Genomic DNA, 101,387 nt, shown 5'->3' on the forward strand with positions numbered 1-101,387 from the left:
TCATCGACCACCTTTTAGCTTTGATTATGGCATGCTTTCGTTATGGCATCGTTTCCACAAGCTTCTGCAATGTCACAACATTTATTTCAAGCCAGAGTTGCATTAATTTTTCCCCCAAGATCTTGTATGGATGATGGGAGACTTGGATCACTGCGCAAAGTCTTCTCTAGCACATCCCAAAGATTCTCAATGGGGTTCAGGTCTGGATTCTGTGGTGGCTAATCCATGTGTGAAAATGATCTCATGCTGACTGAACCACTCTCACAATTTGAGCCCGATGAATCCTAGCATTGTCATCTTAGAATATGCCTGTGCCATCATGGAAGAAAAAATTAATTGAAGGAATAACCTGGAATATAATTCAGTATATTCAGGTAGTCAGATGACCTCATTCTTTGGGCACATAACATTGCTGAACCTAGACCTGATGAACTGCAGCAACCCCAGATCATAGCACAGGCTTGTACAGTAGGCACTAGGCATGATGGGTGCATTACTTCAGCTGCCTCTCTTCTTACCTTGATGCATCCATCACTCTGGAGCAGGGTAAATCTGGACTTATCAGACCACATGACCACCTGCCATTGTTCCAGAGTCCAATCTTTATGCTCCCTAGCAAATTGAAGCCGTTTTTGCCGGTTAGCCTCACTGACCAGTGGTTTTCCTAAGGCTACACAGCTGTTTAGTCCCAATCCCTTGAGTTCCCTTCACTGTGTGTGTGTGTGTGTGTGTGAGTGTGTGTGTGTGTGGAAATGCTCTTACTTTCACTATTAAACATATCCCTGAGTTCTACTGTTGTTTTTCTGTGATTTGATTTCACCACACGTTTAAGTGATCGCAGATCACAATCATTCAAGATTTTTTGTCCAACCATATTCCTTCCTCAAAGATGATGTTTCCCCACTGTCCTTCCATCTTTTATGCGTTGGACAGTTCTTAACCCGATTTTAGTAGTTTCAGCAATCTCCTTAGATGTTTTCTCTGCTTGATGCATGCCAATAATTTGACTCTTCTGAAACAGATTAACATCTTTTCCACAACCACACGATGTGTCTTTTGACATGGTTGTTCAACAAATGAGAAGCTACTCACTGCATCAGTTGTGGTTAACTTGTTGCCAGCTGAAACATATTCACCCCAATGGGAGGCTCTTGCCTATTTGCTTAGTTAAATCCAGGTGGTGTAAGTTTTCAGGTGAAATGAGGCACTCTGGTTGACCAAAGGATTAGTTAGTTAGTTAAATAGACACACCATTACCATGTCCAAATAATTTAGTAAAGCAAAGCAATGGAAATCAACTGAAAATGGTCCATTTGTTAACACTGAAATGTCCATCTCATGAATATTAATCAGTCTACATAGACTAGCTCCTGCATGGTGAGTTTTCAGATGCAGGTCTACTTTAAATCAACACCAATGAGCAAATTATTCACACTCCACACCTATTGCACATACCTGTAAGTGTTTTTATTGCCCGATTGTCAATGAAATGAACTATAGTCTTGGCAGTCAAAGGGTTTCTTTTCTGAGTGGTTCCTCATCCATCTGTTCAGCCATGAACAATATGCACATTGCAGGACACTGGATTTAAGGCCTGTCGGCCAATGTTGCTGGTTAATGGAGTGGGAGACCTCGCTGAAGCTGCCATGACAAAAAAAAAGTGCAAAGGAGGTGGAAATTTTTTTTTTTTTTTTTTTTTTTTTGTGCACTCTGGCATGGATTCGCCTCTCTGTTGCTAGGTTACCTGCGCCTGTGTGGAAGGATGTTTCCGCACCCTTAAGGGCCAGTCAACGGTGTGCATTCATGTTCATGATGAAAAGATCCCTTCTTCAAATACTTCCCACACATTTCACACTGAATGTTCTTTCAGTGGAGTAGATTTTGAGATTAGTTTAGTTTATTGCCATTAGTAAACACACATTCTGAACAAGTAAAATTGAACATTCTTGTAGCTTTTTTTGTTGTTGTTTGATTTAATGTGTACAGAATAAGTGAAAAATCTTTCCACTGAATAGTTATCTTATATCAGCACAGAATTTCTAATGTGTTTGGCTACCTGCTGTTATCAAACCTTCCAGCACTGATGGAAAATGTGCAGTGTGAATCTGTTCATGAGTTCAGTATAAACCTGATAAAGAAGCCTTTGACCACACTCTTCGAATACCTTGGAAATGGACTTTTTAAGAGTACATGGTGGGTCAAAGTCTTCATATGAGGTAATCGTGTGTGTGTGTGTGTGTGTGTGTGTTTATATGGGTATATCTATAGCCGAAGAAGATTCTAGGTGTATAACTGCAGTGTACTGTAGTAAGAGAGCTAGAGATATTCAAAATTGTAGCCAAGTACACAGTTTCCATAGAAACAATGTTTCAGAAAGAGATCCTTCATCAGCTGTGTCAGCTGTGCAATCAGCTTAATAGTTTTAATTTAGGATGTCATTTCCACTGGAAAGACATTTTAATACTAATGGGACATTACATTAATTACGTATATGTTTACAATGCCAGTTGTTGCAATGGCAGCAATGAAATTAGGAAACTCAAAGAAAAAGAACTGATCTACACTCAAGTTCAGTTTATTTGTCTCATACATAGTCATACACAGTATAACTTGGAATTTTTATCCCCATGGAATGAATGTTATGATTTAAACATCTTTTTTTTTTCCATATATAAACTGGCTCCTCCTCCTACTAATTCAGAAGCCCTTTGCTTTTAAGTTCGGGAAGAGTTCATTAACTTAGTGTCAACCTGGTTTTTGTGGTTTCTCCTAATGCTTTTAAGTGTTGTAAAAATACTGCAAGACATGTTTGTGTCATGGCTTTTTTTAAAACGTTTTTTAATGTTGCACTGTGTGTGCTTTAATTGATCTCAGAGATGTTGATGGCTCTGATTTATCTCAACACATCAGTTAATCAAGTTTCATCACTTCAAAGGTCAGGGGGCATTCAGCTGCAATGGTAAACTGTGTCTGAAACATTACAGACTTATTTGAAAGCAATAAAACTATGTTCTGAGAATTAGTATGTACTACCAAATTTCAGTCGCAGCCAAGGTCACAGGAATTACAGGAATTTCTTTGCTTTATTTACATGTACAGCAGCATTTTTTGCCAGTATTTTCTACTGTATAAATGTTAACTATAGATTGGAATATTTGTACAAAAGGAAAGGGAAACACCAATAACAGAATGCAACAGAACAATATGCTTAATATTGTGAATAATTTAAGGGCTGCAATATAATATCGTTTAAGGGCCCAAGGCTATGGCTAATTCTATTCTATTTCACTGCTGTGTTGTAGCACACAAGAGCCAGTGTGCATTATTTTCTATATTGAACAATTGTAATAGCAACAGCAATGACTAAAGACAAAGGGGGAGAGTGTGGGGAGGTAAATAAAAAGACAGGAGGAGGGTAGCAATCTAACTAACAACTAATTAAAAACTACAAGAAACGGACAAATCAACCATGTTTAAAGCAACAAACTTTTTTTTTTTTTTTTTTAAACACATTTTCCCTGGTTTTCTCTGTGGACTGTTCAAGCCTGGAGCAGGTATTCCAGGTTATAAGCACACTTTAAAAAATGGGCATGTGGACCAGTATGTCATTTATGTAAATGTTGCACTCATCTTTGGGCATGCCAGTGAGCACTTGGTCATCACCATACACTGGTCAACACCATACATAGTATAACACATAATGGGGACCCAAGGCCTGGGAGCAGGTATGCATTGGTTTTATTAAGAGTATCGAGCCACCAGTAGTCTACACAGAAGCACCAGGTGTCATCTCTTTGCCAAGACAACCAGCAATGCCCAGGGGATGTTGGAAAGTTTGATGATTTCTGCAGCTTCTTTCTTAGCCAATGAGAGCCAGTGGGGGTGCAGCTTCATTACTGCCAGTGTTCATAGTCAGTCTGTATACAGTCTTTCTCCATGGCCATGAAGATGTTGCTGTAAAAGTTCAGACGCTCCCAAGGCCTCTATTTCAGTTCTTGTTATTCTAGACCTGCTTCACTGATACAGTTCACAAAGTGTTGTGCAAATTTCCTCTTTAATTGCTGCCATTTCCCTCTGTGTTTCCCTCTGTGCTTCCCACTTTCTCTGTCATTAATGCTGACAAAGCGGCTGCTCTTGGGGATCCACCAACCAAGACTGGTGGATGTTCAGCTCCTCCTGCACAGGCACCTTCAGCTGCAAAATTTCAAGGTGCTTTTGATCTATCAGTGTGCCCCACCACCCACTAGCTCGGATGCTGCGTGTTCAGCTTCTCCAAAGGCTTCCCCCTTTAGAAAACAAAGGCCACACTGCCAGAAAGCCCCAACTCCCTGCCTCTGCTCCACTACTAACTACAACCTTCACTTGTTTCCTTTTTAAGCTCAGCGTCAAGCACAAGGTCCCAGTCGGCACAGGGAAAGCCAAGCTGGATCTGCACATATACTGTATACTGAGTCTCACCCCCCCCCCCCCCCCCTCCCCATTCAGCAACCTGAGTCTTAGGTGGCTGGACTTATCGAGCAGGGGACAAGAATAATGCTCAGTACCCACTTGCTCCGGGCTATGTCTTCTTCGCTGCTTGCTTTCAAGCTTGTCGTTTGCACTGCTCAGTTTCTTCCAGATGGGTGTAATCCCACTTCTGCTCTGTATTCAGCAACATTGTCTTTTATAGACTCACACACATATAACAAGAGCAAAAGGGAACTCTCGAGTGGGGGGGACAGATCACGAAAAGACAAATACAACACAAGTTAAACTAAAAAGAATATGATTAAACCAAGACATACACACAATTCAACTATCAGACCTAAAACATTACATTTAAATTAAAGTCTCCAGCGAGGCGCACTATTGTGGGAGGCCTCACCATGCTCCTCTCTGCGCTCTCACTGGTCCAATCCCCTACTCCAGTGGCGGATGCCTCAAACTCATTCATGTCACTGTACATACCATGCACCCTTTTATTTCCTCCAGAGCGTTTTATTTCGTGTAAAATTAAGTCTCATGAAAGGTAGTATGAGAAAGAAAAGGAATAAATACTCATTGTCAAAGCTCTCCCTCTCCAAAGCCATGTAGCAGCCACATTCAATCCTAAAATCTAGTAAAATCTTAATTAGCATGTAATGCTGGTTCCTGTCCTGTTATAAGGTACCCTACAAAATGTTTTATGTGAATTTGACAAAGTGCATCATAATACATATTGTGAGTGCAACTCACATTTTTCCCCAGATAGCAAACATCTTCGTGAATGTAATGCAGAATTTTATGAATCTTGTTTGAAGCTAGATGTAGGTACATCTACTTTGAGCTCTAACTACTTGACTCAGCCTCTCCTCTACCCTCACTGGTCCCACAAACATGATACAAATTTCACATACAATTTTTAAGAAACCTTAAATAGTGAGCATCTCCTGTCGTAAGCTCACAGTGCTGAGCCTGTACCGCTCATGCTCCTAATGGACTTTTAATTGGTTGGCTGCAGTTAGTAAAAGCAGGTGGCTTCACCTCCAATAAGCTTGTTTTTAACACTAGAGTACTCTCTATACACACAGATCAAGCACCATCACAAAGTTTGTGGACGACTCTATGGTGGGACACCTCATCACCAAGAATGATGAGATGGCCCATGTTGACAAAGGGCAGAGGCTTTTCCAGTAAGGCAAGGGCAACAATCTGTTCCTAAACATTAGCAAGACAAAAAAAAAAAAAAACTGGTTCTGAATAAGGGAAAAGCATGCACAGCTCTTACAATCAACAGGAGTCTGGTGGAGAAACCAAGTAGTTTCAAGGACCTCATCATACACTGACAACCTGTCATGGACTCTTCACAGAAAGCAAGGACAACTGAGCAAGTTCCACACCTCCTCAGCTAGCCTCTATAAATAGTATCCTCACTGGAAACATTACCACATGGTACGATAACTGCAGTACTGGGGAACACAAAGTCCTACAGAGAGTAGTAAGGACTGATGAACCACCAGATTAGCACTGCTCAGCCAGCAGGATATCTATACCAGGTGATGCAGGACTAGAGCAAGAAAGATTTCAAAGGATCCCACATGTCATTAACAACCTGTTTTGTTGGTTACAATGTAGAAAGCACCTCCACCTCCACATGGCCACAAAAGAGAGGGTAAAGAAGAGCTTTTTCACCCAAGCCAGAACCTTGAACTCATGTCCTCACACTCCAGCTCCTCTGCACATGGCACACCTACTCATCTATAGGATATTTTAATGTATGTACATTCTTGCCCCCCCCCTCACCTATACACACACTATTATATTGTCTGCATTGTATGTATTGTCCAGTCTTTTTTTTTTTTGAGTTGCCAAATTTCATTTCTGAGTACCTTTGTACCTGCTACAAATGCATGTGACAAACTTTGAGCAAGACCACAAATTGACCATAAAAGATAAGCATATTTACTGTAGATAAATGCTTTAAACAGGGTACACAAGAGGTCTTCTTGTGTGTCTGTAGACATATCAGAAGACACCCCCCACGAATGTGTATGAATACATTAAGATAGCAAAAATTCTGAAATCTGCAACAATGCGAAAAGTCAAAGTCCTTTGTTCATAGTGAGTCATGACTTATTTCTTCTAAGAAAACAAGATTAAATGGGCTTAATCTTCACTACACAAAGGCATTTTAGAAAGAATCAAAACACTTTAAAATCAAAGTACACAGCAGACAGGTAGTTTATTTCACTACAAAAAAAGAGCACCAAATCAGGGGAGAAGTCCAGAATGCCCACCTGTCCCCTCCAGTTTCAGTCGAGCACAACGACCTGAAGCTCATCATAATCTTTTTCATGTTCATTAAGCAGGAGAGCTGCATTTGAGGAATGAGAGGGACAAGGGTGCTCAGGCCACTTAGAAAGTGAAACATATGTAATGCTTTAAGGCTGCAGAAAGTTGGCATATTTCTAACCATCTAGGAAGTTCTCAAATATCGTCCTCAGCTTCCATGTTTCTAGAAATGTACATAAACATAATAAATAATCCAAATTATTACACCCTTTTACAACTGTAAATGTGAAAAATATACGTATAACAAAGGGGAAAAAACCCAACCTGCAGAAACCTGTTTGCACATTTGAAATGAAGAGAACACAATACTAACACGATACAACTCAAAGCAAAACCACTAATAATGATAATGACCATTATAGTAAGGTCCACTGTGGTCATTTAATTAAGAAATTCATAATTCTTTCAAAATGAAGGCTGGAGGATATTACACTGAACTTTATATCAAGCTTGACAAACTAATAGAAAGTCATAAACAACTCTCCAAGCCCAAGTTCAGAACTCAGCAACATGCAACATGCATTTAAAGATGGAACAAAAATCTCCTAACAAAAGTCAATTAGCCTGTCTTACACTTTTACAATGTTCAACAACAAATGCATATTAGCCTTCATACCTGAAATCATCATTCATCGGAATATGAAATGGAATCTACATCCATGTCTAAGATACTATGAAAAGATTATTTAAAACCCATATGCATCAGTAGCCCTAGTTACTGGTAGCCTATATACACATTTGATTATGTCTAAACCCATCAATAGCCCTAGTTTTGGTTAGTTTAATAAATACAAAAATCAGTGCTTGATTGAGGTGGTTGATATTCTAAGTTGAGCATTTCTCACAAAATACATTCAACATGAATTGTCATGAGAGAAAAAAAAAAAAGAACCAAAGAAAAAGGTCCTCAGTGTTTTCTCAAACTAAATAATAGTGAAAGCTGTTAACAGAGTGTTTTCCATTTATAAACAGAGAAAAACATAAAATGTAACGTTTTTATTTGCAAATGCATAGCAAGATAAATCATCCTGTATAAAGGATATTACACATGGCTTTCATAGATGACTTGGCTTGTTAGTAACGTTGCTCCACTTGTCTCCGTCTCTGTCGCCTTCTCCTGCTCTTCTGAATCTGCTTCAACAGGCAGCTGACCCAACGGGGGAACAGAGGAGGGCATTTCAGTAAGGGGCGGAGCCTCCAAACTACAGCCTGCTTCAGCCAGTGGTGGGTGAATGGAAACCTGAATAGCAATTTGTTGAGGCTGCTCCTGGAGAGACGCATCATCTGAATCTGTGGCAGGTGACCCACTCCGCTCTCTTTGCCTTTCCTGTAGAATGGTGAAAACGTTGCTGGCACCTAGAGCTGAACCTCCTGCAGTTCCCCCACAATGAGAACTGCCTTCATGACCTTCAGGCGCCTGTCGAACGAAGGTGTGCCTCATTTCCTCAACCCCGACAACTTCAAGGATCTCCTCCATGAAAGTACGGCAATTCATGATGAGCGGAGGTAGGGGAATGCTACGTGCCAACTCCTCAATGTAACGTGCAAACTCCATGGTCTTGAACTGTGTGACCTTGGCCAACTCCAGTGTTTTAGCAGATGTGATAATGGGAATGCGTTTCGCGATCTCAAACGCTTTCTGGAGCTTCTCTGCACCTTCAGTGCGGAAAAACTCATTAATGGCCTTCTCTGTCTTTTTAAGATGGCTGCTCATCATGCAAAGACGAGTTACATTCAATATCATAATGATCGTGAAAGTCACCAAACACACAACCATGTAGTATACACCCATGTCACCGTTTGTAAAGACCACACGAAGTGTCACTGTGCAATTAGCTGTGCCATGAATATTGGATGCCACACAAGTATATTTGCCACGGTCATTGAAAGTGATACTAGTGATGTTCAGAACTCCATTATCCAAAGTCCACCATTTTCCATCTGTAGAAGCACAACAAGAAAATACTTTTAATGCACTATTAAAACAAAGAAATTTCTAATCAAATTCACTTTAAAAGGAGTAAAAAAAAAAAACACTGTTCCATAAAGTGTTGTTTTAACCACTTTTGCTTGGAATATTGGTGAAACTACATGGGTGTCCTTTATCTAACATAAGTGCCACCTTTGTAAAGCAGAGCTTAAGATTAGTAGTTATGCTTGGTTAGAGGCTTCCAGGAATCTCTAACTCATTCCCTTTATAGTGCAGGGCAGCCACTGCATTGTATTACTTACTGCCAGGAGCCCGAGTCCATTTAGCTTGACCTTTAAGCAAAAGCCTTAGCAAATGGCAATTTATTAATGCATTACGAACTCATGTTGAATATGAGCATGTTTAATCTTGGCCTTTGGATGTCTTACGAGCCTGAAGTGTCAAAACAGTTGGCTCTTTCAAAGGAGCAAGGACCAAAGTATCTAATACAAATGCTGCATTGTAAAACTCAACAGTTCTATAGTTAGGGTCATTTTGAGTACTCCAAGTAGATTAACTGTTTAATCTATACATTAATAAGCACTCCTCATCCACCACTACAAGGAGTGGATGAATGTGTGTTGCCAAAATCTATATATAAATAAAAGGTATGATATAAAAACAAGTCTGCAATTTACATTTCTGTTTTTCTGAACCAGAAGTTTGGTTTAGTGGCAAAAAGGCAGTTGCTAATAAGATGTGAGGACAATTCATGTGCCTGCACTTCCTCTCAATGTCAGTAAAGCAAGTTTAGACTGGTTATGGATGATGGTTGGAAACTGGAAAACAAATCCAAAAGTATTAAAATCTTGCACATGACACACAAAATTACTATTCTGAATAGGTTGTCAGAGGTGCTTCAATTAAACTACACCGTGATTGTTGGTGTAAAGGAATGGCTTTGAGGTTTAGTTCCTTCTAAAAAGCTCCACTCCTATTTTGGGAACAAGTAAGAGCATGTTGGGCATGCTTCACACACATGCAGTTTACATTCCTCATGTGGACTTTACATTCTACCAGACATGCCTTGCTTGATTAATCAAGGTGCATATTTTAATACATGAAATGATAAATAAAGCAGTCTGTAAAATGCCAAAAAAAAAGAAGTCGTCAGATTTGGATTGTGCAGAAGAATATAGCTTTATAAGAGTGCCCTCAATTGGTATTAGTGTGTCAAAAGATAAGCTTCGTCTTACTCTTCAAAGGAAAATAGTAAAGTTATTTAACCCTGGAGATTATACATGAGGGTAGAGATCACTTGTGTTGTAGGGTGCAATATTGTCAAGTTTCTTACAAAAATGGTCAGGGTTTTCCTTTATTATGCAGAATTGATACCCAGTTTTTTTGTGCAAATTCTGTTTATTACAGCTGTTTTGTTCTACAGGGCTCACATTCAGAACAAGTTCAGAGAAAATCGACTTACCAGTTTTGTCTATGTCTAAAAGGTGACCGTGAGAGTTAAACCACCGAACATCCGGAAAAGGGTCACCGGTTACATTGCAGTCGATCAAAGCGTAGTTGCCCTCCCGGGCTATGATCTGGCTTATTTTAGTTAGCACCCCAGGGATCATGCCTCCATGTCCCTCGCTTCCTTTCCGGGTATCGTTGCTATCCGCCACAGAAAGGTTCAAGGCACCTGCGGTGCCGAAGCTGATAAAAGACGCCAAATAAACTAAAGTGTATCCGTTTGCCCCTTTCATTTTCACCGGCTTTCTGTACTAACCCCTGAGATTAAATGTTATTCCACTCTGGTCTTCATTACGCTAACAAGCTATCTGGAGGTAGCCGAGCAAACGGAGAGTAAATGGTTGACATTTGTGATCCTCTGTTCTTCAGTAGTTCCGCTGTAGGAGAGAAAACAAGCTGTTATTTGCTCCTGTTAAAACAGCATTCACAGTCGCCTGCTTGAGTCTGATGGAGCACGCTAGCACTCCCATTTCGCCTGTTCCTTATAATAGGTATGAACTAAAAGGTTTACTTAATTGCGGCTTTTTAGAATTTTTCACTGCAACAATAAGTCCGCCGATAGTCGTTTGTTATTCTAGCTATACTTGCTAGCTAGCTACATCAGAAATGCTCCAACCTAAACATGCAGTTTGTATTATTAATAAGAAGTGTGGAGAACTATGAAATTATTAAAGTGTGTGTGTATGGCATGATACACAAAGTAAGTTTTATTAGGTAAAGCACTAAGCAGTGTCCTCTTAACGGTTAAAATCCGTTAACAGTTTAGGGATAGCCAGGTTAGCTAGTTTATATAGCTAGCTAGTTTAGACAGTTTTCACATCGTTGCCATTTTCAACACTTTCTCCTTAATATATATTTATACATAAGTGATTGTCTTGAGGCCAGCATAAACTGAACTAAACGCATAACATCCCAAGTTAGTTGACTAATTAGCTTACTCGATAGCTAGCTAGCTAACTAAACTCGCTAAGCTAGTCAGCCGATGACCAAAAAAGGCAAAAGGCTCTGTCTAAACCACTAGCTGTTCAAATACCGGTGTTTACACAGTACACAATGTCTAGAAAAATAAACATCACAGACGGAAAATAAGCAAAGTTGACGGTAGCAGATTTCGTTGCTAACAGAAGGACAACCTTAATAATACATTTTGGTACCTAGACTTAAATATAAAAAAGAGACAATCTAGCCTCAGTCACCGTCCATAGCCAGCGAGGGTTTTGAACGTAGAGCGTTGAGCTTTGGGACTTGCCGGTTCCACTTACCGCATTGTTCATCGAAATCAATACTTTTTGTTCGAGGAACAATCCTCTTGGGTGGGGGGAAAGCCAACACACAGAGTCCTGTGTTGGGGTAATCGGCAAATCCGATTCACTCCTTGACTTCAGAGCTCGCAAAGGCTCTGCTATGGCTGGATGAATCTAGGACGGTCTCTTCTGAGCATGTACCGAACCTGGCTCGTTTTATTAGGGTCTATGTCCGTCCCCAGCTCCTTGTTTCTGACTGCACTCTGGGACTTGGCACCGCGAGTCTTGGCAGTGAATACAGACTTTGTCTTTTATCCCTATTAAACCGGATTTCGTGTACTTTGAAATGGCCTCTCACCTGTATGGGTTGTTCCAGCATAAATTATTTAGTGATGGCTAAGTAAAAAAAAAAAATTTTTTTAAATTTAGATTTTCTATTAAATTGCCCTTGGTCAAAAAATTACTTTGTTTATATTTAACTTAAGGATATATATATTAAATAATATGGATATTTATAGCTGGGGCCTTAAATGCAGAATTATTTTGAGCACCAAGTATGAAACGAGCCATTTTAGAAAATCTACATAATTTATCTAAAGTTACCAGAAGTATGAAAGCTATGTTGCTTTAATTTTCTGGGGAGAAATCTCAAATTGGGTTTGCTGCTTTTAATCACTTGTTACAGGCTCTTCCTCTAGTTACTGCCATGGTCCAAAGTTCCACCTTCACTCCAAAAACAAAACAAACAAATCCCCATACTACAGTACCCCAAAATATTCACCACCGCTGTCTGGTTGATCTGTAACTGTACTTTTGCCATTTCCTTCCAACTATAGATTGGATCTCAAATTTCATTTTAAGGATGTGTGGTAAGAACCTTGTCTTTCCAGCTAAAATGATGCAACCATCATGCATGTTTACAAATGGAAGGCTTTAGGTAACTGATGAATCAATAAAAACAAGTAAACCTTTCCAACATAGGAAAATTGATTGCTTTTAAAAATAAACATGCCCAACCAATGCATACATGCAAATTCTATGTAACTGATGATATCAGACTTATTTTTTGGCTTTGACTCTTTTTATTTATTGCATCTTTTAATCCAAAAGACAGTAAGACCTTGTAGTGGTCTTGTAGTTAAAATGTAGGACAAAATGTCTCAGTGCAGTTGCTGCAAAAAGAAACATTCAGTGCAGCCACTGTATTAAGAGGCAGATAACAACGAGACTTAGCATCTGTGCAAAACCAGTCTCTGGCAATGAAAAAGATCTTATCTTTTGTAAGAATTCAGTTATCACAAAGCTTCCTTGATAAGTACTGAGAGTCTCTTAAAAGCCTGTTGAAAAAGAGGAAAATAAACTGCAATGAAGGCTTAATTTTGGTGTAATGTTTTGTATATGTGTATGAAAGGTACTGTGTGTGTATATACATGGGGTGAGGGGGGAGTGAGTGAAAGAGAAAGAGAAAGGTGGGTAGAGAGCTCCATGTGTGTGTGTTAAGAATGACTACGCATGCACCTCTGTGTATGGCTGTAATACCTCATCGATCTGTTGTGGTGTGGACAGAGAGAAGGCAGCTCTCACATAGGGGCAGGGATCGGAGCTGCATATGTTAAACACCCCTCCAGGCACAAGAAGCACCTAAGTGAAAGGGTTTTTAAAAATAAAATTTAAACAAGTATTAAGATTAATAGACAGACTAAATAGATCTTGTGCTGCAGCCTACTCTACACCATTACTTGACAACTTCTTCTTCTGTGCAGTACTATAGTTTACAGAATATAATTCTTCAGATCCTGGTCATAATCTGCTTTTTATAAGATTGACTCTCTCTATTCTGAATCATGTCAAGTCTGAACAGAACATATACTGATACTCACAAGCTGAAGGGCTGTTTTACTGGGAATTTAATTTGTGGAAAATAACTGTGCAGTCTGCAAATGGTAAGAACAGCCTATTGTACTCCATGCCCTTTTCTAAGTGCAACCAACCAATGAGGCTGGCATCTGTACAAGAGAGTGTGTGTGTGTGTGTGTGGGAGGTGATGAAACATTCTGCTCATACACAGGATCTTTGCCTAGATGCATGGTGGTTAATTTTCAGGCATGCACGCATGCGCGCACACACACACTATTTATAATTTCAGTTTATTAAACCCTGTGCATGATATTCAGAACATTTAAACATTATCCCTTGGAAAAGGGAAATAAAGATAAGCTTGGATTTGGCTTTAATTGTGCATATTACTTATTCCATGTGGTTTACTGCAAGTTAGTCATTTCCTAACTTTTTTCTCTTATTTTTCTAAGGGTGATTGTGTGGATTTGGGTGTTTTTATAAAATTTTATTGAAATTCACTTATATGAGTAATTTCTATGGAGCATGTCATATTAAGCTCTTTGTGTGCATGTATATGTACATGCACATTAGTGCGCACATGTGATTGTGTGTCTGCATGTGTGTGCAAGCATGTTAATGGGCACATGTATGTGTGTAGTGTACCTCTTTCTCAAGTGCTTTTTCCATTATAAGCTTCTGTGTATCTTTAATGCCCTTTAATTTAATCCACAGGAACATGCCAGCTGCTGGTGCATGCCACTCTGCTAAATCTGAGAAAACACACAAAGATACCCACACACCCACATACATGCACACACACACACAAGAAAGTAAATTACAGCACAGCTAGGAGTGAAATATTATGGCCTATAGTTGGACTGTAAACAACTATACAACTTGGCTTGACTTTCAAATTTCCCATAGTCAAATCAGGAAGGTGAAAACCAGACTTACAAAACCTTTCAAAAATAAAAATGGTTTTAATTAAGATACAACACCTCAGCTATGACTCCCCCATAATAAAACTGCTGAGAGAATAATGTTTCATTCTGAGCATGACCCAGGAATGAGATGTTGAAAGGTAAGGTGGCCTGACTGGATGCATGGACAGAAGCTCTGAAGTCAGTCTGCAACAACCAGGGAAAAGAAACAAACCTTTAAGCCACTTGTCTGCTGAAGAGAGCATTGCATTCCTCTGGGATCTATAGAACTCCACAACCCTGAAGAACAAAAGAAATTCCCACCATCAGAATGGCTGCGTCAGATTATTTACTGCTGGGCAGTTTTGGAAACTACATCAGAATGTAATTTCAGTTCAAACAAATCAATACTGCATTCAAGAAAATAGGTTTGGATATGTAAGATCATCATAAACAATAAGGGTTTTATCATAGTTAGCTAATGTTTTGCAGTTGTCTCATATACCCAATATTTGTCTTGCATACACATAATGGCCACTTTATTAGGGACACCTGCCCTTTCACAATTGCAGCTTCCCTATGTGGAAATTAGACAGGTGATCACAGAGTGCAGCATAAAATCAGATGAGCAAATTTACAGTGGTTCAGTTTCAGTGCGAATCCACCTTAGAGTGGGAAACTCAAGCAATCTGAACAACTTCAAATGAGACATGGTCATCAGTTATAGACTAATGAGGGATGGTCAACGGTGACAGACTAATGAGGCATGGTCAATGGTGACAGACTAATGAGGGATGGTCAACGGTGACAGACTAATGAGGCATGGTCAACGGTGATAGATTAATGAGGCATGGCCTCGGTGCTGGACAAGCCAGGGCCAGAATTTCAAAAACTGCCAATCTTGTGGGTTTTTCTCAAGCAACAGTGTTGAGGGTGTACAGAGAATGGTTTGATCTAGGAAAAACATCCAGCAAAAAGGGGATCCTTTTCCAAGGTCATTCTGGCAAACAAGCCATGCACAGTCAAGCAAATTGCAGCCAAATACAATTCAGGTGCTCCAACTAATGTGTCCAAACCCACAACTTATCATTCTATAGCATGGATGGGCATTCACAGTAGTGGAAAAACATCACCTTGTCAGATGACTCAAGATCAAGATTTCTGTTACACCATGCAGATAGGAAGGTCAGAATTTGGCACAAGCAGCATGAATGAATGAGCCTTTCCTGTCAGTTGTTGAGTTCGGGCTGGTGGAGGTGGAGTAGTGATGTGTGGATTGATTTGTTGGCACCCCTTCCAGGGACTAATGGGTCCTCTGAACATGACAGTGAGTTTTGTTTGCTTTCCTGGCCTTCACAGGCCCCAGATCTTAATCTTATACAGCATCACTGGGATAAAGTAGAATGGACTGTTCATAGGATGTCAGTATTTCCATCTAATTTGCAACTGCTAGAAGATATCCTCTCTGCATGGGCCAAGATTCCTGCAGAATGATTTCAACACCTGCAACAAGATGTCTAATAAAGGGGCCATTCAGGGTATACAGTGGTGGTGGGCGGGGAGTGTTTGCCCCCTTCCTGATTTTTTATTTTGTCACACTTAAGTTTCAGATCAAATAAATGTAACTATTAGACAAAACACAAAATGCAGTTTTTAAATGGTTTTTATTATTAAAGGGAACAAAAATCCAAACCTACATGACCCTGTGTGAAAACCTGATTGCCCCCTAAACCCAATAACTGGTTGGGCCACCCTTAGCAGCGACAATTGCAATCATGCATTTGCGATAACTGACAATGAGTATTTTACAGTGCTGTGGAGGAATTTTGGCCCACTCATCTTTGCAGAATTGTTGTAATTCAGCCACATTGGAGGGTCTTCGAGCATGAACTGCCTTTTTAAGGTTATGTCACAGCATCTCAATCAAATTCAGGTCAGGGCTTTGATTAGGCCACTCAAGTCTTCATTTTTTTTTTCTTAAGCCATTCCAAGGTGGACTTGCTGGTGTGTTTTGGATCATTGTCCTGCTGCAGAACCCAAGTGTGCTTCAACCTGAGGTCATGAACAGTTGGCTGGACATTCTCTTTCAGGATTTTTTGGTAGACAGCAGAATTCATGGTTCCATTTACCACAGCAAGTCTTCCAGGTCCTGAAGCAGCAAAACAGCCCCAGACCATCATACTACCACCATATTTTACAGTTGGTATGATGTTCCTTATCTGAAATGCTGTGTTACTTTTACGACAGATGTAATGGGACATACACCTTCCAAAAAGTTCAACCAAAAGTTCAACTCATCAGGCCACAGAGTATATTCCCAAAAGTCTTGAGGATCATCAAGATGCTTTCTGGCAAAACTGAGACAAGCCTTTAAATGTTCTTTTTGCTCAGCAGTGGTTTTTGACTTGGAACTCTGCCATGCAGGCCATTTTTGCCCAGTCTCTTTCTTATGGTGGAATCATGAACACTGACCTTAACTAAAGCAAGTGAGGCCTGGAGTTCTTTGGATGTTGTAGGGTCTTTTGGGACCTCTTGGGGTAATTTTGGTCAGCCAGCCACTCTTGGGAAGGTTCACCACTGTTCCATGTTTTCGCCATTTGTGGATAATGGCTCTCACTGTGGTTCACTGGAGTCCCAAAGCTTTAGAAATGGCTTTATAACCTTTTCCAGCATAATGTCTAGCTTTTAAGGATCTTTTTTTTATCTACTTCACTTTGTCAGGCAGGTCCTATTTAAGTGATTTCTTGATTGAGCATAGGTGTGGCAGTAATCAGGCCTGGGTGTGGCTAGAGAAATTAAACTTAGCTTTCCCAAGATGTGATAAACTACAGTTAATTTATGTTTTAACAGGGGGGCAATCACTTTTTCACACAGGGCCATGTAGGTTTGGATTTTTTCCCCCTTAATAATAAAAACCTTAATTTAAAAACTGCATTTTGTGTTTACTTGTGTTATCTTTGTCTAATATTTAAATTTGTTTGATGATCTGAAACATTTGTGACAAACATGCAAAAAAAAAAGATATCAGGAAGGGGGCAAACACTTTTTCACACCACTGTATATGAGTGTCAACTATACTGTAAAGACTATGTCAGTGTCTGGCTGTGTTTGGAGGGTTGAGCACACTGTTTAAACCAGTCCAACTAATTTTAGACCAGTGATGCCCAGCTCTGCTGTCAGAGATCTACTGCACTGGTAAGTTTAATCACAACCTCAGTCACTGAGGTCCGCACTAAGCAACCTTAGATCCAGGTGTAGACACAGACCACTGGAATTTAAGCAGCAGGTCTCAAGTGAGAACAAATGTAAGCCTTTATTGTAAGGCTGAAATACAGTACGACTGCTTTCAGACTCACCCATCAATGTGCTTTAAGAAGCCATCCTGGCCCCAGCTGTGCAGGAGCTCAGAAATCATGAGCTGGACAGAAGAGGAAAGGAATGGAGAGGAGAGACCATCAATTCCCTTTTCGTTATTATTATTATTATTATTATTATTATTATTATTATTATTGTTGTTGTTGTTGTAATAGTGTAATACTGAAGAAAAGCTGAAGATAAGGTTGATTCCCAGTTCTCCTCCTATTTTTAAACTGACCAATGTAAAATGGTCAGCTTATGCTATATGCTTATGCTATAGATTGGTGCAAATTCAACTAGTGGGCACACATTAAAGGACATTAGGGCCTTGCTCAGGAGCCCAACAGAGGCCACTTAGCAGTGGTGGGACTTGAACCAGCAAATTTCTGATTACAAGTCAAGTACCTTCACCAGCACTAGTGCTGATGCTGAGGCCCTGCTGTGGGGAGGAACAGCATCAATACTCACAAGTTATGAATAGCGCTGTTTCTGAGAGAAAGTGTGAAGGCCACATAGAGAACGAGAGTGAGAGAGTAGTGTGCTGACCTGGGTAAAGGTGCTGGTGTGCATGGTGGAAGCTTGGATGTGAAGAACCACACGGTCCACTAACGGCTTCGGCCCTGTGACGAAACCGACCCTTAACCTGCAAACATGCTTACACCATTTCATCCAGACACTAATGTGTACAAATATGTATATATTTATAAATGACAGCACATATTTACAAATGGATATAACTATGAGCTTATATTATGTGAATTACAGCTCACAACTGGTTCTATTCAGCAGACATGCAGTTAAGATTGGAGTCATTAATGTTTTATATATGCATTCATTTTTGGATGATATATTCACTTCCTCATCACCTCAGGCTACTGGAAACATTATTTGCTCACAAATATATTGAAAACACAGACATACCCACAGAGAGACACACGCTTACCCCGATGACAGGATTTTGGAAATGGAGTCGGTTCGTATAACGCGTCCATCAACATCTATTGAGAGAAATGTAGGAGCCCATGGCTGGAGAAAGAAAACCAGACTATTTAAAATGTTTTTAAATCCAGACTATTAATCTATCTAAAAACAATTTAAAACCAGATTATTGAATCTATTTAAAATTTATTTAAAACCAGACTATGTGTTTGATCAAGCAGAACATAAACAGTGGCCATCATCTTATCTGTTCAACATTACAGAGGTTATCAGATCATGTAGATAGCAGCAATAAAATAATTACTAACACCACACAAATAGGTCTAACAGACCATTAAACCAATATGTACCTTTTGAAACTGCAGGAAATAATATGGGTCATCCTCGATGATAAGAAAGTCATACTTTCTTGCCAGCTGTAGATGGAAAACACATAAAACTTGAAAAATGGCAATGAAGTGCAGGCTCACTTTAATTTGAGGGTAAGCATGTCCATATGGCCATATATATATAGCATTTCTATTTTAGGGGATAAAAACTATCTTAAGTGGATAGCTGGCTGCTGAACTCTTTCATGGCTGTATCATTAATCAATGTACATGAAAGCTAAGAAAATATCTAGAACTGATTCCAGACGTGGCATCTGGAGTCTGTTGTAGTTGTTCTTGCAGTGCATCACCAGGGACGATACCTGGTGTATGTTAATGCCTATGCAGTCACTAATTACAAATTACTGTGTACTGAACTGAACATCTGATCATTTTACTTAAGATTTTGTTCATCTGCTCCAGTACTTTTATGCTACTTAAATCAGTGGACTATAATATATAGAGAACTGTGTTTGCATTATGGGCCACAGGGGCATAATATGCGTATTCAGTTCACTGCTTCGACCTGGAACCAGAACCTTATAGATCTCCTGTTTCCTCTCAAAGGTCATAGAGGCGCCTGTGGGATTGCCTCCATTGGGGATGGTGTAGAGGACACTGGGCACGGTGCTGCCAGGTCTCTGTGAATCTGCAGGGTCCCACTGGGCCAGAATGTCCCTCAGGCCTTCTGGGATCATACCATGCTGATCACTGGGGACATTTATGATGGAACAGCCCAATGGCTGGAGCTGTGGGTGAAGGGAAGCAGCCATGAGTAATGTTCAGTGCAGGAACAAGGGGCTTGTTTTAAATATGGGCTGTTCGCACTAAGCAGGCCCTGACCTTAAGCTTCACAGAAAATATCACAGGGCTGGTCCCAGAGCATTCATAAGGAAAGACTCTTACCGCAGCCAAAGTGCCTGGGTATGTGGGTGTATCAAGAAGGACATTGTCACCAGGACTGACAAGCATCTCAAAAACCTTTAATGAAAAATAAAACAGGAGACTGTTGATTTATTGGTTACTTTATATATATAAGTTAACATCACTCACACAGAGCACAGGTGGTTAAATACCAACAGGTTTAAGGTGCAGAAACACTGGAGGATTTGCACAAACAAGATGAGCTACCAGTAGTGGCAATGAAGATACAGTAAATAACTTACTGAAGAACACAGTTCTCTTTCAACAAGCATCATAGTAAGGTCACCTGGAGGGGTATTCACAGTGTGCTCACTCAGTCAGTTCACAATGATCACTACAAGCCAAACCTATCACTACAAATCATACATATTCATCAGACTGAGAATAGTCAGACAGAACTTTACTATGCAGCCGGACAATGATCCTAAACATATTTTAAAATGAAATATGAAATATTTAAGCACGAATGAAGTGGAAAGTGTGTTATGGAAACCGGCCTGGCCCACAGTCACCAGATATCTCACCAGCTGGATGAACTTGAGAGAAAACTATATCGCATGATTCAAAAAGGACTTCTAGACAAACTTAGAAAGGCTTGGCGTGCCATACCAATTAGATACCAGCATAAACTTCATGAAAGGATTACCTGAATATGTCAAATTTCAGCAAAACAAATTAAAAAAGTTAAAACCCCTTTGATTTTACATTAATAAAGACATAATTATATCTTCATAAAAAAAGTAAATTTTTATTATTAAACAGTTAGTTTTGCTTCCAAACTTCAGATCTGCAGTATATATGAGCTACAAGACTTTGCAGGCTTGTGTTTGCTGAAACCCAGCTGGGTAAGCTGATGCCACTGTGAGAGAAGGCGTACTTTACAGAGTCCCTCCTGGCTGCCTGTAGTGACACATAGCTCCATCTGGCCTCTCTCTGGGCTGTAGCCCATTGTGGGAGGGTTATGCAGCCTCCTCTGGAGTTCCCTCATCCATGTGAGCAGCTCTGGGATACTAACATGCAGACAAATAGACGTGACGCTTTACTTCATAGGTCAAGCTATAGCTACTTCCCACCACACAACGACCCAACCAGAAAGACATAGCCATGAATATGTGGAACATTTGTCAAGCTTTCAATTGACAAATAAGTCTAATCATGCAGCAAACTCACTAAATGACTTGTTTTGGGTTTTTCATGTTTAACATTTAGACATCATTCAAAATAGCAGAAGAAGCACTGCACAAACTATAAGGCTCCATTCTGTGTTATATATACATTATGTAACGATGTGGCGGATTTACCCATAAGATCCAGAATACTGCAAAGCCCGTTTCATGATCGTTTCATCAAAGACAATTTCTTCTCCATTCTTCATTTTAATGGTGGCGGAGTGAAAGGGGAACGTATTGGGGTTCGGTGCCCCACCGGCTAGAGAAATCAGGGAGGGCGGAGAGCGCTGCTGGAGCTCAGCTGCAGGCGCACGATAAACGGAACAGGTGTAAGAAAAGGAAAAATCCATTCATATTTCAGTCCACTTAAATGAATTTTTGTCACTACTTGGGCTTCTATTTCTACCGGTCATAGCCTAGTAGGGGGCTGTAACACAGGTTGGTGGACCATTTCTTACTCAGAAGGCGGATCGGAGATGCCTTCCGTGCCGCACTCACAGCTGTCAAAAACCTAGAATAGTTCATGTTTCCTGAAGGTTGAAAGAACATGGATATATAAGCAAACAAGAAGACCTTCTCAAACAGCTTATCTCAAATGTACCGATTTCTACTGAGAGAGTAACTCGGTGCAGTAGTTCAACTGATTCCAGTTAGATTGCTTAAGAGCTAATACGGAGTAAACCTGTTAACACCGTACAGCCTACGAGTAAAACGTTTTTCCAGGTGGTAGTCGGAGAGGGAGAGCCGAACGTTCTTTAATTTCGTGGTTGTCAAGCCTTACTCCATCATCGTTAAAAGTGTACAAGCCGATTTATAATCTTACGAATCAAAAGCTTTATAATGAACTATATATACTGGTCTTGTAAACAGTTTTGGGATTAATATGTACAACACAGCTCAAAACACATTACATAGTAACCCGAAAACACCAGAGCTGACTGACCTTGCCTTTCCACGGTTCTCGAACGCAACATTTATTGGATAATGTAGTTTTTTGGAATTAAATTATGAAGAAATAGGTAGTTGTTGGACTACATTACCCATGATCTGGTTGGTGTAGAACAACGTTGGATTAGTGCTACACCGGAAATAGATGCTGCTACAACGCTAGTCAGTGTTTGAAAATTAAGCAAACCAGTGCATTTATCGGCGTGATTTTTTTTTAAAATCGTACAGTTAATACGCCGTTTAAAGTAGAGTCCTGGTTTGGATAATATCGTTTTTTTTCCCCTGAAGCCCATAGTTTAATATTTGGATGCATCTCGCTTAGCTGGATAACTAGCGGATGATTTTACAGAGCATGGTTGCAGTGTTGATCAGCTAGGTCGCTAGCTTGGTGCTCAGAAAGTGTCCATGGGGAAAAGGAAAGACATGATCCACCCCAGGTTTCTTGTAGGTAAGTATGTACTGGCTATACGCGGCGTCTACAGTGACTTTACGAAGGTACTACCGTGCTAGCTAAATTAGCTTCAGCTAGCTAGCTGGCTGACTGAACTTCGCCAAAGAAAGACTACGTTAGACAGAGCAGTATACCGCCAATCCTTTTTTCTAGATGTATTTGTGAGTGCAAGTCACCAATCTATTTATATTCATCTCTGCATAAGTACTTGGGCCATAGTTTCTGTGAATATTTATAGTCAACTATGGTAGCGATTTAGTCTTCCAGTGATATGCAGCGCGTAGAGAACATGAGCTCAGTGCAATATCCCTGGGTTAGGTCTCGCAAGTTTAGACGTTCAGCTGTGGCATGTACGAAGTCGAGTAAAATACTATATTGTCTGGATCACAGAGGTGTTATGCCTTCTATTTTTTTGCTCTTCAGGGGATGAGGATGAATACAATGTTCACAGGAAAAAACACAAAAAGCACAAAAAACATAAGAAGAAGCACCACCGCGACGATGGTCACAGCTTCTCCTCTGAGGCTCTGGAGTCAGACTCTGGCATCGTTCTGAAACCTCCACAGCTTAAACTGAAGATTAAACTAGGAGGACAAACCTTGGGCACAAAGAGGTGAGAGTTGTAATATAATAAGTTTCTTACATCAAATCCCAGATGGCATGTTGTAAGTGGAACTGAGATTTTCTAAATATAACTAGCCTTGCAAAGATTTTTAAGTTATTTACACACTCACCAAGCATGTTATTAGAATTGTCCTGCTTTCACTTACACCTTTATTAGGTACACTTTTCATATAGACGTTTTCTTAAGTGTGTGACTACAGACCGAAGCCTCTCTGCTGAGATGCACAGTTTGTTAGCCACCCTTCAGCCTGTTTTATCACAGGTCCATGTCAATCCAGAGGACCACTTCTGGCCAGACAATATTTGTGTGACGGGCAGAAATAATACCGCCCTGCTAGTTGCATGGTTGTGGGTGTTAACGTGGTTCATTGGTGTTGGGTTTTAGCATGTCGGTGTCAATTTCCAGTTAACAGCAATCCTGTGGTCAAAATCTGGGTGGTTGCAGTATAGCTTGCTCAAATTGAGCATGTCTACAAATGGGCCACAGTTTGTAACTTGACACCTACAAAGAAGGTGTGTCTCATAAAGTGCCTGGAGAATGTATGAGTGACAGTACACTTAAAGAAACGTATTCACCATCCGTCTTCTTCACTACGGGTCAGTGTGCCAACCTTTACGGTGGTTCCAGAGGCACTGCACTCCCTGTCTCCCCTGATTGTGGATAGTGACGAGGAAGACTCTGATGAAGATGAGCCCTCTGAAGGAGTCCCCATTGAGCAATACCGTGCTTGGCTGGGTAAGGCGATGCACAGTGTGTCTGAAGGTTTTCAGTTTCACTGAATTAGAAATCTTCCAGACAAAAAAAACAAAACAAATGTCACCATGCTCAGGGTCTTTGTAAGCAGCACTTTTTTCATTGCGTTTTTCTGATTTCTTCTTTCTGACTATTTCATTTGTTCTTCTGACTTATGTTCAGAACTACAATGGATCATTGTTGTCATGCAAAGAAATAGTCTTTCCCCCAAATCGGTTTAATTAGGATGGTAAAGAGAATCCATTCAGAATCTCTCAAAATCTTTTATAGTGAACAATGTGCCTGATTTTCCAGATGAGGACAGTAACTTGGATCCCTCTCCTCTGCCGGACATGGACACAGACTCATATTTGGAAGGTCCTATGGATGAGGAAGAGCGATGGCTAGATGCTCTGGAGAAAGGAGAACTGGACGACAATGGAGAGCTGAAGAAAGAAATTGACGAGTCTCTTCTTACTGCCAGACAGGTATCTTAAACATTAGAAAATGTATAGTTAATGCATTTGTAGAAATGAGAGGCACTTTGCTTGCAAAGCTGAGGGCGGACCTCTGTCCAGTATGTCACTTGTCTTTGGAAACCTTTTGTACCTTGCTGAAATTTTTATTACATCTACATCTTTAATGTTGATTGCAGTTACTCCCTGGAATCAGTTAAGCCAAGTCTTAACTACACTTATTATGGGGTAACTGACTTATAATTATTTTTGATGCTGATGGCTGTTTGTGCCAAACATATTCTTTCCTTTAATAAACGGATTCTAACTGGTGTTATTTCACATTTTCTAAAGTCCTACTACTAGGCGAATTATCAGTGAAGATAGTTTTTAGTTGTTTTTAATCAACTTTTCTTTGTTTATCTTTGTGCATCTCCGTGTGTGTCCTATTAGAAAGCGCTCTTGCACAAGCAGCAGAGCCAGCCCCTGCTGGAACTGCCCATGGGCTACAAGGAGAAGGAGGTGACGGCAGAAATGCTGCAGAAGCGCGAGGAGCGCGCCCGCAAGAGGCGCCTCCAGGCCGCCAAGAAGGCAGAGGAGAACAAAAACCAGACCATCGAGAGGCTTACCAAAACCAGCAAGGCCAAGCTCAAGAGCACGAAGGAACGCAAGTCCAAGCAGGCACAAGTGCCCATGGTGAGGTACACAGATTCGGCCCAGGGCATGGGAGTGTCCTACCCTGCCGGGGTGACTGCCCCTACCCCTGCTCCGCGACCACCTCTTCCAGCTCCAGTGAGCTGTGGGGTCTTGGGGTGCTCAAATCTGAAGAAGTACTCCTGCTCCAAGACTGGGACTCCTCTCTGCAGTCTGGACTGCTATAAGAAGAACTTGATGCTTGTGGAGAGTGCAGCTTAAGGAGCTCATGACTTAACCCAAAACATGGCTAAAAGTGTATTTTGAAGGGTGCAAGTTTATAACTTTAACACAATATATTTCGAGAAGTTGGTTACAAATGATGCCTGGAAGGGATTGAAGTTCATTCAAAAACACGATCTGGGCCGGTTTTCGCACCGCCTCAGCTTTTACATTTTGGGTGCTGATGCTCCAAGCTGGCACTCTAAATTATCTCTGGCAGGACTTTTTGTTAATATACTCAGTATCTCAAACTTGTTTTCCTTCTGAATTCTGCATAATTTATTTTATTTGCATAATTTATTTTTCAGGTGAGTGAAACCAAGATTATATTTTGAAATTTAGAATTCTAAATTAACGAGTAAGGAGAATCTGCACCTCTGTAAGTACACCTTTTAAAACTAATAATCCTGACTCTGCTTTGACTGCTATTCAGGATTCTCACACCATTTACCATTCACTTCTGATTTAATTATGTTAATTAGCAGATAAGAGCCTTGTGCTGAATCAGTTTAAAAGTGAACATTAAACTCAATGTGTTTAATATGTTTAGAGCGTCAGTGTATCAAGGCTTTATTGCTTAGGCTCCTTGATGCTTCAATTCTATTTTTGTAAAAGGTATGGAATAAATGACACTCTTAAAAGGTGACAGCAAATCTTTTGCATTTATTTGATATGTGAACATGACAATCCTATTTTGATATTTTATAGAAAATTGCTACATCATAAATAAACATCTTCCTCCATATCATAAAATATTAATAAAGCTGGACATGACTATAAGGTGGTTGTTATGCCAACAGCATGGATTATCATGGCATGCCTTAACGTTCATTCATTCCATTTGGTCCAGCATGACAACGGGGAGAGGGGGTGAACATAATCCTTCCTAGACTATAAATATGATGTCTATAAAATAACATGTTTCTAACTGAGTAACTGAATCCTTGCATAAGTTTTCTATAGTAGAAATACAGGAGCTTGCATTACTGCCCTGTTAGCTGGATTCTGCTCTTTGTACACATCATGAACTGAGGTATAACTTGAAATTTTTCACTACATCCGACACACATAACTGACTTCCAACATCTCCTTGCAGGCAGTCCAAAGGCCTACAAGGCACTAGCTTTAGTGAACGCGTTTGTCAGTTAAACATTCAGTGACTGGATGACGCATCTGTTCTGATCCCATGAACAGATTTTATGAAGTAGCAGGGCTGAATTCATTCATTCTTTCCTCTCTATTACAATAATTGACTAGGCCTTTAAGGTTTATACAGCGTCCAATGAGTTTTCCACATTAGGGGTGATATTGGTTATGTAAAACCTTTCACCAAGCTGTGTGCATCAGACTTGTGCTTCCCTGTCACAGGTGCTGTATTAAATTATATATAGTGTGCCCCAGGAATCCTGACGACATATCACATTGCTAAGCCAAATGACAGCCTGAATGCCATCTCCACAGGAACCTCTGCCACGGAATCATGGAAACACACGTAGAACTCCTGAGGGACAGGTTCCAGAAGCATCCGCCTGCAACATATAAAAGATGTCCTACAGGGAAAATCTATTCTGATGTCCTTCTATGTGTGGTTGTACAGAAGAACAAACACCACCGATTTACAGATAGAGGAATAATGGCACTGTGTGCATTTGTGAGACTGTGTGTGTGTGTGTGTGTGTGTGTGTGTGTGTGTGTGTGTGTGTGTGTAATGGAAAAGGAAAACAGACAGCATGCCTGCCATCTTAGCTGTGCTTGGGTGAGATTACTCTGAGGCCAGCTGCAGGTGATTTGTGCTCCACTCAGCCCTGGTTACACTTTCTTTGCATTACATTAATCAGTATGAGACCACAAACAGCCCACATAGACAGGGTGCCTGAGTTCAGTGTCAGTTCAGCTGAGATGGAAAACATTTTTGTTTGGTTAAAAATACTCATCCGCTTACTGGATGTACTTCAAAGCTGGAATATTTCAGTTTTCCTCAACTGACTGTTTCCCATCTAAAACAAAATGCACTTTGCTTATACACACACAGATGTGTGTGTGTGTGTGTGTGTGTAAGTAAAATGAATGTACCCAATAACCCAATATGTCATGGTGGGAGCAGGTTTCTTGTGGTCGGTCCAGTTCTCTGGTTTGCACTGGAACAGAACACCATGTTCTCTAACAGGTCCAAGCCCGCGAGAAGCCTGTGGTTTATCACCTCCTCGCCTCTCCTGTTACCACACACACAGGATGGATGAGTAACAATACACCTCTGCAAGGTTAAACATTACTGACACAATGGAGGAGTATTATGTATCCACATGCTGCAGCACTCATGGACATCATGGGCAACTGTCTCACTGATATTCTCATACATACCTACTCTCCTACCCATTATGGATGGTGTTAGACCCTTCACTCCCCCCCCCCACACCCGCCTCGTACCCGTGACGAGAGGCTCTGCTGGAAGGCATGCCGTATGGACAGACAGCAGTGATGAAAGTTGCGGATGAGCTGCGGGTGGATAGAGCCGCTGAGCTGGGAGATCTCGCGGTGTGTGGGTGCGATGAAGATGCCCTGCACCGACTCCATCATAACATAGTGGAAGAGTGTGTTTTCCGCACCTGCCGTGAGCCTGGCCCAGGCACAAACACGCGCACGCGCACACACACACACACATACACACACACAGCATGACTTTATTTAGCATCAAGTTCACTAAAATCAATTTAACCAGAGGAGTATCTCAATCATGTTGGACCAAACTGTGAGAACCACTGCATGCGTGTCCACTGAGCGAAGACCTCATCGTGTGCCTGCTGGGCCCCACCAACTCACTTCAGTGTGTTCTGCATCTCCTCGACCTCCCTCTCCGACAGGCTCTTCTTCAGAGAGCCCAGGTAGAACGGGTTTGGCTGCCTTGCTCTGGGGAGCTGTGGACACAACACACAGAGATTGGCTCCATAAAGCCGACACAGGCACAGCCGTTTAGCGACATTAACACTGAACCTAGTTACCAGAACACTGCTGCAATAAGCAATATAGTGACTGCTTAACCCACAGACTGGACAGTCTTGTTTAATCTTTTGCTTGTATCAGGTGGCTCTCTCATAGGGGTGATAACTAGGAGCACCTAGAGCTTTGCGTCTGAGACCAGAACATTCGGTGAAAGTGATCATAGGGAGTTTCCATTGTCTTTACTGTATTTGTCTTTCTTTATAGTGATTTATGAGTTACAGACCTACATTCTACATTCTGCAAAACATGACAGCAAAGCTAGAATGAGGTGAGTGATGTCCATGTTGGATTCAAATCTGAGCCTCCCCATATTTCTACATGTCTCAGTGTGGGAAAAAAAACAAGGAGGAAAAGGGATGATGAATGACTCAATGGTATTGCATAGAGATGACCTCTCTACAATAACACAGGCAAGGCACAAGCAATATTTAGCATCTTGGTGGGCCAAGAATTTATCTGCACTTTCTGTGCCAGTTAGTTAATGAAGGGGCTGTGCTACAACTCTGACTTTGTGTTATTAAGATAATGCTGGATTAAGTTACTATGTATATGTTTACAAACAGACAAACTTAAATAAACAAACATTACTATGGCACAGAAGGTCACAAATGGTAAGAAATAGGAACTCTGTTACACTGAAAACTAAAGCGCAATAAAACCACATGCACCTTAAACAGTCCTCCACTGCTGCCACTGCCATCTGAACCCCCCGAGCCCAGCGAATCCCTGCGTGAGCCAACAGGGGGCATCCTCCGTGTAGCGTCAGGTGTTGTGTGAGGACTGAGTCCCGGTGTGAAGGCCCCACCTAAGTCCCCACGTCCTTCGCTCCCACTGTCTGACAGGCTCCTCTGTGGGCTCGGCTTCCTGCCTTTCAGCCCTGCAGAACCGGAGCCTGGTCCCATCTCTCCAAACAGGCTTCGGCCAATGGCACCAGGCGAAGGAGGTTTGATGGCTGCCGTCAGCCTGTTGAGGAGAGGTGAGCTGCCAATCCCTTCCGGCCGGTCCCGCCCGCCGGAAGGAAGAAACCAGTCAGCACAGGACAGGGAAGGCATGGGCGGGGCGGAGAGGCGGTCTTCAATGGCAGAGTCGAGGCTCTCTAGCTGAAGGAGAGTGGCTTTGACCTGGTCTACATAGATGCAGTCAGGACCAGGGGAGCCAATGGCAGGCGACGCACAGCCGCCTGCCTCCAGTAATACACACTGCATAAAGTGCCTCTGGAAGATACAGGAGCACAGGAAATCAGGCATAAACAGGCAAACAAGGGAATGAACACAAAATATTTGTTTTAAAAATATTCTCCTTCCATAATCATCATTTTCTTTTCACGTCAATGACATATTGTCCTTATGGCACTGAAAGAGGAAGAGAACGGCCACAGTCATGGCCACTGCTGGCAGGGTGAGAAAGCACATCGGTAGAGGAGAAGACAGCAGTGACAGAGAGATGGGATAAGGATGGAAAGTGAGAGGTTGGAGAGAAATAACTGAACGTGTGAAAGCACAGGGTTGCTGGATGAAGACCACACTGGGTCGGATGTGTTACTCAGCCTGCATTAACTCAGCAGAAGGGGAACAGAGCTGCAGGGAGGCATCTGAGAGGATATTAGATAAAACAGCATGGAATATATCACACACACACATACACACACACACACACACACACACACACACACACGCGTACACACACACACACGTACACAAATGTACACACACACACGCGTACACACGCGTACACACACAGACACACACGTACACACACGTACGTACACACACACAAACGTACACACACACAAACGTACACACACACACACACACGTACACACACGTACGTACACACACACACAAACGTACACACACACAAACACACACGTACACACACACACGTACACACACACACGTACACACACACACGTACACACACAAACGTACACACACACACGTACACACACACACACAGAGTGTGTGCTTTGGAGATCAATGCATTTGGATAAAAAGGTTACATATGTTACTTTATAAATATACAGTGTAAACTGCCAACATAAGCAGAGGAAATTGGGAAAAGGCTGAATCTTTCTTTCAGTTCCTGAGTTTCACTGAGCTGGTGACATATGATCAAACACGTCATCTTAGAATGGAAGATATGGAGATATGGGAGGCTAATTCACTCTGCACTCTGTCTGAGTCCTCAATGACACAAATTCCTTTTGCCCATGATCAAATTTTGCACACATACGAGTATGTTGAACAAAAACACCTACACGTGGCATGCAGGCCAAACAAACATTGCGTGGCATCATCATAAGAGTTCAGGAGCCTGCTGTTAATTAAGCCTCCACCTCTGAAAGGCGATGACAGATAACACGGAAACAAAAGACAATCACAGTTAAAGAAAAGTGACAACCATGCTGTGGACATGTCCTCACCACTTTCTGAAATGGCTGGTTTTATCCCCACCAAGTTTTGAAAATGTATTCTGAAAATATATCAATGTTTCCTGAACAAGCCCTCCTTTGCTTCTTTATTCAATAAGAATTAGAGTAATAATATACTTGTTTTAGTCAATAAATCAAAACGCATGATCCTAACGACAGAATCAGCAAACATTCATACTTATAATTTGTCACAGGATGCCGAAATAATAAACGCAAGATAACTGATGTTTCCTGAATTATTTTGCAATTAACATAAGTAGAAAATGTATTACAAATATATTTTAAACCATAGTGCTGACAGTTATTGTATTGCTCAACATCGATAGGCTTAATACACATGCGCATAGAACCTTTCATAAACCTCTTCCTTTCAGTGAGAGCACTAATTTCTTTTCAGTGAACGCGCAAGCCCAAGGACGTAATTTCTTAACAGGAACTTGAGGAGCAACTGAACTGAATGAACACCTGGTCCACATTTGTATCACTAGCACTTTTCAAAGCAAAGTTACACACATGTAAACATCGAATACACCCAACATGGATACTGCACTGAGGAAAATGCAATCTTTAAGAAAGAAAAACTGCAAAGCAAAATTATCTGGCAGCAGTTCTGTTAATTAATGTAAATAAGCAAAAACTGTTAAATTGTAAATGGGTACGTATCAGACATATTCATCAAGTGTTCATCTATGAAGAGAAATATCCCATTTATTACCTACATTCAAGATATTTTTATATTTATTTTTAGTGTACTGATGTAAAGGTCTGCTATATCATGACACTTACCAGGCCTACAATAAGGAGGAAGAATCGGCCATGGGGTTCGTGGTAGCCGGGGTGGGGCGTGGCACAGCGCTGGGGGAAAACCTCCCTCCATACCACCAGCTGGCCCACACGCTGCTCAGTAGGCAGGCTCAGCAGGCAGTAGTGCTGGCAGTACAGACACACGTCCCGCAAGTCCTGCTTAGGGAGGTGGTTTGCGATCAGGTAGCCCTGTGGGGGACAGACAGTACAAGAGGAAGGGTGTTAGGGAAAGTAGCCGGCACTGTGTTCTTGCACTTGAGACACAGATCTGAGGCTCCCATTTTAGCATGATGAGTGCAGTGAGTCAGGCAGGACCGTCACTCACCTGGTAGAAGAGACAGGAACCCAACGTGACATACAGACGCCTCGTGCCATAAAAGTCTTCTGACTAATCAATCAAAGAGTAGGAGAGAGAAAAAGAGGAAGAGGTAGAAAGAGAAGATCTAAAAGTTATAAAACAAATAGTTATTTCATTTTTATATAATTAGTCACATAAATGCCCAAAAGAAAGATGGGTTGATTTTTTTTACTCACCATCTCACCAAAATCTGATGACTCAAAGTCTGACAGAACAGTGTCCACCTCGACCTGTGAAACCAGAGGAAGCGTGGGGGCGTATCAGCTAGGAGACAACGGAGGTGCACATCTTCTGTTTCCAGAACCCCCAACACATCTACGTACACAGTTTGAGAGCTGAGGGTCGACATTCAACACCCCCGAGTCAATTCTTGTCATGGTGCCATAAGTTAAAATAACTTTGGATGACCACAGTAGATCTTCTGTGCTAGCTACTACATGCTAGGCCACAGGATATGTAATCTAAACTAAAACATCTGTATATATATCTTTTTCTCTATGCACCCCTGGTTCTCTTCCTCAGTTTGGACAGAGCACTCTCCACCATTTCACTGCGAGTTATACTGTGTATGACTATGTATGTGACGAATAAACCGAACTTGAACTTGAACTTGAAACAGAGGCACCCTTTGCTTAGTATTTAGGACAGGCACCTTAGACCTTCTAATTAATCACAGAAGAGGATCAGTGTGGGGTTTAAAGCAATGTGTCTGCCTTGAATAGGTCACCTGCCTTGATATCCGGCGGTAAAGTGAGCCAGCGTACGGCTGGTAAACCTTCCAGGAAGAGGGTTCTGGAAATGTCTTGGGGGGAGGGGCCAGAGCCATCACTCAAACAAGAGAGCTGCATGAACCGCTGGAAGAACAGGCAGAAGAAATGATCCAGCCTAGAAGCATGCTCCACTTCACAAAAGGAACTGTGGAGGAGAGGAGACAGAGAGAGTGAGAGAGGGAGAGACACAGGGAGGGAAGGAAAAAAACAAGAGAGGGAGAGAGAGACAGAGAGAACGGAATGGAGGATGAAAGGGTGAGGGAGAGAAAGCAGGAAGGAAAACAGTGAGCCAGAAAGAACTCCAGAGCAAATAAATCAGTGCTCTCTGATTCCCACTCCTCGACAGCAAAAATCACATTGTTCTTCACACGCCCACACACACACACACACACACACACACACACACACACACACACACACACACACACACAGCCACCCCCACACACATATACCACACACCCACACACAGGCATTGTGACTCATTTTAACAAAGTAAAAGACACATTCAGTTTTACAGCATTTACAAAATGCTAAAATGTACACAAAAAAAAGTGCCCGAGTTGTTTTTTTTTTACATGGAATGAGCCTTAATTTAAAAAACAGAGAAATCAGCAGAACGTGTGTAGGTTTGGGTTTAGGTGGAGTACGTCAGAACACCACCCACCTGTCCAGAGAGCCGTACATGACTTTGAGAGTATGCACAACACCCTCAGTAATGGTCTGCAGATGCAGTAGTGGCACCCTGCAGGACCAGACAGGGACACACATCACGTGACAAAGTTCCACACTGACAAGACACCAAAATACAGCTCAAGCTGATCCGTACACAGCCTGTACAGACCAGCATTCCACGTCTGGAGAGCACAGTGCTACGCCGGTTAGTGACTGCCCTGCGGTAGCATGCCTAATTCAGCTCAGCATCAAAGCATTTCACAGGCAGATCAGCTTTAGAGCTGACACTGATGCACCCCGCTACAGAGTGAAAAAAAAAACAGCTGATTACCACTCAGTGCTTTTATTGGTCGGCATTGGCATCATTAACTGTTGACTACCTGTCAGCGGGGAGGCCGATCACCAGCAGGTTGGATCCCTCCTTCCAGTAGCCCACGTGGACCAGCTGCTTCTGTAGCAGCAGAGAGGAGCTACACACAGCAGGGGAGAAAAGGACAAGAGCGAGAAAATCCAGAACTCAACACCACCCACTGACAGAAATCTCGAGTAGCATTAGTCATCACTGACAGACATCATCAAGAGCTGAAATGTAACATGTCGCTGCCTGGAGAGAGACAGAGGAAAAGAGAGAGAGGGTGACAGAATATTAGAGTAAAAAGAAGCGCCAAAGAGAGCTAAAGAAGAAAGAATATATGTCATTTCAGCAAGAGCTGGCTGACAATTACTGCATTACAGCTAAGAGGACAATATAATACACATATAACCACACACACAAGTACATTCCTACACACTAATGAAATACACAATATGACTCAATTGCTAATGGCATAAAAGAGTACCAAAAAAAAAAACCAACCTCGGTTTTTTTCGGTGCCTGTGCTCACCTGACTATCTGTCCTCCGGTGACACACTCCAGCATGTCACATAACGTGAGGAAGATGCCCCTCACCGACTTCAACTGTGTTGCTGCCTCAGACAGTGGGTACTGGTACAGGATCTCCTGCAACAGACACGCACATCAAAGAACAGGGAACACCAAAGAACTTTACTGTACAACCTCTGATCACTGCTTGCAAAGAACATTTGGACTGGTCTCTCGAGAGTTGCCATTGGACCTGGGTTTCTATCTTTGTCTGTTAGATGCTTCCACTTAGCCTTAATCTTAACCAAACCCCAAACTGCAGGTTCTGTTGATGCTATTAGGCCCCCCGGGTTCTGTTGGTTCTATTGGGCCACTCAGGTTCTGTTAGTTCCAGTTAATCAGAAATCTGGCCACCTCAGGAGCATGGCAGAGGTCACAGCAAACGCACACATTATATGTCTTACTGGGGCCTCTGTTGTTGCATCTGTTGGGCATTACTAAACCCTGGCTAGGCAGCTGCAGCAACTCCTGTAAAAATTGAACCAGTGTCCTGCTTAGGAATGAGGTGGCATGAACAGAAGCAATGGTTTCCACTAAAGGGTTGAAGGCTTGTAAAGACAATCCCTCCTCTAGTTTAAGATAATAATAGGTAGGGAACAGGTGGGGGTGGATGCGCAAGTTCTGATGTATTCAGAGAGGATGAAAGCATGGGGAGCCTCCTTTACTGAGCTCTGATTAGTATGCAGAACAGGAACACTTCAACCAAACAGCATTTAGAAACTTGAAGGCAGTGGGAGTGTGTGTGTGTGTGTGTGTGTGTGTGTGTGTGTGTGTGTGTGTGTGTGTGTAACAAGAGAAGGGCTGAGAAGGAAAAAGTGAAAGGGTCTCACGGTAGCACAACAGAAATTGAATACACATTCCCATACATGGGTGCACAGACATGCACGCACGTACGCACACACGCACACACACACGCACGCACGCACACACACACACACACACACAAAACAGCAAGTGAACATCACAAGTGTAGATCACTAAGTTTACAGTTAAAACACAGAAAGGATAAGATTGTGGCAACTGTTGCTGTTAATGTTGCCACTGTAGTTGACTATGAAGCCCAATGCTGGAGCTACAGAGCTTGCCATAGCTGGAGCTGAGCAGGTCATGTTTGTAGTCTGTGCTCATCTGCTGTGATAACACTTGCCTGTGCTGGACACCTGTGCTCCTCTAGATGCAAGATACCACTGTGAAATATGGAGCTTCAGAGCTCATGCTCAGTAACCCTCATCTCAAGCTCCCCTGGCTTGAGTATGCATTTTTAAAATGTATGTTTTAGTTGAGCCTTAAAACACAATTTCTTATCACCTGACTAACTGTCAGCCTCCTATGAAAGTAGATAATGTGTAGTGGGGTTTCCATGTACCTACAGATATGATGATTATTGGACTGGTGTTTCTTGAATAGTGGACTAATTTTCAGCTTAAAATGGGATGTTTAGCCGATGTTCAGTGCAGTATTCAGCACTCATGGTCCAGGTTACTCACACATAAATTTACATCACACTGAAGAATGACCTAGTTCAGCAGGTACCAGTGTTTAGACCCGGGATGCAACCATGATGTTTTGTGTGTTTTTCTGGAAGAGTGCTTTTTTTATGACCAGTTAATGAATAAAGCACCAAGTAACCAGTCAGAGGCCATAGCTGTTTAATTAAGCAACACCATGCTTTGCTTTTTCTCCACTCCACAACTTGTCATCACAACCCAATGAGGCATTAAAGTCTCCCATGAAAACAACATTGCCACATCTAGGATTTCTGCACAGAGCAGCATCAAGGAACTCCTAGAAGGCATCAGGAACTCAGGAGTGTTACAAAGCCACATTTCTCAGAAGAATCCACCAGGTCATAAGGCATTTGTTGATGCCATGAGGAACCTCAGGAATGTGTATCCTGTACCAACTTATGCCAGCTCATGTACAGTAAGGACAGTGCATCTATAAGGTTTGTTATTCCAGTCATTATTACCCAGGAGGGTGCAAACATTTCAAGCTGCCATCGTCACAGTCCAATGGATGTCTCCAGAAAAGGGAGGCTATAGCTTTCTGCCCATGTGTGAGCAGACAGGCTTTGTTTGGGGCCTTATTTGTAGACCCTTCCATGAAACGGGGAAATGAACAGTGCAAACCCTATACAGGGTTGCTAACTCATGAAACTGCTGAAGGATCTACATCTATCCCAAAATCTACATCTTCTAGCAACTATCAGACATTGTGCTGCCTACTTACAGGAATCAGGCTAAGGACTTCCAATGTCAACCCAGACCATTACAATACCCATGTGACCAAGGAATGTTCAGCACAGGAAGCACTAGCCTGTGCTATGAATGTGTGAAGAAAGGGGCATGCAAGCCTTCCTCCAAAAGCCTTTTTGGATCACACACACAATCAATTCCAGTGGCAAGAAAAAAGAACTCAAGACGACCTTTATGTGAGTGCAGTCGCAGAGGGTTGCGAGGGTTTCATCTGCACAGACACACATGGCCCACCACATTTCCCCAGCAGTGTAAACCACTTCCTTTAGATCCTCGCTGTGTTAGAAAGACTGGGGAGGTAAAAAAGTTGGCACTGCTGCATCCTGTGGTTTGGAGCAGCATGAACCTCATGAACACACACAGTCTCAAAATTCAGAAACGCACGTTTCAAAACTGCTGGAACATAACCACTCAAGACTGGAAGAAGGCGGTGGACCCTAAAAAGAGACTAGTGCACTCTGGGCCTGCTTCTCTTGTGGAGTAAAGTAATTCAGCACATGAAAATCAATGCTTACACACTTGATAGACTTCATTTGCAACACCCTTAACAACATGTGCAGGGAAAACATGAACTCCTCTGATGTTCCCTTTCTGTGCAACGTGGACCGAAGGTGAGGATGGGGGTGGGGCTTTTGGGATTTTTTGGAGTTTACACATTTTCAGTCTTCCAAGACTGGACTTATTCTATATTCCATGGAGTTTGATATAACTGCAACTGTAAAACTTTAAACATTAAAAGAGTCTATTGTGTCATTAACAAGTGAGACCCACTCTCTGGAAGCAGATGTTACTAAGGAACAAATGTGCTGGTGTATATTGTTTGGGATGGTAAGCTCAAGCTGTAGTTGGCTTCTGAAACCACAATAATTGTAGCTCAGTTTGGAAGCTCTGAACTGATTGTTTTATCCTTTCTATTCTGTCACTATAATTTGAACATCTACATCATGATGAGAGGTGGTTATTAAACCTACATCCTCACTGTTTAATGGCTTGTCCACATTTCCTAAAGAAGGATACTCCAAATGTGTACACTCACTTTCTTTCTCTCTCACACACACACACACACACACACACACACACACACACAAACAAACTTACAGGTAAAATGAAGACAAAAAGAAGCTGGAAGCCCATCTTTTAAGGACGTCTAAGTCAGCATGTATAAGAGTAAGACTGGAATAAAAGAGGAGAAAAGAGAAATGGATTGACACCTAAAGTGAAAGACCGACCTCCTCCTGAGGTGACTCTGAGTCCAGTTTGAGTGACAGGTACATGACAATATGAGGTATGTGCGCTACAGACATCTGGAGCTCCACAGTATCTTCCCCCCAGAGGAGACGGACCAGCTGGCTGACTGCAGGGGAGGGCCTTGGTCTGGGCATTGCGAGGTCCATGGTGCCCACGTCTGCACTGGCAGTCTCCAGGGTCAGCCGCACCTAAAGAGGGCAGAGACAAGGAGAGTCAGTGCCCTCTGATTACCATGGCGATAAAGCAGGCCTGAAACCAAACCTCATCTTCAAGTTATGCATCAGTTACTGCCATTTCTGGTAGACTATGGCATTCAATACTGGTTAATAAAGCCTGACATATAATAAATATCCATATGACTCTTTTACAATAAAATAGTCAAAGAGGAGCAGTGCACTACGTACAATACTGCCTTCAGTCTCCTTACATAGCATTAGCAGGGAGCTACATTTTTATTATCACACTCTAAACAAGATGCAGGCCAAAGCTGAAAGGACTTCTCTATCTGAGATGAGAGCTGGCTGAAATCTAAAGGAGAGAAGTCGTCCATTTACTGCAGCTATGCTGGAACCACCATTTCATATTTCATAAGACCATCATGTGTTTTCTCTTACAGGAAGGGGAGAGCCAGCTTGCTGTTGTTGTCCGAGTGTGCTTTTGTGAGGATTTAATGAGGAAGTGATCAGAGAGGGAGCTGAATGCTGATAATGGAAGACTGTGACTGCCACATACGGGGGTGGGGGGGACACGAAGTCAGAAGATGCTACAATATCCCAGAGACTATACCAAACTGCTCTGTATACCTCCCCTGAATACATGAGAGACATACGGAAATATAGAGAAAGGCAGAGGCCCCCAACCCCAGTCCTGAAAAGCTACCCCCCTACATAGTTTAATTCAGACCCTAATACAACACACCTGTCACTAATCCTTTTTAATGAGCATGCCAATTAGTACAACAGAAATGAAACATACATTGGAGCTGGAACTAAGTCCAACCAAGTGTAGCTCTCTGGGGACATGAGAGAGAAATATACCACAGATGAACCTCAAAAAAATGTTTCCGCATCAATTTCAGCCTAGCACCATCATAAGCTCTGTTGAATCTTTTCACGATGGTCTATGGATTTCCTCCACGGTTCACTCTTATTTTAGGATTTTCTCTCAACTAGCACACTGTGTTTGACTTGTTATGCACTTGAGATAAGCCAGAGCTGTGAGCAGTGACTTTTGAGCAGTGTTTCACAGCTCAGTGCACAAGCCCTCTCAGACAGATAATGCTTTTTGTTCTGACCCAGCTTTCAGCACACCCACACCAGGTACTCCCAGCAAAAATGTGAACAGAAATTGGGTGTGAAACACTGCTTTGGAAGAAGGAGGAGCCCCACCCCACCCCCCAAGCGTGCAGGGCCGTAGCTCTGTAGAACTGGAGCTGAAGAAGCCCACTGCGCTCTGATGTGTTCAGGAACAGCATGGTCAAGGGGATCTGTGTGGCCAGGGACTGATACATGGAGTTCTCCTCCATCTGGTTCCAGTAAAACTATGGGCACACTATTCAAAAACTCAGTTATTTTAAACAATACACTACTTCTTATTTTTCTTAGAACTCCTGCAGGACTTGCACCCTTGCATTAGGAGTCAAATGTCTCTGGCTCCAACTCCAACTCTTCTCTTGCTCTGAATGTAATAGCAGGAAAAGTAGCAAGCCAGTGGAGAGGAGCTACCCTACGGCTCTACTACACCTGAAATACTGCAGTACCATCTAAGTGTGTAGAGCAGACCAAGAGAGGAATGATCCACCCTGGTCCAAATAAACCTTACTGGATCAGACTGCCCTGTGCTACTGCATAACACTACTTGGTTGGAGATAAAACAAAACAACAGACATTCCACTGCTGCTGAAGCCTTGAGCAAGTTTATTTCCCCTGCTAAATGTAGGTCTTAGTGAGGTAATGGGGAAAGGGGGTGCTACAAAACTGACACATGGTTACATAATACAGTGCTGTGAAAATGACGAGCAGGGTTCTTCTTTCTCTGAGCTCCTTGCAGACCCAGAGGAGAACTGCAGTGATTGCAGCAGGATCTCAGTGTGTGCGTATGTGCTTGTGCCACAGGCAGCTGGAATGCAGTGAGGCAGAGTTAAGAGTCAACAGTGTGCAATATGTAGCAGCAGGGATCTATGGTGTGCTGACCTTCAGAGGGGGTCCGCTACCCTCACTGTCCTGAGCAGCCCAGATCAGAAATGCTCCGTCACACTGATTCAGATCAGTCATATGAGCTGTAAATAATGGACAATACTCTGGAGCCTGAAGGACCAAAAACCACCCTTCAGTGGCAGGGAGGTGAAGAGATGTTGAGTTATCTGACAGTACCACCACTGACTCTGACAGCAAAACTGCATATACAACAATTTTAACATTCACCAAAAGCTTTGGACATTTGTGGACCTTTGTGACCACAGAAAAACCACAGAGACCAAGCTGAATTTGGGCCTCAAGCACCGGCAGTGCTCTGCCCGACCAGAATTCAATACACAGGAATGTGCCATTTCAATGCACTGTGAACCGCAACTCAGACCTCAAGATAATAGGTTTTACAAAAAGAATGTGATTCAGTGCAGTGGTCAAGAACATGAGGTTGCAAGTTCTTTTTCATGGGTTCTTGAGTCAAGTCTCTACGTGTAACATTAATATTGGCATTGAAACATACTACTTTACCCTGCGCTACTTATAACACCATAATACAGTATGAAAAGGCAGAAGTGTGGTCTAAACGCTTACTGGCAACTAACAGCATATGTACTAAATGAAATGTTGTAATCCCATTAAACCAAATTCAGAAAAAAAGCATGGCCATGTATCGCACTCATGTTATTTTGTGGGTGATGAAATCAGAAGTCAAGTAAATAGTTTTTCACACTCCTGTGGTGTCATTTTTTCCTCTGTGATCATCCTCTAAACCGCCATCTTTCTCTCCATCTCTGTCCAGCTGTTTTGTTTTTTTTTTCCCGCTCCAAATGCGAGCAGTACTGTAACCACTATGGCTGCCGTGCCAACTCTTCTCTGTAATTTCCACATTGCGTCCTTCCCAGGCTGCTGAGCTGAATGTAGCCGACTTGGGGAGGCTTCAAAAGAAAAGGCTTCTGGGAAATCAGCAGCTTCCATTCCGCATGTAGAAAAATATGGCAATGATTGATAGCTACTATCTTAAATTTCACGTGCAATTAAAAGCATATCAACGCATACAGTGCATCACAACCTTAAGTAGTAAAATAAATTCCAAATAATAATAATAAACTCCAAACTTGGACTTAGTAACAACAACAAGAAAAAAAAAAGTCCAAAACAAAGCGACCCAAACAGTTAGGGGATACAGTTGTTACAGTCAGGCCTTACGAACCAAACCATGCTGCACAAGTGAAAATCATTAGCGCAGACAACTACGAACAACTGGGGGTTTTCACATAGCTGGTCTTTGATGCCTTAAAAGATTTTCTCCTCATTTAGCTAACACACAAACAGGGCATGTGGGGACAAAGTTCTGTACTTTGGAACCAGAAGTCTGTGTTTAAGGGATTAATTTGTCTTAGGTTACTTTAAATAAAATGTTTTAATGACACATAAGCATTTAAATGAGCGGTTTCGGAAAAGGCCCCTAGCTGCTGGTTGGTACCTCCCTAGCCACAACTACATACTTGCTCCTCACTCTTCAATTTTAGATGTTCTTTTTTCAAGTTTTGCAGAGCTCTCAAAAGAAGATGACTTTCCACATTACCAAGCCCATTAAAAATAATCTTCCCATGATAAAGCCACATTAACAAACATAAGCTCTGCATGCTGCTGACAGTGGTGTTCTTCTCATAAATAACAAAATGATTGCAACTTCCTTTCATAAGCACAATCTTAATGTCATTGTCATAGTGAAAGACCCAGAACCCAATAAAGTACATTTTTAAAAAGACTATGAAGAAGGATCTACCAGTTGCAGTGAAAAATGTGCCCAGGTGAACACTGTACTTTTATGACCTTTCTACTGCTTGTTTAGGACATTTCTACTGTTTCTTTTCACTGTGCAAATAAAAGTACTCAGCCAGCCCCCTAGACATATCATGGATTGTTGAGGCAATGCTGATGATGTTAGAAAATGTGTAAAAGATAGAAAACGACTATTGCTACACACTATGTGTTCACTGTGGTCCAGCAAGCACACACATACACCAACTTAAACACACACAGACCTGTGTTGGTCCAGGAATACATGAGAGAACTCGCTCAATATTCTCTGAAGTAACATCTACGTCATCAACAGCAACAAGAACATCCCCTAAAGAAAACAGAGTCAGAGAGACAGTGAAAGAGACAGAGCGAGAGACTATGATCAAAGCTGTGTTAATCAAACATTTGGCTATAATCATCTTTGCCACAAACATGGAATGCATTTGTTTGATTCTTCAATTAAGTAAACATGCAGAAACGGACCTCAGCAATTTGGCTACAACATTCTGCTATTAGATACATTATCTGCTCAGAAATGGTCTCTTGATTCAGCACAACAAAGCTCTCTGCCACCTGCCTTTGGTAGATCTGTGTCCCCCTATCTCTGCTATACAGACCTCACCTAGCTTATTTAAATGGTCTAATTGCTTTAACATGGGCAGGCATTTCAGCATTTCAAAGCCACTCGTAAAAAACTACCCCGTGGTGGTTTGCTCAGCAGTGTAATTGGACTGTATGGAACTGAACTACTGTGGATTTTACTTGCATTGCCTCTCTTGTAAATAATTTAGTAAAATAATATATTTTGACATTTCCTCTCACATCTAGGATGCTTCCAATACCCAATCTGCTCTTTCCAAAGGCTCTTAGGCTCAGTCTTCCTTACCAATCAGGATCTGTGCACATTTGCTAGCTGGGCTGTGGGGTACCAGACCATGGATTACAAGTCTCTCCCCCACACAGCCTCTCTCATCCCCGCCCCGGTGGACCACTCCCAGTAAAGCCTCCAACAAGCCCCCTTTCTCTTGCGGAGGAAGGCACACATTGGCCAGGCGTTTAGGGTTCAGGTAGACACACACGTCCTTTTGATATGACTGTTGTACCATCAGACATGCCCTCTGCCCTGTCTGGTTCTTCAAGATGGAGGGCGGCTGCTGAGCAGCAGGGCTGCTGCCTTTTCCACCGGCCCCTCTTCTTTGTGATGGTTGCCGCTTCCTTCCCAGGATCTTAGCAAGCTTTTTGAGTTTTGGTTCTGATTTTGCACTGGAGTTTGTGCGTCTCCTGCCTTCGTCAGTGATGATTTCTGCCTCTTTTTCACTGAAACGGACGTGATTGGTGGCGGCAGACTGACTGGCGGTGACCTGGGCCAGAACAGCTTCCTCCTCTCCCTCACTTAGCTCCAGATAGAACAGTTCACCATTCTTCTGGACATCATCCAGCCACTCAGGCTCCACATCACTATGATACAAAACAGAATCCATATTAGCCTTGCCAAAAGTCAACACTTTCAGAAATGTGATATTATTATTTCATCAAATGACCAAACAGAATAAAACAGCTATAACAGATCAGCTCTAAACCACACAATTTTCTTACTCAAAAAGAGTACATATGTCAGCATTCAGCCATTAGTCTATGGAAAAAGAAAAATGGTCTGGACCATTAAGCACTACCATATGGAGTGAAATTTTATGATTGTGAATGAGCTTCAGGTTTTATGTACTGTCACTAATAACATGTAATTTTATCCAGCATGATCTCACTGAGTAGTGTGATACTCTACTTTCTGTGACAGGCTGACTTAGATTACATGGTATAAACTTATGGTATTCACTAGTAAAACATTCCATTTGAACATTCAATTTTTGTTGTTGTTCACTCACTAATCCAATTTTAAATAATGATGTCAGCATGAATGTGATCTGGAACAAGACAAATCTAAATCATTATATCATTAGCCTCTACCTTTTTAAACTATCCCCCTCTTAGGCTGATGTAAAAAATATTTAACCACCGGAACAATTTTGCTGCCAGTACTGGGTGAACATTGTCACAAAAGTCACGACTCCTCAACGCATGCATCCCACATCCCTTCAACACAAAATACTCTTTTTCTTTAATAAAATTAAAAAAAATAATAAAAAAAAAAAGCTGATATGCACCTAGACGTACGTTTTATTCTCTCTCTAAATTAAGCCACACCACTTCTGTGGTGAGCTTTTGCAAACCACGTCCATAAATTCACTAAACATGAGAAACAGCATATAATTATTTATGAACTCTGGCTTTCTAAATTGGAAACAGAAATTGCCCCAAATTTGAAAGCAAGCTTAGAAAAACGAGCTGCAATGACTGGACCAAAGCTCTTTCAATATTTTTATTTTAGGCCATTATTTTATAAGCTTGAACTCGGAGGTTGCGGATTCTGTAGTATCTTAATACAGACGTTACCTACCTAACAGTCTTTATTGGCTAGAAGAATGCAATAAAGTATAAGTATTAAGACACAAAGTTGGCGACGGTGATAGCTAGTTACCCAACATGCTGGGTTAGGCTAAGGGGTTCAAGAAGACATTTTCTTCAAATCCACTTTTTCTGATATCGTTTATACAAAGTGTACTTCAAGGTTTTGTCTTACTCTGAGTAGTCGGAGTAACTGTAACTCGACGCCGTAGAATCTGTATCGTCTCCATCGTTTACCCCAACCACCTCATTTTCTTCGCCTTCAAGACTCAAAGCACGCGCTGAATGATTCTCTAGTTCGGTGAAGTGTTTAGAGGCCATTCCTACATGTTTTAACAGCTATTAAAATAATAATCGGCCTTTGCTGTTTTTATGAGGCGTTTGTCTTCAGCATATTGAGGAAAGGCGACATAACTCGCCATGTTGTATGCATACGGGGCCTTGATGAGTGCCACGTGACATGTTATCAAAACGTGATTGGTAAAAGTTAAGATTGCCATAGCAACATGGAAGCTTTCTGTTGTACAGCATGGAAAAAACGTTTGCTTTAGCTAATGGAAATGTCAACATTTCAGCAAGGCTATACGCACAAAGAGGTTATTTTCAGTAAACTGAAGAATGACAAAGATAAAAAATGAACCATAAATATGAAATGTCAAATTGGCATACATTTTTCTCGTGTTGTTTTCTACTATATATATTCCACTCAACGAATTTATCCGCATGAAGCCTTTATCCCACAAAGATAATATAAACACATGAACAGCAACATACTGCTGTCGTCGCTTACACAAAAGGTGCGCAATCCGGCTTCGAGCGCAACATAGTTTGCTCTCATCCTGTTGCACGAGATGCTCAAATTATTTTCTGCATTACCCTTAACCTCAGTGACAATAACTGACAAAAACGCCGTGGCGAGGGGCATGATATTACAAAGATAACACAAGAAGCCGTTCATTAGTTCACGTGGATCAGAAATAATTTCGTTAAGTTGCCCAAACTCACCTGTAAAGGAGCACACTCCGTATAGAATCAAAGTCCTCCAAGTTCGTCGAGACAGATCGAAACGTTCTCCCACTGGAACATGTACTGAACATTATGCTTCATGCTTTCTGACTGATTCATAAATTAAAGGCAATTAGGAAACTTTGCTCAAATGTTCCGCGAGGACGGCTTGACAGGGATCACGGGCCACATATTGCATTTGTAAAATTTACATTAAAATCCACTTATCCTTGCATGCTGCTCTAACCGAAAGATTATCTATGGTTATGCAATAAAAGTATCTCAAATGGTTGCTTTCGAATGCAGTCCCCTTTTATTTTTCGTAAAAGACAGACTAAAGGCAAATTTCATTTTCTTGCCTTTCTTGAGTACTTCTCCAGATCGTTGTGGTCAAATGGTTTTCATACCAAGTAGAGAGTGAGAGAGTGCATGCGTGTACATGTGCTTAAGAGTTAGAGGGAGAGAGGGAGAATGGTCGGCTTGCCAACCATTCACAAATTTTCTAACCTTTTGTGCATTTTAACATTCCCAGTTTAAGATCCAAAACCCACGCGAGATTACCACCAACATAAAGCGGCAGAATGGGTCTCTCGGAGAAAACTGTAACCTCTCGATATGTGAACGATTGAACAGGTTACGATTAACCTCTCAGGATATTTCCCAGAACCTGATACGTTTACCTTATTTTTAACGAGCAGCGCGTTTTCCATACTTTGCTGCTATGCTAAAGTATTTAAATTGGAATGTTTTTATTATTGGTATGATAACATTTTATTTTATATTGGTATAACAACAGCAGAGAGAAGACTTAGAAGTAGGACAAAAATGGTTACATAAATATGGAAAAAGATATGCTCAGATTTATAACGCATGTTTTCTTAATGCTATATTCATGAAAATGTCATCTTATCCAGTTTCCGCTTTCTCTGACGACAGATCGTTGGGCTGACAGAATTAGAAAATTAAAAAGTCCGAATGATCGCGAATAGGCTAAATATATATAACTGATATATAATATAGTAAAAATGAGAGAATCTTTAACAAAATTACACGATATCTGAATATCTGAATATTTTTGTTATTGACCAATTAATTTTCTGCATCATCTAAATTTCTCTCCAGGGGAGATTCTTGAGTAAGATATTAGTTTCTAAATTTAATTTGCAATAAAAGTATAAACGTCTTTAAATACAATTAATTTCGCCATCCCAGAATGCTTTGCTTCGATAAACGAATCATTTTGTTTTCTTAGACTCAAAAAAGCTCATTTTCAGTTGGCAAATACGTTAATTAGAATGCCATTAAGCAGTCAGGAGGCCAAAATTACAAATAAACATTTGATTTCACTTATGTACACTAAATTCAGAATATTTTTATTCAGTTAAAACGGAAGTCCGTCTGTTAAACAGGCCCTCGTGAAAGCAGTTCCAAATTCCGAGTTCCAATATCTGAACGAGTTCCCCTCTTTTCTCGAAACAAACTACTGTATCCATTATTACTACTAATACCTTTCACTTAAGTTATACTTTTATTACCAAAAAACCCCACTTAAACAATTATATTGAAAACCTGAACATTCCTTATACCACAAAAGCATAAATCAAAAAATCCGAATCTACAATACAATTCGGAAACCAATCATATTTCAATTAACTAATCACTACTAGAACTTACGTTAAATACAATAGGAAAACTTAAAATTGTCTATTTTTCACTTGACTAAACCTACCACTCTGATTACGTGCTCTTCATCTATAACTCATAGAGATATAGAACGGTCATCAATGATTTAAGATAACATAAGTCATCAAAAACCCGAATCACGCTCTGAAGAACACATTATCACTCTTCATCGTGGATAGGGAGACTTAACACTTTCAAATCACACTCCAAAGTTAGAAACTATAGAAATGATCCCTGAAAGTATAGTCTTAATTGCAGTACCGTCTCGTCTGACTAGTACTTCTAGGAAACCATAAATTACGAATATGGTAAGGGCTTATGGGCCGACATTAGACAAAACTAGAAAGTCCGAATGATCGCAATTTTCTGCAGCTTTAAAACGAATTTCCATCTGAAATGCATATTATTTTCTAAATTGTATTTAAAGTAAAAGCAGAAATGTCTTTAAATGCAAGTAATCTTAGCATCCCAGAATGCTTTTCTTTGATAAACATATTTTGTTATATTCTGTTTTCATTGGCTCAGTAAAGATGTTGTAAACGGAAATGGTTCGCTCTGCATTAAAACGTTCTCAGTTCGCAAATACTAGGCATATAATAAAGTGCAACGCTAAACACTAACCAGAAAATAAAAACTGACAAAGAAATTCATTTTGATTTCTGTTAATCACACTAAATTCTGAATCAGTTTATGAAGTTAAAATGGAAGTACGTCTGTTAAACAAGCCCTCAAGAAAATAGTAGCATATTTCGAGTTCCGGCGTTTGGACTATCTTTCCTACCTTCTCGAAATGTTCTACCGTATTATTATTATTATTATTATTATTATTATTATTATTATTATTATTATTATTATTATTATTATTATTATCCCGACGTTTAAATTTAATTACACTTAAATATAGCTTTCTTATTTTCACACTTTAGTTTTTACATATTCTTCAGTTTATATAAAATCATCAGAAAACGTAGGTTTTGCATTGTCAAATTTGCATTTATGCACATAAAACGTAACTAGCATTTCAATATTTGAGAAAGTACTAATCTTTCGCTTTTATTTAAAAAAAAAAAAAAAAAGTTAAACGTATATAATTCCGGGTAGAGTGACGCCACACTTTCAAAACACATCGCCAAACTAAAAATATTTTTTTAAAAAAAAACCTAAAGAAATGTACCCTGAAAGTTTGGATTATGCCTATATATCAAAATGTTATATCACAATGAATATACTACTCCGATACTCGCCATTTTGGATCGTCCAAACACTTCTAGGTTCTTCTAGGTTTACTTTTCCTAGGTATCGAGCGGGTTGACATACAAAGAGGGAAGACCGTGACAAAAGATTATTACACAGGGAGATATTTTGGATTTGCGAGTTGGCTTCCATGTTTGATGAATGAAGACCTCAAATAGTTTTGGGTTTTTTTTACTGTAAGAGGCTACATTGCCATTTCTTAATATATTTTTATTAATTTTCTTCTGCTGTCACTGTCTCTTTAAGACATTAATTACACCACCTGTACAGGTGTAGCCTAATCATTTTTAGCCTACAAAAAAAGGTGAATAGGGTGCAAGCTGGTTTCCCATGAGCATTGACGATAGCATGTACCTGAAACGTTTGTTTTAGCTCGCACTTATAGAATTAATTACAACTTATGTTGGACTTTGCTAATCTTTTAGGTAGTGTGTGGGCAACGTTCTTCATTTTTGCGGACATTCTATTCTGCTGTTTGCTTCACGCACCTTCAGTAAATGTCTTTGTTTGTTTTTTTGGACAGAGCACAACACAACTTTTTTTTTTTCATTGAGAAGGAATGGTAGGACGTATTCAACTGGGTGTAATCTGCAACCTCTCCGCTAGATGTCATGTAATGTTTATACACTGCTTCATCAAGTCGTGATAAAACAATCGTCATAAAATCCCTACAAAACATACTCTGCAAGTTAATCAAAAACTCTTTGGCAGCTAAAAGAATCAGCGCTATAGATGAGATTAGCCAACTGAATTAACTCAATAAAAATAGTCGGAATACCCATCGCTAATAGCTATGACAGTAGTATAATGCAGCGTGTGGTAGCTACCTAGCTAAAAACAATAACCCACATTACCTAGTTAATTCTATACATTACATCCCATTAATTAGTGAAACACATTTAACACAAAATATCCAAGACCAGATATCTATTTGTCTTTTTCTTAATATTCAAAGGTAGTTGTCTGACAATGTACTAGATATGACTGGCTAATTTATTTACTCAAGGGAAAGTTGCTGACTGTGAAACAGTAGTTACATACATTCACTTAGCGCACTTAGCAAAGGGAATGTGTTACATGTCACGGTGCATACGCCACAGCAACAATTAATTTGCTCAGTCTCCTCGGGAGTTTCAGTGATCACCTCACAGAATCCAGAAGGGTTAAACTTTCCACAGAACACTATTCTTGTTAGTTACGATCATGTGAGCAAATGTTAGGCCTACTGCTCCTCCAACAGAATGGATGGCTTATATTGTGTCATGTCTTTTGCAAACATTGCAGTTTAAATACTATAATAGTCAATCAGATTATCTTTTACCTAGTAAGACAGATAAAAGATACCTTTTACGATTAACCCATTGGTGTGGGGCACTCACAGCTCATTAATCTACAGTTAATCCAGCCATGGGCGATCCCAAGTACTGAATATAATTTTAGCACTGTCTGATCGATCAATCAATCAAGCAACCAGTCATTCTTCTGCTATTCTGCTTCAGAGTTTAATCAGCTAAATCATAGTTTCTTTTTGGTGCATAGCTGTTGCTGGACCTCAAAGGCCAAACACTTGAAACTTTCTGCATGCACCCATCCCTGGTGATGGGTTATTGGTATCACTGGAGACTTGGACATTGGGCTGCTTGTGGAGTGGCTCCAGGAGACAGCATGTAGCCCTTTCCTAGTGGAAATCCAGCACTCAGCGCTCTGCTCCAGCATGCAGTGTCACGATAAGTCAGCAGGATGTCAAACACTATGGAACACAGCAAAACATTTACACATGAAAGATTTATCTAGATCTCTTATCTAAAAATTATCTACAAAAATATAAATGCACATACATGTTACTTATCTACTCAGGACTGGTAACTCATCAAAGCATGGAAGCATTACTTTACATTTACCTGAAGCTTTTATCCAAAGTGACTTACAATTATGAGTGAATACAACTTGAGCAATTGAGGGTTAAGGGCCTTGCTCAGGGACGCAACAGTGGCAACTTGGCAGCGGTGGAGCTTCAACTGGCAACTTTCCAATTACAAGTACAACACCTTAACCACTGAGCTACCACTGCCCTGGCACAAACGAGAGGAGCACACCTTGGTTAATGGCTAAGATTTTGGAGTGGAAGTTCTTGGGGTTGGGTCTCTTCACCATGTATTCATCAATGGGCAGCCTCGCTGTGTGCACTCCAAGACCTTTTGCCCTGCTGTAGCTTATTCTCTGTTGGGAACAACAGTCAGTGGTCATCTCTAATACATTAAAATTACACAGCAGAGCAAAATCTCATTCACAGATGGCTTTTCAATTTGCAATAAAATTTGAATACAACAGAAATGTGTTTATCAGCAACACATAATCCGTTGTTACATGGTAGGCAAGCGAATTGTCTAAGAAAATGACACCTACTTTTTGAATGCTCTCATCCACTAGGCCTCCAAGAATATACACCTTGCTTCCATCTACTTGTTCTAAAGCTGAAATGTTATGTACAAGTCTCAGATTTGGCATGGAAATTCATTGATGTTGGTTTAGTTTTCTAAACTCCTTAAGGTATTTTCAATACATTAAGTAATGTAAAGCACAAACCTTCACTTGCATCTGGAGTTAAATAAATGATGTCTTCAAAAGGAAAGAGATCTGTCCAACTCTTCTCAGTAACATCCATCTGCACTGTAAAAAGAATAAATTAGTCAAGGAGTACCAATATTGATAATCACATCCAATTACAACACATTCATTCTTGATTAAGCAAACCTTTTGATCAGTTCTACTCTGTGTCCTCTACTAAGCTTTGCTTGGAGCCTGATGCTTGGTTGAATGACATGTTTAGTCATTCGCATTCAGCACTGACCAGATAGTTCAGGAAGCCGGCATTCATTCGGACGCATTCCTTATAAAGAAGACTTTCTTCTCTCATGTCCGTCAGAAAGAGGTGAAACGGCTGAAGGGCGTTCTTATTGGAACCATAGAGTCTTCTTATCTGACCTGCAAGATGACTGATTTCCTTTAGGCAAAGGGATAGCGTGAAAACAAATTAAATAACAGACTACAAAGCATATTATGACACTTGAAGATTCACTATCAAAATTTTAAAAGTGTTCTGCTATTGGTAGTTTACCTTTAAATGTGAATCTGATTTATGTGTTAAAATTTTATATTTTATTAATGTTTACTGGCATAAATGTTATACTGCATTAGTGTTTGTGTGTAATATAAGTGTTTTACATGGAAATAAACACAGTCCAATTAAAACAGCTTCTCATTTCTAAGTTGGCCTATAAAGCAACAATTCAAGTTTGACACTCACTTTGTGGGACATGCAGTCAGTCATACTCAGATCCACACACAGTCTTGGTCCAGTGACTCTAGCCTCTTCTAGGCGCTCTTTGATGGTTGCCTTGACAACACGTTTACTGAACTCGGGCACAATGTCTACATGAGAGACATAAGAGACATTACACATTATAAGCAAATTCAAAATTAGTGAAGGGGAAAGAAATTTGACCACAGTATTTCCAAAGGAAAATAATGGAAACACTGCCACTTGAGAGTATGGGAACAGCAGATCATTTGCTTTATAAACCCATTTGTAAAGGAGTGTCTATCCTATCTGCTTAGTATACTGTAGCAGACAACAGCTCCAATTACCAGCTGCAATGTAATGTACTAGTGGGGAAACTTACAAAAACACTATCATGTTAGCCATAAACAAACTTATTTAATTTAAAAAGATGTTTTCAACATGATTTGATTTCATAATATAGCACATCATGGCATAGCAAATATTAATATGTATCAGTAATTAAACTTAATATTACATATCAGTTGGAATGCCAAATAATTAAAATGGTAGACTCATATGCCACATTGCTTTCTGGGTAAATTAAACAAATACCAGGATTAAGTGAGAAACGTTCAGTTTATAATGTTTAGGTGTAAGATTCCAGGTGCCTCTTATCTAGGCTCATGAAACCCATTCTCATTAGAGTACAAAAGCGAACCACTTTTCTTTCGCAGGTTCTGCTTCCTCCTCCGCTTCTCCTCTTTCCTTTTGCTTTTCTTCACCTCTAGCGTCCTCTCCCAGTTCCGCTGCTTTCTCATGACATTTCTCTGCACGATTGACACATGAAATACACCAAGAAAACACACCATCATGCATACCTATGTTCAAACAAACATCAACGTATGTAGTAATAGCATAATACAGTAGACATTAGTGTGTCCAACTGTAAATGTGGTCATCGGGTTTCCTGCCCCAAAGCATGGCCAGAAATTCTTATGATATGACAGTACTGAACACAGTTTAGTATCATTAGATGCTGTAGCACTAATGGAGCACTTTCCTATTGAATGGGCACTTATTTAATGACCGCAGCAACTAAAGCGTGGGCATCACATGGTGACAACCCTGTTGTAGTTCAAACATTAGTGACGACTGAAATGTAACTTACAGAGCATGTTTCCTCTCTATTTGTTGCACTAGAGCTTTGGTCCACGTCAATATTGAGAGACTCAATCATGTCGGATAAAAAGTCGTTACTGAGGTGCGTCTGCTGCCAGTCTTCAAAAACGGAGCTTTTCTCCACGGGGCTGCTCATTGCGGAGACGGAATCTTCCGCTGCGGGCTGGAAGGGCAAACTTTCATAAGGCAACGCGGCACAGAACAATACGAAATCTAATTTAGCCTACTACGGTAGTAGAAAAAAACTGTAGATAAAACGCACCTAGAAACCGGAGTTTAAAAAGCCCCAAACCCAAACAATAAAATCTACAAGACACAAGATATGGCTAAACTTTCTGAGAAACGGTAGCGAACGTCTGTGTCGCATGTTGCTGACGTCAAACCACAGCATGTCTATGGTTATTTCAATCCACATAGATTTATATATAAGCATATATGGAATCAGTCATTTTAAACACAAACGCATAAAATCGTATTACGAATGTAGTTCTAGATTTCTACATAAAGAAATGGGTTTACAAATATTTATCCAGTGCACCACCAAAGAACCTACGGATACAATGAGGTAAATCTATACACAGGCAAACAAGGAAAGGAGAAATGTATTAATAAGAGGACTAATAATCCGGCGAGAGTTCCTACCGGCGGCTGGCGAGGGAAATGCGAGGAGCCTGCGTGAAAGAATCCAGTCAATTTAGTTTAAATATGGTTATGTCATTATACACAGAATCTCTGTAAAAAGCAAAAACAACAACAAAATAATGTTTTTGATATATTTTTTGCATATGTAACTTTTATTACAAAATTGTTTTTGCAATTTTTTTTTGCATATTTTTAATTTGTGGTTTTATGAAATGCATAGAATATGCCAATATAATAGAACATGAAAAAAGTCGAAAATAAATGCTATCCTGACCTGACCTGATATCATCTTGTGTTTTCACTCCCTGTCCTGTGTGCGATGATCTCAGGTAATGAGATCTTACAGTGTACATGATCATTATCTCTTGACATCAATTAGGTGACACAACATGCAAAAGAAAAGCAATATTCACTTAAGAAAGAAAGACTGAACTATATATTGTTTAACGGCGGTACCACTGTTTTCACTGTTTCAGGTATATTAATTCAAACTAGGTGCTGTGCCAATAACTGAAGCCAAAGGCATAATGTCAGTTAACTGAAAGGTGCTTTTCTTGTTTTCATTCTTAAGACTTTGTTTGGTTATCATTGACAAGCCAAGAACAAGCCAAGCCCTGTTTCTTCCCTGTGTCGTGGAACATTTCCCCCAGTCTCTCTCCTGCTTTATCTTTTCACATCATTAGTACTTGTTTTTTCTGCTTTTGTGTTTCTCATTTTGTCTATGGTGCCAATTATTCACTTCGTCTGCTGCCTATTTCTAATGACTCTTGACAATTGGTTTCTTCTGTGACTGCTATTCTTGAGAAGTATATCTTATCAGAACTTACATCCATCTCAATATTGCTCATACTGCTCATAAAGTCATCAAGCCTGCCAAAACAATCTTCACCAGCAGAGTTGGTTATCATTCAAGCTAGCAGAGAAGTTATAATCGCTTCAGTGAATTGCATATTTGTGCATCTCAAATCCAAAAATAACAAGGACTTTTTTGGTACTGGCATATTTCCCATACTTCCAAAGAAGTAAATGAATGATTGGAAGAATACATGCACAGTTATACTGTTTTTAGTGATTGCTTAAGTTCTTAAGGCATGCTGCTTTGCACATGTAGCTAAAGAAGCCTGGCCACTTCACTGCGCCCCCCCCCCAACTGTTTCCCCCATAACTGTGTCACCTATTTTATGTTGCTTGTGTCACCTATTTTATGTTCCTATGTACTTGTGCTTTCTAGTCATAGCAATCACTCTGCACAGCTTTGCATTTTCATAGACTGCATGGCAGCCTTTATATTTAACCTGGCGATCAGGCACTTGTGCATTTGATTATTGAGAACTGAACCAGACTGAACCAGAGACATTCTATGTGAGGAGACTAGTCATCTGCTACATGAATGGAATGGGAAAGTTCATAGAGCTCAGCGTGTAGGCCGTATCATAGCATGTTACAACTTTAATTGCCAATCGTGTTGTCAGTTAAGGAGTAACTGTGAAAAAGTTAGGCCTCTCATATTTTAAGTTCAGTGTCATCAAATCTTTGTCCCTTTTGTTGCAGAGATATGTGCATGCGTAGAAGTCAGAGCAACCTGAAAAATCTACTTTTTTGCTATTAGATCAAAAGAGCCCAGTTTTTGTGCCATTCTTTTCAGCTTGTACGAGTTGACTGGAAATATGTATTTAAAACAAAATTTCACCTACAAGTTTTGAGTATATAGATCTTTTCTCCTTCAGAGATACAGCAGCCTGGTCTTGTATGACTTGAAATAAGTGCTCTGGTGCATTGTCAAGATGATCACTGAATGTTCAGGCTTTGACTGAACTGAAGTGCTTAATTGTTCTTTGATTGCTCTTGGTTGTAAAATGTTATATGTGCAATTCAGTTTTTTAGAAGGAGCAATGTAAAATTCTGTAAAGTTAAATATTAAAAGAACATTCTGTATAGACCTTATCTCCTTAGTATTCCTCAATCTTTTTATTTACCAGTAACATAATGTTGAAATTGTTTAAGAATACTGTTGTAGTATTGTTGTGTTAGATATATGACAAACAAAATAAGATACATAAGCATACATTTAATATTTTTGTTATTGTCAATAAAAAATTTTACACTGTCATGGCAGACTGTAAATGAGTTTAGAATGTTAAGCTGCTATCAAGACAAGATATGTATAAACAGTGGGCAAAACACCCATGTATTAAAACATTTAGGGTCAGTGGGCCCAGTAGATGATGTAGCACAGCAGTGAATAATTGCTTAAAGACTGATTTGAACAAAGGGATAATTTCTCTGTTTAACCAAGCCACAGACAACTACTTTCCACAGGGCATTTTGTGGGATATGTCAGAGGTCATTGTACCCAATAATGCCTTCAGGTTCTTCTCAAGTCCTCTTTATAATTTCTTTGTCTCATTTTTTTTCTTTTCAATGAAGTGAACAAGCTTCTTAACCCATACAGTCCGAGGATTCAGACAAATCCTCTCTCCACTCACCAAGCCAGCACTGAGAAAACATTATATATAAAACATATATAACTTTTTCATATCTGAGGTTAACCTTTAGGCATTCAAATTGAAGTATCCAATGAATAGGGATCAGTAGGAACTTATGAAACAGCATGTTTACACGTTTCTGGTGCTAAATGTGTTGGAATAACATAGATAAATGTGGATGTTTGTCACTACCTTAATTTCTTCACATTTATCAGTCTGTAAATGATTTCAATACTTACATGACCTCTATGTTTTTGCAATGAGAACCTCTGTTGATGATCTCTACACTTCGGAGGCTGTGGGGAGGGATGATCCTGGTCTCTAGCTGCAGACACATGCAGCGGCTGTTGTAACCTTTTCCAAGTGGCTGCAATGCTGAAAAGCAAAAACAAAAGCTTACAGAGGGTATTATATAAGCAGCAAAGAAAAGTCACACTCCATGACTTTTGCAAGCTGCTCTGAATAAGAGCATCTGCAAAATGGCATAAACGTAAAATGTAAATATATTAACGATAGTAGGTGAGTCTGGAAATTCACTTTGTGTGTGTGTGTGTGTGTGTGTGTCTGTGTGTGTGTCTGTGTGTCTGTGTGTGTCTGTGTGTGTGTGTGTGTGTGTGTGTGTGTGTGTGTGTGTGTGTGTGTGTGTATCTGTGTGTGTGTGTGTGTGTGTGTGTGTGTGTGTGTGTGTGTGTGTGTGTGTGTGTACTATCTCAGCAAGGGCAAAGAGCAAAGGGCACAATGTCAGTGAAAGGAGTATTAATGAGTGAGGAGCTCAAAGGAAACAGTAGAGAAAAGGAACTGGAAGTGAAAAAATGTTGCAAGGATCAGTACATTTAGTGCAGTTGAGTAACAGATTTGCTGATAAAGATGTTAGAGCCAGGACACTCAACATCCTGTTTCTGCTCAATCCAAAGAGATTTGTAATAAAAATATAAATCAAATTACATAAGATGTAGGACTCAGAACTCTAGTGTAATATTCTGAATGTTTTAAATAGAAATGCACATAATATGACATATTATTCATCAAGGAATGCATTCCTAGTTGTAGAATAAATTGAAATAACAATTCAAAACTGTTTTCATAAATATATTGAAAGGTTTAGCACCAGTTCTGTCCAGACAGTAAAACTAAAACTAAAAATGTATTATATGTAAAAACAAAATTAAAAAATCCTGGAACCCATTATGGATGAAATTATTTAAGCAGTATAAATCTATACAAATATCACAACAAACAAAAAAGATCATTTCAGATGCGGTGTTTTGTTGGATTTTGTGCATTTAAAAATGTAAACAGTTACTTACCATAACTGAAGAGAAGGCCATTTGTCATTAGAATGAACAGGAGAAAAACCCTCATGGTGTAATTTAAACTTTTGTCTGAAAACAATGAAAAAATATTTGCTCTCTGTAACACAGCACACAAGCTTAAAGCTTATATTAACAACAATCATATGACCATTACAACAGGGATTTTTGTGTACTTCCCTAAGGCTGTGTGTGTGTGCATGTGTTTGTCCATGTTGCACTTGTGTAAACACAGAAGTGATATCACTTTAGTCATTCACACTCAATCAGCTGCATGACCCATGTCTTGCATGTGCTTTTTGTGGGTCTCTAAGTTCAAGAGGTCCCTCTGAAGTATGTAGAAACTGCCATTTCTTCAATATCACAACTGATAACATCCTGACCCAGCCACTATAAACATGTGGTCACTGAGCTCTATCACCCACAACTTGACCTTTATGGTAACAATGTTTCATTTTGTAAGTGGTATTGTGTACAATAACTTAAATGTGCAGTGTATAGTTTTTAAGTGTGTCTAGGTCTATACTAGTCATGTAATTTCAGACACTACAAAAAAACTGTGATGAGCTATAATGCATTGCAGTGGATCTCATGACTTTAGCCAGTGGCTGAAATGCCCAGAATACTCACACACACACACACGCGCACACACACACATGCACACATGCACACACACACGCACGCACATGCACACACAGACACATACTCTCTATCTCTCTCTCGCTCTCTTTCTTTTAATGCGTTTAAAGCAACACCATGTTCATGATGCAATATCTTTACTAATAAATTCTGAAATTAAGACTCATGCAAATGTTTTTCAAAATTATGCATCAACAAATACCACATTCATGAATAAATAAACATACTCCTATATTGCACCCTTGACATTGCCCCTGTCTCAGTCCAGTCCTCTGCCTCCACAGCCTGCTGACCACCAACTCTGCCTCCGTCCCCACCCTTCATAAGATTCACCTGTTCCACATACCACAGAGTGATTCTTTCTTAAGTTGTTCACTAGTTATCCATTGATTTTCTAAGTCATGTTTTTCTAGTCTAGTGCTGTGTTGTGACTCATGTTTTGTTTGGGGTTTTTCTTTCCTATCAAGCCTTTAGTAGCTAGTTCTTCCTGTTCTAGTCTGTTTGACTCAATCTTTCAGACTTTCCCCCCTTGAACTGTTTGTTGCTGTTTTACTGTCACTTTTGCTATTTAAAAAAATGCTCTGCACATGCCCTGCCTATATTATGAGTTGTTTAAATATGATTCTTACGTGTCTCAAATGGGGAGTTTGTCATTACCTTTTATTCTCCTACTGGACTGAGATATGTATAAGTATACTTTTACAGTTAACATTATTATTATGCGCAAAGTAATCACACAACAAATAATGTGCCACAGTCTATACTACAGTGACATTTACATATGCATTTACAAATAATGTGTCACGGACTATATTGCAGTGACATTTACATACGCATTTACAAAGAATCTTCAGTATGTAGCCAGTAACTCAGCTGTATAGACAGCCAGTGAGAATTCATTCTATCACCTAGCTGCCAGGAGAGAGATGAGTATATGAGTATGAGTATGAGTCTTCTTTGTGCCTTGAGGGATGGTGGTTCAAGTTGAGCTCTGCTGGATGTTTGAAGGCAGTGTGGTGCAGAAGAGAGTTTGATTAGTGCCTGTAGTTATATGGGAGTTGATCCAGTTATGACTTTGTAGGTCAGCATATGTGTTTTAAATCTGATGTGAGCCACTGCAGGGAACCAGTAGAGGGAATGCTGCCAGGAGAACATGGGAGAACAAGACGTTGAAGACAGGCCATGTTGTAGTGGTCTGGTGTCCCATAGGGGAAGGTCTCCTAGGAGTGAGTGGCAATAATCCAGCCTTGAAATGACAAGGGACTGAACAAGCATGTGGCTTCTGTGGGGAGAAGTGGTCAGATTTTCCTGATGCTGCTGAGGAGGTCCCTTCTTTACTGATTTAAGTTAGCAACATGAAAAGAGAATGATAGTTGGTTATCCAATAGTACCCCAATGTTGTGTGCCTTGTCACTTAAACCACGGATTCTCTAGTGAGATCACAAGGTCTTGACATAGAAAGGCACACCAAGGGATATATGTTGCAACTCCATCTTACTGAGATTTAGTTTCAAGTGATGAGCTTCCTTCTGCAAAGAGATGCCTGCCTGGCATGTAGAGATACGAGCAGGAAGCTGAGCATCAGAAGGAGGAAAGGAGAACATCAACTGAGTATCATGAAACAACATATGAGGATATGACCTCACTAAGAGAGCAGGTATAGATGGATAACAGGAAAGGAGCAAGTCCGGAGCCTTGTGAGACCAGTGGAGAGACTGCATGGAACAGACATGGATCCCCACCATGTCACTTGATATGGCTGTTCCTCAAAGTATGATGCGAACTGTTGCCATGCAATGCCAAGAGTTGCTGGTTATATTTCTCATTTTACAAGTTTGTCTATTTAGTAATGCTCCCTTAAGATAACATACCCAATGCCTTTCCTAACTTAATAATCTAACACCTTTACTTTAGAGGTCTAATATGTGTGTTTTTTTAGGTTAAATGGTTATTCACATTTACCTGATACTTTTATCCAAAGCAAGTTACAATTATGACTGAATACAACTTGAGTAATTGAGGGTGAAGGGCCTTGCTCAAGGATCCAGCAGTATCACCTTTGCAGTGGTGGGGCTTGAACTGGAAACCTTCTGATTAATCATGTACCTTAACCACTGAGCTACCACTGCCCTGAGTATTTGTGGCTAGTCTTAAAATGGATGCATTATCTGACTTGCTTTGAAATACTAGTATAGGTCAGTTTCTACTGCCAGCTCTGTATAGTGAACAGAGAAACTGGTTCTGAATGAAATGTTTGGTGTTTGGAAAAAATAACAATCCAGGTTAAAACATAAAGGCCTGTGGCTTTTGTGGCCTTTTACCATGGGGCGTGGAAACAGTTTACTGACGCATGTGTCCTATTAAATTGGGTCTAGTGATGCCCTGTCTGGTTGTCATGGTTATGTCTTGTCCACTACAGTATATTGTGCATGTCAGTTGCAGAGTTCTTTAATCTTAATATTATATTATGAATCTGATAGCTTTCACACACTCAAGACTGATTTCAATATGACTGTTCAAAAACGCTTTATAAATATTAGTTACATGTTTATAAAAATACATAACATATAAATCACTTTTAAAATGTAGACATTTTGTAGACATTGCATTTTCATTTCATTTGCCGATGTACTGATATGCATTATTACAGTGTTAGTATAGAACAAAAAACACGAGATGAATGTCCTCATATAATGAGTAGAAAAAAAAAAACAAATTTCTATTTAATGTACACCATTTTAAAATAAATGTTTCTTTATTCATACTGCTGTCTTCTTGTCTTTCTTATTCATGTCAGTAGAATTTTAATTCAAGGGTCCCATTCTAAAAAAATTAGAAAATTTGGTTATAAATTATTCTTAACAGCAACATGTATGAGAATCATGAAATGTGAACTTGAAATGTGAAACATACCATTTTGAATAGAGTCTTTACCCATTCTTCAAGCGGGCTGAGACAAATCTTAAGTTCTCTCTTTTTGAGGGTTGCACTATATATGGGAGAAAACATGTCAGTTTAAAGTCCTGGGAAATTGTTCACATTTTAGAGAGACTAGGCTAAACCTCACTGCCTTATTTTCCAAATACATTTTAATAGTTTTTTATTTGTAGTGACTTCATCTTTATTATATCTGTTTGCTCATCTGAGCATTGCACTTGCCTCAGAGATGTCCCCCCAAGCACAGCTTTGTTTGTAATAATAAACTTTTACAATCATTTAATTGTGGCTGATCATGACTTACATTATTTCATCTTTTTTGCAAATGTAATTGGCGGAAAAGATGTCCAGTTTCTTAATCTTGTGATGAGGGATTTCTTTCTTTTGGTTTTTTATACATCGGCATCGTGGTTCCTTGTGCAAAGGTATTCCTGTGGTTTTAGTAAGAAGAGTGACAGAGGGAGATGTCAATGGAGACACAGAGTAAGACTGCAGATATAATTTGCATACACTTTTTAAAAATCTTTTTTTAATCAAGCCAATGAAGTTTTAAGCAATTTTATAATTGCACTCATAAATGGGCAAATGAAATACATCGTGGATGTGACCTCTCACTGCAATGCATTACACCGAAGAACATGATTAAGTCACAAATGGCCAATAAAAAAATTAAAACAACAAGATAAATCCTTAATCTTTACAACTGTTAAATACAAATTATTTTTTCAAAAGGTCCAACCACATTTCCACTGACATGACTCTCTGCGAAAATATTGTGAATACAGCAACACATCAATCAAAAATGCTTACCTTCCACCATGGACAAAAGCAAGCAGGTTAAGAAAATGATGATCAGAGGTGTAGGGTTCATGTTTTAGAAAAGGTTTGCTTTACTTTGCTTCAATGCTTCGCTGTTCACAGCTGTGCTCCTGCTGCTTTTATAAGTACTCCCGCCTCCAGAGTCAAGGATTGCACAACATGTCCTCCTCTGAAAGTTCAGTGGAGGGTTTTTTTCCAGAGAAATGATTAAATGAGGGGCGTTTTAGGTAAATTACTTGTTCATTAATGTATAGTTGTCTTATTCTGCAGTGTGAGCACACATTACTTTGGTAAAAGCATTCTATTATATTTTTATAGTAAGTATCATTGCTTGTCAAGTGGGTGTTTTGACCCCCAGGCATTATGGTATTAGCAGTTCCTTTCAGGTTGTGTAGTATTAGTATTTGGTCTTAGATCTTTAATGAGCAAGTTGTGTTTTAGGAGCTATTTGTGTGCTGCAGAATAGATGATAGACTTTGCAGTGCTGTGTTCATAGTGGACGTTTTGTTGTTTGTGTAACTGCTGCAGCATATCATTTATTATCATGTTTCAATAATTTTCTAAAAGACAAAATTTGACTAAATATTTTGTCTACTGAGAAAAGCCTTCAAAGTGAATTTATATTGTAAAAAAGGGCTTTTCAGTTGTATAGCTACAAGGTGGTTGAGACCAAATTTAGATGCTTTTTGAACAGGCTGCAATTCATTACCAAAACAAAATATTGTCAAAAAAATGTATTTCCTGAAAAGTCTCTGTTAGGCTTATGTTTATTTTTTATCTTTGGAGAAAGTTTTTATTTTTCTTTGCTGCAACATAAAAAGCAACAGAGAAAACATATATTTGCAATGCGGGTAGCTAGGCAGGATGCAGAAACAAGCTGTGTAAAACATCGTGACATTTATTTACGCACAACGAAAGCAACGTAGCTCACAGGCTGATGTAAGATCAAACACCAACAAACATCAATGAATAAACAGGACCTTATGAAGATGCACACTGATTACATGAAACGAGGAACGGGTGCGATGCACGGGGAGGGTGTGGCCATGCAGACAAACACATACACACACAGACATCTGGGACATTATACCGTGACATACCGTGACATTATTTTACATTTACATTATATTTCAATATTTACATTACATTTCAATATTACAATATTTCACTTCTGTGTGGGTGCACTGATAACTTTGCTAAGTTGTTCTTATAGTTAGCTGTGTAGCTGTTGGTCATTTATCTTTGTGCCCAGATGTGTACAAAATGCAAATAAACAAAGATTATACAACTGACACACAAAATTGTCACTTAGGAAAAAAGGCCTACTCTAAAAAATCATTATCCACCAGGGTTTCTTTATCACCCCCAACACACTCTTTTTTGAGTTTCTAACTAGCAATTATAACATTGTTGTGGTACTCATATACACGCATCTCACTGTTTTTTTTTTTGTTGTTATTGTTGTTGTTTTTTGTAATGCAAAATCTTTCAATTCAATTGTTTAACTTTCATTTGGATGGCTGGTCTAGAACCATAGTTGTATGACATCCTGGAGTCTCCTAATGAGCATTTTGGGGGAAGTTCTGCTTCACCAGTCCTGCTGATTGAATTTAATCTACACAGTTCCATTTGCCTAAAAAGTATTTTTCTCTGGACTGCTTGGATTTTTTAATCCATTTCAAATATGTAGTGGAAATAATATAGCATATAAAGTAGCATGTATGATGTATAATCAATTACATCTGAACCTCTACTGAGTAAACTGAGTAAATACTGTAAGTATTTACTTTGATGGCTACTTTGATACTTGATGAGAGAAGAGTTTCGCTGTTTTCCTCACTGTGATCAGAATATAAAACCCTTTGGAAATAACTTCAAAGCTTGACTTCAAACTCTTCATTTCAACAAGCATGTAAAAATCTGATAACACATCTGAAGTAAGCAGGAACACACATTCACTTCCACACACTAACAAGATGGCAAACAGCCAGACAAGCACTCACACAACTTGGCAGTAACAGAATGTGGCTTTATAGAGTTTGGATTTTAATTTCTTTATATGATTGTTTACAATCAACATTTGACCAGACATTTCTCCATGAAAAACGTTAGTAAATATTTTTTACTACCGATGGTTTTCTTCACAATTATTAGCACAATTATTCTAATAAGAGGACAGGTATTGTAATAACTGCACAGTTATTCTAATCAGAGCACAGCTATAGTAATGAGCACAGTTATTCTAAAAAGAAAACAGTTATTGTAATAAGCGCACAGTTATTGCAATAAGATCAGTTATTCTAATAACAACACAGTTATTGTAATAAGAACATAGTTATTGTAATAAGAGCACAATTATTCTAATAAGAACACAGCTATTGTAATAAGAGCACAGTTATTCTAATAAGAGCAGTTATTGCAATAAGAGCACAACTATTCTAATAAGAGCACTGTTATTGTAATATGAGCAAAGTTATTGTAATAAGAGCACAGCTATTTCTTTTAGTTTCTCATCCAATTGGACAGAATAAAACATTAAGGGTTGCAGAGCTCCTTGTAACTGGGCTAAAGTATCCAGGGGACAAGGAAAAGGACACTCAATGTAGACTGGTTGGGTGTCTTTGTGGACTGTGCAGACTGGATGTAGACTAGTTTGGGGTCTTTGTGAACTGTATGAACTAGATGCAGTCTGGCTAGGGGACACTGTGGATTGTGAAAACGGGATACAGACTAGTTGTGGGTCTCTGTGGACTGTTTTGAAAAGTTCAAAAGCATGATTAATCTAAAAGCATTTCTGTTTAACATTTAAGTAGGGTGATTAAAGGATTAATAGTTGCCAAGACACATCTGGCTCTTCACTGGAAAGCCGTGCATTGATTACACAAGAAATATGAGTGGCCATGACTCCTGAGTGAAAGCATGTGGCATGTTTCCTTGTAACGTCATCAAATGTCAACCTCGATGTCGAAAAAGATTGTGTGGGTAGTAGAGAATTCCTCTCCTGGAAAATGCTCATCACTGCACAGTGCATTAATAAAAGCCCAGGGAAAATACTGTAAAATGTTGAAAATATTTGTATGATACCAGATTAGTGTAATTTAAAATATTCAGCAAATGGTCAGTTTAAAAAAAACAACAACTACTTATAAAACCGTTCAAAAATGACAACATTAGCTCGTGAGTCCTGGCTGAGAATGGTCTTGGTGTGAATATGCCTCTACTGGTGAGGATTTCTGAGGCACCTAGTAAAGCCTCATTCATGGGTGCTGATGGAAGAGAAACTTTTTGCTTTTATCAGGAAGAAAGCAAAACGAGAAACATAGACACAAACTGCTAGCTCTGTCGATAAGGACACTGTCCCTGAACTTCATTGCAAAATTACTTAGCCCATCATTGACAACCTTTAAATTTTCCTGTAGTTAACATATAGCCTAATCTAAAGCATGTTTTGGTACATTTTGAAGTAACATACATAAGCGTCACCTAACATTACATCCACCTATATTACTTCAGAGGAGGAGAAATAAATTAAGCACATAAAAGAAATAAATTTGTCATGTAGTAGATTTTAGAACAGCATTCATAGGACATAATTTAGATATGTACAATGTGTGCGCAAAAGAGCAAGATTAACCTGAATACAAATATAACACAGATTTGGGTTTCCTGGGCTTTAACTGAAACAACAGTAATAGGACAACTGCTGTAAAGGCTTACTGAACATATCCTATCTACTGAAACCAACCAGAAATAGATGATAATAGATAATAATAAATAACAATAATCAATATATACTTTTCCTGTCCAAAACCTATGAAAATGCTGAATTATAAACAGAATTATAAACAGATAAACAGATTATTTCATGGTTTCATAAACAGATTATTTCATGGTTTCATTATTTCAACATTCTTTACTTCGTAGATTCACTGAAAATTGTACCTTCTGAATCTCAGTCATTTTGTAATTTAAACAAGAACAGATTCATCAGAATAACATTGCCTTTTAAAATAGCAACAGTATTGACTTTGCTGCTTGAATCTCCTCCCAGATGGCCCCTTTCAAAGTAACAGAGAACCATGATGAAATTCCTTGGAAGTGGTTTAATCTAAGAAGCCATGATTCTTGGAAATATGAGCATGAGAAATCTTCTCTCAAACAAATAAACTGTATATGCCTGGGTCCCACTGTAAGCATAAATCATTTAGGTCAGACACTAAGACAACCTTTTATTACATTATTTTTTTTAACACAAGAACTAGAAACAAAAAAACAAACTTGACTAGTGTATCTTTAAAGCCTCACTGTGAGACATAAGGAATTTATTTTCTTGTTGTATAGACAGTTTTAATCCTTTTCATTGGTGGTGGATCATATTTCCATTAACTGAACAGATTTATGACATTATATAAACATTTGGTTAAATTTTTGGTCTCATTTATTTTTGAGGGCAATTTTAAATATTGCGTGAATAGGATCTTATGAAAACATCTTATTCTTATGGAACAATGTCATGACCCACATATGCTGACTTTCAGGGGTTTGCTTCACATCCTACTACTAACTTCAATGCTGATGCCACCCTATAATTCCAAATTATAATTCAGAACTCTCACCTGAAAGCCTTAAGATATCAGTTTCCTCACCAGCCTGCTCTACTTCTCTAGTTTGCTCCTTCTCTTTTCTGCATACAATCATTCATTAATATTGACATTTCTTGGGATTTCTAGACTGAAATTCAGCTCACAATTTGATACACCCATTATATGTTTACTTGTGCTAACAACCTGACTGATAGCATACAGATGACAAAAGTGAGGGTTACCTTACTAGTTACTCTAGCTAACTAAAATCAGTTGACATTATTTTCCTCAGTGGAAAGGCCGATAACTTTAAGCAGCAAAGACAAGGGCGAACATAGGAACAGGGAGAAACAAAACACGGACCGGAACGACGGAGCATATGAGGGGCGGCGAAAACGAAACCAAAGAACAGAGCAGGCTCACAAAGGAAAACAGACGCGACCGGGAAACCACGGAAGCAGGGACGCCAGGAGGGCAGCCCTGATAACCTACCGTTGTCAGCACAATGATCAGCACTCGCCTGCTCTAAGTACAATATTTGTAGGTGATGTAAACCATCAGATAGCAATCTAACTTTCACTCAGTCAAATGCTGGCATGCCTCACATGGTCATCCTGGAGACGTAGACTCAGTGAGTGTGATTCATCTAATATTATCTAATATGACTTCACTCCAAAGATATTCTATCTTAATTTGATAGAAATGAAAGAATGAAAGACATTAAATAATGGTTGAACAACAGCACCCTATTACCACACTGTAAAATAAAGAATTAAGTGGTGGTACATGCACAGGTCTGCCCCAGGCAGGATGTCAACAGCATCCATATTTACACGTACACTTATAATTATGGAATTTGGCAGATGCTCTTATCCAGAGCGACTTACAAAAGTGCTTTGTCATTTACTCATAGAATGGCTCATGGCCAGTACAGTAGGTTAGAGCTCAAGATTCCATTGAACTAGAGTACTGTTGAAATACAGGCCTAGAAGTGCAAAACACATATAAGCTCTATCTCAGACAACAATAAGTACAAGATGCATGCTAGATATTTGGTTACCCAGCAAGTTCAGGATCAATGGTCATTCTAAATATTAAAAAAATAGATAAGTCTTCAGTCTGCATTTGAAGACTGCAAGGGACTCTGCTATCCAGACAGCCAGTGGAAGTTTGTTCCACCATCTGGGAGCCAGGACAGAGAATAGTCTCGATGCTTGTCTTCCACGAGCGGATCCGTACTTGAGGTTCAAAGTACACCTAAACCCTAAATATAAACCCTAAATACTGTAAATTCTATAGCCTAAAAAAGCCTTTGAAGACTTGTGAGTCCAAAAAGGCACACTCAGTGTTGTGTCCAGGATTTTATACATTTATACAAGAGGACACTAAGCTGTGGTGCCACCTAATTTGCTAAGGCAAATCTGAATTTGCAAAATATATTAGTTTTACATGTACAATTAATGGGCTTATAGTGACATTATTGTATTGACTTCATACTTGAAGTATTTAGATTAGTTATGTTAATGCATTTTATTTGCACTCATATTGGTATAATAATCATGATTTATTTAAGCAAGAGTTGTAGTACATTGAACAATGAACAGTGTGTTCAAGAACGATAAATGGTGGGACTGACTTTAATCCTAGCTAGTGAGTGAGAAATGGATCTGTTGTGCCAGTACACTAAAATATATTGGGATTTTACATGGATGTGAAAAACGTTACTTACCTACGTCCAAACATGAAAATTATGTGAATGACACATTTGAGATCATGCTACACATGAGACTGACCCAACAAGCAAGTTTACATGGATATATGGAGTGGTGGGGTAGACATACAGAACATGAACAGAATCACTCTTCATATCTCATATACAGAGAAAACTGTGAACTTGTGAGGTTCCCAAAAAATAAACTCTGTGCATGAGGTAGGTGTTTAGAGAGGAAGTAGATGGTCATCCATCATGTCATCCACCAAAGCTCTTATGCAGCTAATTTCTAGTGTGGCTGTGGTACCTAAGATCTGAGCAATACTTGATTTGTCCATCATTCTGCTTTCGGTTGTTACAGGCATGAATGCACTTATTCCAGTGTGCGCCATTCCAGCTGCCCCAGATCAAGCCCCAGTGGATGTTGCAATTTCTTCAGTCCCTGGCGCTCTTCCAAGGTCATACTGTCATCTCTTTATCAGAAAAAGCTTAGATCACAGTAAGTAATTAAGTGATTTAAACATTGTGAAATCCTATGTGTGTACCTATGTGCTATCTGTCAAAGCTGGGACTTCTGAATTATGCTCTCGGGTTTTCTTGTCTAGGAACAAATGGAAATATTTTTCACATTTGTAAGAAATGCATTTCTTACATACATTTTCTTAAAATGTTGTGGTGTATGTACTTTGACAAAACTAACTCCTCCGCCTTTGTTTATAATACTTTTATATTTCCATCTGATTGCTCAGGTAAGTTGTGTCAATGTTGACAAAACATGGGGGCATCTGTCACAGGCTCATTCAAACATGCATACCCTCAACAGATCTCTTGAAGTGAGATTTGAACTCTGTGGAAGCAATCAGAGCTGGAGGCACAATCCCCTAAGCAATTCACCACCCTTTGACACACTATCTACCATTGGTTGGAATGAGGGGGACTAAAATGGAACTAGTTGTCTGGGTGAGCTTATCTCCTTGGCCATCTTTCTACATCACAAGTGATGACATTCAAGTGTCAATGCTCACACCTGCCAAACTGGTTCTCCTGAATGCACGAAGGTGGGTTCTGCCCCTAAGAGACAGCAGTGGAGGTTGTGCAATGGTCTCTGAGTATACTGTGTTCAGCTTGGGTGCAGCCTCTTGGCACTCTTTATATCTTTATACTTCTATACTTTATCAGAACCTGGTTGTGCTCATGTTTCAGATGCCGCGAGCTGCTTCATAGATACATGTTTGGCCTTGGCCCTCCTGCAGTCCTGCCAACTTCCCCTGCACATCTCCGATATAGCTGGCCTTCCTCTGGGTTCAGAGGAAATGCAAATGAAACCAAGTAGCCCTTCCAGCTCCAGGTTGACCCAGATCACTATCAATTTATTGCCCTGCATGTGATAGATTTGCCACATCACACCATCATTCAGCGGCTTCCCTGGCTGGAGCATCATGATCCATGTCTCTGTCAGACCTCTAAGGAGATAATAGCCTGGACTGCAGAGAGTAAGGACCTCTGTCCCCTGCTCCAGCATGTGACTACCTCTGTTGACAGCCATGTTTGATAGGAGCTACATGTATGCAGTAGGCCACCGAGCTCTCACCTTATCTAAACTGCGTCAAAGACCTGCTGCTTGGTTGCCCTGCTGCTTGGCTGCCTCATTACTCTCGCATCCAAACCCTGTCCCTCAAGGAAAGGCAGGGGTTCATTTGTTTCTCAATATCTCCAACATCCACTTCTGAACCTCCACCAGCTGCTATGAGTATTTAGTTATGCTATATGGCCTGGTTGTGACTATGGCCTCAGCAGGTGTTTGTTAATGAGATTCTGTGAGACATTCTCCACTGGTTTGTCATGGTCTACACAGGTAACATCTTAATCTACTCAGTGAAGATGGAGACACATATATGTAATGTCAGGGTAGTGTATACAAGGCTGTTAGATCAAGGCTATTGGGATGAGAAGTAGAGGTAGAGAAGTATGTTTTCTACCTAACCACTGTCTCCTTTCTAGGCTATGAACTGTTCCCCATTGGTGTGCACATGTAACCAGTTCTGGGAGGAATTTATGGAGACTCTGGGCATCAAAGTGAACCTAACTTCCAGTCACCAACCAGATTGCAAAGACCAGGTGTAGCAATTAACCAGGAACTCTGTCAATACTTGCACTACCTCTGCAAGAGTGACTGTCAGCGGTACTGGTCTTAGTTTCTCCTCTGGCCCAAGAACTCACAAGTCTATTTGTCCTCAGGACTGACGCTCTTCTAATGCTACCTCGGCTTCTAGCCACATCTCTTCCCTGAGAGATGAGATGTTGCAGTGGTTAATGAATAGTTTAATGGTAGCAGTGAATAGGCTCATATCCACCTGGTGAGGGCCATCCAGCATCAGTGGGTCCTCAGGACATCCATTGAATTTCAATTTAGCCCATTTATTTGCGCTAAATCAACAGAAAAATTATTTTAGCAATTACATTGAACTCTGCATTGAAATGTTTGTGCAAATGCAATCAACGTCAACGAAAATCAAGCAGTAAACCAATCAACAAATAAGTGATTACCATTTTGCCCAGAGAAATTGTGGTTAAAGTTTGTGTTCTGTATAGATCAGCAAGCAGTGTCTTTGGTTCTGTGGTACAGGGTCCTCTCTCCTGCTCCCACTGTTGGCCCGTTCTTATCCTGCAGCTGTTTCTTATGAACTTCATAAGCTTGACGGAGACGCACATTTTGAACACACTTGATCTGAGGAAATAAAAAGTCTTCATATTAATTTACTGCCCACTTTCTTCTATTTTAGATTCTACATATTAGATTCCTCATGAATTCCTAATGGTTCACTCATGACAGCACACCTTTAGCATTGCTTTTTGGACTGTATTCTTGAAGCCCTGTTTCACTCTCCTGTATTCAGCAGAGCTCAGCTGCAGAAGTACCAAGTTCACAGAATCCCCTGGGTCCATACTGTCCCAGTACATTGGAAATGAAAAATCTGAAACATAGAAAGAAATCATTATTGTTCGATTTAATCATGAAAATAATTATTTTATATTTAGCTTCTGACTTATTCAAATTAACTGACTAAAGTGGTCTTGCACCTGGAAGGTTCACCAATCGCTTTAACTTGGCCACCTGTCTAGACCCAACCAGGGTGGCCTGCATTTTGGTCAGATTGACCAGCCACCTCCGTCCCTGTGCATCTGTAACCCCTCTCCTGACGTTTTGGCTCTCCAGCTGATGATGGGCCTCTTTGGGCATCCGCTCCCAATCACCCCGTAATCCCAAAATGCACCAGGAGACACTGGAAAAAACACTGTCCTGCTCTTTCTCTCTCACCTACAGTGAGTATATGAGGTAAAGAATACACATTTAGACCTTCCATAATCTTAAAACAACTTAATATCACTACTATTTAATGTTATGCTCTATTAACATAGCATTTAATATATACAAATATCTAAATAATAAAATAAGAAATTATCACATTTTTCACAACTTGCCGCAGAATCGCTCTTTATTAAACCATTCGGTATAAGACCCTTCTATTTCATACCTGCCTAACAAGAGATCCTTGTATCAGCCGGATGATCTCATTCACCCCTTTTTTCAGCCACTAACTACCAAAGCATCTGGGTCACACAGTTTTGTCTCTATACCCAGGGAAGGTGCATAATTGGTAATATGGTTCACTTCCACTGCAGTGAGATGATTGAGCTCATCAGTAGAGAATGACTGAGAGGAGCACTGGCTCTCGTAAGCCTGATGAAGACCTTCACAGGCTTCTGAGATATTGTTTGCACTTAAGCCCACAATAACAAATTCAGCCATGGTCTGTTGGACTGGCAGGGACTGAACAAGAGCGCTAAGGTCTAGGGACAAACATGGAGGTTGGTGCCCTCTAGTGGCTGTGATGAGAGGTGCGAGTGGAGCAGGGACTAGAGAAGAAAGACAGAAGTGTTGTGCTAATCTGCTTTTCAACTGTGACATGATCAATATATACAATATGATCTTATAATGCTTAAATAAAATATTCACTTTGTTGATTAACAAAATGATTATTTAATTGTTGAAGTAACATCTGCATTCATACCTGTCATCTGTGTAAACATGCCAAAGATCTGCTGTGCCACTGTCTTGAATTCCAGGAAAACATGTATTTTCAGCAGAACAATGCGAATTGTTTTGAGGTGCTTAAGGTTTGTGTCTACTGTGACCTCCTTCATGCCCTGGAGTATGGACTCTGCTACCACGCGTGCATCTAGACCCCCTTTGCCTGCATGACACAGGGTGATTCCCTTTCAGCTGTATAAAGATGCATGTTTTTGCACCAGTTCAACTTTGGCATTTGTTCAGACAGTCACACGGCTGTATTTTGACTATACAGCACAGTTCCAGATATTAAGACATGTCTTAAATTATAGCAGTGACAGATTTACCTCTATAATGTAGAATAGTAGTAATTAACATTAGTTCATTTGTAGTCAGTAGTGAAAATATATATTTTCTGAATTCATTTACCTGGATAAATAAAAGTAATGGTAGAATGAAATCAAATATTACTTGAATAGATTAATAGTTGATCAGGACATACACATTACATTTCATCATAGCACATGGGTAAAATGTGTCATTACTAATTATGAATAGGCTGAGCAAAAAACACTTTACAAAATACAGCTTTAGTGTCTCTGGTTTTTCTTACCTCCTTTGCATCTTCTAAATTATGTTTAATTTAAAGGCTTTATTGGAGTAAAATACAAAGTAATGTTTCCTGAAGTCAAGGTGAGCTTACCTATTTTAAATATTTGAATGAAATCCTTACTTTTTAAAAAAAAATCTGAAAACATATTACCTTCTTCATGAATTGTGAAGCATTACATTGCAACTGACATGGATTACACTTAATTGATTTGTATTTTAAATACCTAATTTCATACATTCTTTATACTTAACCATGTTACAAATTCTGTCTACCCATTCCTGATTAGAGCATGTAAATTGGGTTACTGACCAGCACAGATGGCAGGAATGGCCACTGATTGATAACCATCATGCTCACATCTAGATGCTATGCCTTTTGTGAGTTGTTTGATGATCCATGCATCCTTTTCACTGCATACATGCAGGATCGCCTTGCAGGGGAAGTTTCCTGGTTGGGTGGTAAAGATCTCTCCTCTGCCTACTCGCGCTAGATCAAGAAAGGTCGGGGAAAGCACTCAAACATCTTTAATGCTACTTGAGCCTCTACATGGTTATAAAGCAAGAAACAATCAGATGTTGTATTGAAGGAATTTTGTTGAGGTTCATTTAAGCAATGGCAGTAAGGTTGAAGTACCACACAAAAAAAATGTGCATTGACATGGGCAACAGAGAATATTCAAGTTCAAGTTTAAGAGGTTTTATTGTCATTTCAGCTATATACAAGTACACAGCAAAAACGAGACAATGTTCCTCCAGGACCATGGTGCAACATAAAAACAACAGTGCAACAGACAACATGCTACACAAGTGCAAATAGTCCAATATAGCGCAAAATGTCATTAAATAAACATTAAATAAACAATAATAAATACAGGACAGGACAAATACAAAATACAAAATGAGTAGACAGTGTAATTTAGTACAGTACACAGTACTGGGCATATGTAAAGCGAGTTGTGCATAGCAGTCAGTGACATGCTACCCTGAACATAGCAGTCATCGGTAGCAGCCAGAACAGTTCAGAGTACAGTGCTGGTTTAGTACAGTACTCTAGCAGCAAGTAGGATAATGAGCAGCAAGTAGGATAATGGATAAAGCAAGTAGGATAATATAATCAAACTTTATTGATGTTTCAAGCATCAGCTGTTTTAGTATCAAGCTCTATCATCCCATTTGAAGCTCTCCCTCAGTATGAAGTAAAATGTGTTATTATTAAGCTCAATTAGTATGAGTAGGTTGAACAAAAACACTTTATACTCCAGTTTTTCTTACCTTTTGCTAGATCTGCTTTGACTTGTGACCCAGCAACAGTTAGGATATCATTTCACACATCTAAACAAAATTAACATTTCATAATGAAGAAATACCTTTCTCTTTTTTCAAGTATAATACAAATATTCAACATAGCTCATAATGAATATATGAAAAAAATGGGATGTAGAAAATTTGTATTTAGCATAAGATAGCACCTGTCTGCAAGTCAATAAAGTTTGTAATGTTTACAATGGCATCGGTGGATTCATTGCTGATGTCTCCAAACACCAAATAAAGCTGACATCTTCCCAGTGCGATGGTGATTTCATCAGTTTCGGAGCTTAGAGACTGAAAGACCGCTGTTGCAGCCAATGAAATTAGTTAGAGGGAAATATGTTTGAACAGGGTGAATTTAGCCACACATCCATGTAGAAATTGCAGCTACTAATAAAGTGGATGATTTTTGCACATGCACACTTACCTTGTCCTGTATGATCCACCATTTGTGCACTCAACCCTGTGCAGACTTCATGACAGATCTAACAAAAAGTCAATAGTGAAAAAAAAAAGGTATATTTACCCTTAGTGAGCACATTAACAAGCTATTACAGTGTTACATGAAAATATTAGTTTGGTATTAGAGTGAACCTTATCTTATAAATTACCATATTTTTTAAATTAATATTACATAAATGTCACTAAAGCATGTAACGTGACTATGCTAAGTGCACACGGTTTGTATATTTAACTGAACATTACCTTTTCTGAATCTGGATGCTGTGGCATTATTGCAATGCGTATGGTACTGAGAGAGCCAGTGGATCCACCCCGGCCAAACTCACCAATCACCTCCGTTAGGATATTAGTGGCAACTTTGTCAGGTACTGACAGAGCAAATCCAGGTCCAATTATTGGTATAGCAACCGAGCCCCAGTCCTGCTGCTCACAAAGTGCAAGAACACGTTCTAGTCCACAGCGCAGTGCCTATAAAAGACACCAGTAACAAACCTGGCAAATTATTATATCTGAAGCCCTTACAGCATGTCATTCATAATCTTAAACCCTTAAACCCTGTTCTCTTAGCAAAGTTCAGAGAACAATTACAATCACATTTACATCCATTATTATCAGTTTTGTTCATGTGTAGTTAATCCACCAGACTGTAGTATTCCTCTGCAAGACCTGTCAACTTTTCACTGCTGTTTGTGGCTCCACTCCAAGGCACACACTCAATGAAGAACACCCTGCTGCAGCCTAAAGGAGTCCCATCTACCTGGAGCACATCTCCAGGAGTAAGCTTGCACTTTCTTCTGGCAGTGTTAAAGTTGCTCTTCAGCTGTTGGCCTGCTTTACTCAGCATGCATTTCCCCTCACTGGTTGACGTCAGAGATGTTTTCAACATGGGGGCAACCAGGACATCAACCTAGCCAAAACAAATGTGCACTGTCTTGTTGAGGCTTAGTATGGAATGTAAGATGAAAACTAGACAAACCCTATTTAAGGATGCTGTAAACCAGCATTGCTGCTTCCACAGCTTCTATGTACTGTCAGAAAAACGTGGTGAACTGAAATTCGGACCTAGAACTTTGTTGATGGTGGTGTTTGAAAGTCTATTTTCCAGTAAAACAAACAAACAAACAAAAAATACATTGTGTAAACATGAGAAAAAAGGTGTGGAATCTGATTTTTTTTTTTAATTGGATACAATTTTACTTCATATGTGGTACTGATCCAAATGTCACATTTAAATACATTAAGCAACAACATTTTGGATAAGATCAATAACAACAAAGGAAGTTTATAGTCACTGGAGCAACAACTAAACTAAATTTTAGGAACTAAACAATAATATAATAAACAAGTAAATTTTAATGCATTTACTGGGGGATAAATCAACCCAGTCAAATTCTAAACCATATATATTATAACAGGAAATAATAAGTCAGATAATATCATAGGTCTTCTACACTGACTTGCCTTATTTTGAATTCAGAGCATATTCCCCACATATGCTGAATGTATATGTAAATACATCTAAAAAAACACAGCCTGCTCTGAGGCTGTGTAATGTAACACAACAGACAAAAGATTATTAAAAATATTCTGATTTATGCATTGAGACCTGGAAATATAAATGCAGCCAATTAATATGAATAATGAGTTATTAGTTTTACCCGCTGATCTTCTACTCCTCCAAAAACAATTTCAAGGCTCAAGGAAGGACCTGTAGGTATCTCTTGAGGGCTGGACACAGTAGTGGATAGATTAGAGACACCAGACCATGCTCTGTTTCTGGCTACTGAAGCAGGACATTGGGCATTACTTTTGAACAATATTATAACCTCAAATTAACTCTGCAACATTACTAGGGTGTGAATGCCTTCCTCTTGAAAGAACTGCAGAGCTCCCGGGCCATCTACTATAATTTGTTTCCAAATGAGACACCTAAAGACAGAATCCAGGTTTTCCTTCAGGTCCTTTACTTGACAACGTGGTCCTGACAGGTGGATGCATGGGTCAGGTGAACATGAAGCCTGCAGCTTCATGGTTGTCAACTTCACACCAACAAGTCTCAGAATGTCAGAGAACATATCTACCATTTCTGGTAAAGGTAGTTTCAAGGAGTCACTGAATTCCACATGGTTCAGCTTGTAGTCCTGCATGATCTCCTTTAAGTTAGAGACATCTTTCCTGTAGCCCACCAGTAACACTTTTGTTCTGGGGTCATAAATTGTCCCTGACTCATAGCTGACTTCCACATTAAGATATCCTTGATTAGCCTGTTGTGTGAATTGGTTCAAAATTTCCTTCAGTGTCTCTAGTCCTGGTGACTGGGCTTCAGTTGGCTCCAGTGATACCATCTCCACACACGGGTCGAGAGACTCGTCATGAGACACATCAAGACCCAGCTTCCCCCTTCTCTGGACCCCCTGCAGTTCGTGTACTGCTCCAACCACTCTTCAGATGATGCCATCTCTACCACACTTCATCTGGCACTTACACATCTGGATAAAAAGGGCACCTACGTAAGAATTCTGTTCATAGACTTCAGTTCAGCATTCAACACCATTGTTCTTCAGCATCTGATTGGAAAGTTGAGCTTACTGGGCTTGAACACCTCCCTCTGCTACTGGATCCTGGATTTCTTGACTGGTAGACCTCAGTCAGTCCGGATTGGGAGCAGCACTTCCAACACCACCACACTGAGTACTGGTGCTCCCCAGGGCAGCGTACTCAGCCCTCTGCTGTTCACACTGCTGACTCATGACTGTGCAGAGATGCACAGTTCGAATCACATTATCAAGTTCGCTGATGACACGACCGTGGTGGGTCTCATCAACAAAGACAACGAGTCAGCATACAGAGAGGAGGTGCGAGAACTGGTGAGCTGGTGTAAAGTCAACAACCTGTATCTGAATGTTGACAAGACAAAAGAAATGGTTGTGGACTTCAGGAGAGCAAGGTGAGATCACTCCCCGCTTGCCATCAACGGCTCCTCAGTGGAGATCGTCAAGAACATCAAGTTCCTTGGTGTTCACATAGCGGAGAACCTCACCTGGACCCTGAATACCAGTTCCATCACCAAGAGAGCCCAGCAACATCTTTACTTCCTTCGGAAGCTGAGGGAAGCCCAACTCCCATCACCCATCCTCAATACCTTTTACAGAGGTACTGTAGAGAGCATCCTGAGCAGCTGCATCATTACCTGGTTTGGGAACTGTACCGCCTTTGACCACAAGACCCTCCAGAGAATAGTGAGAACAGCTGAGAAGATCATTGGGGTCGCTCTTCCCTCCATCACGAACATCTACATAACACGCTGCATCCGGAAAGCCACCAACATTGTGAAAGACCCCACACACCCCTCACATGAACTGTTCACCCTTTTGCCATCTGGAAGAAGGTACCGCAGCATCCAGTCCCGCACCTCCAGACTGTGCAACAGCTTCTTCCCAGAAGCCATTAGACTCCTGAACTCTGGTTAACTCCAATTCCAATTCAGATTCCAAAATGATCACTTTTATACATGCTTATACACAGTCACACACACACACACACACACACACTTACATACATACGTACATATCTATACACACACTCACATATTGTTTTGCATCAGACTATTGCTGAAGTCAAACCTCACACAAATAAACTATGCACTCCTGTTGCAGACTTGCACATTATCCCACTTGCTGCTAGAGTACTGTACTAAACCAGCACTGTACTCTGAACTGTTCTGGCTGCTACTGGTGACTGCTATATTCAGGGTAGCATGTCACTGATTCCTAGGCACAATTCGCTTTACATTTGCCCAGTACTGTGTACTAGACTAAATAATTGCACTGTCTACTCATTTTGTATTTGTCCTGTCCTGCATTTATTATTGTTTATTTAATGTTTATTTAATGACATTTTTGCACTATATTAGACTGTATGCACTTGTGAAGCATGTTGTCTGTGGCACTGTTGTTTTGTGTTGCACCATGGTCCTGGAGGAACATTGTCTCGTTTTTGTTATGTACTCGTATATAGCTGAAATGACAATAAAACCTCTTTGAACTTTGAACTTTGAACTTGAAGTCCCTCTCCACTGGAGATGCTGCCTCCTGTAGTGCTCCTGTGGACAGGCTCCGCAGGACCAGGTCAGATCCTGTGGCCTTCAGCAAAACTGGACTGCACAGATTCTGCCGGAAACGCGTTTCCAACTTCTGCGCAGTACCGCTCGATGCCAGAAATGCTGCAAGGGCATGATGCAATTGGATCCTTTTCTCTTGAATCTGATTCACCAGCTCTTGAAGCTTTGCCCCTCCAGCCTGAACCTACTCTTCAGGACCCTTCAGAATAACAGATCTTGGTCTTTCCTGTGTAATTTTAATCTCTGGATGTTTTGATTTTATTTCTTGCTCAAACTGCTCTTTCACAAGAACATACTGCATCTCAGACATGGGACACTCTTTATAGTGCTGCTGCTGCATTTGCAGGGTGTCTATAATATTCTCCACCTCTGTACTCTCTCCAACAATCACAACAAATCCTTCTTCCTTATATATTGCAACATGTTTGGTGGATAGGAAAGTCTTCTGCTGTAGGAGCCTTATCCTTTTGGCTCCATCAAAAAATGAATTAAATAGTTCACTTGACAACACAAACTTGTTAGGATATGACAATGTACACTTTCACTTTCACTTCATCTTGTTACTTCAACAAATTTCTGCAGTTTTTTTTGTTTTTTTTTATTGTATACTGAACAAATGATTATTGCAGAACCTGTGCGACAGGTAGGAACTGTATAAATGAAGTACCTTTCAAGCGTGATGTGTCCTTTTAATGTTACCTTCCCTGTATGACTGGGAAGCTCAAGAGAGATATTTAACTCGATTTTTTCCTCATTTGAAGTACAGCGTGTCAGTATGGTTGGATTGTGATGCTACACATTTTAATTCTTGGATTGTAACTTTTTTTAATGTACTGATGAGGCTGCGGCTGTGGAGGTTTTGCGGCTCTGTGGATTTGGCCAGTACTGCGTTTTAATGTATGTGTATGTTCGGTTTTGTGATCTGCGAGCACTCCGGCTTTTCTTATTCTCGCTCCTCCTCACAGTGCTCTGCAGTCCCTCTGCTCCAACTCCTCTGGAACCAAAAACCAACCATACTGTGCCTAATGTCGTGACTCAGAGGAGACTCTTAAAGCAGGATTGCAAGTTATATCTTACTTACTTCTCCTTTTGTATTACAGAGACTGCAGCTTTTCTTGTTACTCCCTTGTAGCCTGCATAAATTTTATGCAGACATCAGAGAACAATTTAAAACACTGAATACATGCATCTGAATCTATGGCATCGTTAAGATGGTAACCTTTTCATGTGTTGACGACCACACTATATAGTGGTAATAAGATAATTCAGATCAGTTATAACCAGTATACCTTTTCTCTTTCCAAATAATCCAAGCATATATTAATCACATACATATAAGATAAAAGAGGTGGAGGGCACCAACCCATCTCTAGAATCCCTTGATCCCTGCACTTTCTATAATCAAACCCAGTCAGCAGTATGTCATTCTGCACACACACACACACACACACACACACACACACACACACACACACACACACACACACACAAAAACCAACAAAAAAAAAAAAATCATTTGGTTGAAGCACGGCGATGGTGGGTTCAGGCATCATGCACTGTCAGGAACAGTGCTCTTTCTGTATTTCAATAAGATCTGTGCAGCTTGAACATACTGCTCTTTGTTGTGTATTTCATTGCCAGACAGAATGGACAGATTTTTCAATAACAGGTTTAAAGATGCTAATTAGAAAGATGAAATTCAGATTACCAGCTTTCACCAATTTCTTTCAAATATGGCATGAATAATCTTTTCATGCTACTGTCATTACATGGAATCATCTTCATAATATTTTTGATGTTGATTATACACTTCTTTTCAGCCCAGGCTTGAATTAGAAGTGTAGCCACTCAATTTCTGTCCTTGTCTTCCAAAAAAACTTTCAGGGAATTTCCATTCCTCTCGACAATGCATTGTGAATTTAATTTTGTTGAATTGGACATGACTTAGGTCACTCAAGATTTTGCTGAGTGTGAGTAGCCACCCACACAGGATGTCTGAATGTAGGTCATCTGCACCTTTAAAGAATAGTGATATGTAAGCATCATTCTGAAAAACAGCTCCTTTGAACTTATTGTTAGCTTCTGTAGCCTCCTTCTCAGCCCTAGTGCAACAGCCACCCCTTTCTGCGCAGTCCATCCTCTCCACATGCTCAGAGAGCAAACCCCAAATCAAGAGATCAGTGTTAGATGTAGTCAGCACTTAAGTGCTGGTGGGGAGCAGTTGGAAACTGGCCGACTGCTTCTGGTGATCATGAATATGGCAGAAGAAAAAAAGAGGAACAGAGACTCATAAACAACATGAGTCTGACCAGCAATTATTATAACTAAATGTTATTTCACTTGAAGCATACAGGTTAATGGCCATTCTAGCTGATTAGCTGTGAGGGCTTAATACATCAGAATGCAGATGCCTAGCAAATCCCTGCACTCTTGTGATTTTCTTAACGAAATGGGGTGGGTTTCCCAAAACATTTGTAACACTAAGTACTTTATAACCTCGTACTTAAGAACATTCTTAGATTTAGGAGAATTTCCAGAAACCCTTCATAACTCATGTAGTACTTAAATGTGTTTGTAAATTTAAGAGTTTTCAGACCCATTAGTAACTTATTAAGTAACTTGGAGTTCATTTGGAGTTTACATGCAATGCTAATTCAAAAAGGAAAAAAAACAGTTCTTTAAAAAAAATTCACGCTGGTTCTAAGCACAACAGCACATTTGTATGAAAACATTAATGTTTATTTTCGAAAATGTAATTGCATTGCTTACACAACATCAATACTCCACACCATTCAAGGCTATAGGTTGAATTATGTAGTTAGGTAGGCCCTCTCATCGTTGTCTGAGATCAGGCCCATGACAAAGGTATCGTCAGCAAAGTTGACAATGATGGTGGAGCTGGAAGTGGCTGTGCAGTCGTGGGTGTACAGTGAGTAGAGCAGGGGGCTTAGGACACAACCCTGAGGAGCTCCAGTGCTGAGGGTGAGGGTGGATGAGGCACAGTTGCCCACCCGTACTGATCGTGGTCTGTCTGTTAGGAAGTTGGAGATCCAGTCGCACAGGGATGTATGCAGTGCTAGATCCTCCAACTTAGTAGTGAGTAGGGAGGGGATGATAGATAGATAGGATGATAACTTGTGCTGTTTGTAACTTGTATTCAGAATCCAAGCATCAACCCCATACTTAGATCAGTGGAACGGAGTCTGAGGACTGTTATAACCAGTATACATTTTCTCTCCAAATAACTCAAGCATACATACATTTAAGATAAAAGGGTAGGTTGGCACCAACCCATCTCCAGAATCCCACGGTCCCTTCCCTTTCTAAAATCAAACCCAGTGAGTAGTATGTCATTCTGCATTCACACACACACACACACACACACACACACACACACACACACACACACACAAAATTTGGGTGAAGCAAGGTGATGGTGGGTTCCCGCTTCATGCATTACTGGAACACTGCAGTTTGTCTTTCAGTTAGATCTGTGCCTGCAGCATGAACATACTGCTCTTTGCTGTTTTTTTATGTCCAGACACAATGGACAGTTTTTTTTTTCAATTACAGGTTTTAAGATGCTAATTTGAAACAGATGAAATTAATTTGTTTCAAATTAGCATCTTGAAACAGGTTACCAGATTTCACCAATTTCTTCCAAGTATGGCATGATTAATTTTTTCATGCTGTTGTCATTACGTGGAATCTCCTTTATAATATTTTTGATGTTGATAATACACTGCTTTTCACCCCAGGTTTGAATCAGAAGAAGAGCCAGTGAATCTCTGTCCTTGTCATCCAATAAGCTTTCAGGGATTCTCCAGTCCTCTCGAAAATGCATTAAGGACTTCATTCTTTTGAATTGGGAATCATTTAGGTCACCCAAGACATTGCTGAGTGTAAGTGGCCACTCACGTAGATTGTCTGAATGTAGTTCATGGGCACCTTGAAAGAACATTGATATGTAATAATACATCAGCTTAATACATCAGAATGCAAGAATACTTATAGTCGAGGTTATACTAGTCAAATAGTCTAAGTTGAAAATGACTGAATTAATTTGATTTTCTGGCAGGGGATTCATGTTAATAAAAACTGCAGGGCTGCCAGTGGATGTTGCAGCAGAAGTATGGATGATTCATATGATTATTTATGTTTATAATATCATATTTAAATATTTCATATTGAGCTCAAATGACATTCCCTAATTTTTGTGAGCATTTTCAATTGCTGCTTGACATAATACAGCTCCTAGTACGTGGATATCATGCAAATTAAAATACATTCTGAGTCTGAATGGTAGATAACTAGAACTGCTTTATCTAAATTCATCCCCCACAATCAATTATTTGAGCTGACCTTAAGTCTATAGATAATTCTGAGGTCTGAATAACAGTGTGTGCAATTTTGAATATGGTTCCGAATATGGCCCTTAATACATACAGTGTATTTAAGAATGTTTTAGATAAAATTTATTATTTACTTCAGTAATAGCATAGTTTAAAACAGCAAAAAATGACTGTAATTTAAGAAAATTAGTTAGGAATTATTTAAAAACATTTTTAATATGTTATTTATTGATAAATGTACATAACTTACATGATGGAGGCCGTTCAAATAAGTTTGTGGGAAGCCTCTGTGTTTTATGTGACCAGGCCATAGTATTCAGTTCAGAAGGTTGTCCTTGGCCAGAGCTTTGATTGTGTGCCTCTACTATTGTTTTCAACTTGGAAAGTTCTTCATGTAAACGACATAATTCCTCATCTTTTTTTTCACAGTCAGTACATCTGGAGGACACCACTGAGTTGAGAAGATTGCCATTCTGTGTCTGTTGGAGCTGGGTCTTTAACCTTTGAAGATCATGTTCTCTCTTCTTTAGAATATTTTGCAGTCTTCTAATTTCTGCATTTTTAGATTCAATCAAACTCTGAGAGCTGTGGTGACTGCCCTTTACTGACAAACTTGTTTTGAATTCTTTTAGAGATTTTATTTTATTTCTAAGTCTTTCTATTAATGATTGCTGCTCTTCCAGGTCACCATTCCCCATTACCTGATCAAACAAGGAAAATTTAACAGGTGCATCTTTGTCTGCAATGAAGTACTCAAGAGTTTCGATCAACTCTGCACTCTGTTTTGTTGGCATACTGTTGTGAAGAACATGATACCTTTTACCACATCTCTCTATTAGTTCAGAAAGTTGATTAACATGGATTTGATCCTTAATGGTAATGTCATAAAGTTTTTCTCCATGAGTGAAGATCACTACTGTATGATCCCAAATTTCTTCAGTAAGAAGGCTTTCTAGTGTCTTTCGGGTTGTGTCTGTGATAGTGGAATTTACATCAAGTGCTAAGAGTACTGCATGAGGTCCTGTTTCAAAGTTTGACTGCACAGAAGTTACAAGCTGTTGCTTTGTTCTTTTTTGATTATGAACAGATACAGACAGGTCTCCAGTCCACCCAGGGACACGAATCAATTGAATTCTCCTTCCAAATACTTCTCCACTCTTTTTTACACGGTACTTAGAAAAGCGTGTCCAAAATGAGAAGGCATTGTGTCGAAGGATAACATTGGCAACTGTATTCTTCCCAGAACAATGACTACCAATGATCACAAGGTTCAGCTCATTGAATAGGGGAGGATCTAAAAGGTAAAAACAACTTTAACTGAGACATTGGGAATACAACAATAAACATGTGTCATAATAATTTTAATAATATTACATGGCTCTTACCCTCAATATATTGGCCTTTATGGTTGATTAAAGGTATTAAAGGTTGTGCATCATCAACTTTTCTTGCTGCATTATAAAAAGACTTTATTTGCTGGTGATCTCATAACCATTGGATCAACAATTTTATATTGTTATATAAAAGCTTCTAATGTGTGACAGTTACTTCCCTACATGCTATGTTTTTTTTTTACAACTTGGTTATATATAATATGATGTAAATATATATGTAATATTACTATGTAAAATATTTTATCCTACAACATAGAGCATAAATCTGAAAAAAGCTCACAATTACTGCATCCCATTTTGAATGACACATGATCTTCTCCACTGATATGCAACACAGATCCTGAAATAAAACAAGAAATAAAACGTTTTAATAATGTTTTGTAGGTCAATAATTACTGAATTAATTAGGTTTCTTAAAGTTTTACAATCATTCCCTGTGCGTAGCTGAGATATTTTTGTTTTGAGACCACATTATGAGTACAGTAGCACACTTATTCAGTCTTATTCAGTGACCACCACATAGAGTGATAATGATCTAATGTTGTATTTAACAATCTGTGAAATTAATTACTGCAGTTTGTATCCTCCTGCTCAATGTACAAACTGACAACTAAAGGAGCAGTAGATAAAGCAATTGACAAATCAAAAAGGAAATTATTACCCAACTAACACATTATAACAAAAAACATTTTTGTATGCATTTTTTAAATCACACAATTAATAAAATGTTTTATCAAGTCATTTGTTTTGTTTAATTTTGTTTAATTATATATTTAGATTTTTTAATGCATTCATTTGTTGACATAATAATTAATTTATTCATTAATTATTGATTTGTCTATTTAGCAATTAATTATTAAGTTGCACAAATGCATCCTCAAAGAAGAATCTAATACTCCTGTGTTTCTAAGAAAATTATCAAAGTAAGAGCCATAAAAATGTAAATGTATTCCTCCTGCCAAAACCCACTGTAGATGGAAGCATTATAGCAATATGACAGATAGTATGCAAACCACCCTCCTCCCCACTAGTACTAGTTCTTATTCTTAGGCTATGTAATCAAAGAAAAAAAAAAGTTGCGCTTACAAGTTTGCATCCCATATCTTTAATCTGTCACTGTAAAGTGTGCTGCAAAACCAGCTAGCAAATCATCTAAAGTTATTTTGGAAGTTTGGTCTGTAGTCTTTACTATTCATTCCTGCATAAAATCTGTGTGTTACATCTATATCTTTCATGAGAACTTCTATGAACATCTAACTTCTGCATGTTCTTATGGAACTGATGGTTGTGTGGTTAGTCTAGAGGAGTACATCAGCATTAGTTTCATAATAATGTACATGACAAACAGTTTTAATATTAACAGTACAGGATGTTTTTGTGCCTCTTCGCATGTAAGCAAGAAGAAAGAAAGGAAGCTTCCAGAAGAGTCAAACTGTGACATCCCCTAACAGGATGTGGTTTGATTGTTCTTGTTTGTAAAGATAAGTCATAGACCGCATGGCATGACCCTTGTTTTTATTGTAAAACATTAAGATTATGTAGTATGTTAATTCTATAGCATATAGAATACATCTATAGTGTAGTTTCTATAGCATAGATAAAGAAATGCTAATTTTTATAGCATAGATGAAGACGGAACAGCCACATTCATAGTTTTATTAATAGGTTTTCAAGCCATAGTATTATAGCCTTTTGAGGGCACATTCCTTCATCTTTACAGTAAACGAGATGACAGAATTCATATTTTGTCTAACATTAAAGCATACAGCAAATACCTGTCAACAAGTGTTATCCCTTGCCATTCTGAATAAAAATGACTTCATAGAACTTGAAAGATCATTATTAATGTTAAATCCGAACAGCCTGAGCTCTATTTAGTTGCAAATGTTACTTACATGTCACAGAAAAATCACTTCTTCATGTTAAATAAAAATTAAGTAAGTAAAAAAATGAAATGTAAAATAATGTGCAGTCTATCTGTAAATGACACCTCCTGTTCCAAAACAGGAAATAAAATGCTGCAGTATTTGTTCTGTAAAAGCATAGTGGCTTGCTTGAATGAGCAAATCAACTCAGCCCTTTCTGAGCAGCTGTTTTAAAATAGACGTTCTCAAGACAAAACTAATTTGCATTCATCACTGTTAATCCATATTTCATAAAAATCAGACTTTGATTTTGATTCAACAGAATATTTTAATTACAAAAGAAATGAAAATGTCATGGTCAAAAAAATTATGGGGTCCTTAACCCAATATATTGTTGCACAGCCTTTAGTAGCAATCACTGAAAACAAGTTATTTCTGTATCTCTCAAAGAGACGTCTTTGCTCTTCCTTTAATTCTCACTCGGTGAGGTCTTGTCTCATGATAGACTACAAGCATGAAACTCATCAGTGGAATACAGAAATGGAACGCAAGCAAACTCCACACACATACACACAGATATGATACAGACACACGTCTATGATATAGAATTCACAAAACAAAAACATCCAATTAGCACTGTGACAAGGCATCAGTCACCACATTTTCAATACCCTTCTTACGCATTGTAACAGGATAGCGGGGGGAGATCAAACAGAGGCCGATTCTGGTAGTAATTATGCTAATGATGGAGATTTATTTTCTCTCAAAAAAGTCCAGTGACACAGGCATGATGCCATAAGCAGACAAAAAATAAATTCCAAAAAAAAAACCCCCAAAGAAAAATAAATAAATTCAGTCATCAACGCCAACAAAAAATGAAACCAAAATAAGGAAACTTAATGTGCTTCCAATTATGGAATTCAATCAACACGTCTCTCCCTTACATTTCAACGCCACTCATATTCCATATAATCTTCGCCCCTTGGACGGCCCATTCTAGATGCATAAATTATTAAATTCATAATATTTCTCCCGTATGGTTCCAAAATAAAGGCTATCATTTAAAACATTTTCCCATTATCCAAAAATTATCTTATTAAAATAAATATACCAAATAAATGATCTAAAGACAGAGCCATTAATCACAATTTTATCCTCCCCCTTCTATTTGGAAAATTACCTGCTCCAGTAACGTGAACCAAAACTATAACTCAAAACAATTACAATTATTTTACAGAACTCCAGGAAATGGCAAGTTTGTTCCCTCTGATAGCGGTGTAATTAAAATAAAAGACTTTTAGACCTCTATATTGTCCACATTATCCCTCAAAAAGTCCATGACCTGATTAATGGCTCCAGGCCAATTCTACACCAAGAAATTATATGGCTGCATAGACAAATATCAACACGTAATCCTTGTGTTAGAGTCATGCATCTTCTCCAGCCATTACAATACCCAATGATCTGTTTCCAACACGAAAGACCTCCACAAGAGATAATGTCTCAGAGAGTCTAGTGCCCACTTAAGGCACTCTTGTTCAACCATAGAGTACCGCTTCTCCCTGGGGAACATTTTTCTGCTCAGGAAGGCGATTGGCCTGCACTGTCCGTCCACTTCCTGCAACATTACTGCTCCCAGGCCAACTCCTGAAGTTTCTGCTTGTAAAATAAATGGCTGAACAAAGTCTGGGCTGAGCAACACCAACTCCCCACACAGTGCACCCTTCAAATCTTGAAACGCCTCCTCACACTGCTCGGTCCTGATCACTTTGTTCGGGGCTGAAGCCCAGGTCAGATCTCTAAGGACAGAAGCTCTCACAGAAAAAAATTTAAATAAACCTGCAATACCAGCCCACCAAACCCCAAAAAGGACCTCACCTTTTTCTTAGTTGTAGGTTGTCTGCAGTTGCGAATCGCCTCCACTTTTTCCAGTTGAGGACGAATTACCCTATTTCCTATTACGAAGCCCAAGTAAGTGATCTCTTTCTTGGCTAGAGCAAATTTTTTTGGATTAATGGTCAATCCTGCATCCATCCCAGTACCTGTTTAAGATACTCACAATGCTCCTCCCAGGTCTCACTAAAAATAACAACATCATCCAAATACGCAGCAGCAAATGTATCAGTGTCCTGCAGCACCTTATCCATAAGTCTCTGGAAAGTTGCTGGTGCTCCCTGCAAGCCAAACAGAATAACCATAAAATGATAAAGTCCATATGGAGTCCTAAATACAGTCAACTCCTTTTTTGCCCTGGCTGTCCATTAACCAGAACCTTTACCATATTCTCAGGGGTTTGTGTAGACTGTGGAGTGTGTGGCCTAGGCGTATAACAGATGGCTGTATTTTTCACTTTCCTTGCTTGACAGTATGGTTTGGTGTGCCCCTTCTCCCCACAACACCTAACCTCCAGCTTAATGGATTTATCTAACTGCTTGTTGTATGCATTCAGTTTACTCTGAACCTGTCCACAACTTTCACCCCCCCCCCGCCAGGCTTACTTGCCTATTGCCATTTGTACTTCTTCATGCTGAGATGTAGACTTCCACCAGCCTGGTTGCCTCCTCTGCTGTTTCCGGATCATGCCCTTTAAGCCACACTGTCATATCTGGACTCATCATCCTCATAAACTACTCTGGAATCAATTATTCCGATATTTGTTGAATCGTTCGTTCCTCTGGCTTAATCCATTTTACAAACAATTCTTTCAATCTCATGTATAATTCCCGTGGAGTCTCATTAGGCTATTGTCACGGAACGCTCGCCTCCCGTGAGGCACGTGGTTTGGCCAGCCACGTGCAGTGGGAGGACTTTCATTTGTGGCCATGCCTGCACACACCTGTACTTCGTTTTGTCTGTGTGTATTTAAACTCACGTCAGGGTGTGCAGCATTGTTGGTCATTGTCGATGTAACATGTTAATATAGCATACTAATGTTAAATGGTAGTGTCATTATTACATGTATTCCCTGTTATCGTGTCTGTTTATTGTTAACCGTTTTATGTTCTGATTCTGTAATGCGTGTGAGTGCCGTTGTGTTTATATGTTTCCATTAAATGTGCGTCCCTGTCAAGGAAGTCTGTGCGTCCTGCTCCACGCCCTTGGGCACTCGGGCAACGCCACATTACAGAATGACCAACCACCACAGGAGGCCAGCTCACTCGGCTGAGGACGGACTTTCTAGTGGGAGGTGTATGGGGACTTCCCGCACTGATGCTTCCTGGATCCCAGGAGATTGGGGAGAGGACCGCGACTGGTGTCCAGGTCCACTCCGGAGGAGGAGGGGACCACCCCCAGAAATTTCTTGGGGGGGGCCTGGGGCTATTGAGCCTGGTCCGAAGAGGACCGATGTGACCCACAACAACCGTAAAAAGGGCAGTTGGGTGGAGCCAGCAGGATCTCCAGAGAGCAGGGCTGAAGCCCGAGTCCCTTCCTTTCAGCAGACTCTCCAGCGAGTATGGAGGGGTCTGTCCAAAGCCTCAGAGGCAAATCGCCTCTGGGACACTCCTAAAGCGGCGGGAGAGAGCAGGACCGTTCAGGGGAGGATCATGGCCTGAACTGGGGCGGACGTGCATCCCCGCGTGACCGTCGAGGCCGAGGACACATTAGACAGCGCCTGCGCGGATTGCAGGTGCTGCAGCACCACAAGATATTTACGCTTCTGTGTTTTTGAGCGCTTCACAGCACGGGGAAAACGAAGGACTGACCCAAGAGAGGCAGACACACTGCCATTCTCCCTGTCTGGTGAGGGTCTCCCAGGGAGGAGGTTTCTAGCCCGCCTGTTGCTGGGTGGGCACCGGGCGTGGCTGCAATTTGTTTTTGTGAGTGCGTAGCAGCCCGGAGTTCACTATCCCAGAGAGGGAAGCACCGGGAACCTTGCACCCCAGGAGGGGTCGTCATTGGGGAATGTCTCCCCCCAGCTTGTCACAAGGAGCCTACCAGACTGCCCTGAAGGAAGCAGAGATCCTGCTTCCCTCCCTCCTGTTGAGGGATCTCCTGGGCCGTCGGTTCCTGGCTCACCTTGCGTTGGGTGGGCACCGGGCATTGCCGTAGCATGTGCGTGTGTGTATGTGTTTGCACACGGCAGCTCAGGGTTCACAGGCCTGGAGTGGACGTGTCGGGAGCCACGCCCCTTGGGAGGGGGTTCTGTGACAGGATGCCCCCCCCCACGAGTCACATGGCATGGCCTGCCGCGTGAAGGTGGGTTCACCCATGTTTGTAGCCACACCCCAGTGAAGGCATGCACTTGTACGGGGTTACGTGTTAATGTGTGTTTGTCTATTTAAACCCCCGTCAGTGCGTGCCTCAGTGTTGCTCATTGTTTGTCTGCTGATGTATGTAAGTGCGTATGTTGTCATTTGTTGGATGTTTTATGTCAATAAATGTTTCACATCGAGGGAGTTTGTGCGTCCTGCTCCACGCCCATCGGCACTCAGGCCAGTGACAACATTACAGCTATATTTCCATTGCCTGGAAGCTTTGCCTATAGGTCTCTGCACAATTTTCATATTTCCTTAAGATCACTTACTTCACTTTCCTATAATCATTTGTATCATTAATATCCATAGCAACATATGCACTACGAGCCTTCCCTGTAAGCAGAGGAACCAGTCAAATGGCCCAGTGCTCCTCTGGCCAATGGCATGCAGGCTTTCAAAAGTCATTAAGAAATGCTTTATATCATCCCCTTCAACTAATGGATGCAATTTTGGCTCTTTAAATTCCACTGGCGGTAACACCTGCTTTGGTAAAACAGCTCTACTACTAGCTGGTTCGCTTCCTCGTTCACTGGACGTTGGAATATTATTTTACACCTGCCCCTGGAGCTGTTGGAACTGGTGCTGCATACTTCTCCATCACTGCTCATTTCTTACCTCAACTTGCTCCATCTTTTCATCCTGTGCTGCCTGGTTTTGAACCAGCACTTTCATGAGGTTTGCCAGTTCCGCTACGATACTGCTTATGCAGAATTTCCTGGCTTAGATTTTGTGAAGCGTTCTGTACTGCAGCTACCCCTTGACTCTCCGAAGAACTTTGCACAACCTCTTGTTCTAACTCCAGTCTTTCTACTCCATCTCTGTCTTGTTTGGACTTGGGTGGGATCCTAACCTTTGTCATCCTCTGTTATAGCATAGGTTCCTATGAACGCTCTTAATGTCCACTTCTTAAGTAATATAGCAGGACCATGCCTAACCTCCTTTAACGGAATCACTTCTGACAACATTTAATGGTAACAGGATAGCGGGGGGAGATCAAACAGAGGATGATTCCGGTAGTAATTATACCAATGATGGAGATTTATTTTCCCCCAGAGAAGTCCAGTGACAGGGCCATGATGCCATAAGCAGACAAAAAAAATTTAATTCCAAAATATAAACAAAGACTACATTCAGTCATCAACGCCAAGAAAAGATTAATCCCAAATAAGGCAACTTAAAGTGTCCAATTATGGCATTCAATCAACATGTCTCTCCCTTACTTTCCAACGCCACTCCATATATTTAATCTTTGCTCCCTTAGACCAGACCATTCTAGATACATAAATTATTAAATTCATAATATTTCTTCCCTATGGTTCCAGAATAAAGGCTATCATTTAAAACATTGTCCTATTATCCAAAAATTATCTTATTAAAATAAATATACCCATATCCAAACATAGAACCATTAATCACAATTTTATCATCCCCCTTTCTATATGGAAAATTACCTGCAATAACGTGAACCAAAACTACAACTCCCCCTCAGTTCTGGGCATGATTCTTGACTCGTCCACTTACAACTGCTGAACAAAACATGTAGGTACATGCTTTGAACCCAAACTCCCATTACCTTATTACAATAAATACATCTATATCTACACATATACATTAACTTTAGTAGTTATCTACACAGTCAGTTGACCACCCTGAACAATGTAAGACAATTACAATTATTTTACAGAACTCCACAAAATGGCAAGTTTGTTCCCTCTGATAGCAGTGCAATTGTATTGTCCACGTTATTCCACATGAAATGGGCCAGAGTCCCGTTACATGCACTATATCTAAATTAGAACCCTGAATGCTGATTTGCATTAGCCATGCACTCAAGGAACACTAAGGGGTTGTGATCAGTGTAAAGAGTAACTTGATTAATACAGCCACCAAGGTACACTTCGAAATGCTGTAATCCAAAGAGAGGTGCAAGTGCTTCTTTTTCAAATGTGCTGTATGCTAGCTAGTGCTTCTTAAACTTATGCTAGAAAAAAATGGAAATCCTCTTGCAGCAGAAATGCACCAGCACCAGTCCTGCTGGCATCCACCTCCAACTTAAATGGTCACCTGAGGTCAGGGATGGCAAGAATGGGTGCAGTAACCAAGGTGGAGACTTTACAGACTCAAAGGCCGCTTGACAGTCTTGGGACCACACAAAGGGAGCATTCTTACAGAGCAGATTTGTAAGGGGTGACACAACATCAAAAAAGGTCTTACAGAAGCAGTGGTAGCAGCCTGCCATACCTAACAAAATATGTAAATTGTTGTTTCATTAGGGGAGCAGAAAAGAACATATGGCTTGCAAGTTGGCATTGAGAGGGCCATGTCCATGTCCATGTACCATGTCCAACCACTTTTTCTAGATAGGTGAGCTCACCTTTACCTAACTCATTTTTCCAAATTTAAAACAAGGGAAGCTTCCTGCAACTTCTTAATATAGTACCTGTATATTATGATCCCAGGTATGAAAATAAACTACTACATCATCTAAGTAAGCTTCAGTTAGGGAGCTCACCCAGTACCTATGACTTTAGCCACTGAAAGGTCCACAGAGCATTTCGGAGAACGAAAGGTATGACAGTACATTGGAGAAATGTATCAGGTATGGTGAAAGCAAATATTTCTGATGCATGAGGGGTGAGTGGCACCTGCCAATAACCTTTCAACAGGTGAAGTTTACTGACAAACACAGCTGACCCAATATGGTCAAGGGACTCTTCCATTCTAGGCATTGGAAATGAGTCTGGGACAGTAACAGCACTAATCTTACAATAATCTGTACAGAGACGAAAAGTGCGATCAGGTTTTATCAGCGTTTATGGGAGTTTAGGCTGTATGGATGTCTGATGAGAAGATGGGATCCTACCTCAATATTATGTTGTAGCACAGACATGCAAGTTGGGACATCAGAAAGCAAAGAGGGAAATTTATCTATAAGAGCAGTCAAGTCAGTCTGAGTTGCAAGAGGTAGGCCAGACAACTTTTGTGGAAGAGCCTGTAATGCAAGTGAAGGTAAGAAATTCTGACAAAGATGCAGGTCATCTTGCTTGGGTGAATACGCACTCAGGTGAATTCAAGACCAAAGCAAGAACAGAAAACCATTGTTCGTACAGTACCACTGACTGACCAAACAGCAGGGTGTTTGGGCTAAAGCCAGTATATTCCTGCACTGTCTCACTAATGTCAAACAATAATAAGGACACTACCTCATCCCAATCTTTATCAAAATCATGACAGTACATTTTTAACATATTTCTGAGGGTCTGATGGAACCTTTCTATGGACTCTGGATGGTAGGCGCTAGACACCTGATGCTGAATTTTTAATTTGCTGTCTACTTCCGCAAAAAGGATTGATATGAAATTAGAGCTTTGCCCAGTCTGTATACGTTTAGATACGCAAACATGGTGCAAAACTTAATTAATGCATTCACTATTACCTTAGATTTAAGGGAAAGCTAGGGAATGGCTTCAGGGATCCAGGTGGCAGCACACATTAATGTAAGGAGGTTGCTATTTCTGGAGCAGGTTTTGGGCAAAGGGACCTACACAATCTACGAGGAATCTCTCAAAAGGGCCAGCAACTACTAGGATGGGGCAAAGAGGAGCAGAAGGGATCACTTGATTAGGTTTTCCATCCATCCAACAGTAGAGAACTACAACGCTACTTATAGGAGACCAAAAGAAATGTGACAAAATACACGGTACAGTTTTTCTAACTGTCCAGACAGTGGATGTTCATGAGCCAAATATAACACAATATCTAAATGGAGTCAGGATGACTATTTGATGAACAGCGTCCCAGAATGAACTCTTTAAATGGGGATCTATGTTATTGTTACAAGCAGCTCACCACTTCTCTAATAAAACGTTTCCATGGCAAAGTCCACAATTGTCTGTGTGGGATTTTTCTTTAAGCATCTGAAATTCTGTCTGTATGCTTCCAGCACTGGTTCATAAGCTTGGAGAACAGTTGCTTTAACAATGTCATAATCTAAGTTCTGCTCAAGCGATAAGGAGGAACACACATCTTGGGCAAAAACAAGAGCAAGGTCAAAACAGTAAGCAAGGTCATACACCTAATCAATTATCTTAGAACAAACTAATATAAACACACATCTCGCTCCAAAAACAAATCTCACTGCTCTCCCTATCCTCTCCTGCTGATCTTCTTTCCTCTTACTTTTATTCTCTCTTGGGGCAGTGGAGTCTTGTCTCGTGGCTGACTGCAAGCATGAAACTAGCAGTGGAATATGGAAATGGATCTGGAATGGAACACAAGCAGACTTCATACATATACAGAGGACATAACAAATTCTGCTCTGGCTTTTTTATGTTTTTCTTTCAACAGTGGAGTCCTCCTGGGTCTTCTTCCATGGTGCCCACTGTGATTCAAAAAGCGACAAAGTGCGCAAGTACACACTGATGTACCTTGTCCTTGGAGTTCAGGTTGTATCTCAGGACATTTTCCTTGGCTCATTGTACACAATTCACACTATCTTTCTATTCAATCTGGGGGTCAATTAGCTAACATTAGCTAACTACTGTCACTATAAGGAGCATGTGACACAAAAATTCAATTTAGACATTTAAAACTTTTATTAGCTGGGGCATTTCTAGACTACCCGATGTACTGAGACACACACAGAATTAAAGGGGCACAGTCCAACTCCTTTGCTTGCCAGTTGCTTGCCGGTTGTAGGGGTAGATTTATGCAAGAACCACTCCTTCTCCCTGTTACTTACTACTACCTGTTCCTCTTCTCTTCTCATTCCCTTTCCCTGCTCATTTTCTGAGCATTCTAACTTCCATTATGAGATTTTTTTTGTGTGTAATAATTTACATTTCATATTAACAATGTCACACATATACACATGAAATAACGTGACATAAAACTACTGTCATGCAAAAAAAAAAGAGGATCTGAACATGAGGCTCTAACTGAAGATTTAATGGAACAAAAGAAACCTCAAAGCAAGTGCACAAACAAACATTAAAGAAACCCAAAGCAACATCAACAACTGATGCAGTGGTTAAAACAAAAATGGGTTTGAAATGAAATAAATAAAGTGTAATGACACACAGGTGGCACAGTAATTGAGATAGAAACATATGCTACCTGTGTGCGGCGTGGCACAAAAACAATGCATAAAACATGTGGAAATGATAAACTAAACATAAACAAATCAGTGGCCACCATTTCTAAGCAGAGGCCACTGGCAAGAAGAAACCATTACAACTACATGTAATCTTTTTGTTTTTGTTGTTGCATCATTAGTTCATGCTAGCTAGATAACACAAACCTGCAAAAATTAGGAAGTAACTGGTTATTTTTCTCATATTACAAGCTTGTCTTATCTAGCCTCTGGTGCCCATTTTGCTATCATAACCAATGCCTTTGCTAATTTAAGTAGCTAATATCTTTGTTTCAGTGGTCTAATATGAGTTTTGGAAGGTTAAATGGTTGTATGTGAATAGTCTTAAAATGTAATTATCATTACCAAGTCTCCTGCATGGCTGACTTGCTTTTAAATATTAGCTCAGGGTAAATTCTACTGCTAGATGCTAATAGTGATCAGAGAAACTGAAAGAAATGGGCTCTGACAGGAAATATTTCATATCTGCTCATTTGGAACAATGCTGGCTCATTATGGGAAATGTATTATGGGAAATACCTGGTGCTTTTATGCTGAACAATCCAGGGTAAAATGTAAAATATCGTCACCTTCCTAAAATAATGGCCTAAGTATTTTTTTCAGCTTTTCAGGAAACACAAAAAGCTGAACAAAATATAGAAAATATGATATTTATTCATTCTTTCAATGAAAAAGGGTATAACAATAGATGACTTTTGACATACTTATAAGAATGTCTGTCAATTATGCAACATAAGGGAAATAAATGACTTGGGCAAATTCCTGAACATTCCTTTGTGACTTAAGCAATTTTAAATTTTCGACTTTGTGAACAATGAAGAGTAACGAATGAACTAACTAAGCATAATGCTGAGGAAACGTGCATCTTATCACTTCTTCAAACTTTTCATTGCTGGGTTCTTGACTGATGCCTTTTAATGTGGCAAACTGTCAAAGAAGTGATGACACTTACTGGGCATTATGTGTTTCATTGACTGGAAGTCCTGGAACTTTCTCTCCTTGATTGTAGAGCACATGGAAACATTCTAATCCATGCTATTGGCTCATTTGGTACCTGTATCCCCTGTGGCAGTTCTTCCCACACTTCTTCTGAGAAGGACAGCTTGAAATGAACCTTGCTTTCACTGCTAAATTGAAGAGCATGCAAATCACGCACAGTTGGAGCCACAGTTTTTTTTGCCTGGTCTGATACTAATAAAGTAAGATGCATTCAGTTTCAGGAACTTTTCATGTCTGAGCATTTTCACATGGTATGGTGATGGCCTGATTCTTGCAGTCTGGAGTATGATGAGGTAGTCTCTTGGGATGAAAATATCAGTAACTAATTTGCATTCAATAGCACTATGCATGCTGTCAAACTCTATTTGTGTGTCCCCGGCAACAAGGTATTTCTGTGTTATTGCTAACCCCATATTTCCTTGCAAGCTCACAGAATGCATTGGCTACACATACGTTGCAGCTACACACACATCGCTCCACACTATGATCTCTTTCAGGTCCGGTTGGTCTTTAATCACACGATCAAAATGGCGATATTGAAGGTGTGCAAACACTTCACTACTGAGGTCGGCTTCTGTTTCATCCCAAATGTAGCAGTACCCTTCCTTTGACCTCAAGTTGAAGAGTGTAAAGTTATGGACCTGTAGTTTTGTTTTGTAATACAGGCTGCTGGCTTGGGTCTTTGGACACAGTAGCACAGCTTGCAGGTCCATTGTCCAAACTGAGTTCTCATTATTCGCAGAACCTTTGTCCTGGGATTTCTCTTGCTTCATCTTTCTGGGTGACATGGGCACCATGCTTGAATGAAACAAATATCACAGTGATCTTTTCATGGAATGAATACAGAATAATTCTCTTCATGGAACACATCTGTGAAATATCGTATTCCAAGGGCTCTCACTCCAGCAGTTGCAGCTATCGGTTGATATTCCTGATGCAGCTGGGAGATTGTTGTGCCTGGGTGAAGGAACCTCTTGTGTTTGTAGGTCCCTGTGCATCTGCAGTAGTGTGAATCAACAGTTGGCAGGTCCCTCAACCAGTCCTTAAGGAAATCATTGACATCAGTTTCAAGCTTTGCATGCTTGCATGCTCTTAGGTCCAGATTTAGATGGTCGTGCTTCTGCTTGTTCATCATTTACAATGGAGTCTTTGTTCAGCCAGTGTGTAGTGGTTCTTTCAGAGAGAACAAGTGTAGAGGAAAAAAAAAGCCATACACACTTTAATACTCCTTCCATCTTGGATCTTTAGTTGATAAGACAATGAAGAACTGTGAGTGGATCCCTCAGAAACTTTCTTTTGCTTTGTGGTAACCTTTGTGACCATTGTTGTAACATATAATCGACATTCTTCCCAGGTGTTCATTGTCCAAAACCTCTGAAATATGTACTGCTCTTCTGTAATGGCTTGGCAGTCTCGAGTTGAGACTCGCTGATAGAATTTTGAGGTGCAGGGAGGACCCAAAGTCTTGGAACCTATTTCTTTGCCACCTTTGCTCTTGGAAGACATTCCTTTGAGGTGTTTCTTCTTGGATTCATTTTGCTTCCATGTTCCCAGACTAAGCCATTTATTTATTTTCCTTTTGGCTGAATTTAAATCAACATTCTCCTGTTCTAGAGGGGTTGCCACCATGGTTAGGCTGTCTTCATGTTTAGGCGCAGAGGACTCAGCACAGCATAGGGTATAATCTGGATCCTGGATGACGTCATCATCATCATATATGTCCTCTTCATGTTGTGGATTTGTCTGCTTGGCATTCTCAACCATATCAATCTTTAAGGCATTTTCTGCTCCATCTGAAACAGACTTTTGATTTTTTACCCCCATGATTATAGTGCAGCATGGAAACATTTTTCTGGGGCATGTGCATTAAGTTGGGTCTAGTGATGCCCCTGACCATTATTATTATCTATTATTTCAGATATGGGAAAAGTAACTAATGCCATCCATTTTCAGAAACTGAAGCGAAAACTGGGATGCAAGAATACTGGTGGTTGGTTTTTAATTTTTTGTGTATATACATGGAATGTCATGAGATGTCTCAAACAGATAACATACTTTTACAGGCACTTCTAGTGATCACAATTAGGAACAAGAGAAATAAATTCAGTTCTTTTTGTGAAAGATGCTTAGAGTGTGCAGGTGAACTAGCCCATATGAAAATGAAGCATACTTAAGTGTATTAATAATACAATATATGTAAATATATATATGAAATATGCAAACGTAACCCTTACATTGCAGTGTTGTGGTGGACCAAATGGGTTCAGAGTATGTGAGCAGACGGGGAGCAGGAAGATTTCCAGCTCCCTGAAAATGATCAAAAATAAAAGTCCCTAATTAAAGCTCCCAAGGGTGAACACCAGTACAGTGAGGTTTTCATTACCACAAAGGATTTGCTGTGGAACTAAAGATACATGTCTCAAAATCATGACATAGATTTCCATCTACATGGACATGTACCTGCACAATGCACAATAGGCTAAATATTATTTTTGCTTAAAATAATTTTAGATGAAAATATTTTTTCAGCCTGCTGCTAGTTGTTCTTCAGTTCAACAAAAAATGACACCTTTCTTAAAGTGTTGTCTTTAACCTCATTTTAGTAAGCAAAGGACTGATTTTTTAACATGTTAAAATGGAAGCATTTTTCCCTTAAGCACGGAGCAAGGAATGGGCAAAACAGAGACAATGGAACAGAGTTTGAGCTTAAAGAATAGAGAGTGTTGTGAGTATGGAGCGAGTGACGAATAAGAAAAGCTGGAGTAGAGGTGGAGCGGAGTGATTACAGAAGCTTTGAGTGAACATCGCTCCATTCCAGTCACATGGGTCACATGAATGGGTTGAATGGCTTACTTCTAGATCCGAATAGGAGTAGATGAAGGCTAGTAAACTAATAATAATTAAGAAATCAGAAACTAGGTTTAAATTTGAACAAGTTTAGTTGTCATCCATGTGTTATTGTTCTTTTTTCTTTCACAATCACCAGGGGTTACAACAAAAAAATAAATAAAAGGTCACACGATTATATCAAAATAAAATAATTGTCCAAATCAATGCAATCTGTGTATATATGTAGTGTGTATGCATGTGTGTGTGTGTGTAAATCTGTCCTACCTGTTGAGGAAAAACGTCTTCAGTCTTCTGCATGAAGATTCTTCACTTTGGGTAGGCTGGCCATCAAAATATATTCGGTTCCAGTAGCTAGTTCCTCCAAAAAATCCACAATTTCTCTGAATAAAAGGTTTTTCTAAGGTGGTTTATGGGAGGCTTTTTTCACTGAAAAGTATTGCTCAAAACTATTCAGTCTAATATTACATATTTGAATCAATGCTGGCAATATTTAGCATATTTAACTGTCACATCAGCTTTAATGTATGTGGTGGAAATTTAAATAAACAGCAAGTCAGATGTGATTAAAAGAGTAATTTAGTAAAGAAAATAGGACATACAAAACACAGCTGTGTGAGAGCTAATGCTCTGAAGCAAAAGCTCTAAAGGGGTAGAGTGGCTCTGCTCCTTATACCTAAACTTCACCCCCAGAGAGGGATGCTCTGTATCCCTGTTTACCCATTCCCTGCTCCTTATACCTAGACTTCACCCCCAGAGAGGGATGCTCTGTATCCCTGTTTACCCATTCCCTGCTCCTTATACCTAGACTTCACCCCCAGAGAGGGATGCTCTGTATCCCTGTTTACCCATTCCCTGCTCCTTATACCTAGACTTCACCCCCAGAGAGGGATGCTCTGTATCCCTGTTTACCCATTCCCTGCTCCTTATACCTAAACTTCACCCCCAGAGAGGGATGCTCTGTATCCCTGTTTACCCATTCCCTGCTCCTTATACCTAGACTTCACCCCCAGAGAGGGATGCTCTGTATCCCTGTTTACCCATTCCCTGCTCCTTATACCTAGACTTCACCCCCAGAGAGGGATGCTCTGTATCCCTGTTTACCCATTCCCTGCTCCTTATACCTAGACTTCACCCCCAGAGAGGGATGCTCTGTATCCCTGTTTACCCATTCCCTGCTCCTTATACCTAAACTTCACCCCCAGAGAGGGATGCTCTGTATCCCTGTTTACCCATTCCCTGCTCCTTATACCTAGACTTCACCCCCAGAGAGGGATGCTCTGTATCCCTGTTTACCCATTCCCTGCTCCTTATACCTAAACTTCACCCCCAGAGAGGGATGCTCTGTATCCCTGTTTACCCATTCCCTGCTCCTTATGGCGATGAACATTCCTGCAGTACCAGAGCACTCACCAGGACACACACAGTTTGCAAGATAAAATAAGCCTAATCCCTCTTTACGACACTTGCAGGTCACGACGCATGTATATTTGTTCACACAATATACAGAGACAGTGTGCAAAATAAAATATTCATATAGGATAATATAATGAAAGGATTAACATGATTATATAGGAATCATTACATATGAATCACATGATAATACATAATGGAATAATATTTTCCATCACGTGTATTATTGAAAAGGTTATTTTTAAGGTGACTATATGTTAAACACTGCATGAATACTTTGTCAAAATGTGCTGTAAATTAATAAATGTGTGCTTAATGTGTGCTTAACTAATAATAATAATAGATACTGTAACATGCGCGAAGTAAACTCGCCTTGGATGTATGAGTGTATAAAAGTGGAGATGACAAATATTAAGAACGAGTATACGACCAGACAGGATAAATACAAGGTTTAATAAAAGGAACAAACTACCCTTAGAAACAAATCATCCAGAATAGAACAAATGTAATAAACAAAAAACTAACAGGCTAACAGTGTGAGGATGAATAGCTGAAATAAAAACAGAAACTAAGGAAACCAAATACAAAGGCATAACTTAACAGAAAAGTATCAGCAAAACATAAAACCCACGAGCATGACTAACAAGAATAACGCAATACAAAGACAGGGAAATATACTGAACAGGAATACTTATCTAGACAAGCAACTAACTAGACTAAAAAGGCAATCTTAACATAACTTGAGGGAAGACCAGAGAGTTACAGAAAGACATACAATGAAGGGAAAACCAGACAATACTTTAATGAAAGCGAAGTGAGAAAGCACAACAAATAGGGCTAGATATGGGGGGGGGGAGAGAGAGAGAGAGAGAGAGAGAGAGAGAGAGAGAGAGAGAGAGAGAGAGAGAGAGAGAGAGAGAGAGGAACACTAATGACAGACAAACAAGGAACAGT

General features: G+C 40.0%; 5 protein-coding genes, 3 long non-coding RNA genes and 2 other non-coding genes across 16 annotated transcripts; 2 read left to right on the forward strand and 8 right to left on the reverse strand.

The window, feature by feature from the left end:
- Positions 1–6,675: 6,675 nt before the first annotated feature.
- On the reverse strand, positions 6,676–10,481 carry mfap3l (microfibril associated protein 3 like). The gene is made up of 2 exons (XM_027022496.3): positions 10,203–10,481; positions 6,676–8,751 (listed from the first exon to the last, which is right to left on the reverse strand). Exons 1-2 carry the CDS (start codon positions 10,477–10,479, stop codon positions 7,853–7,855), a joined length of 1,176 nt encoding a protein of 391 aa, XP_026878297.2. The 5' UTR covers positions 10,480–10,481; the 3' UTR covers positions 6,676–7,852.
- Positions 10,482–12,558: 2,077 nt separating this feature from the next.
- aadat (aminoadipate aminotransferase) lies at positions 12,559–22,030 on the reverse strand. 4 transcript variants are annotated; one of them, XM_027022492.3, is made up of 14 exons: positions 21,950–22,030; positions 21,465–21,536; positions 21,139–21,307; positions 20,715–20,847; positions 19,820–19,894; positions 19,453–19,662; positions 18,896–18,961; positions 18,550–18,632; positions 18,153–18,249; positions 17,606–17,667; positions 14,485–14,549; positions 13,993–14,099; positions 13,030–13,131; positions 12,559–12,827 (listed from the first exon to the last, which is right to left on the reverse strand). In XM_027022492.3, the coding sequence occupies exons 1-14, from the start codon at positions 21,978–21,980 to the stop codon at positions 12,786–12,788; spliced, it is 1,314 nt and encodes a 437-aa protein (XP_026878293.3). In that variant the 5' UTR covers positions 21,981–22,030; the 3' UTR covers positions 12,559–12,785. The 4 variants fall into 4 exon arrangements, with proteins under 4 accessions (XP_026878293.3, XP_026878295.2, XP_026878294.2 ...); XM_027022494.3 differs by lacking the exon at positions 21,950–22,030 and adding an exon at positions 21,711–21,941; XM_027022493.3 differs by lacking the exon at positions 21,950–22,030 and adding an exon at positions 21,704–21,941.
- Positions 22,031–22,109: 79 nt separating this feature from the next.
- On the forward strand, positions 22,110–25,778 carry ino80b (INO80 complex subunit B). Its single transcript, XM_027022488.3, has 5 exons — positions 22,110–22,402; positions 22,829–23,018; positions 23,632–23,765; positions 24,078–24,250; positions 24,671–25,778. Exons 1-5 carry the CDS (start codon positions 22,360–22,362, stop codon positions 25,130–25,132), a joined length of 1,002 nt encoding a protein of 333 aa, XP_026878289.1. The 5' UTR covers positions 22,110–22,359; the 3' UTR covers positions 25,133–25,778.
- On the reverse strand, positions 25,776–45,481 carry intu (inturned planar cell polarity protein). 2 transcript variants are annotated; one of them, XM_027022487.3, is made up of 16 exons: positions 45,056–45,481; positions 42,474–43,045; positions 41,830–41,915; positions 37,574–37,780; positions 34,052–34,167; positions 33,548–33,637; positions 33,160–33,237; positions 32,457–32,640; positions 31,902–31,955; positions 31,693–31,755; positions 31,350–31,556; positions 28,801–29,346; positions 27,953–28,047; positions 27,560–27,749; positions 27,206–27,345; positions 25,776–26,661 (listed from the first exon to the last, which is right to left on the reverse strand). In XM_027022487.3, the coding sequence occupies exons 1-16, from the start codon at positions 45,145–45,147 to the stop codon at positions 26,550–26,552; spliced, it is 2,832 nt and encodes a 943-aa protein (XP_026878288.2). In that variant the 5' UTR covers positions 45,148–45,481; the 3' UTR covers positions 25,776–26,549. The 2 variants fall into 2 exon arrangements, with proteins under 2 accessions (XP_026878288.2, XP_026878287.2); XM_027022486.3 differs by lacking the exon at positions 45,056–45,481 and adding an exon at positions 44,226–44,488.
- Positions 45,482–46,782: 1,301 nt separating this feature from the next.
- On the reverse strand, positions 46,783–46,988 carry LOC113585179 (small nucleolar RNA U3). The gene has a single exon (XR_003411484.2). It is a non-coding gene; the product is annotated as a small nucleolar RNA U3 (small nucleolar RNA).
- A 1,979-nt stretch (positions 46,989–48,967) lies between these two features.
- On the reverse strand, positions 48,968–52,875 carry trmt10b (tRNA methyltransferase 10B). Of its 2 annotated transcripts, XM_027022501.3 has the most exons (9): positions 52,717–52,875; positions 52,444–52,617; positions 51,994–52,102; positions 51,300–51,424; positions 50,844–50,996; positions 50,579–50,657; positions 50,399–50,466; positions 50,089–50,212; positions 48,968–49,742 (listed from the first exon to the last, which is right to left on the reverse strand). In XM_027022501.3, the coding sequence occupies exons 2-9, from the start codon at positions 52,588–52,590 to the stop codon at positions 49,606–49,608; spliced, it is 942 nt and encodes a 313-aa protein (XP_026878302.2). In that variant the 5' UTR covers positions 52,591–52,617; positions 52,717–52,875; the 3' UTR covers positions 48,968–49,605. The 2 variants fall into 2 exon arrangements, with proteins under 2 accessions (XP_026878302.2, XP_026878303.2); XM_027022502.3 differs by having other exon boundaries at positions 51,997–52,102; positions 52,444–52,844.
- A 7,165-nt stretch (positions 52,876–60,040) lies between these two features.
- Positions 60,041–61,411, reverse strand: cxcl8b.1 (chemokine (C-X-C motif) ligand 8b, duplicate 1). The gene is made up of 4 exons (XR_014115965.1): positions 61,279–61,411; positions 60,773–60,899; positions 60,445–60,520; positions 60,041–60,354 (listed from the first exon to the last, which is right to left on the reverse strand). It is a non-coding gene; the product is annotated as a chemokine (C-X-C motif) ligand 8b, duplicate 1 (transcript).
- A 4,881-nt stretch (positions 61,412–66,292) lies between these two features.
- On the forward strand, positions 66,293–71,571 carry LOC113585168 (uncharacterized). 2 transcript variants are annotated; one of them, XR_003411481.3, is made up of 3 exons: positions 66,293–66,501; positions 67,943–68,080; positions 68,405–71,571. It is a non-coding gene; the product is annotated as an uncharacterized LOC113585168 (long non-coding RNA). The 2 variants fall into 2 exon arrangements; XR_014115941.1 differs by having other exon boundaries at positions 69,583–71,571.
- A 1,143-nt stretch (positions 71,572–72,714) lies between these two features.
- LOC145643564 (uncharacterized) lies at positions 72,715–74,727 on the reverse strand. The gene is made up of 3 exons (XR_014116027.1): positions 74,279–74,727; positions 74,001–74,058; positions 72,715–73,878 (listed from the first exon to the last, which is right to left on the reverse strand). It is a non-coding gene; the product is annotated as an uncharacterized LOC145643564 (long non-coding RNA).
- Positions 74,728–80,765: 6,038 nt separating this feature from the next.
- LOC113585166 (uncharacterized) lies at positions 80,766–85,936 on the reverse strand. The gene is made up of 5 exons (XR_014115998.1): positions 85,797–85,936; positions 84,182–84,241; positions 83,893–83,958; positions 82,758–83,801; positions 80,766–82,103 (listed from the first exon to the last, which is right to left on the reverse strand). It is a non-coding gene; the product is annotated as an uncharacterized LOC113585166 (long non-coding RNA).
- Positions 85,937–101,387: the final 15,451 nt, after the last annotated feature.

Source organism: Electrophorus electricus, chromosome 13 (assembly GCF_041902795.1).
Source record: "Electrophorus electricus isolate QZ-2024a chromosome 13, ASM4190279v1, whole genome shotgun sequence".
Classification (NCBI taxonomy): domain Eukaryota; kingdom Metazoa; phylum Chordata; class Actinopteri; order Gymnotiformes; family Gymnotidae; genus Electrophorus; species Electrophorus electricus.

Excerpts from the sequence above, each read along its gene's own strand:
- aadat (XM_027022492.3), bottom strand. The coding sequence starts at position 21,980 with ATGTTGCGTTCGAGAACCGTGGAAAGGCAAG. Across the intron at positions 14,550-17,605 it reads TTCTTAAAGCACATTGATGG|GGTTGTGGAGTTCTATAGAT; the intron begins GTGAGTCTGAAA and ends TTTGTTCTTCAG. Across the intron at positions 13,132-13,992 it reads AAAAAGCACTTGAGAAAGAG|GTGCTTCTTGTGCCTGGAGG; the intron begins GTACACTACACA and ends CCTTTCACTTAG.
- trmt10b (XM_027022501.3), bottom strand. The coding sequence starts at position 52,590 with ATGAGCAGCCCCGTGGAGAAAAGCTCCGTTTTTGAAGACTGGCAGCAG. Across the intron at positions 52,103-52,443 it reads ATAGAGAGGAAACATGCTCT|AGAAATGTCATGAGAAAGCA; the intron begins GTAAGTTACATT and ends TCAATCGTGCAG. Across the intron at positions 50,213-50,398 it reads TGGATGAGAGCATTCAAAAA|AGAATAAGCTACAGCAGGGC; the intron begins GTAGGTGTCATT and ends TGTTCCCAACAG.
- mfap3l (XM_027022496.3), bottom strand. The coding sequence starts at position 10,479 with ATGAAAGGGGCAAACGGATACACTTTAGTTTATTTGGCGTCTTTTATC. Across the intron at positions 8,752-10,202 it reads TTTAGACATAGACAAAACTG|ATGGAAAATGGTGGACTTTG; the intron begins GTAAGTCGATTT and ends GTGCTTCTACAG.
- intu (XM_027022486.3), bottom strand. The coding sequence starts at position 44,371 with ATGGCCTCTAAACACTTCACCGAACTAGAGAATCATTCAGCGCGTGCT. Across the intron at positions 31,756-31,901 it reads CATCAGATTTTGGTGAGATG|TCAGAAGACTTTTATGGCAC; the intron begins GTGAGTAAAAAA and ends TTGATTGATTAG. Across the intron at positions 31,557-31,692 it reads GTTCCTGTCTCTTCTACCAG|GGCTACCTGATCGCAAACCA; the intron begins GTGAGTGACGGT and ends TGTCCCCCACAG.
- ino80b (XM_027022488.3), top strand. The coding sequence starts at position 22,360 with ATGGGGAAAAGGAAAGACATGATCCACCCCAGGTTTCTTGTAG. Across the intron at positions 23,019-23,631 it reads CAAACCTTGGGCACAAAGAG|TGTGCCAACCTTTACGGTGG; the intron begins GTGAGAGTTGTA and ends ACTACGGGTCAG. Across the intron at positions 24,251-24,670 it reads CTCTTCTTACTGCCAGACAG|AAAGCGCTCTTGCACAAGCA; the intron begins GTATCTTAAACA and ends GTGTCCTATTAG.